The following is a 144,179-nucleotide window of genomic DNA, read 5'->3' as shown; positions in this document are numbered from 1 at the left end:
AGTGAAAATATTACTAAAACTTCTCTTTAAATGTCATTCCAGTAAAATGAAGAAGAAAAGAATACAAATGAACATTTGAAAGCCATACAAATTATACTAAATGTATAATATTTCAAATATAAAGTAATTAATAATTATACATATTATAGTAGTGATAACCAACATTCATTTAGTGCTTTTTAAGCACTCTTATAAACACTTTGGATGTTTTGTATCATTTTTGCATTGCAAGAACTCCAAACGGGACGTACCGTTATTATCCTAATACCACAAATGAGTAAACTGAGGCACAGAGAGGCTGCTAAATTTCAGAACCCATATTAAAACCCAGAGGTCTAAGTATAGATACCACAGCACTAACTGTAATGCTTCTACACTATGTATTTCCATTTTGTAATAATAAGATGAATTAATTTAATCATAGCCTAAATGTTCATTTTGAGCCATTTTAAGAAAAGACATTCTTTCCATTCATGAAGTGTTTTTAGATGTACACTTCTTTTAAGTTATCTTCAAGTACACAATTTAATATGAGATATTACTTCGACTGAGTGGTGAGGTGTCTCTATAAGAAAGAATCAGATGGGTAGCCACATTATCTTAACACCTAAGAGTGAGAGGTGAATTAGCTTTGTTGATGGGGTGATTGATACCGATCACTGAGGATGAGAATGGCCAAAGATAAACATAGTCTACATCAAAACTAGGTGTTAACTCTGGTTGAACACGAACATAGACCTTACATATCATCAACTGACTTTCTGTGGTAAAGATAATTTGTCTAGTCTGTTACAACACAAGCTTCTGTAAGATTTCCTTTGCAATAGTCTAAGCAAACATCAGGTAGAGTGGCGATTTAAGAAGTTTATGAGAAAAAAAAAAAGGACTAGGTAGTTTTAATTGAGCACTCATTCAGTGTGAAACTGCAGTGCAATGTAGCTGCTAAATGTGGCATGAGCCTGCACTAGGGCATAGATATAGTTTAGATCAGTGCAGGCCAGGGGCCGGCCCAGTGGGGCAAGCGGTTAAGTTCTGTGCTCCGCTGCGGCGGCCCTGCGTTTGCCGGTTCAGATCCCGGGCGCGCACCGACGCACCGCTTGTCAAGCCATGCTGTGGCGGAGTCCCATATGAAGTGGAGGAAGATGGTCACGGATGTCACCTCAGGGCCAATCTTCCTCAGCAAAAAAAGAGGAGGATTGGCATCAGATGTTAACTCAGTGCTGATCTGCCTCACAAAAAAAAAAAAAAGCCCAAAGTCAAGTGCTTTTTTAGAACATTTCCATCCGTTCTGACACCCAATATTTACCATCACTTTTTGAGGTGGGTCTTATTCCCTCCTTCACAAAAATGAGCTTTATTTCCTCATTTTATTGATGATGGAACTGGGTTTCAAAGAAGTGAAATAATTTGTACAGAAACTCACTAATAATAAGAGTAGTAAAAATGGCAATGATAATTATCATATTATCAGCTATCATTTATCACTGAGTGCTGTGTGACGCACTCTTTAATTGCTTTACATATTTTAAATCATTGCATTCTCACTATAATCCCCAGAGAATGTCATTAATGAATGCTGAAGTCTGAATATTAAACCATGTTCTTTAATAGTAAAGCTTATGGCCACTTAGGTTGTTTTAGAGAAGGATACTCAGCCTGGTGAGAAGCAGGACTCTGTAACTATCTGTTGTTCAGTCAGAGCATATTGCTTTTCTTATTTGGGCCTTAGTTTCTTCCTCTGAGTGGAGATGATGGCTATGTCATAACACTTTTGTTAAAATTATTTATCTTCTTCATGTCACTGACTACTTTTCTCTCCTGGTAATTCTGCTGGTTCTAGTTAGTGTGTTTTTTTCCTAAATGTGTTTCTGCAGTATCCACAAGTTCTCTTTATATCTCACTATATTGTTCTAATAGTTTATTACTGATGTCTTGTTTCATAAACCTCAGTGATTTGTAATTTCCTTCAGAATGTGAAACTGTTAAAGCTTTCATTCTATTTTCTGTTTTTCTTTTAAAACTCTCTTCTCAAACATCTTTTGCATAGTGTTTTTTGTATTAATCTCAGAGATTTTGCATATGAACCACCATTTTTTCTATTTATTTAATCTAATGGGTCTTTATTGTTTGTGTTAGCTATTTCTTTTAAAAGTAGTGTTTATGACTTAAATACCCAATATGCAGCCTAAACAGTCATCTCCTACATCCTTGATTTTCTCATTCCGTTGGTATTTTCCTCGCTCTAATTTTGCATCTCCACTTCAGCCATGTGCTCAATTCCAGAGCCAAACCCTGGATATTACCATCACTTGAAATTGGAAGTTGCTGAAGTCCTTAGTTCAGACATTCCATTCTCTGATGATAACCTGTACTTCTGGCCTGTTTAGCATTTATTTCCTTGACATCTATAGTTTAACTCTGTAAGCTCAACCAGTTCATTGTTGAATTGAACTCTACATTCACAAAATATATATATTGATATAGATGAATGGTACATATCCTTTGTCTTTGTTTCCTCCTTATGAAGTAAATCTCATGGCTTATCATTTCAGTTACTCTTTTGCCAATATTCCAAACTTTATCCTCATCTTGGCTTCTAATGATACTTGAAAGCCCTAAATCTTGACAAGACCTACAAATTTCTGCACTCTTTGGTCTTTCCCAATATCTCAAGCTTCAAGTCATGTTTTTTCATTTGATTTCTATGTTGCAGCCATTCTGCAATTAAAAATATATATCATTGTAGAACATTTCCAACTCATAATCTTTACATGCAGTTTTCTCTATCTGGATTGACAACTTTTCCTTCCTTTCTTCAAAAATGTTAATTGAAGCTTATGTCTCAGAACTTGTGCTAGTCATGTAGAACATGTCAGTGACAAAAGAAATAAAGATCTCTTACCTTGTGAAACTTACATCTTAGTGGAGTGGGTACACTAGTCATGATGCATTAATAAATTATGTAATGCTTAGAAGCTAATACGTACAATGAGGGGGGAAGTAGGGTAAATTAAGGGAATCTGGAGTACGAGAGGATAGGGTTTCAGGTTATAATTTTAAATAGATGAATGAGTTAGTCATGAGAATATCTGGATGAAAAGCATCCCAGCAGAAAGAAGAGGCAGGACAAAGGGCATAAGGCTGATATTTATTTTTCTTTTCTTAGCTAAAACAACTTCTTTGCCTAAGATGAGTGAGCTTCTAGATTAGGCAAAATAACTCTGCTGTTCCTTTTTGCATTTCATGTGGTAAAACACACCACACTGTTAATTATTTTGTGACACTCGACTTCAGAGTCCTTGTTGACTGCCCTCATACATGTTCATCTGTAAGCAAAGAGGAGGACATGAAAAGGGCTGTGGAGAGTATACCACGTCTTGCTTATTAGAACATCTTTCAAATGCTGCCAGATGGCAGATGCCAGATGACCATTTACGTATCATTGGCCTAAGCTTAGTTATGTGGTTATTCCTGAATGCAAGGAGGGTTGAGAAAATAATATTTATTATGGATGGCCATATGCCTAACTAAAAATTCCATAACAGTGGAAAAAGATGAGTTTAGCTATTAGAAGACAAAGTTTCTGTCCTTAGAATTTCATTGAGAAATTGATTGATTGAGGATTATAACAACCTACAGGTGATTTTAAAAGTTTAGAAATAAGAAAAAGTTTTTCAGCTGATAGAAAAGAGCATGAAAGGCTGGCCTGGTGGCCTAGTGGTTAAGTTCGTGTGCTCCACTTCGGCGGTCTAGGGTTCACAGGTTCGTTTCCTGAGTGTAAACCTACATCACTCATCAAGCCATGCTATGGTGGCAACCCACATACAAAAAATAGAGGAAGACTGGCACAGATGTTAGCTCAGGGACAATCTTCCTCAAGCGAGAAGAGGAGAATTGGCAACAGATGTTAGCGCAAGGCCACTCTTCCTCACTAAAAAAAAAAAAAAAAAAAAGAGCATGAAAGTGGGGGAGGAGGGACAAGTAGTGGCATGAATTATTCAGAAACCTCAGACAGGCAGGAATTGTGTATAATAAGGTCATTTAGTGTCTGCTCATGGACTGATTGAGGTCTGTGACTGCTTGGCCTTAGGGAGAGCAAGAGAGGGTCCATTCTTTGAAAGATGAGGCTTATAGGCAGGTTTTAAGGAAGTGGATTGTGTTTCTGGAAAAGAAATAGAAGAGAGAAATCTACTTTCAAGAATCAGGCAACAGTCCATACTAAATACAAGGTTAACTTAATGTTGAATTATCTGGGTGTCAACCTAGATAGAATCCCACAAATCCATCCTGATGTAGGATGCAAGTGGGGAAATTAGCCCCACTAATGCCATCCCTATTTGATTTTTTCTTTTATGCATGAAAAGTGAACCATCAGGCCCAATTCATTATTCATTCTGATATCCGTGGACCTGCACCATTTCCTGCAAGTCTTCTATTGAGATGGGGCACCTTGCCTCTTTTCTATGCACAGAGGTCTCTGGGAGATTTTGAGAGAGTGTGTTGTTTAGAAAATACACATAATACTGTCATTCTAGTCACAAACAAAAAAATATATTTATAATATTGTATAGAATCTGTTTTGTAAAACACAATCACATCCCCTTAATCTTTTTATTTTGATTGTGAGCAACTTTCAACACAAGTACTGTTTAGGGCATGTGAGTTTTATTCAATAATTTGAGGCAGAACTTCAGATTGTGCCTTGGCATACTTTCCCCTCAATATCTTAAATAATGGTTTCAGAATTTCAGATGTAAAGAAAGTATTCCTTCCCATCTTCTTGCCATCTTCGGGCGTGATCATGTGAAATACACACCACATAATAGCTAATATTTAATAGATGCTTATGGCATACTGGGGATTTTGCTAATTATTTTCATATATTTATTTATTTATTCCTTACAACAACTCTTTCAAGTAAGAATCAGTATTATTTCTTGTTTTAATATAAGAAAAATGAGGCCAAAGAGTGGAAGCAACTTGTATAATTAAGAGGAAGAGCCAGGATTTGACTGCCTTGGCTCCATTCTTATCTACTGAATGCAAACACTCACACTCACAAAAACTTACACACACGTGTAAAAACACGCATATATGCATAATCATACATAGTATACTCATGCATATGCTTTTTCCTTTGATTTGCCCGGTGATTTATTTATAAATGACTATAAGATGTATCTTAAATTTGTAGGTACTATATAATCTGCCACCTGAAGATAAATTTCTTTCCTTGTTTTTAGTTATTTGGAAATGTTCTTGTAATAATTTTAGCAAGTGAAATGGATATTGGAGTTTTATTTAGAAGTTCAGGTAATTAAGGATTTTTAAAGTTATATCTAACACTATTCCAAATAATTTATGTCTCTCAAGGCAGTTATATTTAGGTAATTTGTTTCTGCAGTAAATTCTTATTAGTGGAGTTTTGAAAATGTGAGAAAAAACTTTAATACATATTTTTTAAAATTACAGACCAAATCCAAATATATATCATCCACAGAGTTCTTGATCCTGTCATGGTGCAGAGATGGCACTCAATCGATATTCTATGAATGAATAACTGAATATAAAAATGGGTGAATGAAAGAATGATCTATGAGTACCTTAAAATAGCAATGAAAACAAGTGACAGACATCTTCTACTTTATTTGGAGAAAACTTTATTAACAAATAACCTCATAAAATATATTCCTCATCACATCAATTTTAAAATAGTGTATTTTAGATTAAATTTTTTAATATTAAAATGATTCTCATCTTTGTACTTCATTCCTGTTACTCTGAAGATGCTGTAAGAGTCACCTTCAAAGTTTTATATGAAACACTACGGTCTGTACCTGGAGATGTGAGGTTGTCTCCTTTTGCATCGTGATTTATCCTAATTATCTTTTAATTGGGTGTTTCAATAGGGTGTCGCAGGAATGGACAGCTCTAAAAACTCATTAAAGACTTCATTAATTATATTGTCCTTCAAGACATTTTAGAGAACATTCTCTTTTATTTAAACACGTTAAAACATCTGAAAAGAAAAAAAATGTGCATGAAAAGATAGCAAAACCTAGAAGAGCAGACATATGATTGCATGTTTCATCACTGACTGCAGCACCACATTCATCACAAGAACTTCAGACGGAAGGCATGAACTTTTACAAGACCTAGACTTCATTTCCCCTTGGGACTTCTATGTTGAAAAGGGGATCCTATTTATTTTTCTCTTTTTTTAAATGTTTTGGGTTGGAAAACAACATGCTATGACTTAAAGAACATTGCTTATGAAGCCATAAACCTTAGCCCACTAGTGTACGGTTCTCTGGAGATGACGCAGCCCCTCTGAGGCTCAGTTTCTTCATGTGTTAAATGTGGAAGCAAATGAAATAAATATGTTAAAAGACCTATTGTTGTTCTTATACAGTAAATTATTAACAAGTATAACTTCCCTGAGCCCAGAAAATGTTGTATTGCAGTTGTTTCAATAGTTTAGGGAAAAATACTTGTTAGGTAGAGTTTTGCGCTTCTTCTGAAGCTTGACGACACACTTAGGAAGACAGTGAAATTCCGATATGACAACTTGACAAAAAGAAAAAAGACCAAAGTGTTTATTATTTCAAAATGCAAAAAGTTAACAGTGTATTTGAAAAAAGTTGTACATTAAAAGGATAATTCATTAAGGTGATGCAAAAGAAATCAAGAAATCTATTAATATGTTTTTTTACTTCAATAGCTAATATAAGAAAAAAATATATAAATGTGCAATTACTTTAATAGATGACAAAACGGCATATATTAAACGTACATATTATTTAATGAAGAGACCCAATATCTATTCTAAACAAATAAAAATATTCTCTTTAATTCCAAAACACAAAAAACATGGCAATGAAAATCAGGATTAAGTCAAATATGATTGCTATCTGCATTTTATTCAAATAATTTTAAAATCACTTATTAAACTGAAAAAGAAATAATCATAATTTTATTCATATATATGCATTTTATAACAAGAAAAGTGGCACATATTAGAATTAGTGAGTTCTGTAGAATGGGTGTATAGAAATGTATATAAAAAATATTAACTATATGCCTTCAATAACCAAGATAAATATATATATTTCATAAAAGCCAGTTTATGAATTGCTTTAATAGTTTTTATTCCTTTTTATTTTATTAACTTTTATTCCCTTTAACAAGAAATGACCAAACCCATTGGGTTACATAGTAATATCAAAGAAAATGAGTAAATGAAGACACATATTATGATTTGGAACGTGAAAGATACATGATGTTATGAAGATTTTCCCAAGATGGTCCATTTATCCAGATGTAAGTACGTTTAGATTTCAAATAATTCTAACAATAATTTAATATAATTTTTATTGGAATGTAAAAAATTATTCAAAGCCTATCTAAAAGATTTAAAACACAAAAATAAGAATATTTACTAAAAAGTAATAGTAGGCAGAGGAGAGATTAGCCATACTGTGTTTCAAATGCATTATAAAGCTATGATGAAAAAACAAAATACTATGATGATTCTAAAGTAAGAAAATTGCTGATATATCCACAGAGTAGTTTAACTAGAAGCCGACTAAAATATGTAAGAATCCTAAGGCATCACAAGTAAGTGTATATAAGAGTTGATTTTTCAATAGTTTGTCTATTGGAGTTTGCTTGGGGAATAACAGTAGTTGTTTTAAACATTTCAAACTGTATTTAAATGAAGCCATCACTTTGAAGCAGAGACATTCTTATTAGATGAATTTGTTTTTCTTGACCTATCCTTCTCTTATTGGTGTGTTCTTTCAGAGGCTCATTAGCTACCTTGCAAGCTGACCCCTGACTGGCCATTCCATGGACTTTTCTTACCTGTTTGGCTTCTAGAGCAAATGCATCTTTAATATAATCTGGAAGCTCTTCTTTTAAACTCTTAACACTTCTGACAATATTGATTCCTTATCTTTGCCTTAATAAAACATGCCTATCCTCTGAGACTCTTCTAGATAACTTCTCTTCTCCTGTAGTGACTGTATCTCCAATCACTCTGCTAGCAGGGTGATATTTCTCCATCCTAGTACAAACCTTCTTCCCTTTAGAGTCTCATACCATCTGAGACTGTTACCACTCTTTTTGGCAACTACTGACATTTTTTTACTCTCAGCATTCCTCAAGGCCATTTACACACACACGGTATATCACAGACTACCTTGGGGTTAACCCCAGTTCTGCTAATCACTAGAAATGTAATCATAAGCAAGTTACTTCAGTTATTTTTGCTTCAGTTTCCTTATCTGTAGTATGTGAACGCTTATTGTATGTATTTCACAAGATTACTATAATGATTACCTGACATATTACTATTATTATGACATTATTATAATGACTTAAAGTCTTACAATTGCATTTCTGATATACTCTAATATCCGCGTGGATGATCTCATCAACACACTCTCTGAAATGTCTCCAATTAAAAAAATATTACCACCGTTCAAGCACCGTACATGGGCAACCCTCACAAAGGTGAGAGTACTCCAGAAATAAACTTGATATTAAATACTACTTCATCACCAAAATATCTGATGGGGGTTATGAAGGGAATATACAGTATCCTGTGGGAAAATACACTGGTTTAACCCAATTAGTCCAGCATCTAGGGAAGATTTCTATGAGGATAGTTAAGTATTGTAAAGTTGACAGGCGGCATATATATGTATAAAAAAAAAAGATCCATGTACAGGAAGCAGCATGTGAACAAGCCAGGAGATAAATGAGAGTATTATATATTCCAGAAACTAGAAGATTTACATTCTATTAGAGAACGTGAGGAGGACAATAGTTAGGAAGAAGATAGTGAGGGAGGCTGGGTATGGCCTTGTAAATCCATGTGGATGAGTATGTGATTTATACTAAAGAAAATGGGTAAATAAGAAATGTTTTAAAGCAGTGAGGTCTTATGTCAAATTTGTTCTCCCATTTTTTTTGATGAAAGTGCTCACTGCATATGGAATAAGTAAATAGAATACAAAATTAGAAGCAGGTAAACCAGATTGGAAGGGACTTGTCTTAAGTGAGAGATGATGGTGGTTTGCTCAGGAATGGAGAGAAGTGAACACATTTTAGAAATGTTTAGAAATTAGAATCCAGAAGACTTGGAAATTCATTAAATGGAGGCAGAGATTTCCATCTTGACTAACTAACTGGATAGTGGATGGTGTTGCAAATTACCAATTTCAGTTTCTTACCAACGTAATGTCCCAAAAATGCATTTACAAATTTCATGGATATGCTGCTTTTACATAGCTTTTACAAATAACTTAGAATGCATCACCTGCAATTAAGACACAAAGACACAGAAGTGTGCTTGCACCCACACACAATCACAAAACCAAGAGAAAAGAGAGAAAACACCAACTGTAAATTTTCTCATAGCATGGGGTAAAGTGATCACTATGCTCTATAGAATGGGTGTGCCCAGATTCATATAGTGATCATTTCTGAACCTGAAAGATCAATATCCCATTATCTGCCAGCAATCACATATCCTCCCAGTTTTCTCTTTCTGCTATTTTCACTGTAGTTGCTTTATAATCTTATTGGGATTTCCAAGCCTTCTATCTCTCTCATACCTTCTGATCTATTTACTACTCTTGGATATCGATTTCTTTTCTACCTAGCCTAACACATGGCCCATCACTTCAAACACTGCTCCATTTTGGAAGGTACTGGAGTGACAAGTACTGGTTGCCTTGGAAGCCTTTTCTTACCTCTGCTATAGGTAGGGTACCTTACACGTTTGTCACCCCGTGGTCTAAAAAGACTCACCTGGGACCTGCATAATCGGCAGGGTTAAAAGAATGCCATGCAAACAGAATAAGACAGCCCTCTGCTTTTATGGATAAACCAGACAGATCCTCGATTATAGTCAATTAGTCAGATGATGGGAAAGAGCAATGCAAGCAGCCTTTGTACTATGGAAATCTGGTTTCCCATTTCTAGCTTGGTACTTAATATATAGTTACATTTCCTAAAGTGACATCTAGTCTCCTTTCTAAAATGAAGAGAATAAATCTCTACTTAGGTTATATAAAAGACATCTATGAGAACACAGTAGAAAATGAATGTAAATGTTTTGTAAATAGTCTAAAAACATTATAACTATATTTTCATCGATGTAGGTTTTCATTATATTACCATGTCAAATGTAGATATTGAGTTTAATATTTTTTATTTTTTTCTTCCCCCTGTCATTTTCTAGGATGCTTGGTGATCATTGTCCCCACCTTTGTCAGTATCTCCATGCATCCTCCCTGCCTTTTCCCCTGTCACTCAATATATGAAGACAATTGGGGATGGAAAACTTATTGACTTTTCCTAAATTGTACAGTCAGTTAGTGGTTGAAGCTAAGCTGGAAAAACCTAGTCTTTGTATCTGCAGTCTAGTACAATTTCCCTGCAAGTTATGAGAATATTAGAAATTATACAGCTTATAATTTATATCCCCAATAGTGTTTACAATATAGGTAGATGGCTCTATCATATGAAGATCCAGTATAATATAAATGATTTACATTTATGGGCAAAGTTAATGCTGCAACTTATTTAGATGCCTACTACAGAGGATAGAACTATTTTACAGCTGGACAGGTCAGGTGAGTTTTCTCAAATATCCAGGCCTAGTGAAGGAAAAAATGAAAATAAATATTAAGCAGGATAATGACATCTGTACTAATTTAGATTTCTCAAGATTAGGGAGAGAATAAAGTAAGAGCTTCAAAGTCCTGACAGGTTAGTATTTTTGAAGTGTACCAATTATTTTATCATCACTTAATACATTATATAGCAAGATCTACACATTCTCTTCTGTCACATTTAATGATTTCTTAGCCTTTAAGCAGATATGTGCCTTCATAGTGTGTTTCAAATTGAAGAAAATACATCATTTTCAACATTTTGAAATTTTTTCTCAACTTTTAAAATGCATCTATGCATTTAAGTATTCATCTATACAATGCAATCATATTTCAGAGCAGTAAAACAGTAATTATAAATTAATTTGTTTAGTATTAAGGAAATACATTTTAAGTTAACTAAAACTTCTCAAATTGTCAGAATTTATTTTATGTGGCATAACTGAATACTCTATTACAAAATGAGATCTGAAAATATTTCAAATGTAGTGTGCAAGCACTGTTGCACTCCAACCGCAGTTTCCATAAATGGAATATATGTTACTCTGGGGGTTATACTACCATTTGCTTTAATTTGATCAGTTTAATTAAATCAAAGAGTGTTTAATACTCAAGAGGGAAACTACTCTACTTATGAGAGCTCCATTAGAAATACTTGAAATATGAGTATTTTTATAGTGTATGTTAAGAGCCTGGTTAAAAATGCAGTGTAAAAAAGAAGTGAACATCCAAGGATCACCAGAAATGCTATATTTTAAGCTTTTGTTAACCAAGAAAGTGACAAGAAAGTAAGCCAAGTAAATAACCACAAGAAAAGATAATAAATGTTATATTAGAAAGCCACATAAAGTGCCATAGAGTGATTTATACAGATCAACATCAAAATGTGTCTACATGGAAGACATTCGCCACTAAATGATATTATATGTCTTGAAACACACTGGCATCCCTATTATTTAGGAAAATAGTTCCTCGATTTCCAATTAGTGCTTCTGATTCTGCCCTCATTCATTCTATGAACACTTACTGATTCTCTGTTCTTTGCACATCACTGTGTTAACACATACCTTTTCTTACCTGGCATCTTTATTCATCTTACCATGTCTACGTGATGTTAATCTTCTCAAGTAGACTCCTCCCTTGATTCGGAAGTAGGCTCTGCAAGAAGGACTTGAAGTGAAGATTGGCATGAGTATGAAGGAGTTGACGGGAGCCATGTTTCTAGAATAATTTAAGGGAGTGATCTTTAAGTCAAAGATCAAGTTTATGGACAGTTGTTAATTTATTTTAGTTGAAATGGCGGGAGTAAGACCAGACAAATCACCAGTAGGTTTAGGTTAAAGTCTAAATCTGACATGTTTTAATATTCGGATTTTAACCCACTGGGTGAAAGAGCTGAATACAAACCAGCACCAAGCCTGGCAATCAGTACTAAAAAAAAGAATATAAAGAGGCAGCCCTGATGCCCCAGTGGTTAAAGTTTGGCGCACTCCACTTTGGCGGCCTGGGTTTGGCTCCCGGTGGCAAACACCACCACTCGTCTGTCAGTTGCTGTGGTGGTGGCTCACATAGAACTAGAAGGACCTACAACTAGGATATACAACCAGACACTGGAGCTTTGAGGAGAAAAAAAGAGAGAGGAAGATTGGCAACACAAGTTAGCTCAGGGTGAAACTTTCCCAGCAAAAAAAAAAAAGGATATAAAAATAAAACATAAAACGTAATAAAACGAACATTCATAACAACATTTTGCTATCTAAAATGGGTTACCTTACTATTTATCATCCCAATCAGGAACACCATAGTGAAGGGTTTATTTTTTGTATTTACTACCATTTTTTTAAAAAAATTATTTATTTATTTATTTTTCTCCCCAAAGCCCCAGTAGATAGTTGTATGTCATAGCTGCACATCCTTTTAGTTGCTCTATGTAGGACGCAGCCTCAGCATGCAGGGAGAAGTGGTGCATCGGTGCGCACCCGGGATCCAAACCCGGGATCCAAACCCGGGCCTCCAGTAGCGGAGTGCGTGCACTTAACCGCTAAGCCACAGGGCCGGCCTTACTAACATTTTAATTATAAGAAATGTAATTTAATGTGTTTATATAAAAAAAGCACACATACATATATAATCTTTTAAACTTTTGTCAACCATGGTCTCTACTTCAATTAGTAGAATATCACAGTTTCTTTGGATGCAGCAATGAATTATGTGTGTATCATACTAAATCCAAATTTATTTTTTCTTCTTGAATGTATTGAGTTAACAAGGATATTCTTTCCTCATTGCTAACCTGCCTTCCAGTGGAAAACAACATTGCCTACTAGAGTTCAGTGCTTATGTACAGTTCCTTTTGCCTTTAGTTTTATAGACTCCTCTCATTTCCAAAGTTACCTATGTCAGTACCTTTTCCCACACCCTCTTCAATGAGATTATTTCATATATTATTAATACTACAAGAATCTTTTGCCACAATGGTATACTTTAGAAGACAGTTTGGCAGTTTTTTAAAAAGCTAAACATAGTCTCATCACACTATCCAGCAATTATGCCCATAAGTATTTGCCCAACTGATTCAAATGCTTATGTCCTCACATACACAAAAGTCTGCACAGAAATATTTACGGCAGCTTTATTCATAACCACGACAAAACCAAAAGAAACCAACTGCTGTCCAGAATACTTTCACTTGACACTGTGTACTTGGAAATGTCAAACCTGAAAATGTTTCCTTTCATTTCTATAATGAAATTTTTTCTGTATTTTGTGTATATGTTGATCTTATGTACTGAAAGTCAAGAAATAGTTATTTAACATAAAAAACTACTCCCAGGGCCGGCCCCTTGGCTTAGCGGTTAAGTGCCGCTGCTGGCGGCCCGCGTTCGGATCCCTGGCGTGCACCGACGCACCGCTTCTCCGGCCATGCTGAGGCCGTGTCCCACATACAGCAACTAGAAGGATGTGCAGCTATGACATACAACTATCTACTGGGGCTTTGGGGGAAAAAATAAATAAATAAAATCTTTAAAAAAAAAAAAAAAACTACTCCCAAACAGTGAAATATATTAAATATAGATTTATATCAAACAATGACAACCCTACTGTAGTAAGTGCATTCAAATAACTGTCACATGCTACAGCAGGTCTGCTCAGCCTCTATTCTCTGGATGTGTTTTTTTTAATATATGCCATCTATAATTCTCCACCGACCCCCAGACTGGTGGCCTGATAGTTCTCTGCTTCTCCGTATTCTTCCGACCACAGCATGGACTGTGGCACAATGCCTGGTCCATCAAGAGGCCGGCAGTGGCAGCAGCGCTGAATATTTTTCCTACCATCACTGGAGACAGCAAGCAGTCAGCAGAATCAGACTCTGAGTGCAATTCCTTTTATCAGTAGGCATTTACATGCAGTCCTTGCAAAGAAAGTGCAGTTACTTAGTATATTTAAAGAGTTGTTAAAGGAGGGATTGTCTTTGAGATTGAACCAAGAGCTAAAGTGAGAAGTCCATTCACTGTACATATGTCTCCCATACAACTAGATGATAACAAGGCGGAAGCTGGAAGTACTAATTCAAGTACCACTAAACCAAAGCTGGCATGTTTTAATACAATTATTAAGAATAATTGGTTAGAAATTTTAAAAAATCCAACTGGACAGAATGTCTGCACAAGTGTACAGTGGAACTCTCTCATACAATCTGTATATCTGGTCACCTTATATAAATATAAAGACTTTCTAAGGAGAGTGAAGCCATTTTTATCTCCTGATCACCTCCGTGTGTTTGGTTACTCACTTTCAGGAGGAGGTGTTTTATGCTCAACACAAACATACAGACAAAGTTAGCTACCTTGAGATAGGTCAGGGTAAAGAGAAGATAAAGGAGGGAAAAGAGGAGAGAGGAGCCACCACTATTGGGCTCCTCTGAAAAGAGGTGGGGCCAAATTCATGGTGTGCTGGTGGTCAGAAACGAATACTGGAAAACAAGAGTTTCTCAAATGTATTTCTAAGATTTTGATGTTGTTACATCATATAATTTCAGTGTTTGCAACCCCCTCCACACAAACAAAACTGGTAATTTTCCTATTTTCAACAAAGTTTTATGAGGATATCTCCCCCCGTTTTATGTACACTGGTCTTTTTTTGGAACTAAAATAGTCTTGAGTTTTGTGTATAATACACAGAGCAGTATCACCGCCATTTTCAAGAGGACTTGAAGAGGATGTGAAGACAGAGGAGGCCATGGAAAGGATCAATTGATATTTAGGTTTCTTAATGGTAAAAGTACACCAGTGGTAGCTGTGAGGCTTTAAAGAAACAAAGGTGTTGGGATGGGGGAGAGAAGAATGGTCTACGTGATTAAAAGGTGCTCTGACCTATTGGTGTGAGTCCCCCCTCCCAACCCTCCTAATACACCAGTGAGACTTAATTCCAGGAGACCCTTTTGCTATGTCAAGAGTACGGCTAATGCATTTCTTTATTGGCAACATCATGACTTACTCTGTTAATCATGATAGACATGTCTGCTGTGCCCTCATTGCTCTGATCATTAGATGAGTCCTTATCTTTCCAAGGTATTTCCATTTTCACAGCGGATGCAGTTATCGTGAAGATCAGTGATTCTCAATCTTGGCAGCAAATAACTCTCACTTTGGAAGTTTATAAAGTGTACTTATGACCAGCATCATCCTCCTACCCTCTTTCTTATTTACTTGATTTGAGCATAAGACCTGGACATTAATATTTAAAAAAAAAAAATCAAAGAAACCTCCAGATGACTTAATGTAAACCTGTTGTTGAATAGTGATTCTCAAACTTTAGCTTACGTCAGAATCATCTAGAAGAACTTTTTAAAGCACAGATCACTAGGTGCCACCTCTAGAGTTTCTGACTCAGTAGGTGTGGGGTAGAACCTAACAATTTGCATCTCTAACAGGTTTCCAGGTTATGTTGATGCAACTAGTCTAGGGACCATACTTAAAGACCTACCGATCTACGTTAGTGCTTCAAACTTTAATATGCTTACAAATCACCTGGGACCCATGTTAATACACAAATTTTCAATCAGCAAGTCTGGGCTGTGGCCTGATAAAATGCATTTTCAACAAGAGCAATGGAATAAAATAGTTCATGTGGATGTTAATGTTCTATTTTTAATTAAATATGTTGAAATAGATAAAATAATATCTCTAAAATTAGTGCAAAGAAGAGTTCTAGAAACCATTTCCATTATGTCTAACTCAATGCTTCTATTATTATATAGAAGAGCAGTATCCACATATTACTGTCAGTTTTCCGTGAAGAAAATGATTTTTGTTTGAAAAAGTTCAGAAGTAATAAGGTCAAATTATTTATTGTAGTAATTCTGATAAGTTTTAATGCATATTGTGAAACTCTTATAAGAAAATGTACTAGGGAATATTTATAAAACTTTTTCTCGTCAGGGACATGTTTTAATCAAAACCCCTATTAATACTGCACCAAACTCTAAATTACATGGGACCTAATTTGAGAAACCTTACTATAGTGTTTTACTTCCCCTCAATCATGAGAAAGTTTGACTCAAGTAGAGCAGGTTTCTAAAATTTGTATTTCCTTTTCTCCACACTTAAAAAGGATGATTAGTTTTTGATTCTTGATAGAATTGAGGAAGTGAGAATAACAATATAACTTTAAAAAAGAACTTACCTGTGCTAACTTACTCATTAGGCCTTGGCTTTTTGTCTCTATTTTTGTATTCCTAGCATTTATTCCAATGCATAAAGTGGCTAAAATAATGTAGAGTGACGGGTTAAATAGCTATATATATATGAATTACAGGATTTGGAGGAGACTTAAAGAGATCATTAATGTGATAGCAACTTATAATCTCAAAACCTCTAAAATACTGGTTGTTAATTGGTGTCACTATTGTTGTGATAATATGAATGACACCATCAGCATAAGCAAAAAACTAAAGAGATGGAGGCAGATAAAATCAATCCATGTATATAGAGTTATGAACTATACACAACTAGAGCTGTGAACTTAAACCAAACAAGGTTCAGTCAACTGGCCTTTAAAATAGTGACTAGGAGTTGTTAAACTCTCTCCATCATTGGAACTACCTCTTGTTAATTAACATTAATGAAAAAACATAACATAGAATGGAACCCAAATTCTGTAATTTTTTTTTTTTTGGTGAGGAAGATTGGCCCTGAGCTAACATCTGTGCCCATCTTCCTCTATTTTGTATATGGGATGCCGCTACAATGGCTTGATGTGTGGCGCGTAGGTCCGTGCCCAGGATCCAAATCTACAAACCCTAGGCTGCTGAAACGGAGCATGTAAACTTAACCACTATGCCACTGGGCCAGTCCCTCCAAATTCTGTAAATTTCATCTGCCATTTCCAGTTGTTTAGAAATAATATAAGATATTAAATGAGAAGTAAAAATATGAATTCATGAAGTTCTGTAAAATTACTAGTGTTTCATCTTTTCCTCTGGTAAATGAGTTATATTGTATTATATTGAGCATAGAGCATGGAATTTCTGGTGCAGCATATTATATATTCATGTCTTTGCTAATAAAAGTCAACTATCCTTTTACTTACAGTTTGCATTAACAGTTCATCAATATAAACGGAAATGATTTATTAAAATATTACTGAGTGGAGACCGAATGGCTCAGGGGATTGACTGGTAATGGAATATGTAGTCTTTGATTTCTAGGTCACTGATTTGAATTACATCTTGGCAGAGAGTGGAGGCTATTCGGTGACATATGGTGTGTGGAATGGGGTGGTGATGTCAGTCTTATTTTCAGTAAGTGCTGTCCATTTAGGTTTCAATATTTCAAGGAAACACCACTGGACTCTAAAGCCTGTCTCCAGGGATCAAAACATTATTATATATACATTTGTAAAAAAAATATTCATGAGAGAGATTAATGTTACCAAGAATAGAAAATCAATACTATCCACTGAAACATTTTCAACACGAAAATATTTTGCATGACCTATGTGGGTAGATTTGACAAGCCTGAAAATAAATCTTTTAGTATGATTAAGTTAACATGCTCTTTTTAGTTTTTTTTTTCCTAATGACTTCAGGAAATACAACTCTTTCAAAGTTAGATTTTAAGTTTATTTTACTATTAAGGTACCGTTGAGATAGTTTATAGAAGTAAAATTTAAAATTCTATAGGAATGATTCATAGATTAAAATAATAGTATGTTATAATTGAGAAAGACTAAGAAATCTTTTAACATTATTTTATGGATGAAGAAAGTGAGAAATATAAAGCTAAAATGACTTCCCCAATATCACCCAGCTGCCCTGAGCTATGGCTGAACTGTAAATTCCAGATCAAAGCTCTTCTTGCTGCTTGTGCTATCTCTTAAGATGGAATCCTAATTCATGGGAGAAGTACCCATTCCCATTCTTTTTAGGCCAAGACAAAGCAAGGAAAAATTAGGTAACGAGATTTAAAAGGAATGTTCGAAGTTCTCATAATCATATGTGAAGGAAATCTAAAATCTGCAGTCACATTCTTAGAATTAATAAGTGAATTTAGCAAGATTGCTCAGTACAAACTCAACCAACATAAATCAGTTTTATTTCCGTATATTAGCAAAGGAATTTAGAAAATATTATTTTAAAAATCAACACCTCAACAGCAACAACAATAAATACTTAGAAATAAATCAACTAAAAGATGTATAAGACCTCTACACGTAAATGTATACATCTTCATTGAGGTACATTGTAAAATACCTAGAGAAAAGGAAGAATATGGTATGTACTGGGATTGGAAGTAAAATTTTTGTACAATTGTCATTTCTCCCCAAATTAGTCTTTTGATTCAATGCAATGTCAATCAAACTCCAGTGTATTTGGTGGAGGAAGAGGGAGGATTGACACATTTCTTTTAAGATTTTTATGGAAGTGTAATGAGCCAAGAATAGAGTACCAGAAAATCAAACACTGACTTTTTAAGGCATGATCTGTCAATGACAAAGAGCACTAGCTTTCAAGTGAAGCCTGGCCAGGTAATTTGCTTTGACCAATGAAATGTGAGCTGAAATATATCCTTTGTCAAGAGGAAGAGGTAAAGAGTAGTAATGTCCACCACAAACAATTCTAGGTTTTAGTTTGGGACTAAACTCTCCTTGACTGGGAGAAGGATGAAAGTATATTCATATCAGGACCATCCACGGGTGGACATCATGATATGTGATTTTTCTATCCTCTTAGCAGAGTAAATATGTTGACACCCATTGAGGTTAGCAGCTAGATGAGGGCAAAGTATCTATGTCAAGTTAACAGGGCCACAAAACAACCGTTAGGGATGAAACATAAATATTTATGAAGAAGGAAAACTTACATTCATGAAAAAGACGGGATTATTATGTTGCCCTGAGTTCGGTAGTAACTTTGATAAAGAAATCCTTTAAAATTCAGTTGCTACATATTTTTTAAAATGTAATAACTTCAAAACTGTGATGTTTTCATTAATTCTAAATGCTATTATTTCATTTCTGTACAAAAAGTTACATTAAACAGTTTTCCATTAATATCTATCTTTATGATCAAGAATAAGCCTTATTATTATAGTACAAAAATGCCTAATGAATACACCCTTCCATCTTTGTATTAATTACATGCTCTGTGTGTGCTTACGGTGTCCAATTTACAGAAAGCAATTTTCTCCTTTATTTAGGTTTCTGAATGGTGTACTTATTAGTATAATGGGCAACATACTGAGATGCTAATAGCTTGCATGCAAGGCCTTCCCCATGCCCCCTTCATGGCTAAAGTATTTTTTAGACACAATTTAAATCATTCCAATCTGTTAAAACCATTTTTTTTCCTGAAGATAATATTCACATGAGGGGGAAAAAAATTTAAAATATATTCCAATTAAATTCAAATATATTTCACATATATTGAGGTATATACCTTTTCCTAGACTATGCATTAATAACCAATGGTAAGGACTTAGTAATATATCATCTTCCAAGGCCATAGATGGTCACTGATGGTATGTTAATGCTATTTTACCTACAATTATATAGATATATTTTTGTCTATCCGTTCATATATAAACTAGAGGATGTCTACTTGGAGATCATATTTTGTACAAAACAACAAAATTCATACTTACTTTTAATTTTTAATAAATATAAAGAAGTATTAATGCTTCAATTTATAAATTTGAAAGAATAATTTATTTCATCCATTATTTCTGTTATCCCGTCTCTATGATAGTGTCACAATTGCACTCAGTACATCTACTAAGTTCCAAAATTTCATCTTTAGGAAACAAAAGTAAGATAGTTTCCATGAAGTCTCTGCTTTTATTCACTCTCCTCCTATACTTAATTAGTTTACCTTCAGATCAAATACAGTAGTACAAAATGTATTGTTTAATTAGCCATTTTGTAATTGATATTTAAATTTATTTTTTATATTGATAGTCTATACACAATTAAGGAAATTCAAGTGTTGTAGAGTTAATTAATGAAAATCAACAACAAATTCCTCAACTATACCTCTTGTGTGTAAACATGCATATTATATATACCCTGAAAACACGCCTTTATTGAAGAGACTCTGGAATCTTCCTTTTTTGGATTTTAGAAGAAATTAATTTGGTTCCTATAGCATTGTAAATTTTTTTTTAATGTTAGTTTTATTTACCCGTCAATAATAAAATTTTTGTTAGAATTTGTTATTATTTAATTGCCATGTCCTAGGAAGATTTCCAAATGGAGACCGAAATTTTGACGAAACATCTTCATTTATGTCAATAGTTTTACATCATGTATGCCAACATCAGGACAATCTTTAAAAGTTTAGAACTACTAATTCACTTACTTTTAGAGTGTGAGAAATAATCAGAGGCATCGGGAGTAAGAGCAGCACTTTAACATGCCTTTGTTTGAAAAAACATTCTACCTGAACATATTTGCAGGCTCTTTCTCTGGCTCCTCCAAGTTAGAGAAACTCAGTAGGAGCCTCTGATGTTTTTTCCAAGATGTGCTAATAAATGGAAAGGAACACGAACTAAAGATTGTTTCATTTAACTGGGTACACTGGAGGAGCAATTAAACTACTCAAGATTTCTATCTCCAAATGTCCATTAACATGCATGTAAAAATAGAGATGTATATATAAATACACAAATTGGCATCAGAAGCTAAGTATTAGAATTGAGGGAATCGCAACATTAGGGAGGACTTTGAGAAATCAGGATGTCAATAAGACCAACAAAAGAAACACATTAATGGCTAATGAAAGCTGGCTCATAAAAACTACCGAATTTCTTTAGGTCTATGAGGTTATCAATTGTAAAATGCCACATCATTTTATGGCCATGAAACAAGAAAAAAAATAACATTTGCTATTAAAATCAATACAATCGATGCTGCTTTTGATTGTAAGGACCCAATGCACTTTCAAACATGGCAATATGTGAAAATATATGTGACGAAACTGAAGAATATGAAAATAAATCAAAATATGATGAACACGAAACAAACTGAATTTATTCTCACCCCACAACTAGACAATAGGAAAGCTGCCATTAGTGTGGAAAAGGGAACTAAAAGGAGATTCAAGTAAAAAACGCTTCCCGAAATGTATACCTGCAAATGATCACCTAGCATTAGATCCCAGCTGATGATTTAAATAAACCTCTAACCTCAGCCTTAATACAGCAATCAGTGAACCAAGCGCAGAAAATATAAAGTAAAACCATTCATCAGCAGATTGACCCCATTAGCATCGTCAGTTACAGGAAAGAACAAAGAACTGAGCAAGAAGTCCTTATCCTAAACTATGCCAGCCCCTTGAGTTTCCATTTGCCTCTGTGCCCCAGTGTAATTAGGATTCTTCCAGGAACTTAAACACGTTATAAAAAGAATTTTGCTGTCTTCTTTGCAACCTCGCTTCAACAGATATGTATGTCCTCAGGCCATTGGTCTAGGCATCAGGCAGCCCAATATTTGGAAGACTGGAGTGGGTTTTACCGCTTGCAGAGAAATAACGTTTGTTGAATTTCTGAAAAGATAAAGCATTAAAGACTGTACATGTCAACACACCTTCTGATTATTCATCTGAAATGGGATTATGCTAGCACTCTCATCCTTGTAGGGAATTTTAAAAGCTGCCAGCCTTTCTACTGTTATTCACAACTGCTGCCAGGATGCCCACAGAAAGGCCCTCGTCTCAGCCTGCTGCCGGGTAGTGAGTCAACTGTGTGGGCGCAGCTGTCTTCAGTTGAACAGACAGGAAAATGAAAACTTCATTTGACCTTAGGCCTATACAACATCCTCTCTGATTTCAGTTTAGCAGAAACATTTCATGGGATAAATGCACGCAGATAATTTATAAACCTAATACCTGTATCTCCAACAGAGCCATTCTTAACTGGTTAGAACCTAAGGAAAGGATGAATACTTAGCCCCACTAAAACACTTATGGAATAACTTTATATGATTTTGTAATCACTGCGATGGCTCCAAATTCAAAGTGAAACACTAAATCAAGCAATTCAATATTTGCGGGTGGATAAATATATACTTTTAGAAACAATTTTGCTAGCAAATGTTTAATAAAGGTTTTCCACTCTCTTCTCCAAAAGATGAAATTTAATTTTTAAATTAAATAATAGGGCTGGCCCCATGGCTTAGCGGTTAAGTGCGTGTGCTCCACTACTGGCGGCCCAGGTTCGGATCCCGGGCTTGCCAACGCACTGCTTGTCCTGCCATGCTGAGGCGGCGTCCCGCATGCAGCAACTAGAATGATGTGCAACTGTGACATAACACTATCTACTGTGGCTTTGGGGAGAAAAAGGGAAAAAAAGGAGGAGGATTGACAATGGACGTTAGCTCAAGGCCGGTCTTCCTCAGCAAAAAGAGGAAGATTGGCGTGGATGTTACTCATGTAACATCAAGTAAGGGCCGATCTTACTCACAAAAAAAAAAAAAAATAATTAAATAACATTCTAATTAGTCTTCTTTACACAAGACAAATATTTTTCCAATTAAATTTTGCAGAAGTATTTTAATTGTTCTTTTCCATTTGTCATTTATTTCCGATAAAAGTAAAATTATTTTACAGGAATATAACTTGAATCTTGAAAAATCAGAAGACTCTGGATGTTTTCAAGTAAACCCTTAAGCAGAGGAGAAAAATATATTTCTTGTCACTCTTTAATTGCTGCTTCATTTAAAAGCTACTTCTTGTCTGTGATTTCTCTCCAAGCTCTATTTCCTTTCCAGAGCCTGAACTGTTGTTGAAAAACAGAAAAGCGATTTCTTTTCAGTAGGGGAGAATAGATAAAATATGTTAGCAATAATGCATACAAAATATCAGAGAAGGTACATTTGCAAGATAAAATACGGGACACCCAGTTAAGTTTGAATTTCAGGCAAACAACAACACATTTTTTGGTATAAGTATGTCTCAAATTTTTCCCTGAAATTCAAATTTAACTGAGCATCTGGTATTTTTATTTGCTAAATCTAATAATTCTATGTAAGGGTAAACTGAAAGGTTATTTATGGTGAACCTCCTAGGGTAGGGTTTCCTTAAAGGTACCTGTGATGGTTAATTTTGTATGTTAACTCGACTGGGATAAGGGATGCCCAGATAGATGGTAAAACATTATTTCTGGGTGTGTCTGTGAGGTTGTTTATGGAAGAGGTTAGCATTTGAATCAGTAGACAGAGTAAAGAAGAGTGCTCTCACCATTGCAGGTGGGCATCATTTGATTCATTGAAGATCTGAGAAGAACCAAAAGCAGAGGAAGGATGAATTTACTCTGCCTGAGCTGGAACACCCATCCTCTGCCATCAGTTATCGGTGCTCCTGGTTGTTGGACCTTTGGTCTTGGACTGGGACTTACACCATTGTCTCCTCTGGTTCTCAGTACTTTAAACTCAGACTGAATTATACCACTGGCTTTCCTGGTTCTCCAGCTTGCAGACAGCGGATTACGGGACTTCATGGTCTCCTTAATTGTGTTGGCTAAATCCTATAAAATATCTTTTATTCGTTCAGTTTCTTTGGAGAACATACAGTGCCTATATGTTCTTCCCTTTGTCGGTGCTTTGATTTTCAGTTTTGTAATTTTAGAAATAACCCATCCTACCAGATTAATTTTGGTTCACATCTTCAAAATTATAAGAGATTGACAAAGAAACCACATAGGACATTAATTTTATGCTGCTGTGATTGGATTCACATAATAAAGTATTCCAGTCCTGTGACATAGGAGAATAAAAGACTCTCCCAATATTCTCTGCAAATCCCCAAACTTTTGTACTTGTGCTTCATGTCTCCAAAAAATCTATCTTTTCACTCTATCTCACAGTTTTTTTTTTTTTACAAAGAATCTATTTGAGCAATGGCTATCATAAATTTGATAAACTGAACTGCAAAGGAGTGATGTCACAGTAGATACAGTATACTGCACAATGCATAGTGTTTGACTACCAGCCAGCCAGCACACTCACAGGTACTGAACTGCTTCCTTAATAGATGCTACCTGGAAAATGCAATCCTGTTGTCCTCCTGGTGTTTTCTCAAACTGGACTGACCCTTTCCTCTCTATATATATTTCCCACAGCAATTGTGGGGATATTTTTTAAAACAAAATTTTGTCTGTAATTGTTCCCAAGAACAAAAGCAATAAATACTTTATTAAATTCGACATACAAAGTCTTTACTCAGGTGATGTGTGAGAAAAAAAATATACAGCATTTTTTTGACACTTAGGACTCCACTAACTCATGGCCCAAGTACCCTTTGCTACTATTCTCTCCTGGGGAGTTGAGAGGGAGAAGAGGATAAGGAGTGGGAGGGGAGGAAGATATCCCTTTTTGAAGTTGTCAAATTCTTACGAAGTTAATATGTAATCTTCAGAAACCTTTTACATTATTATATTCTCAATTGAATGGTAACAGAAATTCCATGGAAAAGACAAAAAATCTGAGACTACATATAGTCTACATACAGTTTATAAGTCAAATCTTGAAGACTTTTTATTAAGGCTTGTGACACCTCTCTTATAGCATTTCAGTTACACCTAAACACCACTCAAAATCCCCTCACCAATCCCAAGAACTTACTCCCTGTGATTATCTCTACCATGTAGATGTGTCACTCTGAAGGCTCAAGTGCTTCAATGGTCACATATAGAACAGGACTGCCACATCCAACAGGAAAAGAGGCACACAGGTGAACAGGAGGCCCGGGATACAGTACACTATATAGTGGTACATGTGGGCATATGAATCCGATCTGATAAATTTAAAGACTTGATTGGGGATATTTTGAGGTTGCTAAGACCCTGTACATAAGAATAAGCCCGACAAAATAAGCTTTTTTGGATTTTTATATAGATTGTAATGATAATACATTATATACAATTTTGCATTTATAATGATATTTATAATGTAGAATCTCATATGAGAACATTCACACATGCTCCTATGGATAATGAGAAAAATTTTAATAAGAGGTCCTAGATTTTTAACAACTGTAGAATAATTGCTTGTTCACTTCAAGACATGCACTGTTCAAGAGAAATCCACTTTGCATGCTCCAGGGCAATGTTTCTCATTCTGGCACTATTGACATTTTGGGATGGAAAATGCTTTGGGAGAGGGGGCTGCTATTTGTGCATTATAGGATGTTTAGCAGCATCCCTGGCTTCTACCACTGGATGCCAGCAGCAACACTCCTCACCCCAAGTGTGGTAATCAAAAATGTCTCCAGGCATTGCTAAATGTTCCCAGGGGTGGGGGACAAAATTGTCCCAAGTTGATAACCACTGAATTCTATAGAATAAGCAAACTGAGATAATTACTCATTTATTTAAAATAATTTAATTGACTTTAATATTTTTAGAGCAGTTTTATGTTCACAGCAAAACTGAGTGGAAGGTATAGAGATTTCCCATATACCACTTGCTCCCACACACACACATTCTCCCCCACTATCAACATCCCACGGCAGAGTGGTACAATTATTACAATTGACATATCATCGTCATCAAAATCCATAGTTTAAATAATGGTTGACTCTTGGTGTTGTACATTCTATGGGTTTGGACAAATTTATAATGACACACATCCACCATTATAGACTCACACAGAGTAGTTGCACTGCTCTAAAAATCCTCGGTGCCCTGCGTATTCATCTCTTCTCCCCTGCCCACCCTTGACAACCACTGATCTTTTTTTACTGCCTCCATAGTTTTGCCTTTTCCAGAATTCATATAGTTGGAATCATACAGAATAGAGTCTTTTCAGATTGGTGGTGAGAGGAGACATCTGCTTCAAGTTTTTCACCATTAAGTATGATGTTAGCTGTATGTTTTTGTTTTTTTGTAGATATTCTTTATCATGTTAAAGAAGTTCACTGCTATTCTAAATTTTCTGAGAGTTTTTATCATGAATGAATGGCAGATTTTGTCAAATGCCTTTTCTGTTCTATTGATATGGTGATGTGATTTTTTTTCTTTACTCCATTGATGTGATTGATTACATTAATTCATTTTTGAATGTTGAACCAACCTTGCATACCTGGGATAAATCCCACTTGGTCTTGGTGTATAATTCACAGGTGCCTATTGCATAATTCACAGTGCCTCTGGCCTATGAGCTTCACAAGTGCTTCACAGGATTTTCCCCGTCTCAGATGGGACAGATGGCAAGTGTGGACTGGAGATCAGTATTTCCCTTCCCCCAGGTCATTTAGGCTCTGAAAAATACCTGATAGTTTAGGCTTTGGTAAAATAGTTTTTCTTGAGAACAGGCCTTGTTAAGAAGAAGAGAATGCTCTGGAGCATTTCAAAATGGTTACTTCTCCCCTCCCCCTACCAGAAGCCGGAAGAGATTTTTCTCTGATATTTACTGTGATAACTTGGTAGAGCTCTTAGAGGTTATAAAACAAAAGTGATAGGGCCCTCAATGACTTGGTCCACTGTCTGGAGTTTCTAACTCGCAGACTTGTCCACACTGAGCCTCCAGCAGTTCATCAATTACAGTTCATGTTTTCCTGCTCCACCACTGGTCCCCAGGGAGGTGTCCGCTCATGGGTTGTGCTCAGGTAAGTTTTGATTCTCCGTATCTGCTTGTCTGATTTTCCAATTTTGGAGGCAGGGATTCGTCCTGTGAACTCACTTCTCTGGCGGATCCGAGAAGACTTGTTGATTTTTCAGTTTGTTCAGATTTTTATTTGTCCTTGGGATAGAGTAATAAGCTCCAAGCTCCTTACATGCCTCACCAAAAACCAGAAGTTAAGCTTCCAATTACTTTTTAAATGTTCATTTGTATATGTTTTACTGTACAAATTTATCTTTCTTCTTTCTCACAAAATAAGCTATATGAAGCATTAATTAAATTCATCTTGATTTCTATCATTTTATCTACTCAGAGACGGGAGATATATTTTTCTTAAGTACTTCATGGAAAGCCACTTCTTACCCTGTGGTGGAGAGAATTAAGCTTTATTTACTGACAACCCAAAATTTTTAAATTACTATACTTTACAAACATTACTTAATTTTCCACTCATACTGTGAAGTAAATATATGTTATTAGGGCAGGGTTCTTTTTAGAAAAATAATATGTTATGAGATTAAGTGCATTGTTGAGCATGTGATCTATTTACGGTATTTTATTTTAAAGGATAGTTATAAAATGGCACAATATTTCCTGGAGTTGAATTCCAATAGCATTACTGAATTTTAGTACAACCAGAAAATATGATACCAGATATTTCAGTAACTATGGATGAATGTAAAAATTATTTCTATGATATTTATCACTTAATTAAAATGTAGACTGAAGCAACCTAAATATTTTAATTATAAGAAAAAAGTATGATTAGGATTTGACTAAATGCTTATTTGCTTACTCCCTTTTCTTTTCCAATTATGTACATGATTTCAGGGTCTAGAATTCATTTGTAGGTGTTCACAAGCAACACAATTTATAGGCTCTTATCTATGCTGAGAAAATTATAGTTGCTACTAACTAAATTTTGTGTTGCTTTTGTTTTTCACAAATTAAAAAAAAAAAGAAATATTTTGATTATAAAGGTATTCAGCCAATAAACTATTTGTGTAGTTTAGAACTTTCCAAAGAATGTCTGACAGCTTTTCTAATATACTGAGTCTTGTAACTTGATCCAAATTACTGGAATTCTATATTTCCAAAGTTTTAAAAAGTAATTTCCCAAAAAACTGTTGAAAAGTCATCGTTTAAAATGATTGCTTACTTGAACAAGTGCCTACCAAGCTATTTTTCTATAAAGAGACTCAGAGGAACTTGTGTCACATAACTGTTTAAATTACAATAGAAATTTAAAATAATAAGAGAAAACATTAATTAGAGCTCATTTAAAAGCTTGATGACAGGCCAACACTAAAATATAATAATAGTTTAAAATTACTAGCTATACAAATCTGTTTCTTTTATTGTCACAAAGGCACTTAGAGTGTCATCTAAAATTGCTCCAATATAAATTGGTTAATGCTTATGAAATTATGCATTCATTTATTCAGCAAATATGCTCTGTTCTAATTATTTAAATAATACTTGATTAAAATATAAGTAAATATATTTTAATGACATAAAATTCTAAAGGTGGCCATGATTCTATAATTTTAGCCTAATAGCAAAGTATGTATTGCAAAAGACTTCTTTAGCATAGCTTACAAATAGATATGTAGTAGTTTTCCTAGTCCTTTTTCTTACTTTATGAATTCTTTCTTTTAAAAAGCCACAACTATATTTAAGTCACCTAAAAACGGTGACATGAATTCTCTGTAGAGCGTTAAAATATTGGATGTTCATTTTTGATGTAAGGCGTTAATCTATAGGTGCAAGATCAAAATAACAGGGTTTTTTTTTTTTTTTTTTGCTGAGGAAGATTCACCCTGAGCTAACATCTGTTGCCAGTCTTCCTCTATTTTGTATGTGAGCCACTGCCACAGCATGGCCACTGACAGATGAGTGGTGTAGTTCCGCGCCCAGGAACCAAATCCAGACCGCTGAAGCGGAGTGTGCCAAGCTTAACCACTAGGCCACCGGGGCTGGCCCCACAGTCCTTCACTTCTGACTAATGCAGCTATCTGAGTGGGTGTGTCTAAAACTCTGTGCAATATTCTCATTACTTTGATTACAATAATTGAAAAGGTTGGTCCTAAAAATTAGGAATGAATGACATCCACTAGGATGTTTAACAACATGATCAGCTTCTTAACATGCTAGATAAGCATATGATAAAATTTAAAATTAATTCCAGGTAAAGAAGATCCAACTCCAAATAGTCAGAATTGTACTTAGGAAACAATAAAAATACTGCAGTTTTCGTGCTACATCCAACCACAAAATCAAAACGTTTGCTATAATTTTCACTATTCTATTATATAAAAAAAAATTATAATGAAATAATATTTTTCAAATGTGATACTATACTTAAAGAGAAAAAAGAAAAATAGTTATTGGAATTTAACACAAAATATAATACAACTAATAAAAAAGTTTAGGAATATGGACAATAAATTACCTGTGAATCAAAAGTAATCAGTTTAAAAATAAAATGAAAAAAGAGTCTACTTATGATAGCAATAAAATATGTGAAGCAAATCAGAATTAATTTAATAAGTAATATATCTTGCTTATAAGGAAAGATGCTATAAAATGTTCTGGGGGAAATTTAATAAAAATGAATAAGTAAATGAATAAGCACACCAGATTTTGTATGTCTACTTTATGGACCCCATTTTCTGTGCCTATTACTTCAGTTTGGTGTCATGCAGTTCTTACACAGGACATCCATTTTATCTCTGAGCATATTATTCTCTTGAATGAATTACTACCTAGAAGATAATAACTCCCTCTTGAGCTCCAGATGCTTATATCCAACAGCCTTTTGGACATGCTTATCTGAAGCCCCAGAGCCACCTGATGTTGAGCATATGCAAAAATGGAACAATTCTTTAGAACTCTATAGCTAGCAACTCAAAAATGTGAATCTTCTTTTTGTTTATTTGGAGAGGAAGATTTGCTCTCAGCTAACATCTGTTGCCAATCCTCTTGTTTTCTTTTGTGCTTGAGGAAGATGAGCCCAGAGCTAACATTTGTGCCAATCTTCCTCTATTTTGTATACGGGTTGCCACCACAGCATGGCTTGACGAGTGGTGTAGGTCTGCGCTCGGGATCTGGGCCCCCTAAGCAGGGCGTGCCAGACTTAACCACTATGCCATGGGGCTGGCCCCCAAATATGAATCTTTTTAAAGTGTATGTGACACATTTATACAAATAGACAATATACTAAACTATAAAACAAGTCAGAATAAATCTCAAAAATAAAACTGTACAGAATCAGTTATTTTACCAGTTTAAGTTGATATTAAGCACCTAAAGGTAATTAGAAATGTTCCATATATTGGGAATTAAGAAACACACTTCTAGCTAACCCACAAGTGAACAAGTAAATTCCAATAGAATTAGAAAATATTTTAACTGAATAATAACACCAAAACAATGATTCAAGATGTAAGAGCCAGCTAGATCAGAAATTATAGGTAAATTAAAAGCCATACTTACATATATTGGAAATGAAGGAAAATAATATACAAGAGAAATATCTTTCTAGAGAATTTGAAAAGTTCAGCAAAATACTCTCAAAAAGAATGGAAGAAATAATAACAGAAATAGTAGAGATAACAGAAATCAATAAAGTAGAAAGAAACATAAAGTAGACAAATCATTAAGGCCAAGAGCATGTTCTCTGAAAATATTGTTAAAATTGCTAAATCTCTTCTGAGACTGATTATTACATAATATTGTATCTGGAAATCTCAAACTTATTATATAACACAACATCTCAAATCCACCTTTTGGATTATAAATTTCACTTTATTGCATAATATTTTCTGGTGGGATTCTCCTTTTTCTAAATCTAAAAAGGAATAAATCTTAAAAAATAAGTATTTTAAATTAAAAAAAATCTATAAGTTACAAAAGTCGTATATAATCCTAAGAAGAAAACTGAAATGTCAGAAAAAAATAGCTATATCAGACACAGGGTTGGTTCCCTTAATATTTATGTATATCTATCAAAAATAACAATGCATCTCTGTATAAAATTATCCAACATTATGATTTCAACAAAGGAGAATTACAAATTTGGGATATGATTTAAACTTCGTAATCTAAAATTGAAAATTAAAACAAAAGATATGAGCTCACGAATGGGCAAAGATGAGTTGAGGACTGGGTTATAAGAAATAAGTATTTTGTTAGGAAGTTGGCAAAAGCAAATTGGTCAGCAATTTAACAAGCTTGAAGTTTCAATATACAACATTATGTAATTGCCACTCACCACTGGTTTATCAGTTTTATGAATCTTTTCAGAGAACCAACTTTTGTCTTTGATGATTATCTCTAGTGTATGTTTGTTTTCTATTTCATTAATTTATGCAGTCATCTTTATCATTTTCTTCCTTTCTTCCAGATAATAACATAATGGAATCTTAGGTGGCATGAAAATACTGGTTGTATTGCTGTGTAACAAACTACCACAATCTTAGCAACACCCATTTATTAGCTCACAGCTCTGTAAGTCGAAGTCTGGGGCAGAGCACAGCTGGGTTCTCTGGTGAGAGTCTTACAAGGCTGAAATCAAGTTGTTGGTTGGGCTTCATTTCTTTTTGGAGACTCTGGGGGATCATTCTCCTCTCAACTCACTCAGATTATTGTCCAAGTTCTGTTTCTTGCAGTTGTTGGATTGAGATATCCATTCACTTGCTAGCTGGCAGCTGGGGGCCATTATCCACAACTAGAGACTGCCCACATTCCTTGTCATGTGGCCCCTCTATCTTCAAAGCTAGCAACAGAGGATCTCCTTCATGGGAATCTCTTTAAGTTTCTTTTTCAGGGAGAGTCCGTTTTAAAGTCTCACCTGATAGGTCAGGTACACTCAGGATAATTTACCTCTCTTAAAGTCACTGTGCCATATAACATAACCTAATCCCTGGTGTTACTAGCCCATCATATTTGAAAATTCCAGGGGTTATACAGAGAGTGTACACCACAGTATGCAAATCTTTGGAGCAATCTTAGAATTCTGCCAGCCACACTGGTTAGGAGCAAATAGAAGGGAAAATGCTTAAAATAAAGTATTAACTAAAAATCATATTATGAACATGCACACACGCATAACACTAAAAATAATTACACCAAAATGTCCACAATTTTACCTGCAAATAACAAGATTTTTTTTCCTATTTTCCTATCATTACAATGATTTTCAAACTTTGAAAGCATAAATTAAATAAGCATTATTTTATCAAAATTCTTCTTCCAACATTATTGTGGACATTCTCAGTTTTATTATGTCAATGCACTTATAAATTTTGACTAATAACCTTTATATAAGAAAAATAAAATAATTCTAATAATGTTGGTGGAGGAAAACGCATTTTGGGAATTTAACATGTGAATGCAAAATATCTACATGTTTTTAACATAGATTCATTTTGATATAATGAAAGAGGAGAGGTTCATGTTATAAAACTATAGTGATAAAATCATGTGTAGTAAAAAAGAAAAAATTATTTTCCATATGGTCTTTCTGGTAAATCTAGATTTTCATATTTGCTTTTAGTTCAAATGAAAGTATTCCTGTCTATTGACCTCTTTGTTGCATATGCCACTCATTCTGACTATTATTAAACCAAAGGCTGACTTTTCTCTGCCACCCACACTGCTTCTAGGGGCCTCCTCCACCCAACAATCAGATTGCATATGTTCAAGGAATTGAAACTCATCTTCCCTTTAAAGGGAAACAATTGGAAAGGCAGCAGCAGGTAGAAATCATTGCAACCTAAAGCCAAATATAAGTGACTTTCCTTTATACACTATAATAAATCATGTGTACTAGTGTTCTCTTCCAATAAATAGAATTTAAAAATGTATTCCTCTATTGATGTGCCACTATACATTTATTATCATTTACAGCTTTTAACTTTTTCTATTCATTTTCATCATTTTTTAAAAATTCCCTGGCATTACAAAAGAAAAAAATAGAACTCTTTTAGGAATGAACTACAAATTCAAACAAGTCTTAATTGTCATTTAAAAACTAAAGTTTTTTGAATGGTTTTGAGGAAGAATTGTTTTACTAGAAGCCTAATAAGAACATGGTATGAATATTAAAGGATGTTTACAATAATTATATACAAAGAAGAAACTTTTAGCAGAACTTGTATGCAACTTACTCATTTTACGAGTGATGAGAGACTCAATATTCTACAAGTAAAGGGATAGTCAGTTTTTCCCCTAGGCAAGATAATTAGTGGTTCTTGCTTTTTATAGTATAAAAGCACTATAGAAAGGCAATTAATTGTTTTCTTTAGCTGAAATTGCTTCCTAATCACCTAGTTATTTCTGGTTCAGGAGAAGCCAACAGGAGAAGAAATGGAAATTATAACACCCACATACATTAACAGGAGTGTAATATACCAAGAGTTTTATTGAAATGTATATTTCTTATTTTTAATTAACTTCTGTTTTAAACACAGGGTCTTTATTTCAAAATAAATTGCTCATGAGATGAAGAAAGGGAAAAACAAGAAGAGAGCTAATGCACAATCAAATAAAGGCAACCAGAGAGAAAAAATGGTGTTATTTGAATATTTGTTCTTAGCACTAAACTTGAAGTTTTATTGTGGATGTATTTTATGTAAATATGTAGACTATCTTTACTGTTCCAAACTTTGTTAAATATGTGATTATAGTTTTACTTCTCAGAAAATAGTGGCTATAATATATAACTGATCATATGTATTTTTGGTTATATCTTTAAATTGATTACAATAGGTCTTAGTAATGTCATTTGAGTGGAAAGGTCAACCACAAAACATGTTCATAGACATTTGAGATTCAACAATTCATAGATTTGTTTGAATCATCTGTTTTATAAAAACTGTACAAATGCACGAAATATAAAGTATCATCTAATGTAAATACATGTCTAGGATTCAAACTTCAAATATTCATTTAGTAATAAAAACTTATTACTATAAAAGTCTTATAAAAAATAAGATTTTTTTCAATTTGATATAATTTTGTAGCACATCTGACATGTCTAGCAAAATTTTTAACTAACTTACGTTTTAAAATCTATTTTAAATTTAGATCTCTTAAGAAACTTTTACCCTAACAGTCTCCACTTCATTTTGGCAAATGGATGTCAACCTTACGGTTATTCTAAAGACTCAAGGAACTGAGTGGAATTGATAAATATGTTTGTGTTCCCAAACAAATGTTTCAGAAATTTGATTTGTATGTTTATAGAAGGGCTTTTCAGATTATCTTTTCAAAATCAAATATCAAGAGTTTAAAATTTTGCTTTTGTAAATTAAACATTATTTTAATTTAAAATTAAATATTTTATTTTTCCAAATGTTATTTTAATTGGTTTATTTTGCAAGCATATATTACATTGCATTATTATTACATTAACCTATGAATGCTATTACTATATTGTTACTCTTGAGTTTTTTTTGTTTTGATAATTAGGAATAATTTTGAACCTGAAATATGTGTGGTAAATTAGAACCACATTTCTAGTCTTCCTGATTTCCCCTGTGTCTTAGATCTAACACTCTAAATTGCCATACTGAGAACATGGTCTATATTCTTTCCCCCTTTTCAGTCTCTCTTCTGACTCTGCTTGCCTTCTGAAAGCATGAGAGCCCACCTACCGTCTTAAGCACCTTTTCAACTTCCTCTTCTGCATACCCATTCTATTAGTGAATAAAACGGATTTATCAATGTAATGCCTCCCAAAGATCCTCGTTTCTATTACCTATTCTCTCCTTTCAACCAGAGACAAACTTGGGTTTGTCTTGAGATCCATTGTAGCAGATTCAAGTCACCTTTGTGTTTCAGATGTCTCCACTTTAGTCTATTTCACACTCTGTTTTAGATTAAAAATTTTAAGAGACAGCTTCAGCTCTACTCTTCAGCCCATCAGCACCAGTATGGCACTGGGCATCAGTTCAGACTGGTTAGCGCCTTTGCTCTAAAGGTCATTAAATATTTCTAGTGCCACGTAAGATAATGAATCTTAGATGAACATTGTTTAAGACCATCTTTCTGATGTTCTCAATTGTTAACACATTCATCTTTACATTTCAAATTGTTAATTGAGGAATTATATGACAAAATCACTTATCATGGGAGAAATTCAATAGAATATTATTTAATATATATGTGTCTGTTTCACACATTTTTGTAAGGGAGTGAGGTTTTTTTATCTATAAATAATTTTACTGATCAATGTAAAGTTAGAAGCTCTTTGTGGGGAAACCACTCTTGTGAATGTTCAATACTGTTTGCTAGGTTTTATTAAGTTCACAATAAATTTCTAATGTCATAAGAGATTCTGATAATGAAACACATAAAATTATTTTAAGTAGAGAAAGGGAAAAATAGTACTTTAAACTGAATGCATATAGCAACAGAAAAGAACTCCATTTTTCAAAAATTTTATGAGAATCTTTACAATCTAGGATTTACAATGAAGAAGCACCCTTGAGCTGTGAGTCAGCAGATGTGATTTCTGATGTTGATTGTTTTACTAGTTAGTTCTAGTACTTGGTAATTCACTTACTCTATTTGAATATTGTTTTCCTCAAAAATAAAGTGAGGGGAAATTTGACTAGATAATCTCTCTGTTACCTCTAATATCACATGCCCGCACACACATACACACACACACACACACACACACACACACACACACACACACACACTCCCAGATAGTAAGACCTAACTGGGAAGAGAGGAACATCATAATCTCTAACATGTACCTTTTCTTCTTCCTTACAGAGGTGAGGTATGGCCAGAGTAGAGTAGAATACTTGATGTCATGATGGGCTTTGAATTTTAGGTTTTGATTTTAACTTTTGACCCAGTCATGGTAAAAAGCAGAATCAAGTGGGGAAAAAACACTATCTCTAAAGCTGTTAAAGCGTTGGGGTAGGAGTTTAACTAGAGATCAAAGAAACCTACCTAGAAGACATGTTGCCTTCCATGACTTTTCAAAATTATGAAATTTAGCTTTTATGTAAACAAATATGTAAAACTTTCTATTTGGAACATTTCATGTTTAGTCAATGACCATTTTCTAGCATTAATACCACTGTGATGCATTTGGAAAATTATTGTATGGAGAGAGATAAGAGTACAAAGTAGACACTCAGTGTGCATTGTTAAAAGTTAATATAAATAGTATTATTTAGAATTAGGAGGAACTTGTAGAAATTAATTCCAACAGATTCTTACAAGACTAACTTAGTCCCTTTATTTTAACTTATAATTAAATTATTGAATGTCTTTTCATCCTTAATATTCTGTCATAACTTTTAAATTTTTTTGACCAAATTCCTCCCAATATATTCCTTTCATTATAAATTTTTTCTCGGCTAATTTAGAACATTTCTGTTCACTCTAAATTTCCATGCAAAAGTTCACATGCTCCCAGGTTATTTTGATTTACTCATTTTAAATGAAGTGAAATTGTAAAAGAAACCATATTTGAAATTACAATGTGATCCAGGGACGAAGCAAAACTAGCTCATTCATTCATTCATTCATCATGTATTTATTCATTTACAAAGTTCTTTTACCTCTCTTTATTCTAGGGAGGTAAACATACATACAATAAATAAAACCTTCATAAATAAATACATTTTATAGTATTTTAGAAAATATGCATTTTGGAAAAATCAGAGCAGGGTAAAGAGATCAGAAGTACTAGCAGCTGAGCAGTTGCTCTTTAAATTTTGTTTTAAAAACCTAATTAAAATGACATCTTTTTCTATAGAAATATCAGTTCTCTGAGAACAAATATTTTTCTTTAGTTATTTAATTTATTCCAGTCTTAGTCATAATGTTGTTTATGGAGGAATCCGCGACAATCTGTTAGTCAGGTTCAGGGAGCAAGTAAGTGGACAGGATGAGACAGAGTCTCAAACCCCTTTCCAACACACGCACCTGATAAATGAAACACCTATTTGCTGACTGTTTCCTTGTTTATAACTTACTAGAATGGAGAGGTGCAAAATAAGCTTACTATTTGGACAGGCATGTTTGGTCTTAAAGAATTAACCCTGAACAAAGGAATTTTTCAGTGAAAGAACTATATTTTCCATAAGAAGTTTTTTCATGATTATTAGTCTCCTGCAGAATGTATCACCAAATGTAAAAGTTATAAGTTTTATGTTTTAATTTATCTAGAAGTTTCTACCTGGCTCATAATCAAATAGATGCCTTCCAGTAAGTACACCAATGGTGTTCTGGCTAATGGAGCCTGATGGGAAAACTAGCTGATGGGAAAAAGAAGAAAAGAAAGGATTGAAGTCTTCCATAAACTTAACTTTTAAAAATGTATGTACTTATTTTTATGTGTGTTAAACATAAATAAAAACTCAAGACTTTATGAGGAATAAAAGTATTTCACACATTAACATTCTGGCTAAAGAACCCCAAGTAGCAAATTAATCGTTGCTCCAAAAGGCCGTGCATTCAATCAAAGAAAAAAAATTTTCTTCCCGTAACTCTGATGAAATAATGGCTTGGTCCCCTCAGACATTACTATCTAGCCTTATTTAGGAATTTTGATGCTTTTACAAAAATGGTAGGACTCAAGATCATTAAAAGAAAGATTTAATGGAAGTTGAAGTTTCTTCTATAAATCAAGTGAGGCTCTTGCAGGATTATATGTCGTGTTAGTAAAGGCAGCTATAACATCAATATTTTGGTTGTCAACTGAAAAATATTGGGCACGTTGGTTAGTGTTACTATTAGGAAAAATCATTTTAGAAACTATGTTAAAGCCAAGTGCTCTCTTAAAGGAACGGGTGGAAGAAGAATGAGCTATAACTAGAAGTTGAGAGATAAAATTTTAGTTAAATTATAAATATATATATATATCAATTATAACAGGGACTTATTTTTGAAAGGTTAAGATTGCTTAAATAGTAATTTTGCAGGAAAATCGATTTATCTTTGGAATAGTTTCTAGAACACTTAACATTCAATAAATAAACATAAGTGAAAATTTTACTGTCCAAACTTGAATTCTTGGAGTAGTGATTAAATAAATAACATGGAACGATCTTTCAGAATGAGTCTGGGGTTTAGTCTTCCGCTGTGTAGGAAAGATGATGGAAAAAAAACATTGAGAATGTAATGTTTCTCAGAGCATGAGATCTATGGGCAAACCGCATTTTTCACATATTACCAATTTGTAATCATTTATGGTTTACAGTGTTTGTCCTGAGATCTTCAAAGGACAAAGATTTATGCATAAACCCTCTTATTAAAGGCACAATGTAAATATATTTATCAGCCAGGAGCATACCATACGTTTTCTTCCATTACACTGCTATTCACACACACACTCACACACACACACACACACAAGTAAATATGGGTGTATATGTGTGTCTATACATGTATATGTATATTATATATATTCAATTAGATTAAATTTCTTGTATATAGAAATGTGATCTGCTTAAAAATATGGAACTTAACATTTTTTTAAAATATGTAAACTAGCAAGTCATTGCAAAAGGGCTTTTTACAATACTTAGCTTGTATTTAGCTTCTTTAATTGGTTTAAAATCCATTTCAACTCCTTACAAAATGTTTTACTGAGAACTTTAAGTCCAACATGCATTCTCTTCTGCGTACCTTCACACTTTGTATTTATTGAGCAGTCTGGTAATACACCTGGGCTAAAATGCTGGGCCACATTTGTCCTTATCTTGCATATTAGTACACCTACATATGTAACTACTATTTTCTAGGTTATAGGTAAAAATTGTATACACAATTAAGCTTTTGTATTTGGATTCTAAATAACTAATTTTTGTCACTCCAAAATTCAGACAGCCTCTGGAAAGAAGGAATGATGCATTGTGATGATTACAGGCAAATGTAAAGTAAGAACGAAAATAACATTGGATGAAATTTCTTAGTGTAAAAATAGGTAATGTTTAAGAACTATTTCCATGAAAAGTTACTAGCTAATATATCTACCATATTTTTTTTAATTAATAGAACTTAATACAGTGTTGTGCTTAATTTTGAAATTCAGACTGTAAAACATTTATATGTATGTATATTTCTCTACAGATATTTTGGAAAGTAAGAACTTGCTTTTCTTTTTATTTGTTTAGGAAAATATACTAATTAGAATTATTATCCCCAGAAGAAACACATAGGGAAATTCAAAATAGTTATGATAGATTAAATATTAGAGTGGAAGTTTCTTTAGCTTAGGCCTCTCAGAATATTTTTCCTCCGTTAGAGGCAAGGTTTGGTGTCTTTCTTCCTTCATGGCCCAAATCCAGATTGAAAGTGAAATACCACCGAGGCATCCTGAGTTTAGAATGGGCTATGCACTCATGATGTAATGGACTGCAATGGTTATTTTTTTGTTTTTATTTTTTTGCAGGGGAAGATTTACTCTAAGCTAATATATGCTACCAATCTTTCTTCTTCCTTCCCCCCCCGCCAAAGCCCCAGTACATAGTTGTGTACAGTTATATGTTCTTCTGGTTCTTCTATGCGAGCCTCTGCCACAGCATGGCTACTGACAGACGAGTGGTGTGGTTCCGCACCTGGGGACCAAATTCGGGCTGCCAAAATGGAAAAGCTTTTGCCAAAGCACCAGACTTAACTGCTAGGCCATCAGGGCTGGCTCTGAAGTGGTTATTTTTAATTGTCTTGTATTATCTGATAAAATTTCATCTGTCTACCTGGAGAAATAGCATATTAGTCTTTAACTTGTACATAAATTATGGGATTCTAGAGCTATAAAGATCAGAGCTGAATAGAGATCTAGGCTAGTCCTCTAATCTTCTTTATTATCCCATTAATTGATTGTGTAGCTTTGGTGTAAACACTTTTTATGTTTGAAAACCTAATAATATTGTGATAATAACATTGCTATATTAATAATGCATTTCAAAAACTCTATCCCTATGGCACTGGCAAACTTGTGAGATGTGAATGTTGTTATTACCATTTTAAAGATGTGAAACTGAGATTCAGAAGTCAAATACTTGTTCAAAGTCCCATGCCTCATAAGTGGCAGCTCTATTTTTGGATTCAGAAATTAAGTACTTTGTCCATGGTCCTATATCTTGTAAGTCTCAGAGCCTCTGTGGTTAAATGCATTCTTCTTTTCAGTTAAGGAAGTTAACTTTCAAACTATTTCAATACAAAATTATTGTTTAATCAAGGTCAGAATTCCCTCTTGTGCTGCTAACCATTGGTCAAAATTAATTTAATATAATTATATTATGTAATAATATCATTACCAAGATTTCATTGATTATATAATAATACATTTTATTCCTGTGTGCACACTGACCTTATCATTATCCCCGTCAAATAAAAGGAAAAAAAAGACTTTATTTCTCTTAGCTAGTTGTCTCCCATTTACTCCAAACTTTCTCTTAACTGCAGAGTTTCTAATATATCATTCTCTTATGCTGTTATTCAAAAACATCTAATAATGCCTTATTATGTTCCATGCCCCACGTTATGTTCTGAGGTGACAAAGGTAAACTAGACAGGTCTGGCTCCTCACCTAATCAATGTTCATTCTCCCAATGGTGATGTCTAATGAACAAGGTAGCAAATATAGTGACTGAAAATGCTAATAAATTCTTTGGAACATGTAATCAGGATTCTGTAATTGAGAATAATGGGGCCAGAGCAGGGAGAGGGCTGCTTTAGATGAGGAGAGAACATCTAAGATGAGAAATGAAGGGTTGGAGAAAGCCAGGCATGGGGTTAGCTGTGGCTAAAATATTCCAGACAGAGGAATCAGTAAATACAAACAAAGTCCTTTCAATCACAGTTATTCACTTTTCAATGTATTCCTTATCAATATGTGAGGACTAGAAATAAAGACAGGATTCCAGGAAGGATTTGACCAGCAGGAACTTAGATTACAGTTTTTCTTCCTGTTACCATTATTTATCAATGCAGTCAAAATAATTACTCTTTGTGTGTTAGTCTAACCATTCTTTTGCCATATTTGGGTATAATTAATATATAGCATAATGTATATAGCATATATGACGTACAACATATATATGTATATTCAGAGAGGAGGTATTGCAAAATGGTTAGCATTGTGGATTCTATGGGTTTGGACAAATTTATAATACATGTATCCACCATTATAGTATCACACAGAATAGTTGCACTGTTCTAAAAATCCTCTGTGCCCTGCCTATTCATCCCCCCTACACTGCCACCCACTCCTGACAACCACTGATCTTTTTACTGTCTACATAGTTTTGCCTTTTCCAGAATGCCATATAGTTGGAATCATACAGTATGTAACCATTTCAGATTGGTTTCTTTCACTTAGTAATATACATTTAAATTTTCTCCACATCTTGTCATGGGCTTGATAGCTCCTTTTTTCAGCACTGAATAATATCCCATTGTCTGAATGGACCACAGTTTATTTATCCGTTCACCTACTGAAGGACACCTTGGTTGCATCCAAGTTTTGGCAATTAGCAATAAAGCTGCTATAAAAATCCGTGTGCAGGTTTTCATGTGGACATAAGTTCTCCTTTGGGTAAATATCAAGGAGCATGATTGCTGGATCATATGGTAAGAATATGATTAGTTTTGTAAGAAATTGCCAAATTGTGTTCCAAAGTGGCTTGCATTCCCACCAGCAACGAACGAGAGTTCCTGTTGCTCCTCATCCTCACCAGCATTTGGTGTTGTCAACCTTCTGGATTTTGGTCATTCTAATAGGTATGTAGTGGTATCACTTTTTAAAAAAAAAAAATCAAACTAGTATATTTCTTGTCTTTCTGTGAAGTTTATCATAGTAGGTATAAGAATTTTTGTATTTGACTAATTATTATACTCAAGGCCGTTCAGTCTCTTCCTTGTTACACTGACTACTTTTCCTAAATATATATTTTTTCATTTGTTCTTGTTCTACTACTTTCACAGACATAACAGATTTCAAAACCCAACTAAACCAGTTATAATTCCCTCTTCCAAATTAATTAATCACTCTTTTTGTCAATATTAATGAATACTTTCCTGACTTTCACGTTTTTCTAAATTTCTTTATTTACTAATAAAAAGAAAATCACTTTTGTATTTTTTCACTAATCCTCTTGCAATCAGTAGCACTCTACATTGTTTATTCTAGATAGACAGATGAAACTTTATGTTAATTATACTCTCTCTTTTCACAAAACATTTTTCTTTTTTTTTCCAACATAGTTATTGAAAAAATTCCAAGATTGATTTTATAAATATATTGCATTTTTAAAGATAGTAGGTATTCATGCATACTCAATAACTATGTTTTTTGCAGATTCTATTACTTTTCCATTTTTACTGTTATAATAGACTCTTGGCTCTTCTTACAGATTCAGTTATTTATAATTGACTCATTAAAAATCTAATTTATTTTGAGCCAGCCCTGATGACCTAGTGATCAAAGTTCAGCGTGCTCCGCTTCAGCGGCCCAGGTTCAGTTCCTGGTTGTGGAACTACATGACTTGCTTGTCAGTAGCCATGCTGTGGTGATGGCTCACATAGAAGAACTAGAAGGACTTACAACCAGAACATACAACTATGTACTGGGGCTTTGGGGAGGGGAAAAAAAAAAGAAGAAGGTTGGCAACAGATGTTAACTCAGAGTGAATCTTTCCTAGCAAAAAAGTAACAAAAAGTCAAAAACCTAATTTAGTTTAGTCCCTTAAATTGCCACAGTTTTGCCAGTAGGAGTCCCTTTCAGTTAGCATATCATACATCTTTGGGTGACCCTTGCTGTTTCACCAAAAACAAAAGCGTTTTAGACTCATCTTAGTTTTCTCTGTTATAAATGCACTATGTGCTCCCCAATTATTCTGTATCCTCCCCTTTCATTTCCCAGCCACCCTGGAAGTGGGGTGGAGGCCGTGTGATTAGTTCTTGCCAATATATTGTGATTGAAAGTGATGTGGATGCCCATGCAGTGATGATTCTAGAAGCCATATGCGGATAAGGTGGTATTACACAATAGAAGGACACATCCTGGATTCCTAATTCACCAGGTCAAGGAGAGTCCAAACCAACTTTGTATGAAAAAAAAAAAAAATGGTGTGTTAACATCTGAGATTTCAGAGTTTATATTCAATTAAAATTGCATTGCTGACAAAAAATGGGTTGAGATCATCAGCGAATACAGAATATAAAAGACACTGAAGCTATTAAAGAAATAAACGATCACAGCGATGATTATTTTAGATGGTGGATAGCAGACTAACAGAAGATTACCAGTGTTTGTCAAGTACAGCATACAACAAATGGAATAAAAAACTATTCAGAGATACAACACAGACCATTTTCCTGGAATAAAAGAGGAAGCAAATTTGCAAAATGAAAGTGAACCATATTCCATGAAAAATGAAACAGCAAGACTGAGACGGATCATTACTGACTGTTTAATATGTAGAATTTTGAAGATACAGAGAGAATTCTTCAAGCATACAGGCAGAAAAAGCAAAGACCATTCCTGTCAAGATGGTAATGTAAATTTGCATTTTAAATATTCCTTCTCTTTGAAAAGAAAACTATTTACAAAAGTCATAGTTGTCCTTAGGAATAAAATAAAGATCTTCTGGGCCATGAAATGGGATAAAATCACACAGCGGTAAGCAGAGGCTGAAGCCGTGAGCCTGCTCTGGCTCAGGAAGCAGGCACGGAATGCCATATGTGGGGACTCCTGTAGTATACTGGGGTCTTGGAGGACACTGAGTTTGGCAGGGCACAGGTCCAGGTGCACTTCATTAAAATTGGATTTGGGATTGTATTCTCTTGCCATTGGAAGTCCTATATTTCTCTGGTCGCTGTCCAAGATTACGATTTTATATCTTGGGTATCTATCTACTTTGGTGGGAGAGAAACAGAAAATGTCATGTAGCGAGCACTTGGACCACACTGCATTATCACAGCCTGACAGGAGAGTTAAGTTGCAGATAAGCTGGTTCTCTTCTGGAGCACCAAAGTGGTCGTGAACGCAACAACAAGAGAGAATGGCAGAGTTAGGTAAGCATAGGGAGAGAAACGAATAAATGATGAAATAAATCCACATTAGAACAGTAGCATTAGGAAAGACAATCAAAAAAATAAAAATTAAAGTAATTAATAGTGAGATAAATTAATTCAGGATGCTGAATGCAAAGAACAGAACAATGTCAAGTTGATTTTAAAGGAAGTAGGTTTAAAGAAAGTGGGTATAAGAACCTCAAAATGCAAGCAAAAGATTATAATCCATGATAAACAAGATACTATGTAACAAAAATAGGCTGATATAATTTCTAACTTGGATTTTGAACTAATTAAAGATACCCAGTAAGTTGCAAGGTAGAACCAAGATGTCATATCCTTCTCTATGGAAGAAGCCTATCAGTCCCCCAGCTTCCTCCAATAGTAACATCTTATAAAACCATAGTACATTTTCAAAACCAGGAAATTGTAATTGGCACAATAAAATATACTAGACTACAGGACTTAGTCAAATTTCACCAGGTTTTGCATGCACTCATATTTGTGTGTATGCATGGTATACTTTTATGTATAATTTTATGACATTTTATCACATACAGATTTATAATCACCACCATATTCAAGACACAGAATTGTTCTCTCGCCACAATGCTACCCCTTCCTAGCTACACCCTCTTCACTATCCTCTAGACTCTGGCAGCTACTGATCTGTTCTCTATCTCTATAATTTTGCCATTTTGAGAATGTTATATAAATGGAATCATACAGTATGTAAATCTTTGATAATATCTTTTTTCTCTCAGCGTAATGCCCTTGAGATCTATCCAAGTTGTGTGTATAAAAGTTTGCTCCTTTTTATTGGTAAATAGTATTCAATGGAATGGATGTACCACAGAATGTTTAATTCACCTATTGAAGAATATTTGGGTTCTTTCCAGTTTGGGTTATTGCAAATAAAGCTGCTACGAACATTTGTTTGTTTACAAGTTTTTATGTGAACATAAGTTTTCATTTCTTTAGGGTTAACGTTTAGGACTGTGATTGCTGAGTAAGTATTAAGATGTTAAGGAAGTGTGAGACTGATTTCCAGAAGGATTGTACCATTTTACAATACAGCTAGCAATGTAGAAGACCTCCAGTTTCTCCACATCTTCACCAGCGTTTGGCGCTATCAATACTTTTTACTTTAGTCATTCTAACAGGTACGTAGTAGCATTGCAGCAGGTTTTTAATTTGAACGTCCTAATGGCTAGCGACATTGAGCATCTTTTCTTGTGTTTATTCGCCATCCATATATCTTTTGGGATGAAGTGTCTGTTCAAATTCTTTGTCTATTTCCTAACTGGATTGTTTGTTGTCTGATCATAGAAAAGAGGGACATAAGTTTATTGACCATCAGGACTATTGTCTCTGCTTCAAAGATATAGATATTCTGGAGTATGGTAGTGAAGATTGTACTATTTAAGGAAAAATATTGCTGTCAAAGATAAACGTCCAATTTCATTGGCTTCACGTGTTAAGATTTATTTCTCATTTATATAGAATAAGTGTTTCTGATTGATGTGTAACTTTCCTATAAGGTATGATTTAAGAAACTAGGCTCCGATGATCTTATGATTTTACCAATTTCTATAGATAGCTTCCAAAGATGCCATGCTGTTCTGCCTTAGTCATATGGGTGGGGAAAGAATATGGAGAACGATCCCTGGAAATTTTTATGGTCTAGGCTTGGAGTTGGCACACACCCGTCTGTGCATGTCTGTGCATCCCCTACCGTTGAAAACTCAGTCACGTGGCCACAACCAACTAGAAAGGAGCTGAAAGGCGTAGTGTAGCTGTGTGCCCGAGAAGACATGTTGTGAACACAAAGAAATCTCTGCCACGTCTCCCACTTTACCAATCACCTATGTCTACCTTCTTCTCATGCATAGAACAATTCAACATCTCTCTATCACAGATCACCCTAAATCCTATCAACCTGAAAGTTCATCACCCTAAGTGTTACACAGTCCTCTCCATTAAGATGTGATATTCTCAGACTATTGTCCTATGAACTCAAAATTCAAGTTTTCTCTTCTCTCAACAAATACAAGATTAATTCAAGAACAGGGTAACTACATTCAAGAAAGGGAAGCATATAGTAATCACTGATTCTTGGAAGTCGTGAAATCCTGGCAAGCCAATAGGGAAAGGTTTTTCAAGCCTGCAAAAGGGAGCGGTCCTGTGATTAACCCTATTAGTGCACTTCCTGGGCCCTTGTTCTCAGAAACCTTTAGGCAGTTCTTTGGCCGGTAATCTCATGTTTACATCTGAGTTTACTGTTGCACAGATGCCCTCCTTAGGCTAATATATCTTTCACATCTTGTTTTATGCTTGGTCAAATTGGAACAAGAGATGTTTTAAGTGATAAAAAGTAAAGTATTCATTATCTAGCGTTAATTGTTTTGATGGGAATATTTTTCTGTATAAATTTAGCATACCTCTGATCTATTTTCTCCTATTTGTTTCATGTGCCAACAAATGTACCAAAGTTCTTTCTTTTTTTTTTGGTGAGGAAGATCAGCCCTGAGCTAACATCCATGCAAATCCTCCTCTTTTTGCTGAGGAAGACCAGCTCTGAGCTAACATCTATTGCCAATCATCCTCGTTTTTTTTTCCCCAAAGCCCCAATAGATAGTTGTATGTCATAGTTGCACATCCTTCTAGTTGCTGTATGTGGGACGCGGCCTCAGCATGGCCAAAGAAGTGGTGTGGCGGTGCGCGCCCGGGATCAGAACCCGGCCGCCAGTAGCAGAGCATGTGCACTTAACCACTAAGCCACGGGGCCGGCCCCCAAAGTTCTTTGTAATACTTACTGCATTCCATGGAATCTAAAATGTCATCTGTTTTAAGGCACCATTATTTTATGTACCACTAAGGGAAAAATAATGATTTAATGCTTTCTTATCACTTGCCATTTTTTTTAATTTTTCTTGAAAGAGCTATGTTAGACTTATTTAGATATAAATTTGTATGATATATCATTCTTGTGCATAATGAAAAGGAATATATGCATGAACAAATTGTATAAATTATTCCTGATACTCACTTTTAGAGTCAGACTCTTCTGAATTCCAGCTCAGAGTTTTCCATCTCTATGTTCTTTCATACAATATTGGACTCTGTGCCATCAAAACTGTTGGTGACACAGTATGTCTTGGTGCTCAAATAGTGTCTCCTGGAGATTCAAGCCACAGAACCCATTCTCCAAGTTTGAATGTGCATATATAGACATCAGTATCCATATCACCACTGCCATATGGCTCATAGCAATTATTAGATGCATTCTGATTTCAGAAATAATAAAATAATTGAATCTGCATTTTGACATTGATGAAAATGGAAATCCTCACATATAAAATATATTATTGTTTCCTTATCTGCACGTTCTTCTCTATGACTATAAGAGAAGATTTCTTATGGTCATCTGAAACCACAGAAACAAGTGGGCAGGATATTTTCTAAATTTTACATTTGCAGCATGGTTGACATATTTTTTCCTGAGAAATTTTAAGGAGACATAATTTTCCAAAGCCATTGTCTTTTTTCTCTCTTACTATTTGAGGTCTGGAAATAGTTGACTCTTTCTACCTATAAAGATTGTTGATTTCTGAATTCTCTCTTCCTCTCATTTCCCTTTTCAAACTAATCAATTGTATCTTGGAAATCTCTTTTTCTTGTACTATCTTCCCCACTACAACAAATAAACACCAACACACACGTCAATTCTTTTCATCCACTTTCCCCTGAGCCACAGGTCTGGTAAGCTTGTGACTTTTTGTGGCTGCATAACATGGGTCTCCATCTTTTCAGGATCTAATATCAGTTTGCGTTCAATCACCAGTTGGATAGGTTCCTTATTTTTTTTTCATTTAGGTGCAAGGAACCTAAGGAATTTCCATCTTAGTTAAGGATTAAAATATACTAGCTGCCATATCAGATAGACCCTCAAATTTCATTGGTTACACGCTGATTTAGACATAGAAATCAAAATATATGTGCCTGATGGGTGGGCAAGCCTCCTCCAAATGGTGATTCAGGGACCATCTTGTTTCCCCACCACCTTTACCATCCACCTTGCAAACTCATCATTTTTAAATGCATTAACCTCGTAAAATAGGACAGAATATTGAGGATCAAATGAGGAATCTTTTTATGACACAGGCTTAGAAAAAGTTTGCATTCCTTTCACTTGCATTCACTCAATTAGACCTTAGTAATAAGATCAGCCACACTTAACCGCAAGGGAGGCTGAAAAATAAGGTCTAATTTTGTTTACGGGAAAAGGAAGGAATGACTTGGACCCAGAGTACTCTCTGACCTATAGATCAGTTGAAATTAGCATACACAAAAAGAAGAAAATCTCAAAAGAATGAAAAGAAAGTTCTTTAGTCACACATGGCTTTAGTGTTTTGCCCATTCCTACTGAAAAGAAATTAGAAGTCTTTAATAAAAAACTATTTGTATTTATAATGACATATAATAATATTTAGGAAACTGAATTTAACTCTAAGTTCAAATCTTGAATTTTAATTTTATAAAATTATTTTATATTCATAAAGTAGAATATTATAAATGTATTTATCATCTGTCACCTTTAATACGTAATAATTAAGATATACCATTTAATGTATTATGATGTTAGACCTCAACTTTCGCTTTCTGAACTACTTTTCCTTAGGAGCAAGATTCTGGGCTTTTTTTTTGGTGAGCCAGGTATTCCTGAACTAACCTCTGTGCCAATCTTCCTCTATTTTGTATGTGGGATGCCATCTTAGCCTGGCTTGATGAGCAGTGTGTACATCAGTGGGGGGATCTGAACCATGACTCCTGGACCACCGAAGCGTTAACTTAACTACTACGCCACCACCGTGCCAATCCCTGCAACATTCTGTTTTAAAAGCCTAGTCTGCTAAACTTTTTTTGGAGTTGACTCCAGTTCCACAGTAGCCTAAATACAAAAATGAAATATTTGGAGCCCTACTTCCTTGAGATGTCTCTTTTCAGATGGCCCCCTCTAAAGCTCCTAAGGACCTGCAGAACTCTGCAGAGCAGTAACGTAGACTGTGGTTCCAGAACATCTGGAGCCTCATCTGCATGCAGAAAGAGAGAGGTTGCAGCATGGCAAGGCTGCAGAAGCACCACGTGTTTTTTATTCTATGGATGTTATTTGTTTTAATGTATTTCAACAATGTTTTTATAATTTATCCCCTATCTTTAAAACTCTAACCAGTTTGAGGGGGGTTTTTTGGCAATGATTTTAATATTACACTTAATAAAATATACATAACCAAACATACCCATATATATATGAGTTTTGCTGTGCAAATTTTACACTAATATAGATTAAAATTTATATATTCCTTCTACAAAAGAGTGATATTTGTTTATTTGCCACCTTGATAATTGTTCATTCTTGTAAATTGCTTTTATGAAATATTGTTAATATATTATCCAGAAATATGTGATACAATTATTACAACAATTAGAAACTAAAGAACCTTTTGCATTTGTAGGTATGATTTTGACTAATCCAGAAAATTAAATTTAGGAATTAGGAACAAAAGAGAAATATATATTTTCTGCGTAAACAGTTCTGGCCAGTGTGTAGCACTTGTCAACTCTACTGAAAATAATCATTATGTCGTTATGGGGCAGCCAACATATTTTCAGAATTATGAAATATAATATTGGCTATAATATATTTATACCTTAATTATTTTATCAAATTACATGAATATTCCTTATTCATGACTGCTACAATTCCAAAAAATTGGTGACACTAACATATTTAAGCCTTTCATTTTGCATATGTTAGCATGATTTTTTTTCAAAAAAGTTAAATGAGGACACGGTTTGACTTATAATACTAATTTGGCATTGGTGTGTTCTTAGCAAGAAAAATATAAAGCGAGGGTTATAGAACAAAGTGACATCAAAATAGAGCTAAAAATAATTTATTGCAATGCAAACATGTTTGTTTTACTGCCAGGAATAGTTTTACCCTCCCACCCTAATCCCCACTACCCTTTCTGCTGAAACTTCTAAGTTTCTTTGACAAGAACATAGGAACTCATTTAATACATTTTATTTTGGGAATAGAAATAAATAGTCAGAAGAGGGTAGTTATTTGGAAGATTAATTTGGGGGAGAGGGAATAAAATTATTAAGTAACTAATTGTAATGTTCAACCACAGGTGCTTAAATGTACAACACTATTCTCTTTAAAAGGAATGACAAGAGTTGAATTTTCTATTCTTCCTTCATTCTGCTCACTGTTGAGAGTCATGGGATTAATGTCAGTGATTCTAGAGTGCATGCCTTTTTCATTTCTGCATGAATCAAGACACCATAATGCAGGTAAGCGATAAAACATAACAGACAAGAGTACAGCCTCGAGATTCCAGCTGTCTGAACTCTTGTTAAAATCCTAGAAAAGGGGCCTGCCCAGTGGCTCAGCAGTTAAGTGCGCGCGCTCTGCTTCGCTGGCCCAGGGTTCGCAGGCTCGGATCCCAGGCGCGCGGCGCGCTGCTTGTCAAGTCATGCTCTGGCAGCGTCCCATATAAAGTAGAGGAAGATAGGCACGGATGTTAGCCCAGGGTCAATCTTCCTCAACAAAAAAAAGAGGAGGAGTGGCACCAGATGTTAGCTCGGGGCTGATCTTCCTCACGGAAAAAATAAATAAATAAAAGAATATTAAAAAAGAAAGATCCTAGAATAACCTCAATATTCTAAGCTTTCTAATCCAAAAAAAAAAGTGTATTTTAATGGGGTTGTCATGAAAATGAAATAAAATAATACACAGACAGAGCTTAGGACTGCCAAATGACAGTTAATAAGTGGTAACTACAGTAAACAAACACACAAAAAAATCATCTCAGTATGCCTGAGAAAAAGACCTTCACAATTCCTTTATATGCAATGCACTGTGAACTATTTAGAATTCTGAGTCTAGAAACATAGCTTTAATTATAGAACTGTAAATTCACATTGGTGCAGTTGAATAGTTCTTAGAATTTAACTAATGATGAATAAAAAATAAGAAATAGATTTAGACAAAATTATGTCATGAATATATTTGCATCTGTCTCGTGTAAAGTTATCTAAGTGTGAATAATAATGAGAGAAATCTTAAAATACGGTAGTGACCCCCTGTTTTTTACTATATATTATTGCACAAATATTTAGTAAAGAGAAGCCTAGTAATGTATTTGTAGTCTCATCTAACATATTTAGGCACGTATATCATTAATTATTACAATGATTATGAAGTTTGTAACTATGATCATGATAATTTAAGAACTTATCAAAGACCAAGTACTCTGCTTACATATATATATATAGAGAGAGAGAGGGAGAGAGAGCACTAATTGCTAGATATATATAATTATTTAATTTAATAGTCACAATTATATATTTCATTATTGCTAATGACACTTTATACATGTGGAAACAGAAGTATCTTCACCAAAGCCTCATGGAGCTATTAAGGGACAAAGTTAGGATACAAATCCGTGTCTATTGGAATCTGGTGTTTATGAGAGCATGATTATTTCCTTGAATGGATCAAGTCAAGATGGTGAAAGCTGATACACTCTCATTTCCATGCTTCTAAAAAGAAGCTTATGTAAATGCAGAAGTAACAGGCTGTATATGCATAGCAAATACGTTGCTACAACAGACAACAAAATTGAAACTAAAAGCAACTCTAGCCATTTGAAAAAAAAATACTTTTGGGGCCAGCCCGGTGGCGCAAGTGGTTAAGTGCTTTGCCGGTTTGGATCCCGGGCGTGCACTGACACACCCCTTGGCAAGCCATGCTGTGGCAGCATCCCATATAAAGTGGAGGAGGGTGGGCATGGATATTAGCCCAGGGCCAGTCTTCCTCAACAAAAAAAAGAGGAGGATTGGCAGATGTTAGCACAGGGCTGATCTTCCTCACACGCACACAAAAAAATACTTGTCACAATCCAGTTCTTCTAGCTCTGGAAATGACCTGCAAGAATAGAGCTGTCAATGTGGAAAGTCTGGAATTCACACTTCCTATTCACTCTGTAATCTGTTACACAACTAAATTTTTCCCACAATACTCATGTCCAACCTCATTTTATAACACTATCAGTTATTATTTGCTGATTGCCAAATTTAATGGATATATTAAGAACATTATCTTTTTTAAAATTTCAGCTTTATTGAGGTACAATCGAAATATAAAATTGTAAGATATTTAAAGTACATCGTGGTGATTTGATATACGTATACATTGTGAAATGTTTCCCCCCCATCTAGTTAATTAACACATCCATCACCTTACATATTTATCTTTTTTGAGGAGGAGGAGCAGATCATTTAGGTTCTACTATCTTATCTTGATAGACATTTTGTAGAATTTGACACTGTAGATTACCTTTCCTTCTGGAAACTCTCTTCACCCAGTTGATTTACAATGATACCTCTTGTTTTATTTAAGATATAGGTAAGCTTCTGCAATGTAGAAACAGAAAAAGATAATGGCTTATAAAGAGGATACATTTATTTCTCTCCCTCATGTAAGTCCAGGAGCAGTCAGAAAGATGTTCCAATTAGCTTTGCTCCGTTGGGTTGTCCATAGACCTAGATTTCTTCTTGTTTATGGTCCCACCATTTCCTAGCTGTTGTCTTTATCCAGATTGCCAAATCTGGACCACCATCCTTATGTTCATGTTCCAGCCTGTGGGAAGGTCAACAGAGTGGAGGACAAAAGGCAGCCTTGCAATAATAGCATGTTCTATTCCTCTACCATTGACCAAAATGTAGTCATACCAAAATGTAGTCATATGACTACATTTTCTTTGAAAGATGCTGGAAAATGTAGTGTCTAGAAAGGTGGAACCATCTACAATTCCCAGTTATACTAATAAGATGAAGAAGGATCTATCGATATTGGGAGAAAATTATAGGAAATAATAGTCTCTGCCATATTACTTTTTCCATCCTTTCTACTCAGAATTTTATCTTTTGAACCACTTTGGCCATCTTATTTTTCTCGATTCACTCACAAAATAAGACTTTATTTCTTCTTTTGATTCTCATGACTGTCTCAACTTTATTCCAATTCTCTTTAGTGTGTCTACTCCACGCTTAATAGACGAAGAGCTGAGGATTACATTTCCCAGTCTCCTTTACTACTTGGCTTCTTTAAGATTACACCAAGTAGATATATGTGTGTGGGATCTGTGAAGTCTCCGCAAGCTTAGGCGGAGACTATGATTCTTCTGTTTCTACTGCTTCTTTCTGAGGTTTGGTTTACCTATGACTGCTGCTGCAGGGATTCACTTCAGTTCCTAGCTTTGTGAGTAGCAAGAAGTATGACACCAAGCATACATTTCATAGACACAGATTGTTGCTCTGTTCTTACGACTATACCTATAGTCAATAGTTTTGGAAAATACATAGCAATACCCGAGTCGTGGCAAAGAGAATTTACTGAAGGAGACATATTTGTAATCTCCCCTGATTGTCAATGGAAAATAGAATTGGTATTATACAATGATGGCATGGAGACATATGTCTGAAACCAAGCGTATTTTTCTGAGGGGCTTCCTAATACTAGCATAATCAAGGATAAAATGTAGTAGATGATTGTATAAATCTCATGCAAGCAAAATCTGAAAATGTTCCCAGCCTCCAAGTGTATTTGGGGTTTTATCATCAGTAAAAGGATACTGACAAGATAAGGGGTTGACAAAGGGCATGAAAACATGAAATGAACAATAAAAGATATTACCAATGCCAAATACATCTGGTTTCATGACAAGTTGAATAAATGAGAGCTATCAAATTGCTATAGATGGAACATACCCATACACTTTTCATTATATGTTGTGTCATCTAGCTAGCTAAAAAATATATATAATACCAATTTTCCTCTGCAATTTTATATGAATCTTGTTGGTAGTATAATATATGACTTAATATTCCATTCTTTTGTTGCAGGATATTAGTTAGACTGTGATAGAGGGGAAATAAACATCATTCAAAATAGTTTCAATAACTAATCATTCTCCCATTTAGGGAAGCAGATAAACACTCCTTTATTGTAGGAAGTATGGTTACATTTATTGTAGGAAGTATAGATACATTATCTGAGGTGGGAGAATACAGCTATTGTTTTATTACAATAGGTTGGAAGTTTAATTAGAAAGGAATTGTGTGTTTGAGTGGCCAGAGGTTTTGGAGGACTGTGGTAATGAAGAAGACTATGTTACCCAACTCCCTCCAAAACTTCCATAGGATGCTTTAATGCAAATTTATTTAGAAAGCTAAATACAATATTTTCCAGAGTCTCTCAACCTTTTCTGCATGTAACATAACTTCTGCCAAGCACATATTTGTGTCTGAGATTTGAAAAGTGAAAATAAGCATCGGGTGACAGAGGCTGTGTTTCCTTTACTTTTTCTGCTGGACTGAATGATTCTGGTGACATTTGTGTTTGTGCATAGGTTTAATGTAGGTCTCGTTGACTAGATCTTGTCATCAAAGGTGTTGAGTGCTAGGATGCAGACATCTGTATTGCTGATGTGGACCTCAACCAGGATCTGGGTGTCCAGCGTTGTGGTTGCAGCTTCCTAGGTCTTCAGCTTGCTCGTCATGGGAGATGCAGGAGATTCTGTGGTAGACTAGATGGGTTCTTGTTGTTTTGGAAATTCTGAAAGTTTAATTTGGAGCCTGTCTCTTCTGGCATTGTAACAATTGTGTGCATCACAACATCTAATTGACTTAAATAGGTGTCTGTTCTAACTAGTTAGGATGAAATACATAGGCTTTCAAATGGTTCCAGTGATCTCTACCTCCAGGTAGTCACATTCGTGCAGTCCTCTCCCCTTGAATGTTCATGGGCCTTGTGACTTACTTCTAACCTATAGAACACAGCGAATTTTATGGAATATCACTTCCATGATTGTGTTGCATGGGATTTTAACTTCTGTCTTCCCTGTAGACTCACTATTGACTCTCTCCCCCATTGGCTTTGATGAAACACACTGCTAGATAATGGGTTGCCATATGGAGAAGCCCACATGTCAAGCCCACATGTCAAGAAGCCCACATGTCAAGCCCTCCAGCCAACAATCAGTGAAAACAAATGTCCAGTTTAAAAAACCTACAACGAACCAAATTAATCCAACAAACACATCAGCTTGGAAGTGGATCCTTCCCCAGTAGAGATTTGAGGTGAGACTACAGGCCCTGCTGACACCTTGATTGCAGCCTTTTGAGAGACTCTGAAGGAGAATGCTCAGATAAATCATGCTGGACTCCTTTCACACAGAAACCGTGAGATAGTAAATGTATATTCTTATAAACTGCTAGCTTGTGGTAATTTGTTACACAGCCATAAATAACCAATACATACATTTATCTATTTCTCTCTATATAAATTCATCATCAATAATATAAATTATTCCATGACATCCCTTTGGATTGACAATTCTGAAATTTATTTATTTGCCTCAACTTCTTTCCTGGTGCCTGTCATATAGTCGCTGCCTACTGAACAACTCCTCATAATCTGCCTTTAAACAAAATCTCCCAATTTTATTCTCTACTTCAATAAACACACACACTTGCACACACCTATTGCTCTACCATTTTTAATTTGTCATTATTAATTCTTCAAGATGTAACCTGAAGAATATTCTAGCCCTCCTTATAATACTCTAAGAAACATTTGTTTATTAAACTAAGCATAAGGTAAACAGCATGTGGACATCTTTAAACTTTGAAATATGTTTCTTGATACTAATTAGAGTATTATCAACAATAATGTACATGAAGATCAGATGTTTAAAAAAGCCGTGTTCAAATGAGATCTGTTCACCTGAGAAGTCTCAGTAAATGGTGATGTCAGAAAAAATAAGTTAACAATCTGCCAGATGTCATGCACAGAATTTTAAAAATAAATATTTCTAAAATAGAAGCAAGATATCCACCAAAACTTATTGTTGATTAAAAAACAAATATCTAATATTGAAAAATAATGGATCGTGGAATGACAAAATGTTTGAGTTATAGAGTTGTTTCATAAGTGACTCGGGTCTGAATTATGAGTTATTGCATCTTTGTTAAGGAATGAATGCTTGATGATCCAATGCCGATGTGAAACTTTTCATTTGATGGACATGTTTTTGGATTCCTTTTCATTAACTTCTGATATTTTTAGCCTTAGCTGTTAAGTAATACATTGAACATGTGCTTGGATATGTTGTCAGGAAAACTGATTTTATCTCATCTACAAGGTGGTTTTCATGTTAATTTCCATTCTGAAATTGAGGAATTAATTTATTTGAATATGTTTTGATTACTTTTTGACAACTGAAAATGCTTATTTTGAGTTCTTTTGGAATATTCATCTGGTTGTGTAGAAAATTAATTAAAACTTTTTTCTGTATAACTGTCAATCAGCATTAGCTTTTATATGTTGATTTAATGTCAACAGTTTCAGAATAATGCAGTAGAATTCATGTATATATTTCCTTATTCATAAGTGGTATTCTTTCAATTTCCCCTATCAAACTTAAAAACTTATTACAATCTGAATCTATTTTTATTACATTCTCTACATGTCATTCATACATTCATAGGTATCCATTTAACTACAAATATGTTTCTGAATATGTGCCAGTTGCTAAATGTAAATGTATATAATGCTACGTACCAAAATTTGTGAGGCATTTTTCACATTTAGGTTTAAATAAAACAAAGTCTAATATTAATAAACTAAACATATAACTGTAAAATTAGAACACCAAAATATGTAGAAGGAATCAAACACTATAGCTAAGAGCAAAAATAATTAAATGGAAATTTAAAACAAGATAATAATCAAATACTGGTTTGCCTACCACTCTCTTTCTCCACAAAGCAAAACAAAAGAAAAACAATACAGGTATCTGAAAGAAAGCTACTGCAAAACTGATGAAGAAAAAGAAAGAAGTCAGCAAAATTAAGAATGAAAATAGGGACATAATTACAGAAAAAGAAAGTTTATGAAGTAAGAAAATATTACGTTCAAATATATGGCAGTAAAAGGTTAGGGGATATTGATTAATTCTTATATAAATGTAACCTAAACTGATTCAAGATTGTAAAGGACATTATGGCATACTTTAAGAAAGATAAAGTACAGGCCAATCTCACTCATAGACAGAGATGTAAAAATTCAGGTAAAATTAGCAAACAGTATTTTTGCTTGCTACAAAACAGTACAATACAGCAAACAGTAAAAGCAAAAAAGTATTTGCTTTTTTAAATAAAATTAAAGTCAACCTTATTCAGTTTTATTTGTTCAGTTATTGTTTTTCTCAATAAGATTGTATGGTTTTCTTCATAAAAATATGTGATTTTTTAAAATTAAATTTATTTGTACAAATGGCAGATGTTTTTCTTTTTATTGTCAAGGGATTATTTTTACCACTTTTTATATTTCCGTTATTAAATTAGAGCAGAGCTATAGATCTTTGCACATTATAATAATTATGTCAGCCATTTTATATTGTTTTTATTATATGATCTTATTGATACCTCTATAATTTTTTAATTTCTTAGATTTTCTAGATACATAGTTGTACCAATACAAATAAGACATGGTTTATTTCTTGTCATTCAGTGTTAATTATGCCCATTATTCCATTTTCCTGTTCGATTTACTAGAAACTCATGTTAATATTGCATAATAATGTTAATGCTGACTACTCATCTCTCATTCCTTAAATACTTTTGCAATATAAGGTAATATTAACTGTGGAGTTTGGAAAATTATGTTCATTATATTTAAGTAGATTTAATTTATTTCTATTTTATTTAGTGGTTTTACTATGAATGACCACTGTATTGTATAAAATGACTTCATGCTCTACTGTCAATATCATAAAGTTTTTTCCCTTAATTTGATGATGCTATCAATTATGCTAAAATATTTTCTTTTTTTGAATTATACTTGCACTGTTGGGGTAAACATTCCTGGTATTTGTATGTTAATCATATTTATCTATATCTATATCTATATATCTTCACTCCAAGGAAAATATTGAAATATATATACATAGGGGCCAGCCCCATTGGGTAGCGGTTAAGTGAGCACGCTCTGCTGCTGGCGGCCCGGGTTTGGATCCCAGGCACGCACCGAGCACCGCTTGTCACTCCATGCTGTGGTGGTGTCCCATACAAAGTGGAGGAAGATCAGCACGGATGTTAGCTCAGGGCCAATCTTCCCCAGCAAAAAGAGGAGGATTGGCATTGATGTTAACTCAGGGCTGATCTCCCTCCCAAAAAAAAAAAAAAAGAAATATATATATAAATATATATATAAATTTGAGCTCTGAATCCATCTATTCCAAATACTCTTTTTAAGACAGATCTTTATTTACTCTTTTAATTTCTTCCATAGAGCTTAGCATTCAATTTTTCCACTTTGGAAGGTTCATCAAGTGAAAAATGAACAATATAAAATAATATGACTTTTAGGTATATATTTTTATAAGTCACTGTGCTATCCTTCAAACTACATATTTATTTCGATAGTGTTTAAAAACCTTTTACAAACTCCTTATAACAGTATTCAAATTCTGCAATTATGATTTAGCTGAAGCAATATGGTTTTGTGTTGTGTATTCCTGAGCTGCTAACTAAACTATTCATTTTTTTTTCTTTCTTTGTGACTTTAAACTTAGATAATTACTTAGTTCTCTGAACTTCAGAAAGTATGGACAATATTGCCTATCTTACAGGTAGTGATGCAATTAAATGTGATAAAAATTCATAAGATTTTCTACAATTTGTACATAACAGGAACTCAATATAATTTCCTCTACCCCTGCTGCTTGATATTGTTTTTAAATACTATATCATTAAAAATATGTTTTAATTGTTATACATCTTTGTCTTTAATGAGAGAATTTGACTTCTCAAAAATAGCTTAAACTCATTGATGTCCAAGTGTAAAATTAATATGGATAATCATGATATAGAATCCCATTTCTTGTTTACATGAAAAAGGCATAAAGATTAATAAGTTATTTCTTATAAAGTCTATAAACACATTCTGAAGGCACGATCCAAAGGGAATGCAATGAAAATTTGGAGCCTTAGTAACATCTTGGAATTAGTGAGAGAACCTTTTATTTATTACCCCTGAAACCACAAGGCAAGGTCTGACAATCTTTTTCTGGGTAGAGAAGGAAATGTTCATTCTGATCTAAACTTTCTGTAGTTTATTTAACACAAAAACAGGCACTAGGATCACCAGTTTCTTACACGACTCTCATGGAAAATTGTGGATCTATTTTGGTGTAACTGATCTTTAACATTCTCTCTTTAATCTGGCCATATTTTCACCAAATTAAAAACACAGGTAACATATCCCCTTTGCACCCCAAAGGAGCTTTTATGGATATCTTCCTTATAAATAGGAGTTGTTTTCTTATACTTCCAAAGCCTCATCACAACTTTCCTAATAGTACAGAAGGAACCCAGGAGACTGCCAGTGAATCTTATATGGAACTCCTAGGGTTTGGAAAGGATAATTGAAACACGTTCCTCCTCACCTAAAAGAGGGAGGAAAATGAGAAAAGATATAAGATTATATTCCATGAAGCTCTAAAATACTTTAGCTGCCTGTTGATGTAGTGGCACTATCTCAGAGTCCCTGGCACCAGCAGAATTATGACACATTTCACCGCCAAATCAAGTTCAATACGTTAGGGTTTAAAAAAATCTATTTATATGATAAAATTCTTACCCTACTTTAGAATGTGCCAAATAAATTTTAGACTCCGCTGGGGGACTGATGTCTGCTGATTACTATGGCCTAACAAAAACCCTTGATTCAGAAGGTAGTGGACATATGATGGTACTCTGTACCCTATATAACAATAGTGGTAAAATTATTAAATAAAAATTTCATATTATGAATTTTAGAGGAGTGGTTGATTGCACTATATATAAGGAGTCTGAACAACATATTGTATGTTTTTCAGTTAAGTGACTCAGTACCCTAAGCAGCTGTATATTAGTCATGTCATTTTCCTCCCTAAACTCATTGCCATAGTATGAAGAGGATCAGGCATGACACTGATCCTTAAGTGATACATAACAAAGGACATTCAGGTTAAACAAGAAAGAAGGAAGTTAACTAAAGGAAATAAACATTTCTAAGCAATTGGAAGGAGGAAGCATCTATGGAAACCTAAAGATCACAATTCACTGTTAAAAAAATAATTTGAGAAAAAGTAGAGGATGCAAATGCAAGAGACAAAAAAGCTGATCTTCTCCATGAACCAGTTTAGCTCTCCTCCTCCCACTCCCCCACACTCCCCAAAAAGAGACTCTCAGAAGAGCCATGAAAGAACAATGACAAAGAGAAATCTAAATTGTACTCAACATGGATACGACACATAGCAAAAGTCTTGAAAGTTATCATTTGTTCTTTAAAAAGATGTTAACATGATGGATGATACATAGAGAGAGAGATAGATAGATAGACAGATAGATAGATAGATAGATAGATAGATAGATAGATAGATAGACAGATAGATAGACAGACAGACAGATAGATGATAGATATTCGGATAGGGTAAGCTTCATCTAACTCTGAGAATTAAGATTGCAAATTGCCAGAAGGAGCAAAACCATGTAAGCTAAATTCTCTAAAAATCCATCTTCTCCAATTTTGTTTTGCTTTGTTTTTTACTGAATGCGCTGTATATTAAACTTCAATACATTTCTACACCTTGACTCGGAACTGTTGACCTAACATACATGAATTTCAGTTAGCCTTCCCCAGGAGCATGTTTATCTGGGTGAGAATCACGGTGTTCCAGAAGGGACTGGGCCTCCATAGACAAGAACTAGGAGTCAGTGGACTAGGGAATAAAGAATGTGGCTGGGAAAGCTAGCATTTGGGCTCCTGTTGTCACTTAAAAACTGATTTAAAAAGATAATGTTTGCATCAAAGCCTTAAAATGGTTTCCATTAGAGAAACTGTCCTCCTGTTGGAGGAATTAAATTTTTCCCCTTTTGCCTGATTATTATTTTAGAGGCAATTAATAGATTTTGTTACAACCATGGATAATTTAAGATTAATGGAATAAAGTGTATCAAATTACATGATGCCCATAGAAAACCTGAATTTGAGAGATGTAATTTACGTAGTTCTTCTTCCTAAAAATGTGTCAAACTCGCAATTAATCATTATCTTTCACTAGAAAGATACTAATATGAACACTGTCAGAAAATAGTTTTTGGATATGTCTTTGATAGTTTTCTATAGCATTGCCTATGATTGAGCTGATTAGTTATTTCTAAATACTAAACTGTGCACTACTACTGAGCCTAGCATATATAGAATTCTAGAATACATTGAGATAGTTTAGGGAACCACTGGTATGAACCCAAAATAACACGCAATAAGTAATTACTTATTTGGCACTCATTTATATATTTTTGTATAAATGTATAAATTTGTCAGGAAATACACAGTTCTTTTATACATGTGGTATAATTTCAAAGATATATTTCAAAGATATACCCTCAAAATTTGCAGAACAAGGGACAAAGGTAAAAATGGAGGCCTACATACCACATGTCTAAATATTTAGCAGATATAAATCCAGCTAATAGAATGTTAAATAAAGTACATTTTATTCTCCTACTTTGACATACATAACTTTATAATATCAAAATAAAAGCTATGTGTGTATATATATATATTTGTATGCTATTGTTACATTGTTAATGGTAACCAGTATACAATAAATAATTGTTGACATCTTAAACTCAAAAATAATTTTATTTTCTTCCAAAGAACATGATTTTCTATGCATTTAAGGATTTTCCATTGCAGCACTGAACTTTTTTAGTGCTTCCTGTCTCTTATATATAACAAATTTAATTGGTTTAACAGATTGGTTATTAATCTCATGTAGTGTCTAACAACAGTGTAAGGTCAAATTTGGAGTATGTTTTATTAATTTGTACTCACTTTGGATATATGCAGAAAATACTGAATATAACTTTTGAATTATTTCAAAGAATATCCACAGTTTCCTACCTTGATGATTATGTTGTTCAAAATCTTGTCCAAAATTTTAAAGAAATTATAAATATTTATAATAAAGAAAATTTAAAATTATACAAAAGCTTTAATATGATATTAGCCTGAGAGAAGTCTAGGGCCATATAAATAGAGATTGTTCGGGACTACCCAGAGTTATTTTTGGAAAACTTGGGAGGGGATGGTGTTAATTATTTGCGTGGTTTTTTATAGTCTTCAAAGTATCTCCTTGGAATCCTCCTACTTCTGCTTTCTTTGTTTCCAATTCTCCTCTTCACTGTTGCAGCCTTGGCCGCCATCTTTCTCTAATGTTCTCTATGTCCATGTGGTAGCGATGAGGCTACAGTAAATGACCCAATGGTGTTTCAACTAGTAATCCAATAATCTAGTGCCTTACTGACATAAAGGAAAACTTTCCCCTTTCCTCCACTTTTGATGTGTGATGCAAAGCCTCCATCAATCCCTTATGGTGCTGCCTAGTACTGCTAATATCTTAAGTCAATTTTACTCGAAGTACTCACTTCTTAAGAATAGATTTACCAGGCAAAATCCACAGATGCTTGATTTCTGAAAGTCAAGCATTTCATTGAACCAAGATAAATTTGGCTAACTCTACCTTTCTTTAAAACATTTCCAGAAGACTCCTCCATCCTTACATATAAGAGCCTCCACATCACCATTTTTCCACTGATGTCTAAATCCTAGGATGATAACAATTTAGTTTCAAGATAGGATTCTTTCTACAGATGTATATAGAAAGGCCTACAACGTTGAAAGAAAAAAAAAAAAGCCTTAAGTCTGAAACATAAATGAAAATATAGGTAAGAGTGGTTTTAGTAACAGTGACAAAATGAAGCACATGGCTATCTAATCCCTAATTCCACATAGGGAAATGGTCCATAATCAATTTCATTCTCTTACAGCCTCTGTCTTAGTTGCTCTGGTCTACTAATGGAGAAACACATAACTTTTTCATTTCACCAAGGGAGCATTTATTCCTTTACTGCACCTGTCCTATAACCCAGAATGGCTCCCTCCTGATTAGAAGTGGCTCTGTTAACAGATAATTTCCTTCAAAGGGGAAACTTGGGTACTTGACATAAATTGCCAGTTATTTCTTTCATTTCAGAAACATAAGTAGTTTCACGAAGTTTACAATCTGTCCAGTGATCTTTTTTAGAAGTGAAGTTCTAGCACTTAGCTTATTTATCTCAGTGTACACACACTCTTATGATTTGGTAGTTCTAAGCAATTTTCTTAATCCTCTCCGATCACTAAAATAACAGAATAATGACCTATTATTTTATTAGATATTAACATTTTTCTACCATGTTTAAAATAATATATGCTTTTTGGCACAGATAATGAAAACTATCTGATTATTTATTGCTTGGGATTGTGCAGAAGGGAAGAAGGCAGAGAAATGGTAAAGAAAGAATCACGACCAAACCCACAAATAATAGTTCTACTTAAAAAATCAGATTTGTAAAGAGATAAGCAATATTTTGTTTCACCTATGTGTTTCACTTAGTCAATAAGTATTGACTATTTCTTCATCAAAGCATAAAATGTAAGAATGGGGCAAACCTTGGTTTGTCTTGCAACCCTGAACTTAGTGATCCTGGAAATATTTCTTAACCCTTTTTGAAGCTTATGCATGTCCATACGCAAAATTGGAATATTAACACTAAATTCCTAGGCTTTTATGAATATTATATAAAATAGTGTGTTTTAAAGCATGTAATATAATTACAAGGACATACTAAGATCTGTGGGTCTCATTTACTGTCTAATAATTTGGTGCCTCTGAGAATTAATTTTAATATTTTCTCATTATTTATTTAGAGAGTAGGATGAAGGCTGTATAGAAAGAAGACAGGAAAAGAAAGATCGCTGTTGGCATCATTTAACTTTCACAATTAGCAAGAGCTAGTCAGTGCTGAGTTCAAGATTATATACCCCACCTACCTCAAAAAAGATCTGAAGTTAACAATACTTTCCCTCCTATTACTATAGCTCAATGCACATCTATTGTTACTTGATTACATTAGTCAGAATCTCACTTTCCATCTCCAATCCAAGAGCTCAAAAAATTATTTCTTCTGTCTATGCACTGTAACTTCCTGAGAAATGTTCTGGGAAATTCAGTTGTCTCCAATGAGTTATAGTTTCACAGATATTTAATATCCAGTGATATTTTAGAAAGCAACGAGATGATAGATTCTTTCCCTATGAAACTGGCCAGCTCATCCATATATTTATCCGAATCTGAGTGCTTGCTAAATAGAAAGTGCTCCTACAAGTTAACAATCTTTCTTTCTTTGCCCTTTCTCCTTTCTCCTTCCTCTTCCTGGTTCTCTCCCCTTCTCTTTTTCCTTCTTCCAGAGGAAACCATGTGAGCAAACAGTTAAAGTGAAGATGCACCTGTCATATTCAAAGAAGTATAAATGGAAAGAGTTTAGCTGAAGTGAATGTTTTGTAAGAAAGATATAATAAGTAGTAATTAAAATTGTAAATGTAGGCAAAGGCCAGTGAATGGAAAAATTTGAAGGCCAAGTTGATGAGATAAGACCTTATCCTCCAAGAAACAGAAAATGGTTGAAAGTATCTGAGTGTGAATGTGGGGAGGAAGTTGGAATGGAGTCATATGGTATTTCAGAAAGATTACGTCAAGAGGAAGAGTGACAGATGAAAACCAGTGTAAACAACTAGGAGACAGCCTTGGCATGAACTTGTTTTTACTGTCATGAAAAAAGACTATCCCCTGATATCAACATACAGTTACAACTTTATAGTGGAGGAAAAGTGAGGAGTTAAAGTCTGGGATCACCGCAAAGCAAATGGAGAGGAAAAAATGTGTGCAGGGGATTTTTCAGAAGAGAGGACAATTCATAATTGACTACTTTCAGGAGAAAAGTAAGAAGAGTTAAGGAGACCTTAGGATTCTTCACCAATATTCTTGGTAGAACTACTATATCATTACTTAAAAAGAGAAATCTAAACACAAGCTTGTTTAGAGCATAACATGATGAGTATTGTTTTCAATGTTAGAAAATTAATGTCAAAATTAAAAAGGCTTAGAATGATATAATGACTCTAAATAAGACTAGAATACAATATTAAAATAAACAACAACTAAATAAAGACGCGGTATAGACAAAGAAGAATCATAGAGATTCGGAAAGAAAATTTGTGTAAGCTGCAACTGAAGTAGGGTAATATTACTGAATATTAAAATAAGCCAATTTGAGATATGAAGGTATTAAAACCTCACGTAATACATGAAAGCAGAAAATAATTGTTCCATATAAACATTTATTTCAAAAACAGTAATATCACTTTTTCATATATTATGTGGATTGTTATTGGGTAGATGATGCATAACTAGAAGTTATGTGAACTATTTATGCTGTACATTACCTCATTGTGTAGAAGCAGTGAGCTTTTATTTCCCTATTGGATATAATGAAGAGACACATCCATCCAAATATAGCAGAACTGGAATGCAATGTATACCTGGTGAACCAAGTTCTGTAACATATATTCAATCTGAGAGCACGCATACATTTTTGTATGCTCACAAATGTGTGCATTTTTTAGCTTACCAGACTCTGCCAAAACAGAGCTATATAATTCGACTTACAAACGCAGCTGTTGAACACTTTTATTAATTAAATATGACATAGAAATTCTATTGAACATGGATTTTTTTGGTCCCTAATAATTTATATCATAAAATTTATCTTCTTTATATAACTACAACAAGCAATTATAAATGAAGGTGTGGTTTAGAAGACCATAGTAAAATGTGCATTTGTCAAAAAGGAAATTGCTACAACCAGTGCTATTTTAAAATGCAACTTATCCTTTATTTTACACTTGAAATTATGTCCATTAAAATAATAAGAATTGCATAGTTTTATCAGTTAATGACATTCTAAATATGCCATTATTTCATTGTCTCATAAGACTGCCCCTTATTTTTTCACATGATTTTGTTTAATATCATATATACAAATCAACACTCTGTTGATCAAAATTAACTCAGTTAATATTCATTCAGTTAATGACAGATATGTTAGAAAACATTCCAGGTAGTCAAAGCAGAAAAAACAGAATGTCAGTGCACAGAGTGAAGGAAATACAATGCAAGGTATTGGTTAAACCACAGAGGAAATGCTGAGACGCGGCACAAGGGAAGGTAATGCGACCCAGAAATGAGCAACTGCAGGAAGCTTCCAACCCTAAGAACAGCAAGGACAGGGAGAGGAAGTGGTGATACTGGAGCCCAGAGGCCGGGATCACGTGACAGAGGTGGACTTAGCTGAGCTTGTGTGGCTGGAGCAGATTTGAAGCAGACACAAGATTCTGCCAGAAATGCCTCCTGAGACAGAGGAGTAGGGAAAGAAATAGCCTGGGTGCTCTCGCTCTCCTTCTAAACCAATCCCCCGACAGTGCTTGCCAGAACCCAGAGAAAAGCAAAATAACACAGGAGACTGGGAAGGAAAACCTTGAAGTTCAGGCGCCTGAGACATGGAGCAGAGAGGAGGAAGGACAAGGGATGAACATGAGGGCAAACAGGCCCTCAGATTAAGTGAAGTTACAGAGAAATTTACTAATTTGAATTCTGAGAAATATGCTAGGTACATTAAGTAAACATTGTAAAGGTAAAAATACCTAAAAGTTCGACCAGCAACTCAAAGTCCTAAACTTAAATAAGGAGTAGAACTGCAGAATGACTAAAAAATGTACTTTACAGTAACACGAAATGACTTCAACTCATGGGATGATACATACTCATTGAAGTATTTGGTTAATAGAAAAAATGTGCTACGTTAAAAATAAGGGGCCAGCCTGGTGGTGTAGCAGTCAAGTGCGCGAGCTCCACTTCTGCGACCCAGGGTTCACAGGTTCGGATCCTGGGTGCGCAGTGACGCACCACTTGTCAAGCCATGCTATGGCGGTGTCCCATATAAAATGGAGGAAGATGGGCACGGATGCTAGCCCAGGGCCAATCTTCCCTGGCAAAAAGAGGAGGATTGGCGTCAGATGTTAGCTCAGGACTGATCTTCCTCACAAAAAAAACAAAAAAATAAAAATAAAATACAACTTATCCTTCTGTTTGTATATACAGAATATGAATTTATTCTATTAATCTCATTTTAACTTGAACTTTCAAGGATGCTGAAATAGAGGAAGGACTATTTGTCCTAGACTAGAGCTTTCAGAACAGGATTCGTTTGCTGGGTATGCCATTTATGAGCTCTGTGGCTTTTGACAAATTAGTTACTTCTCTGAGCTTTATTTCTCTACTACGAGAATTATTGCTTGTATATCTCATAGAAGTGTTTAGAATTCAAATAAGAGATGATATTCACTTTAGAAACTACACAGTTTGTTAAATTATAAAACACAGTGTTTAATATTTTAATCTTCATCAAAATATGGGTATAAAATTTGGACTTCTTTTAGATCTTGATTAAAATTTCCACGGACCTATTCTTTTGATTGTTATTGTGAGACATTTTGTTATAATGTGAAACTAAAGGTTGAAGTCAAGTTATAACTGCCTAAAAAAAAGAAAAAAAAAAAAGGGGCCGGTCCGGTGGCGCAAGCGGTTAAGTGCGCGCGCTCCGCTGCTGCGGCCTGGGGTTCGCTGGTTCGGATCCCGGGCGCACACCGACGCACTGCTTGGCAAGCCATGCTGTGGCGGCGTCCCATGTAGAGTGGAGGAGGATGGGTACAGATGTTAGCCCGGGGCCGTCTTCCTCAGCAAAAAAAAGAGGAGGATTGGCGGATGTTAGCACAGGGCTGATCTCCTCACAAAAAAAAAAAAAAAAAATTTCTTTATGGAACTGAGGACACAAATTTGTCTTTAAGGAGGAATCATCACGCTTGGGTTGAGGTGGTTTAAAAACCATGCCCTTGAATCATTTCCTAACAAGTAAATACTTTATAAAATTTTATTTGTTTCTCATTTTAACACAGAAATATATTATATATAATAGATTATATATTGTCATCTATAAGTCTTTTTACAAAGAACTTATAGCTATTTTGAGATCACGTTGAAATTTTGTGAGTATGTGTATGGGTGTGTGTGTGTCTGTGTGTGTGTGTGTTTCTGTGTGAGAGAAATTTTGTTTAGCCTTGATCCAAGATACAAGACACTTTAAATTCATCCAATGCTATTAAAGAAGTGTACTTTAAATCAGTTTGATTTTATCAAGGCAATTTATTTTGCCCTCATACAAATGTGGGGATGATTTACAATGAGTGTCTTTATCTCGTAAAATAACTAAATGAGTTTTCTGCTTCAAAAGTACTTAAATCATACCAGTTCCTCCATTTATGCAACAATTTATGCTTTCAGCAACACAAGCATAATATCAAAATCTGTTAAATTTGCTATCTTTTTTACACGTTCATTGTTTATAACTCAGTTTAATCTAATTACTCTGTTGTATTTTCTAAACTAGGTTGTGTATTTATCACCAAAGGTCTTATCTATATCACCATTATCATTAATCACTTGTGAATTACTTGGCTTCTTATACATTTTTATAGCCTCCATTCCATTTGCTGTCTGGTCTTCCCTCAGAAGTAGCTAAACCAAGTGTTTTCAATTTAGTGTAGCTTTTTCAGTGAAAGATTTCAAAGCTCAATCAGTCTTTTCTGTATTTGAGCAAATAATCTTGTATATTTTTCACCCTTATAATCATGAAACAATTTAGTCGACTAAATAGTGAAAGATTAAATTCAATTAAAAAATCCTAATGGAGCCGTAGAACTTGGATGTGTCTTTTTGATAATTGAAAATATCTCTGCTGATCACAATTACTTGTGGCTCTTTAGCATGGTGGCACCAGGGATGTCACATTTTCCTTTTTATTTTTGGCTTCTGTCAGTGACGTGTTTTACAAAACATGAATAGACCTCACGCGGCAGAATACAACACAGTTAATCAGTGGGCTAGAGCAGTTGCTGACAGGTATCAGGGAAAAACAGTGGCTGTTCTCTTGAGCTAAACAGAAGATTTTTGGAAAATGACACTGCAACAATATAAAGAGCACACAGAGGCACTCTGTAACTTGTGCTATTTCTGTAACTTTTGATCTCTCATGGCAATAAATTTCGAAATTTTGCAAAGTCATAGATTCTTAGAGTTATCTGGCAAGTATTTAGAGAAAATTTGTCCAAGTTCTTTAATATAGTGATGAAAATAGCCAGAGACTTGCTCTGAAGCTATTAAGCCATAGGTGTGGAGTTGACTTGCCTACGCTTTCAGCAGGTGTCAGGGCATCGGTACAGAACATCATGAGCGTTTGCCAATAGCTATGCCTGTCGTCCTGGTAACCATTCACTTTGTCTACATGCAGCTGGTCACCAGGGGTCATAAGAACAGTTTTCTCCAGGTTTCCCTGAAGCCAGTAGAGGTCTCTTTAACCACCACCTCAACCTTTCCATGGCTGTATGAAGTTATGTCTCTGTAATAAATTCATTCCCTCGAATTAACTAGAGAAGTTTCTGTTTTTCTATTGAAATTGTTATACATGAGAAACTGAGTTAAAAGTTTACTGTGAAAAGGAGGTAGATACTAAATATATTATTCTTTGAAAGCATACATTATATTTTTTTCTAATATATATTTTGAAGAGAGGAATATTGATCTTTTAACAGAAGTAGGGGTTTAGAATGCGTATTTCTGTGGACAAAAAGAAAGTCCACGGCAAATTTTCCTATTCACATTCCTCTTCTCAATGGCATTTCTAGGAGTAATACATGTGAGCATGGTAGCACTGGTGATAAGAATTGGTGGAAGTATTTCTGAAGGAAAGACATTATCACAGACTTTTTAAAGGATCTTATACTGCCTTCTGTGGGGCCATTGCTTGAAGGCCTGTCTCAACACTACTAAACTACTCCAGTCATAGTGGAAAGTGGGAAAAAGGAAGAAGTTACAAGCATCATCTGTTGGATGCTTATGAGATTTCTTTTTTTAAATATCACCTAGTGCTCTCTCCTTAACCTTTCTTTGATGCTTTGAATAATGCTATAATTTTAGACACCTGCTCCTTGCAACAACAAATCCTGGTCTCACAATATATGTAGAACAACATAGAGGGAGAAGTTTGTTGACAAATTCAGCTGCTGTGTCATTTTTCATTGACATTAGTGAATAGCATCATGGTACATTATTCAATGCTATGTTTCCCTAAAACTTAAGCTCACATAACATATAGATCAAAGCAATTTTTCTCTGTTTTGCTTTTCTTGTCATCTTAAAAGAAGACAGAATGAATGACATTCTCATGTGCAGCACTCCCATGGGCTTCCCTGTGATCGGGTGCTGCCTCATTCTAGCCTATTCCAGAAAGTATTGCAAATGACAAGTAAGTAAAAGTGACATTATTATTGGGCTAATATTGACTTTGCTCTAAGTCATATATATGTGAAACCAATCACAAATATCAGTACAAATTATTTGCTACATAATTCATAACTGAATGTGGCATGGCACTTTTTCCAATTCCATGGCTGAGAATCTCTGGAATTAACAATTAGTAAGTCTTGTGTTTTGAGAGCTGAAATCCAATCAGGGCAAGAAAATGCTGCCATTAGTAACCATAAACCTATTTTAAACAACTTAACATGCATATTTTCTTAGTTCTAGGAAAGCTGTGCCAAAGAAAAAAATCTAAAGACATCTAGACATTTTCTCATCTAGAAAAAAAATAAAAGCCAGAGCAAGATGCTATAGAATATTTAGAAGAACAAGATTTCTAGACTGTCACTTTTTTGTGTAGTCACCTCAAACTTTCATGATTACCCTTAGGATAATTCAAATTATTCACATTTAATTTTGGCCCCCAAATTTATATACATATTATAAATATATATTATATTTATATACAGTTATATATATTTATATACATAACTATATATTAATACATGTATTACTCATAACATATATCTACATATATGTATATATTGCACACACACATACACACATATTTATATCTGTCTTTCCATCCATCCATCTATCTGTGTATCTATCATCTATCCATTTGGTTGTCTTTGAATAGAATTATCTGAAACAGAAAAGTAACTTGTGTAATACTCCATAGGGTATTAACTTATAAAATATGCTATTTTAATTGTATTACTCTTTGAGTTAAATTGTATCAACCTAAAAAAATAAAACCAATATGACTCAACAGAAAGAGATTTAGAGAAATAGGAATAACAAAGAAACTTATCCAAGGTACAGTTTGTACTATTTTGAGGTTCAACTTGTCAGTTTTCAAGGTCTTAATATCAGACGGATGAAGAAAACAGCAACCATGGCTATATGCAAAAGCTAACCTTTACAGGGATGAATTTAGTTTTAAATACCACTTGGAACAACTAAATTAGGATGTGGTTCTTGCTATTTCGAACAATAGGCTAAGAACTCATTTGCTACGTTATTCAGATAAAATAAAATCAACATATTAAGGAGGGTGGTAGCCTGCAAATGTGGCCATAACGTTTCCCTTCCTGATTCTCATTTTCCTTGTACGGTGACTTCCAGCATCTGAAGTCTATTTTCCACTGACTTTCAGCATAGCCATGTCACATACACTGGACAATGGAAAAGCAGCAAATGTAGCACAAGTAGAGACTTGAAAAGCACCTGTATCTTAGTACTTCCTGTCTTAATGCACTGTGACCAAGTAAACATGTGAATAAATGCACACTAGCCTGCTGGGCGATAAGCGATTACACGGAGAGGGGCTCCAGTCACCAGCACTCTCAACCACTGCTTTCATAAACCAATTGCCTCCAGCTAATAATCAAACAGCTTGCCACAGCATCAGTGCCAAAAGAATCACCCAACTGAGTCCAACCCAAATTGCCAGTCTGCAGAACCAAAAGCTACGTGAATGGCTGTTGTTAAGACTCAGTAACTTTGGGGGATGTTAGTTAGCAAATTTAACCAACAGAAAACCTGAAGATAAACAAAGGTTCAAGGTGAATACCATTCCAGCTACAAGGATAACATATTATAGTGGATCCTCACAAGATATTTGGTATATGTTGAAGCTGCCACAGGTGCATATACAGGCAAATTTTGCAGATGAAGATTTAGACAAACACACACACACCCCACACACAGATACACACACACACAAAGACACACCACTGAAAGCTACTAGGATAATACTTGTGGTGGATCCTCCCAAGAACTTTCATAAGCTGAAGCCACTACAGGAGGATATATAAGCAAATTTATGTTGCATTGATCTGAATTTGCAAACTTTTGCAACAGTCTACCCTCTAAGTGAAAATGAATGAAAGATGAATGAAAAATGTGAAAAATAAGTGTGCAAATGATTTTCCACAAAGTTAAACATTAGTTATGTGTCCGTTTATATTACTCAGGGAAACCTTTTCAGTATGTAGTTTATGTGTACATATATGTATATATGTGTGCACATATTTATACCTCTATCTGCAAATTTTCATGTGGTAATAAACAAACTCATAAGTGTCTATGCTTCCAATACGGAGATAAAAGATAAAAGCTCCTAATAAAAATCTGGGAAATGTATTCTCAAACTTTTTCTACAACTGCTTTTTATATCTCCTTTTGGGTTTGCCTACATTCATCTCACTTACATTTATCTCACATGACCTCGCCAGATGATGATTTTATTGTAGAGAGAGATTGGAGTCTATTCTCTACAAAGTTGGAAGCAAAATTAAATTTCTTACACTTAAGAAAAGATCATATACAGTAAAGAGGAAGATGAGAGTATAGTTTGTTTGCTTGTTTATTTTGCCTAGGCTTTACTACTAATAAAACCGCATAAATAAAAGTGATATTCATCCAGCTTGTCAGCATAAGAAATGTACAAAAACTTTAAGAAAGAGCAATACTATTCTATTTGGATATATTGATATGATATTCAAATAGATAATAGTTGGAGCAGATCATTTTGCCTTACTGAATATTGTGATGATCCTAATACAGCTATGTAAATTTGATTATCAAGGACATTAATCATGTAGCATTTCTTTTAAATTAACATTGGCAATTTATCAATTATAAAGCAATTTCTTGACTTGGTATCAAATTGTCATCCTACGTACCCATGGAAATTTGTTTCTAGAGTCCTAGGTAATTGCTACTAATTAAGTGCATTAGTGAGTAAAACTGAGCTATGTAAATGAATTACTTAACATTTAGTTATAAACTAATGCAGCACATTAATTTAAAATAAGAAAATACAAGAGCCCTTACTATTAAGATCTATTATTTTATTCATATTTTCAGGCTTATATTTCATAAATTGATCTCTAAGAGAGATGAAGTTCTGCATCAGTATGCACAAAATTAAAGGCAAAATTTTACTATATTTTGTAACAATCAAGACTTTCAAAGATATTAAAACTACAGTGTAGGCAGGACTTTCAGAATGGTGAACTAAGAGCACAATGGATGCTCTCCCCAGAAAAATAACAATTTAACTGGTGAAAATTATAAAAAACAACCGTTTAAAGCCTCTGGAAATTGTTCAAAGGGCATACAGCAAATGGAGAAACGTTCAATCAAGAAAATCTACTGAGTCTGGGTAAGAACAGCAGCCAGTCTGAGGCATTTGGGTCATGACCCCACTGCATTATTTCCTGTTTTGGAAGCTCTACTGCAGTACTTTACCTTGGGCAGCTAAAAAGATGGGAGCTAATTTTCTCATCCCCCCAGTCTCATGTTGCAGAAGCTGTATTCCAGGCAGGTGTGGTAGAGAGGACCAATTATCACTTTCCCCATCCCGCTCCCACTCTTAGGTCTACCCCAGGGGTGGCAGACCAAGAACTCTAGGGCCTGTGTTATCCCACTCTTGTTCAAAGGACACAGATTCCACGTCAAGAGGGGCAGGCCGAGGAGACCAGAGGCTGCCATTCTCCACCCACACCCCCAACCCCTACACACACATACAAACAGAAACACTGCCCACTAATGGAACAGCAGCCTCACTTGGGAAAGGTGGGTCCCCACCTCTGGCTCGGTGCAGTGGCACAGAAGTTGTGACCAGAGAGAGAAATAGGACTTCAGAATAACCAGCTTCCTCGGCTCTGCTTGAGGGGACTGACTTTATTTGGAACAGAGAATGGAGAACTTCATACCAAAGGGCATTGTCGAAAATAATGAAGATCATGGTGGAAAGCAATTAAGAGAAAGCTGGTAGTTCAGTGATACTAGCGAAACAGAAAGGCAGCCAGAAATTTAATAGAGAAAACTCTGGAAAAGGACAGCTGAGAAGAGCTGCCCTGGGATCGGGGCCAACCATGGGGACTGAGAAGGCTGTGAACATGCGCGAGGTTGCACCCACTCAGGAGTGATCAGAGCAGGGTGCTCTGCAGAATTGAAAGCATTCCTCAGGCTGCACACTGACTCATCACCAGAGAGCAGAAGGCTTACTGGCATGAGGGGCTTAAACATGACTTCTGAGCAAACGTTGATTGAACAATAAGCTACGCAGAGCCCCAGGTGACTTCAAGAGCTTAAAAATAAAACCACCCACATTCATGGCAGTCTGGAAAACTGTGTGCCTCTCTCCAACTGCACTCTCTTAGGAGCCATCAGAGAGGGAACCACCAAGCCTTGGGTGAATAAGGCAAACAATGTCAGCTTCCTAAATAATGATAGCGGTACCCAAGCCACATATATATCCAACAATAAAGGGTTCAAATCTAATTGGCTAAGGAGAGAAAGTGCAACCTTTATGTAAATGGCAATAAGTGGTTGACACAGGGCAAATATTATCTCGAAATTGACCATAGACCTAAATGTAAGAACTAAAATTATACAACTCTTAGAGGAAACATAGGAGTAGTTTCTTAGATATAACACCAAAAACCACAAGTGAAATAAATAAATAAAGGAAACTATATCAGAATTTAAAACTTTTGTGCTGCAGATAAAACCATCAAAAATGTGAAAAGATAACCTCTAGAATGGGAGGAAATATTTGCAAATCATATGTCAGATATGAGATGTGTGTTCACTTTTATATACTACATACGTGTGAACATTGTGTATTCATCATGTAAACACTTTTGATGACTCAATAATATAAATACAAATAATTCAATCAAAAATTGGGAAAAGATTTCAGTAGACATTATTCCAAAGAAAATATACAAATGACCAATAAGCACCTGAGAAGATTCTCAACATTGTTAGCCAAAAAGAAACACAAATCAAAACTACTCCTTCACACTCCCTAGGGGGGCTATGATAACAGGACAGAAGACAGCAAGTATGGTTAGGATGTAGAGAAATTGGAGCCCTCATACATTGCCGGTGGGAACATAGTGCAGCCACTTTGGAAAAGAATCGTTAATTTTATTTCAGGGTATACCTCTAGGAAAAATGAGAGCTTATGTCCACACAAAAACTTGTACACGAATGTTCAGAGTAGCATTATTCATAATAGCTAAAAAGTAGAAACACCCTAAATTTCCATCAACTGACCAATGGAAAATTGCAAGTGGTATATCCATATAAGTGAATATTATTCAGCAATGAAAAAGGAATAAAGTACTGGTACGTGCTGCAACATGGATGAACCTTGAAAACCCAATGCTAAGTGAGAGAAGCCATTCAGAAAAGATGACGTATTGTACGTTTCTATTTATATAAAATGACCAAATAGGTAAATCTATAGAGAAAGAAAGTAGATTATTGCTAATGGATGTGAGGTTCCTTTTAGAGGGATAAAAATATTCTAAAATTAGATTGAAGTGATAGCTGCACAACACTGTGAATATACTAAAAAAACATAGAATTATACACTTTAAATGGGTGAATTTATGGTATATGAATTATATCTCAATAAAGCTATTAAAAAGACTCTAGTATAATTATTATTATTAATAATTTTATGAAGGAAATGAATACAGCTCTAAATAGTTTAAGTAAGAAATAAAGTGTGTTGTTTCTCCATTTTGTTAAATTAAATCTCTTCCTTCTATTAAGACAATTTCCAGTTTAAAACATATTCAATCAATAGCTCTCAAGTCAGTTTCTTAACTTTCCACTAAAATATTTATGAAAATACAGAAATAAATGAAAACTTGCAAAGTACAAAAACAATAAAAAAACAACCAAAAACTGAGACTGAGAAACACACTCTTGCCAAAAACTAAAAAACCCTCCATTTTTCTTAAGGCATGGAGGTTTGAATTGAAATAAAATATTATACAGAATTTATCTCGTAAAATATAGTCAAACTGAAGAAAAAAAGGCAGATAAACTACATCTTCTCCTCCAGAGGTGACAACCCCACAAAACTCTCTTCGGGGGGTCTGTATTTGGTTTGGTACAAAGAACAAGAAGCATGGCAGGAGGCCAGAGCTTCTACAGCACGAGTGGCTCAGTAATACTCTAGAAACAGGGGAGTCTGATATTCTAAGATAAATTACCACCCAAAGAGCTATGCTATACAGCCTTTTTATTAAACTAGAATCTTCAGTTAAACTTCTGCTACATCCACCTAGCTCCTGTGACTATTTATTTGAGAGAGAGAAATCAAAGAAAAGGAATTGTAGTGAAAATAATGGATGAATTGGTGTGAAGATCATAGAAACTTTGAAGGATACAGAGTAAATAAAATAATTCCATGTAAAGAGTAAATCAGACCACAGGTAATTAGAAGAAATAATTGCCCCTTAAAATATAAAAATATGAGGGGGAAATCTTTGGATTTCCTTCCACAGGATGAAGAATAAGTATTTAAACAATTATTTCCTAGGACTTAGGAAATGAAGACAAATTGTTCCCTAGTTAAATTTTGCTTTCTAAAAACAAAAACAAACAAAAAAAAGAAAATGATGAAAATGGGTGTTAGATAAAGAGGATAGGAAATATAGAACCAACAAACACAGTGAAAAAAAGATGAGGAATAATGTAAATAATAGAATTAATTTCTCTGTGGTAGAGGAAAGATCAACACGTTGGCTGAGATGGGCTTTGGGATAGAGATACCAGGATTGAACTACAGCTCTGTCAATTTCTGTAAGTGAAAATGTGTGCAGATTTCTTAGTCTCTCTAAGCCTCAGTTCACTCATCTGTAAAATGATGGTAAGTATCTCGTCATGTTATTGCCCAAGGGAGGTGGTCTGCCCACCAGCAGACATGCCAATAGTCAAAAGGCAAGGTGGTAGGAGAGGAAGAGATTTTATTATAGCTTGCTAGCAAGAGGGAAGATGGGCAACTAATGTCCAAAAGAACCATCTTACAGAACAAAGACACAGGCCAGTTATATAGTGGGCTGGTCTCCAGGTGGCAGAGGCAGCTGGTGTTAGTTCCTGATAATCTTTTGTTTTACTTGATATGCATCAGAGACTGGAGCAATGCCATATACCCAGATCTTTCAGTTGTCATTGATGATGGCTATCAGCATAAGATGTCATCACAGTCTTAAAGAACTCAAAAGGACAAAGTTATCAACTTATAGCAGCTGGGACGGGCCATAAAATCTACAAAGCATGTATATCTCCTGGAAGATGCATATCCAGCTGGGTTAATCAGGTCATTCAAAGTTATAATGTGGTTTGTTTTCTGCAATAAGTCTTCACTTATGTCAATCTTGTGTTGAGCCGGTATCACTCACAGAGTTTTTGGAGAGAATTAGGTAGGTCACTAAATATAAATATAAAACATAGGTGAGAATTTTATTAGGAAGTAAATGTTATCCAGAAAAAATATATGTATAAATGTTCTTGCCTTTTCACACAGCTTAAAAAAAGATAGAATTATAAAAATGTTCTTTACTTATCCAAGCATTAAAAAAAGAGTTTAGGTCCAAAGTAATAAAAATTGGTTTGTATTCACTAGTATTCTGAGCAATATTAAGCCAAATGTAAGGCAAAAAAAAAATAAAAGAAAATTTATAGTGTAAAAAAATTATTAAAACTAATTGTGATGTAACACTTCAATTTTATTGAAAGTTACCAATATTTTGAATGCTGCAAATACTACTTAAATAGGGAAACAAAAAGTGTACCTTTATTAAACATTTTAACAATTAAAAATACATTGCTTAAAGATTTAAATGTAAATAATCATATTTACATTGTCAAAAGCAGGACATATTGCTTCTAAAACTATTGAAGAAGCAAAAATCTGTAATCCAAATACAAAACCAGCAAGAAACAACGGAAAGAGAAAGTAGAAAAACACAAAGCTACAAAGATAACAAAAGGAAGATAAGCACATGAAAATCATAAATATCAGAATTTTAATCTTCCTAATAAAGGTCCAAATCTCAATTCGAGTTTAGAAAAAAAGGAAATACTACTCTCAGCATTTTAAAACATGATCGTAAATTAAATTTAATCAAATATTAAAGGTAAATGAATAGGTCAAATATTTTAGTCCTTACAATTATTATTAATAGAGAAATTCATGGAAATAAATATTGAACTAGATAGTCATTTTAATTGAAAAGAAAGACAAAATAAATGTTTTAGATTGTATAAACTATAAACAAAAATTTACAAATGAAATAAGATTTTACGTAAATACAATTATATGGGAATTTTAGTATTTCTTTACTGCTTTTGACTGAAAAAATTAAGGAAAATAAAAATAAGATTAGGGAATCTAAATATTATAATTATTGTTACATTTAATAATATATTACGGAAATTTTCAAATGCAAATATGTCCAAAAGAAAATAAAATACACATGAGTCAAGACAACAAGTTATCTTTATAATTTGGATGGAAAAAAAGGATAAAAGTCTTTATAAGGGAGTAAAATTTCTTGTTGGGAACTCTTAACATTTTACAATTATTCTTGACAAGATTTACTCCTTATGGTACATGATTATATTGAGATCACAGACTTGGAGGGGAAATTTGACAAGTTCTAAAATTTACTTGGAGAATTTAAGTACCCAGAATACTTGAGGAATAACTATACTGGTTTGATTTGTCCAAATGAAGCAAAAATATGTTAAAATCTCAGTTATTTTTAGTGAGAAATTGAGAATGGAAGACAATGCGCTATAATAGTATATTAGAGCACGAAAAATAACAAAATATAAACCAAAAAATGTTATTAATATTGATAGATTTACTAATCTCTACTCACTCAGGGCCATTTTGGTAATTACTACTTGGTACTTATACACACACGCACACACACATACTCTCTAGTTGTTACAGTTTACTATGCAAATCGAATTAATTAGAGCATGATAAGTCAGAAGCGAGAATGAGAGTTTATAGGCACAGATGTAACTTACATTGAGAAAAAAAGAAGTGGAAAAAATATCAAAATGGAGGAGAGCCGAATGCTACATGGACAGCTCACCTCAGTACTGTTGAGTAAGGAGTGTAGCGGATAGAAAGGGATTCAGCGCCACTTCAGGTGATGAGATATGGCGAATAAGAAGAAGGGAAAGGGTTTATAGAGGATGTACTTTAATGGTTTTTAAGAGATAAAAGAACATTAGAATTCCTTTAAATTACTGTTGGTTGATGAATTTTTCTTTTCGAATGCTGCGATGGGGCCACATGGGGCTGGAAATTCACTCTGGTTATATTCTGTGAGGTTATCCAGATCTTTGTACTCACATGTACTTCTGCTTGAAATCCTATTTTGCTTCTGTCTAGACCTCAGCCGAGAGCCCACATTTAACAGACCTGATAGACTATTGGAATTAGTGGGAAAGTAGAAGAGTCACCCTGACCTAGACTGATGAGTTTGAGAATAACAGTGATGTTGCTGGGACTGGATATGCAATTTTTGAGAAAACGCACATTTCAAGATTGGTTAATCCATGTACTTGAAGAAACAGAATTAAGGAGTAAATATGAGTTCAATAAAAATTTTAAGGAAGCACAAAAATCTCCTCTACGAATTTACCAACTGCAAATTTTCTTTTTATTTTATCCCAAAGTACTTGCTATTTCTTATAAAATTGGAATCATTTTGAAAGTGTAGTAGAAGATGGTGACCGATATGAGACTTGTTCAAAAATGAATTTTTCCATATGTCTTATTGTAAAAGGTAACTATTTGTACCAAAAATATTGTAGAAGAATAAATATATAAATATTTTTTCAAAATTGAACAGAGGTCAATGTATTATATTGATTATATAAACTTAGGCGCAACGGACTGAATTGTGTTCGCCCAAAATTCATATGTTGAAGCCTTAACGTCCAATGTGATAAATTTGGAGATGGGGCCTTTGGGATGTAATTAGGTTTAGGTGAAGTCATGAGGGTGGGGACTTCATGATGGGATTAGCGTCCTTATAAGAATAGACAATAGAGCGTTCACTCTGTGCTGTGAGGACACAGCCAGAAGGTGCTGTCTGAAAGGCAGGAAGAAAGCTCTCACCAGACCTGTCCACGTGGGGACCCTGTTCTGGGACTTCCAGCCGCTACAACTGTGAGAAAATAAATTTCTGTCAAGTCACCAGTCTATGGTATTTTGTTATGGCAGCCTGAGCAGAGGAAGCCAATAGGGTGAAAACGAACTTTCTAAATCTGACAAAATGCCAGAAAACATGGAAGAAAAATAACTAAATTTGATAAATTAATATAAATTGTACACAGAGTTTTAATAAAATATAACCATAAAAATAAATATGTAAAATAGTGAGATATATAAAAATAAATGCAAGTTTACACTATATAGAGATGTAGATCTATACATACAGATATTTGCCTATTAAGTTGCCAAAAGTAATTTCAAAAATATATACGTCTATCTATCTATCTATCTATCTATCTATCTATCTATCTATCTATCATCTATCTATCTATCTATTGCCTTGAGATCAGTCACTACTGATCGATGTGTGAATAAGTGAAACTTCTGGAGTGAAATTTGATAATTTGTAATGTGGCTAGGAGGTTATGCCATGTTTTTTTCATTCAAAAATGCCACGGAATTTTAGAAGTTTCTGCTTTTATTCAGAATTTACAGCAATGTGTGTGCATGTGTATGAAATAAAAATTGAAAATTTCTTGATAACCTCTGCAGGATTATTTTAATATAATTCCGGAGACTTTAGAATATTCTCAACCAATGTTATTCATAAAATATTTGCCTAACTCCTTGAATTCTGAACATAATTTAGATCATATGAAGAGGAATGAGAAGGGCATTCTGGAGGACGGAGTGCGTGAGCAATGGTGAGCAATGAACACTACTGCATGAGTCAGCCATGGCACTTGAAGATCATACTGGGATTGGTCCTGTAGAAAGTCTGACAGATTATATAAGGAGAAAATTGTGAAGGGGTAATGTAAGCCTCACGTATGAATAATCTGAATAATTCTTGTAATAAATTACCCATTCCTATGGCTGAGAGGATGATAAAAATTAGAACACACAGAACTCAGGTGTAATATTTAATTTCCTTCTTTAATTTCAAGGGGCCAAAACGTAACATTCAGATTCTCATAGTAGAAATATATGTACTATTGACTACATCTATCAAAATAAGAAATGTATATTAACTATGGATTCAAAGGTACCGGCAATTGAGCTCTACCCTTAGCATTCATCAGACAACTGTAGTTACCCATGAGACATCCCTTCATCCTGGACCATATAACTCCTTTGGCTACAAAGACTCTACTACTTCCATACAGAATTGGCAAGTGGACGTCCCTCAGAAGGCTGGATCCCAGTGGATCAGGGGCATCATGCTCCCTCCTCCTCTTGAGGTCTTTCATTCTGTGCTAGACACTACTACGGAAGCTGGGTTTGGGCCTTGATAAACACAGAACTTAGTCATCATTGTTGTTATTCTTGTTGTTTTTTCCAATACTCAATTCTTTATTTCCTGTTTGCTGGCACTCAACATCACTTCTCTTGCTTCCATTACTTTCAAGGACATCTGAAAAAAAATTCCATAAAGTTATGTATGTAAAGTTAGAAAAGAAAAACAATAATTGTAAGATTGTAGTTCTTATAGACTAACTAACAGGTTTTAGGAGTATGAGAAAAATATACAGCATTTGCAACACAAATTCACTTGTCAGAATATTATCCTGTTACATGGAGAAACCCATTTCCTCATCTTTGCCCTCTCAACTGTACCCATTTCTCCACAATCTTAGCAACGACCCACCAAGATAGAGTCTTCAAGTTTGACTATTCATCTGATGCAGAAACATTACTTTGATGGACCAAGTTTTTCACTGACTGGTATTGGATATTTGATCTGTTATGAGGTCTATATCAGTTAGATTTAGATTCAATTGCATGAAACATATATTAAAACAAACAGTTGTTGAAAATATAAAAATTGATTTCTTTCTCATAACATAGTAAGTAGAAGGTAGGCATTTTGGAGGTAAACTAGGTCAGGGACTTTTGTCTTATTGCTCTATATTCTTAGATAATGCCTCATGACCCAAGATGGTGCCTTTGAAATCCTGCCATCACAGCACACAATTCTAGCAATTGCAAGGAAGAAGTGCATTCCTTTTTTAACAGAGTACTCCATGGATGTTCTAGGGACTACTCTATATTTATTACATTCAGAACTTAATACTATGGGCATACCTACCTAAAATTGAAGATGGGAAATGTAAGCTTTATTCAAATTGGAAATGTTACTGAATCAAAATCTGTTTTGTCACTAATGAAGATGAGGAATATGGCTATTAAGAGAAATCTAGTTGTCTCTGACCAAGTCTCTGTACTATTTATCTGAGACACATATCAAAGAGTAAGATAAGCCCTAAATTTATATTTTGGGGGATGAACAAAGGCTCCAAAGACAATAGCCACAACCATTTACTTAAGAACAGAACTTAATAATTTGACATTTTTTAGGTGCTCTTGAATTCAATAAATTATAAATTCTCTAGCCCCATACATCTATGATATGCTTATTCTTTAAGTTTCTCTAACAAATCTCAATATTTTTCTTTATATTGGAGTAATGATGCCTTGTTGTTTAGGAGGAATGTTTGGATTTTTTTTAATCTCTCTATCACATGTGTGGTCCACAGAATAATTTCCCCCATCAAAGATTCCACATTCTAATCCCTAAACCTGTGAATATGCTAATTTATGTGGCAAAAAAGATTTTTGAGATGTGATTAAATTAAATCCTCCTTGATATAGGAGGATTATTTTGGATTATCACAGTAGGCCCACTGTAATCAGAAGAGTACAAGAAGGATGCAGGAGTGTCAGTAAGAGATAAAGAGATCTGAAGATACTATGCTGCTGGCTTTGAAGATGGGGTAGGCGTCATAAGCAAAAAAATGCAGCAGGTGGACTCTGAAACTGGAAAAGATAAGGAAACATATTCCCCCCTAGAACTTCCAGAAAGACTCAATCCCTGCTATCACCTTGATTTTAGCCCAGCGAGACCTCTGACATACACAACTGTCAAACATAAATTTATGTTGTTTTAAGTCACTAAATTTGTGGTAATTAGTTATATCAGCAATAGAAAACTAAGATGCTACATAACAAATAACAAAGTTAACACAACTTAAATGTACAAAAAACCCATAGTTTCTTTATTTCCTGAAATTTACTTAGTTTTTCTCCTAGATGACCATCCTACTAGGATAAAGAGGAGAGCTGAACTTTCCAATTAATTACATTTCAGTTTCTTCCATGTAAATTGTCTCTTTCTAATTATTGCTCGTGCTTTCACATCATCCTTTCCCCTTTCACCTCCTAATTTACCTCCAAGATAGTATCGGGGTATATTTGGGGGTTTAAAGGGTTTGATGGCAGTCGGTAAGAGGGAACACAAACCCGCTATTGGTTCATGGTTTGTCTAACTTTTTCACTGAACTGGTATCTATCAGGTGACACTGGTCTTACCTATTCCTTCAGTCAGAATGCTGGAAATTTGTTTGGCTCTGATCACAAATGTGAACTCTGGCTGCTTTTGAATTTGCTGTCCACGGACCCTCTCAGCTCATAAATGACACTTCTCTGAGCTTAAGCATGCATGAACTTCTGAGTCATCTGCACATCACTCACAGTCTCTCAAGGGCTGTGAGTTCTTCCACAGACTTATTCAACTAGACACCTTCCACGTGCAGCGTTTCTCTGTAACTACATGCTAGGTATTGCCTCAAGCTGGATGTGAGGATATGATCTTCATTAAGGAGCTTACAGACTTCCAGATAATTCTCAGGAAAGCAAACTATCAACTCTGATATCTTTGGCTTCTTTAAAATATATCTGGATATTCCTTCCACACTGCTATTAAGAATTATAAGTAGAAAAACAGAGAAGTAGAAAAAACAAGAATGGGGCCGGCCCAGTGGAATAGCGATTAAGTTCCTGCGCTCAGCTTCAGTGGCCCAGGGTTCGCAGGTTCGGATCCCGGGCCCGACGACAGACTGCTGGTCAAGCCATGCTGTGGCGGCATCCCATACAAAGTAGAGGAAGATGGGCACGGATGTTAGCCCAGGGCCAGTCTTCCTCAGCAAAAAGAGGAGGATTGGCAACAGATGTTGGCTCTGGGCTGATCTTCCTCACAAAACAGAACAAAAACAAGAAAAACAAGGGCACTGACCTCTTTGAGCAAATGTTTTATCACTTTCTCTCTTCTCCTTTTCTGTATCTACTGGGCAGTAAGGGGTAGGTTTTCTTACTGTCTCTCTGTCCCTTTCTGTCCAGGTGGAATTCTTTTCCATGACACCCTGATTCTCCTCTTCCTATGTAAAGTTTTCTAATCTATGCTTCTGACATGGAAAAGTCCCTTAATGAATGTAGATCTCACTTTTCTCTCTGAGAAATACCTATCTCTTAATAGTGTCTCACTATGGTTTGAAAAATAAAGCCAGCTTCAAGATTCAAGTCACAATGACCCTTTTATTGTTGGTAGTTTTCATCTAGCTCTTGAACGGATGGATGTCATTTAATAGTTTGGATCCGCGAATTTACTGGATATGAAAATACATCTCCGAAAATATCAAAGCATACTGTTCTTATACCCATACTTTTGGAATAAATGACCACTTATTCCCTTTTTATTGTGCTTCTGCTCATATTTCCTGAATATTGGACTTTCCAATATACTGGTGCAACAATTTATTAACATTTTCCAGGTTATTCGTTTCTATCTTTAAGAAAAGAGCAATTCAGGATATAAATGTTCAAAGCACATCCACAAGGTAGATATGTTTTAAGATAATTTTATTTTGGACTTTATCTTATAGGAAACTGAGAGTGATTGCAGATTATTGAAATAGGAAATGGCAGTTTGATACATTATTTTAGAAAGATTAATCCACTGGTCATGGGCAAAACAATTTGAGGGCAAATCAAAATAGCTTTAGTTTCCATCACTAAATAAATATTTTGGGAGATATTGGATGAAAAATTTAGATATGACTGGAAAAGTGTTTGAATTGGAAAATAGTATATAGCCAATATTTTAAATATATCTTTAAATTATTAACATATTTATATTATAAATTATTAAATTTATAATTTGAAAAATTATACTTAAATTATGCTTCCTCAGAATTATAATAAACTGAAATAAAATATTCTGAATCGAATGGTATGTAGGAAGGTTTAAAAACAAATTTTATTATTCTTATGTACTCTAATGAATAAATGATCTCTCTAATAAATAAGTGATTTAGTTCTATAGTTGCTACTGGGAGTAAGTTTGAAATAGTTTATTGTTAAAACTATCCAGACTATAGAATTATTAGAAACACTTATATGTGTGTATGTATTTGTTTCTGTGTGTGTATGTGTTTAAGCAATGAAACAAAATAACCTATTCAGCAAGGACTTTTTAACCTCTAGCATGATAAAATGAATGAATTTGCCAACTCTTATCTGACCAATTAGTACACAGAAAGATGGATAAATGACAGAAATTGTGTTTATGAAATTGTGTTGCTATCAACAAGAAATTACTTCCCCATCTTACTTTTACTCTCTTCATGCGCATAGTTTAAAAATAATTCACTAGTTTTTTTTTCTTGCTTCCCTTTAAAACAATGTCAAAACAATAATATTAGCCAGTTCTGAAAATGGACAAGAAGAAAATATAATATCCAGAGGAGGAATTATATATGAAAGCAAATCCTTTAAAATGTTCATTTCATTTTCAATATAATTACCAATGTCATGGACTCCTTTATATTTTTCCAATTTCACACAATCTAATTCTTACAGTGTAATTATTGGTTGTCCTAAATGAACTCGTTGGAGGGCTGGCCCGGTGCCTTAGCGGTTAAGTGCATGCGCTCCACCAATGGCAGCCTGGGTTCGGATCCTGGGTGCGCACCAATGCACCGCTTCTCCAGCCATGCTGAGGCCGCGTCCCACATACAGCAACTAGAAGGATGTGCAACTACGACATACAGCTATCTACTGGGGCTTTGGGGGAAAAAAAAAATGAACTCATTGGCAACAAAGTCTGATGCTTTCTGCCTCATTTCTACAGTGCTCATAAATCAATCATGATTTTAAATCATCAACTCTGTCTTCAATAAGATGCTTAACAGTGATGAAACAGTGTAAATTTGCTTAAAAATGACAAATTTTCATGGACATTTTCTACTAATAGGTTAGGCTTGTTGTACCTTGAAAGCATAGTTTGTACCCTGCAGTAATTTTTAAAACATCAATCTATATCTGTCCTCTGTGGAAAGTTCAATTCTGCTAGATGGAGCATGGAGGTTACATAAATTTTGTATCATGCTTGACTTTTCCTTTGGAGCAAGAAATTTAACTTTTGTTCTATTTTGTTTTCACAAAATTCCTTCTAGGTAAATACTCCATACTTAGGCCAAAATAAGCTAAACATTGGGGTTTATCTATACTATGTGAGAAAATTAAGTTTGTGTTTGTTTTCAGTGTGTAATTATTAAAAAAGAAAATTTAAACTAATAATAATATTGAAGCAAACATATTACAGGGAGTTCAATTTGAAAGGACATTCAATTCACTTCTATATGGATAAATAGGTATAGATATAATGTTCATATACCTCTTTCTATATATACACATACAAATACAGATGCATATATACATATATTTATGTGTATACAAATAATATGATACACACATAGAATGATCTAGATAGATAAAAAATGCATGCATACACACACAGATACATACACGTACATATGTATATACCTATTTTTCCTTTAAGAGCTACCACTACTAATGTTTCAAGTTGTCTCTGATTAATCAGGCTACCATTGTGAGGTATATATAAAGTCAAGAAACAATTTAACCCTGATCTCAAAAAGCAATGAAATTGGTTTTACTAAGAACATCATTCCAATATCTGTAACCTACTGCGTATTTAAAAGGTAAAGATAGAAATATTCTCTGTCATTGTTTACCAACATCTTTTAAAACATTGTTTTTGATTTTGATGGGAATGGCATCAACATAAATATTTCAAGTTTAGGAAATCACTGAATATTATTGAATTTTGAAAATATTAACTCTTTCTTTATGCGAGCCAGCTGATTCAGTTTTTTAAAGCCAGTGATTTCAAGGAAGAGTAAAAAGTAGGGAGAGGGGTTCAGAACAATTAATTGGCATAGAAAGAAAATCAAAACTCAGGAAAGAATGGAAGAGGAGACACTCTGTTTGTATTTTAAGAAGGATAGGCAGTATAATTTAGTATGAAAAACTCTGAAACAGTGGTTGGGATCCTGATCTGAGTCACAGTCGTGCATCCATTATCTGTTTACACAAAACTGAATAAATAAATTTGACTTAGTATCCATAATTGTAAAAAGAGAAAGATGCCAACATCACAGATTACATATTTAGCACAAGTTTATGTTGCTTTGAGGACCAACAAGTAATCATGTAAATGGACTTCGTAAAATAAATTTGTTTATGCAGCCACTCTCTATAGTCTGTACTTCCATTTTACTGCATTACAAATTTTCTATCATTCAATTTTCATCAAGTTTTAAGCTCATCACTAAGAATGAGATCAACCATTGAATGATATATCCTGTCTGACAAGCACTGCTTAATGGCAAAGCTGGAGATGCAGATACATTTTCTCAGGGGTAAAGAGCAAATGAGAGCCAAAAAACAAACCAAAAAAAAAAAAAAAAGACAACTTCAGGGATCAGATAATTTATAAGAAGAATATGCATGAGATTGTACGATAAACTGTGTGAGCTATGCAAGAAAAAGGCCATTGTATTATCTATCTTACTACCTAAGATTAAAGCATCAAGAAGAATATTAGAAGTATTTAAACAGGAAGAGATTTTGGTATGCATGTGGTTTGGAGAGTTTTCTAGTGATCAATATCAATGATGAAGAAGGTTTAAGTGTGAATTATTTCCAGGGGTAAAGTATCCATTTATCTATAAGTAAGTTTTTCTCCTAGTTTAGCTAGAAACTCTTCTTTCCTATCAATAGCAGAAACAAAATAAGATTGCTCTGAAGATCTGCTTTTCCTTCTAAAGAAACATTAATCTTCAAAACCTGATTATAAAGTTCCTCTTGTTTAGAGCTTGATTCTATTCTCAGATATGGAGATGAAGCCAAGTTCTGTGGCTTGGAAGTCAATTATGGTGACTGCATTTCAAATGCAACAGAATGATTTTCCAGGGGATTAAGATGTATGTGTTTGTGAGGAAAATAAATTTTGAGTTTCCATGGCTATAAAAGATGTGAAAAGCTTAAGCTTTCAGTGCTATCATAGCAAGGTTTTTCAAAAAGACCTGATGTTTTGTCAATATTGATTCAAGCTTCTCAGTGTCACTGGAGTAAAAATAATAAAGTTCTGTTGCTGCAGGGACATGAAGACAAAAAAAAAATTTTTGATTGATTCTTCCATTATCCAATGACAGCTATTATAAAGCAGAGAATAAAAATGGCAATTAGATGCTTGGTCTACAGGCAAAATATATGAGACTGTATAAGGATTTAGTGAATGGAGACAAAAGTCTAAAAATAGAAAAATGTAAGAAATACTGGAAAGTGAATAAGTCTCACTCCAAAGATTAGAATATTATACTCATTTTCTTAAATTATAATAATCTGTGTTTTTTTCTTTCTTATAGTTATATTCAAAAGCCACACCTGAGTTTAATAAAAGATAAAGATGTGGAACAATTTTGCAAGTTTAGTTGGAAAAATAATTAATGATAGGATGAATTTGAATAACATTTTAAAATTTGCAAAGGAATTTCACAAACATTATTTCATCAGTTTATTAGAACTATGTTAGAATCACGCTGTGACTATTCCATTTTATAAGGGTAGAAATTCAAGGGCAGCAAAGCTAAGTGAATTACCAATGATGTTTACCTGGAGACAATGCTAGAACCCAGCCTTTCTGCAAATGATTTCACATTCTATCTATTTTCTCTCTCTCACCCTCTCTCTCTCACACACAGACACATACACACACACAATCTGTGTGTGTATATATATATGTATCTGGAGATAATAATTTACTTTTGAGAAACTTTATGGAATAAGTGTGCCAGAGTAAAAATGGAGATCCTTATACTTAAAGAAAATTGTTTCAGGATATTTTAAAAAGCAAAATATATATACATATGTAAATAAAACTAACAAAAGTTAAACCTGATATAGTTTGTGAACAAGGATATTTTCAGTCAGATATTTAATACATTAACTAGGTTAGAATCACGTACATTGTACGTGTAATCAGTAATTGTTTGATAGACTTAAAATACTAGAAAAAAGAAAACAAAAATGAAAAAGAGCTACTTTCACCTCTACTCCAATTTGGAGCCATTCATTGATTCGTTCATTTTACAAATATATATGCAACACTCACTATGTAGGAGTGAGTGAGATGCTAAAGATAAAATAAGCAAAGGCTGGCTCCGTGGCTTAGTGGTTAAGTGCGTGTGCTCTGCTGCTGGCGGCCTGGGTTCGGATCCCGGGCGCGCACCGATGCACCGCTTCTCTGGCCATGCTGAGGCCGCGTCCCACATACAGCAAATAAAAGGATGTGCAACTATGACATACAACTACCTACTGGGGCTTTGGGGAAAAAAAAAAAAGGAGGAGGATTGGCAATTGATGTTAGCTCAGAGCCGGTCTTCCTCAGCAAAAAGAGGAGGATTGGCAGGGATGTTAGCTCAGGGCTGATCTTCCTCACAAAATAAATAAATAAATAAATAAATAAATAAATAAATAAATAAATAAATAAATAAATAAATAAAATAAGCACGACGCCTGTCCTCATGGAGATTATGGTCTAGTAAGGAAAATAGATATTGAATAAATGCAGGTAAGTGTTATCAAGAGGAAGTGCAAGTTACTGCTCTAATGTAGGGGCCAGGAACTTCAACTAGGCTTGAAGACGAGGTAGGTGGGAAGGAAAGATTGCTAGAAGAAAAATTAGCTGGAGTTAGCCAGAAAAAGTGGCAAGAACATGTCAAGAATAAGAAGCGGCAAGGTAAAGTGACTGAGGCAGGAAATAGAAAAACCCATTTGAGGAATTTGAAGCCCAGCATTGAATGGATCTCCAATGACAAGAAAGAAGCAAAACTGAGTCTGAAGAGAGATACAAGAGTCAGATAATATAAAGAAATGACGTGGTGTTTGGTACTTCTCTTAAGGGCAAAAGGAAAACATTAAACTACGTTAAGCAGTGAATCCACATGAACAGATTAGTGTTTTTAACAAAACCACTTTGGCTGCCATGTGTACAATAAATTAAAAGGGGGCAACATATTCACTGAATCGCTCATTGATCAACTGTGTTTACATCAGCCAAGTCCATAGATGTGATTTTGAATCACACTGCTCTAGAATTTGCCTCAGTGCCCAATATTCTTTACAATCGTCTTAACACTGAGTTGGATGTCAGTTGTTAATTCTCATCATGTTTATGGTATTGTTTCCTTTTTCTTTTTTTCTTTTTTTTTTTTTTGCAAGGAAGATCAGCCCTGAGCTAACATCCATACCAATCCTCTTCTTTTTGCTGAGGGAGACTGGCGCTGTGCTAACATCTAGTGCCAATCCTCCTCCTTTTTTACCCCCTTCTCCCAGAAGCCCCAGTAGATAGTTGTATGTCATAGTTGTACATCCTTCTAGTTGCTGTATGTGGGACGCTGCCACAGCTGACACGCAGTGCGTCGGTGCGCGCCCAGGATCTGAACCCGGCCGCCAGTAGCCGAGCGTGCACACTTAACCGTTAAGCCACGGGGCCATCTCCTATGCTATTGTTTTCTTATGGGAGACTTAAGAAGTAAAATACTGTACTTAAAGTGTACAATTAAAACAGAAATTTTGGGACCATTACAGTTGACTTAATAAGTTACCTGTCTGTAGTCATTTGAATTTTTACTCCTGATATTCATATTTAGGAAAGTCTGCCTATAGACAGGAGGAGAAAGATTAGGTAATATTAGGAAGAGAATGACTGGATGAGGGGATTTGTTGTCGATGTTTTATTTTTTTCTTTTTAGATGGGAAACACTAGACCCTGTTGAAATGATTATAGGATAAAAACAGGTGAGAGAGTGACGTTGGAGACACAGGAGAAAGAGGAAAATTATATAAGTTCTGTAGAAAGATGGAAGGATTGGGATCAAGACAACAAATGAATGAGTTGGTTTTTGGCAAGAGGAAGGAAAATTGATCTATCATAAGAAGAAAGGGAATCAGGATCCTGTGATCCTAATAATTACTTGATATATTGAGTAATCTATAATTTTAGATTTGCTAACATTGGCTAAGTATAATTATCCTGAGTTTATCTTCTTTCACTCTTTTATTACCTTTTCCTCGAAGAAATGCCTTCAAACTTTGCCCATGTACTTTGGATCAAGAATGCATGTATAAGTTATCTTATCTATCCCTGGGAAAATTGATTTTACTGGTGAATAATCTCTTAAAACTCTAGTCAAAATTTTTCCTTTAAATTCATTTGTAATAATGCAAATCTTACAATTATCTAATTCCTTAAGAATAATTTGGTTTTTCTCTTTTGCCTAAAACTTTCTAGATAAGGAGTGATTTGAGCTAGCAGTAATGACATTTCACGCATTAAATGGCAGTAAAACCAAAGATTCATACATTTGGATAAATATTGTTAAATAAATTAAATGACAAACTATTAGCAACATGAGTTATTCTTAGCTAGCTGGAGTTGAACAGATTAACTTTCTGATTCTAGAAGCTCTGAAAAAATATAGCTAACTACACATGGAAAAAAAATTGAGTTATCTAAATATACTCGTTAAATGCTGCATTATTTCAAACTATAACTCCTACTTTGTTCCATTCAATTTTATTTATACAAAAACCTTTAACATATTATATACATAGTGTTGCACAAAGTTTTTGACTAACTGCCCTGGGATAAGAACCACTGAAGTAATGTCATCCAGGACAGCCCACTGTCCTGGAATTGGATTGGTTTCTAATGTCAGTGCCTCTGTTCTCTACTCCATTATTCTGGGAGAGATTCTCATTCCTGAGAACAACTCTGTCACACTTATCGGGGTGGCTTTGCCCTCGTTCTGTCTTTTATCACCATCACAAGGTGACCACAGCAGTTCTAGGCATCACCTTCAGGCAAGAGAGAAACTGACCATCTCCATAATACCTGCTACATGGATGTGGGGCTAAAAACTAAAGTTCTAATCATTCCACAACAAAATTCCTCATCACTCACATTAACCAGCGCTGAGTCACATGCTGCCTATGCTAACCAATAGTAGTGATTAGAAAATAGGCATCTTTCCAAAGAGGAGTAACATCCACTTTATATTACATTAATGTCCATATTGATTTAGGCCACATTGTCTATTTTAACAAACAAGCCAAGAATATACAATAGAAAAAAAACAATAGCAATCAATCATCTCCTTCACACCTAATAATCGTCATTTTTTTACAAGAAAGTAGGTGCTCTGCTTTTGCAAAGGGTCTCAAACCATGGTTCCCTGACCAGCAGCATCATTGTCTCCTAAGAACTGGATATAAAGGCACATTCTCAGATCCCACCTAGGCCTAAAGTACAAGAAACCCTAGTGATCTGTGATTGAAAGAGCTCATTGGGCGATTCTGATGCACACTAATGTTTGAGAACCACTACTCTATGCAGTCATTTAGGAAGCAAAATCGATGGAGGCCCTGCCCATATCAACATACGACTCCTAAGGTCAACACAGTGATCTCCAACTTGGTGGGAAGGCAACCAGCTTGGAGAAGTATGATAGGGAGACTTTTTAGACCAGACCCGAGATTGGCACACATAACTCTCATTCACTTTCCATTGGCTAAAGCTGGGTCATATGGCCATACATGTAGGGCAGGATGGGAAATATAGTCATGCTGTATGTTCAGGTAGAAGAATAAGCATGTTTTGGGGAGAAGTCAGTAGGCTCTTCTACAACTTTCCTCTCCCTTTCTACTCTGGCCACACCGAACGCTGTTTACATTCTGTTGTGCTTTACTCCACTCTGCTACAAGGTTTCTGCATGTGTGAATTTGCTTACAATGTTCTTACTAATTCTTCAGTTTTGTCTTTTACTTTTAGTTGTTTAATTACTATTCTTCTTCCAGATCCCACCTCAAATAGCTTTTCCTCAGGAAGGCAATTATATTATACCCTCTTCTTGCATATGTTCATGGTACTATATAGCTTTCTGTTATAATAATAATTATAGCTTGATGTTACACTTTTATTTTTATAAGTATTAGATTATTGTACGTCTCCTCAACTTGAAGGCTAGGTTGAGGTCTGGTTTTATTCAGCTAATATCATCACACCGAACACATTGCCTGGAAATATTAGAAACTCAATAAATTGCTTCTGATGAATACACTTTAAGGATATATGTACAGTCATATATATGCATTTGAGTTAGAATTTGCATGCCTTATATAGGTAAAGATATTTAGACAGAATTATTTTCATAAAAATGAAAAAATATTGAAAATTTTTGCTTTGTTATACCAAAATGAAAAATAGTATAAAATATGAATGGCAGACAACACCCACTTTTATTCTATATACCCTTTATTTTGAAGTATATTATCTCCCCTTTAAATTTTTTCTTTATTAGCAATTTTCTTCTCCACTTTTCATGATTAAAAAAATAGCTGTGCTTTAAAAGCTAGCTCTTCTCTTTCAGTTTGGAATCCCTGTTGAGGTAGGGATATCTGAAAAGAAGTTTACCCCGGAAAAGAATATTGAATCCTGATGTGAAAGAGAGAAAAGAGAGGGCATATAATGCTAAGACTTAGAGGCCAATTCTGAGTTTGAGATATTACTTTATACAATCTCTTTAGGAGGTTTTTCACCCCATTCCTGAGCTCCCATTTCTCTGAATCTTAACATTTATAAAAATTGGATGAATGATGTCCAATAGTCTCTGAGCACAGTTTTCTATGAATTTGAATCTGACTTAAAATATAAGTTGTTTCTGATATACAACAATGTCTCAGTAAATGTTCAGCTGCAAAGCCTGAATATCAAGAAGCCAGAAACATTAGCAATACTTGTTATAATCATCACACGCAATGGAAATATAAATGTGAAAAAGCTCAGAGTTGTAGAGGAAGATTCTGCTATTTTTCAGACATCTAAGGCACTTTGACTTATTACTTCATTTCATAACAAAGATTGTACATAAATTCCAAATGATTGGGTGTGAATTTCCTATCAAGATGATGCTCCAACTAATTAATGTGTCCTTACTGTAATTGTAACCTATCATCCACAGGTTTTTTGATAACCTTCAAAGGTTTATGTGGTAAGGAAAGAAATGTCAACCTATATTTATGTTCTAACAAAAAGTGATGGAAAAAAGCTATGACACAGTCAGTCCTTTCATTAGTTATTATTCCTGTTAGCAAAACTTTCCAAAGAAATGTGAATTAATGTTTACAGAAACTAAAAATATTAACCACATGAAATAGACAGTTTTATGATATTTCCTACCTGTTCATGCATCACATCAACAAAAAGCAATTTATAATTTTATAGCTATATTTTATCTTAGTCACAACAACCAAATATTTGAGTTATATTGAAAGTGACTACTGGATCCATAATTTTGGTCACAGCCTATGCCACAATGATTGATAGGTAAAATTGGATTTTACTGTGAAAATCTCAATCTGTTTAGGTCTAGCAAGTGAAATGAATGTATCGACCAACTGGGGTTTGAGAAACCACAGTTTTATATTGATGCTTCAACTTGATGCTCTGTAGTGATAATCTAGAGGCAAAGGGGAATTTTTCTTTTTCTACATAATTTTATTTTCTATGCTTGTTTGAATGTAATATATCCTGGTAGAATCTACAGAGCAAAAAGTGTGCTAGGGAAAAGCAAGGGATACATTTTGCCAGATGGCATTATGCTAGGCTAGTAAAAGGTAAATTTCCCTGAGCTAAAACAGAAAGCAATTTGTTGTCTCAACCGTTTTGTTAAACTTAATTTAAATTACATTTGATGTTTCCCAAATGAATCTCCACACATTTGGTTGTTATATTTTGAAGCGTTAGCATAGTTTCTGCATCTTTTTGTTTGCAGTCCAATTTGTTTTAAATAAAAATTTCAGGTACTCATAGGAAAGTAATACACTCTGTTACTTTCATTCCACATCTTGGGATTATGTGTTGGTGCAGTGAGGAAGGAATTATTAATATATTTACATATGAAGATGGTGCTTATTTTCTAAGACTGCAGAAAAACACAAACCTTTTAAAAAATAGGGAAAAACTTAAAAAATAAAAAAATTAAAAGCATGACAATGTTTTTGTGGTATGGTGTATGTGGAATGTGGATGAGACAATGTAAATCTATCGAGGAAATAGCATTTGAAAAGCTTAAATAGTTTCCAAAGCCATGTAGGATAAACTCATTAACAGTATGTGTGTGTGTGTGTGTGTGTGTGTCTATGTTTAAATCAAATCTTCTAATAATTTATTTGGTGCATTCAGGGTGTATATTTGTTTAGTTATCCAGTCATTTATACATTAAATAGACCTACATATGATAAATAAAAATAAAATAAGTTATTAATATAAAATGTAGTTATTAATGCCAAATTGGCTTCTTTTTCTTCATGTTAGGGATCTTTTGTTTATCACTTTATTGATCATATATTTTAAATTCAAGGTGAGAGACTACTCAACAAAATTGCAGGATCTCTTTGCAGTACCACAAAATCATGTGCCTTTACAAATCCATAGACCTCATTTATATAATTTAAAGAAATGATATTTTACATGCTTAATTATAATTATGAGGCTGAGACACTCCTTGGCTTGAAAATACACACTGAAGTGAGGCAATGTTGGAAATAACAGACAATATATGGCACTAGTCTAAGGGATCACGATCAAGACAGTCCAAACAGAGATCACCATTTGAGTACAAGAAAGAATGGCATATAATTTGAATTAGTATATTTTATTTAGTATGTCTCTGTTTAAATAACACCTCTGTCCTGCTATTATAAAAGAGACGTGCTTGTTATCTGCAGTCAAAATCAAAAGAGGCATTTTTATATGTCAGAAGTTGCCACTTTTTTTCTTCACTATTAAAAGCCATCAACTGTAACATGAAGCAAAATCTTTAAGCTTTCTAACACTCCTGGGCTCCCTCCAAAAAGCAATTTATATCAGCTGGCAAGGTCATTAAGGAAACTGGTCAAAATGCAGGTGGGAAATGCAACCCTGGTGGGTAGAGTCTTAATGCTTCCATTTATCAGGAACACAAGGTCACATCGATGTGCTGAGTATTAAATTTTGATTTTCCAAGAATCCCATGGCAATTGCCAACTCAAGATGATCTAAAATATGTTAGAAATATAATATAAGTCTGCAGGTCTATTTCTTAAAAGTGTATATATACACATGTAAATATTTTAATGATAAGTTTATGTCAAAAACAATATGAAGCCAAATATTTTTTCTGCAAAATAATATTGCAGCATGTTGTATACTCATGGCCAATTTAATAAGGCTTTTCTCTACTCATTGATTTTTAATCTTCTAGGCTTCCCTTGGAAAATTACTAAAACACTTCGACCTAGCTTCCATGGGCCCTGTATAGTGAGTTCCTGGTGGAGTAGAAACTACACACACACACACACACACAGAGTTACATACGCGTATACTGGATTTTTCTAGAATGCCTGCAGGAACGTTTCAGAGCCTTTTGAGGTGATGTCCCCAGGAACTTTAGGGCTTGATAGAGACAATATCCCTCTTGTCGAATAGACAGACCTGACCAAATCAAGTTTCTAAAATTAGTGCCAGATCTCTAGAAAATGGAGAAAGTAAAATGAGTTTCTCTTGTCATTATTTTTTCCTTCTGTCTTTTTGATTCCTTCATTAATACTCTGCTGATGTGAATCTTCATGGTGCCCCTTGTTTGCTCATAGACCTCTCTAATTATTGCCCACTCGGGCCAGTCTCTCAGAATTATGCCTTCTTCCTAGTCTCCCTGTTCTCAACTCTTTTTCCCACTTCCCCACCCCCGCTTAAAAAAAAAAAAGGTAAAACACACACACAGGCATGCATTTTTAGTCCGTGCCCTTCGTCACATTAGTTTTTACTAGCAACAGCCCTTTTTCCAAAAAAAGTCACGTATACTAATTTAGATAAAATGTTCAAGCTTGTTCAAGCTCTAAGTGATATCCCTCTACATGTATTCGCATTTTTGAGTGTACCATTAAGGAAGACAGCTTTTCATACTTACCTTTTTGAGGTTCAGATATTTTGGTAAAACGGTAAAGGGAGTATTTTGTTCAATTACAACATTACAAAAGTCATAGTCAAGATAAACATTCAGTAATTGACTAAAACTAAAAACTTGCGAAATTGAATCTCAGAGAGGAGAAAACAGCACTTGATAAGATACAGAGGCATTAAGTTGTGTGGGATGACCGAAAAAAGGTGAGGAGTTGAGGGCAGTTGGGAAGGAAGACTAGCGGCACAGTAGGTCAGTTTGGTTCCTCTGCAAAGCAGTCACCAAGATGGAATTAGACACATACAAGATTTATTAGAGCAAACACTTGAAAAGGATAAAGAGTTAGGAAGCAGAAACAGGGGCGGTGAGCCATCAGCTACCTGTGAGAGAGAGAAGGAAGGAAGCAGGGTTGGGTAGAAAGGTTGTGGCACAGCCCTGAAAAAGACTCAGCCAGACTGAAGGGTCACCAGCGAAAGATTGTCTGTTTGAGGAGTCCTGCATCAGGCAGAATGGTCTGGGTCTTATGCTCCTCATTGTGCTGTAGGCAGACTGAACCAAGGGTGAAGCAGCCAGTCTTGTGGCTTTGGGTTGACTACACTCATCACAGAAGCTCCTCTTGAGGGGAGATCTGAGCAGGATTCACGTCTACCACACAGGGCTGGGAGGATTATCCATAAACACTTAGCTGTACCTGAGATTTCAAAATTAGATATTCAAATGTTGTGTTGAAGCCAGTAAAATGTTTAACAATTCTATGCTACTAATTTAATGTGTAGCCCTGTTGGTTTTTTATAAAGTGACAGAAACTTTATACAAACTCTCATTTTTTTTAACAGATGTAAATATTATGGTCTTTACTCGTGGGGTTACGTCATTTGACAAAGAGTGACAAAGAAGAGAAGTAAAGAAATTCTTCCACAGTTATTTCCAATGAAGGGGTTTAAAATACCCTACAAACAGAACTCAAAAATATTTTCTATCTCAGATCTTAACATCACTAAAGGAAACTTAAGCTTTTGTTATAAATTACATTCACCATTCTCTGAGCATTTTTGGCTTATGTTTTTGTTCATGAGAGTTCTTACAGCTAGCGTGTTTCTTCAGTTGAAGAAATTGGAAATTCTACATCTTTTGTGAAATGTTCCTGAATTTCTCCAGAATTATCAGAATTTAACACACCTTCCTCTTCATCCCAATATGTTCCTTATATAGCATATTGATATCTACATATCTTTTTTACTAGAAGTGTGACCTTCTTTCTTGAAATTATTTCTAATACTGAAAAAATAGTAAATGCATGTCCTATATGTAAAGCTGCTTGGCATAAACTGGAAAATATCAACCTTTCAATAAAAAAATTATAGACCAAAAAATATGGATCAAGGGTCCATATTGACTCAAAAAACTATTATTTTGAAAAATCTCTGAGAGTTTGCTCTTCTGGCTGAAAGCTGTGTTGCAGTCATTTCCAGATTGTAGTAATTGCCAACACTCGGATTATCAGGAAATGTCATTTATGAGACTTGATTTTTGACCCCTATTTTCCACATGAGATTATTTCTGTGAAAAAGAAATTTAGAGTGACGAATAGATTTTGCGACATGGAGGCATTCAGTGACTTTTCTAAGAGCAGTCTCAGTAGAGAGGTAAGAACTGAAGCCTGACTGAAGTGTATTAAGCTGGAAGCTGTCAGTCATGACAATGAACCTGAACTAGAAAAGCTCCAGAAAGAGAGAACCTACTATCGGCTAGACATAAAAACACATGCAAAACAAAATACACAGAAGAAATTACAAGTTATTCTAAAATAATCAACCCACCTTAACATCCAGATAGAACTTGCTTAGCCTTTAAGTCAAATATCAGTCCTAGGCCTAATGCCCTATCAACATTATAAGCAGGAGTAAAGAAAATCATACATATTCCAAAACAGTCCTGCCCCTACCCTCCCCCAGTCTTATATGTGAGCATCTCATATCATGGTTACACATTCTTGGTTACTTTACTTTTATTTGTTAACAAACTTCTTGGGCTATAATTTATATACATAAAGGTCACCCATTTAAAGTGCAAAATTCAATGATTTTTAGCATATTTACAGAGTTGTGCAGCTATTACCAAAATCTCAAGATTGAATATTTTGATTATCCCCTAAAATAAGCCTTGCATCCACTAGCAGTCACTCCTCATTACACTCACCATTCCCTCTCAACCCCCCCTCCCCCAGTCCTAGGCAACTACTAATCTACTTTTTACCTCTGCAGTTTTGACTATACTGGACATTCCATCTAAATGGAATTACACAATATGCTTAAGCGACTGTCTTAATTTTAAGGGAATGGATACTTTTGGCTTAGATTGCTAATCTTTGATATTTTTGCCACAGTGGGGGTTGCTTATATTTGGCATATACAATATTTTTTGCCACTTTCTTTAAAATACTTACATCTCATATTCTTTGTATAATACGTGGGTTATACAAATCAATTATACTTTACGCTAGTAGTTTTCCATTATGAGGCTTTGGGGTTAAACTATCCCAACAAATATCTCTTTCAGAGCCATTGAGAAAAAAAGAAATTTTTCCAAGTTATCTGCATTAAAAAAGAAAATTACTCACCATCCACTATTGATTAAAAAATAAAAACACATAAGAGTTTTCACATCATAGCCCCAACCTGTTTTTCCAGCTACTCTTCTGAGGTAAGGACAGGTACTGGCAGTGACTTGGCTATATAGCCAGGCAGCTGGAAGGGGCAAGTTTGGAAGATTGAAAACAATAATATCTGGGAAAGTGGAATGCGAAGATAGGCGAGTAGGCCCAAAGCAAGTGGATCTTGGTGTATCATATCATTACCTACCAGAGAGTATCTATTTCAGTGGAGACCCTGAAAAACTAAATGGAAAGAATGATTCTTTCAGAGGAAGTCAGCTAGCATTTGTTCTCAGTCTCCCCATGCTTCTACATTGGGCCGGTGGTGACTGAGTTGGAAGCTGTGAATGGGTATGGGCGTCCTCTCATCAAGGCTGATGTAATTATTAACACTGCTGAGTGCCTGACCTGTCAATACCAGAAATTGGCTCTGAGCACTCAATACAGTACCATTGCTTGAAGAGACCATCCACTTGATGTCTAGCTGATTGCATAGAATCATAAATCTTGCATCCATTAGTGGTAATGGAGAAAGCATTAATTCCCTCTCATCCTGGAGGAGGTAGTAATTCATCTTTTTGAAATTCATGCATAGATTGGATCTAGTTTTGCTTTCTCTACCTACATTGTCTCTGCCAGGGCTTTCCGAGTGGCTGAGATTCTGCAAAACTTCACCTTGGACCAAAGGACCCATTTATAGCTAAGGATTTTGACAATGGATAAACAAAAAAAGAATCCATTGGTCATACTCTATCTATTACCCAGAGGTTATTGGCTTGATAGAATGTGGAATGACCTTCCAGCTAGAATGTTAGCCTGAGGACTACACTTTGCAGGGTTGTTAATTTGTCCTCTGGAACACAAGTGTCAATGCAGAACCAATTGAGATTATATGATGTTGTGTCCCCAATAGCTAGAATGCAAAGGGAAAGAAGGAGTAAAAGTCAGATTGACTCCACTCATTATCACACTCAGTGACCAATTTGAAAAGTTTAGGCTTGCTAACCCTGCAACTTCGTGCTTTGAAGGAATATAGATCATGGTCCCCGGGTGGGGTTGAGTGTGTGTGGGAGAGGTTTATACACACATGGATGCAATCGCAATTCCCTTATCCTAATACTATAAACCACAACTGCCATCTAGAAATTTTGGGCGTCATGCTGATGAAACATCAAGCAAAAAAAAAGGAGTTACTAAGCCATGCTTCTCAATAGTGATTATCATGTAGAGTTAAAGTTGCTGAAACATAATAGGGGCAGGAAGCAATTTGTCTGAGCTTGAGACATTTATTGCAGTGCTTCATGGTGCATCCATGCCTGGTGATAGCAGTAAACAGCATGACAATCACAAGGCGTGGTAAACAGGGCTTAGGCACCGGCAAGCCACCTAGACATGCTGAAGTCCTGGCCCAGGATGCAAGAAATATAGAATCAGTGGTAGAGAAGGAAAATGGTTAATGTGCATTATGGCCTCAGAAAATAGAAGATAGACTGTAGCTTGTTTCACTAATCTTTTGTTTTCTGACTTTTTAAGAGTTTACAGCAACCACCCTGTCTTAGTTCAGGCTGCTATAACAGAAATACCATAGATTGAGTGGCTTAAATAACAAACATCTATTTCTCCCAGTTGTGGAGGCTGGAAGTCTGAGATCTAGGTGTCAGCATGGTTGGGTTCTTGGTGAGGCTCTTCTTCCTGGTTTGCTGCCATCTTGCTGTATCCTCACATGGCAGAGAGAGAGAGATCTCTCTTGTATCTCTTCTTATAATGGCACTAATCCTATTTATGAGGGCTCTACCCTCATGACCTAATTACCTCCCACAGGCCCCACTTCCAAACACCATCACATTGAGGATTAGGGCTTCCACATGTGAATTTGGAGGGACACAAACATTCAGATCATAGCATACTCTGAAGTAACAGAGTGCACTTAATAAAGATGTGTGCAGATTTAAAAGAACAAGGAGTAAAGTGCAGTGTTGTTAACCCCATATCTTCTCACATCACTTCAGAATTTACCTGTAACTGCTGCAGGCAGTTTCCTGCATGCTGGCAGCTTCCTACCTCAATCGCTTGCATGTTCCTCTGTTCCTCTGCCTGAGGGCTTCCTCCAGCACCACAAGACCACACTCTGCCCTCCTCAAGTCACTCTGGAATTGTGCTCCTGTCCATTCTTCTCAGGCTAACCAAACAGGAGACAGGAGTCAGTAGAAAACACCCGGCCTCCCTAGCTTCTTAAGGGAAAGTTACTATGCGTGTTACCCAGTTTTTCAAAAACTTCACAGAGACATTAGTTGCTCTTAGTATTTCTATTAGTTAATGGATTCTTTATTCATTTTCCTCCCTTTCACGTATTACCGTTCCCACTGCCTCATTTGCCGTTCCTAGATCACCCACCAAATAAACTGCCTGAACTCAAGTCCTGCTCCAGTGTCTGCTTTGTGGTGGGAGTTCAAACACGAGCGGTGTGACTGTTTGGGACTATTTATAAAATTTCATTTTTCATTTTTTTAAAGAGAGTAATTTTTAGTATGATCTCATTTTGGGAATAGATTTTTGTGACGCTTGTGCCATTAATGTTTCAGTTCAAATTCCCAAAGTAATAATATTGTTTCAGAGATTCGGGTAATGAATGGCTCTAAATCTCAACACAGAAGACTGATTTTCAATATTTCAGTTAGTACGTGTGGTAGTCAGGATGACTCCCTCCAAAGATGTCCATGGCCTAATACCAGAAACCTGTGAATATTGTATGTTGCATTACATGGTAAAGGAGAATTAAGGCAGCAGATACAATTAAATTTGCTTATCAACTGATGCTAAACTAGGGAGATTATCTCAGATTATCCAGTCAGAATCAGTGTAATCACAAGGTATCTTAAACGTGAAAGAGGGAGGCAAAAGATTCAGTGTCAGAGTGATGCTAGGTGGGGAAGACTTGAATGGCCCTGACTGGCTTTGAAGGTGGAAGGGGCCTCAAGCCAAGGAATGTAGGCAGCCTAGAATAGCCAGAAACGGCAAGAAAATGGATCTCCCCTGGAGCCCCCAGAGAAAAACAAAGACCTGCCAATACCTAGATTTTAGCCCACTAAGACCCGTTATGGACTTCTGATGAAGTTTAAGATAATAAATTTGCATTGTTTAAGCCTTAAGTTTGTGTGTACTAAGGTGTTACAACAGCAATAGAAAGCTAATAAAGTAAATTTAAATCTATACCTAATAAAGACATTGATGCAAAAATATTTTACGGCTTTGAGGAGAGTTGGTATCAAGACAGATTGAAAAGTTTTTTCCTCAGTGTTATAGAGGTATGAGTGATAATAAATATGACGTGGGGCAGGGTCGAAAGTCTAAGAAAGAAAGCAAATTTTTCAGGCAACCAGTAAGCAGAATGTTGAGATAAGAAGGAGGTTGAATGTGTCTATCTTTAGATATGTACAGTTCCTCATAATGTATAATTTTTTTTGTTGACCTCTGTTATGAGTTGAATTGTATTTCCCCAAAACTCGTACATTGAAGTCTTAACACCCAGTACCTCAGAATGTGACTGGATTTGAAAATAGAGTCTTTAAATAGATAATTAAATTAAAACGAAGTCATTAGGGTGGGCCGTAATACAAAATGATTGGTGTCCTTATAAGAGGAAATTGGAACACAGACACATACCCATGATGGGAGAACACCAGGTGAGAGTGAAGACGGCCATCTACAAGCCAAGGAGAGAGGCCTCAGAAAAAAACAACTCTTGACACCTTGATCTCGGACTTCTAGCCTCCAGAGACAGTTCTCTAGCGCTGTGAGAAAATAAATAGTAATTTCTACTATTAAAGCCACTTAGTCTATGTCACTTTGCTATGGCAGTCCTAGCAAACTAATACAGTCGCCTAAATATTTTGCCATATTCCAGATATAATAATATATTGGCATTTTTTTCTTTGCAAAAATACATTTAATTAACTTGTCACAACATAATTATCTTTTACTTATTTTTTTTAACACACCTCTGGGAAGTGGGAAATAAAGGTTTCTATTTTACTACAACAGATAGAGTTAGAGACACATATATTTTTATAACAAACCTTTCCTTGAGTAATCATATAAAACTGAGTACTATTTAGGTCTCAACTGATGTGCTCCAAGTCTGAAAGTCATGGATTTACTAAAGATATTTGTTCTTCCTTTATCTCTCTTGCTACTTGGAAGGCAAGACTATATTGATATAAATCGCCTTTCCCTTATGAAAGTAGCACATTTGGGTAAAATCCTAAGATAGATCCCTGAAGCACAGTGGCTTCACCAAAGCCAGAGGGGAGACAGACAGACACATGGATGCAGTGGGCATACAGGTAGAGGTTGGACTATGCCTTATTCATTTTGTAGGCAGAACTGCCCTTTAAAAGTTGTCAGTCATTTGGTTTTCAAATTTGTACAATTTACCTTCCCAACAGATTCTCTTATTTTGGAAATATTTTCAAAATGGAATCTTTTCTAAGAGAAATTTAAAATGACCTTGTTCTTAGGAAAAATAATCAACAGACTGTGGTGTTATTGTATGTCTAACTACAAATGTTGCAGACTAAAATGCTAAGTATTCTCTTTATGATATGTAAAATTTAGTAGATCCGTGCCCTTAAAGGATTAGAGAAATAATATTTTACTCACAATAGGAAATTATATAGATGTGAGAGATGACTGGTTTCTAGTTCAACTACTGTGGGTAGCAGCTGTTGGATGGAATAATCAGGTTGGTTGTACAAACGGTATAGGAAAATATATGTGTAATAGACATGCTACACATCCTTGTTAATGTGTGCATAGAAATTGGGTAAAGAAACCTTAGAGACCATCACCAAATTTGCTGTGGCTGAGATGGGCTGAGGCTCTGAAGCAGAACAACCAAGAAAGAGCCTGAAGTTAGGGTGAAAATAAGATGAAGAAGAACAAAAAGCTTTACCTACATTAAATCCTTCCTGTGTTCAAATGGGGCACTCGAAACTCTGTGCCAAGCCACTGGCACATCCCAGAGTGCCCCTCAGCACAAAATATGAACATGTCCGAGGCAGTCTTCACCCTAAGGGAGGGCAGAGAGCATGTAGTGGTAAGAATCAAATTTCTCCGTTGCTATCCTGCTATGCAATTAATTATACCAAAATATAAAGCTAATAAACCACTTTTTAAATTAAAATTATCTTCCAAACAAAAAACACTAAACATTGAACAGTTTTCTCTTCTTTGAATATATATATATTCAAATACAAATATATACATAGATATACATGTATACATAGATATGCATATAAATATACATATACGTAGAGGGAAAAAGAGAGACCCAAAGAAGATCCTACCACATGGTAAACCTCCCTACCTCCCTTCTGGAACTCTCCATATTTTATTCTGTCTCATTTCTCTTAGGGAGAAGAATCTCTGAACTGACCATTTCAGTTTTATAACAAAGAACCAGGAAGCCTAACAACCAGGAGGCTCCTGAGCGGGGTTGAGGAACCAAAGACAGTCTATAAACCCACTTTGCAGGCTAATAGACCTTAACAGTCTTTCATCCAATGGAACCAAACAGTAAACAAATACAAAACCTAGAAAAAAAAATCAAAAACATAATGGAAGAATATAGTATGAATGCTAAAAATAATTCAAAAGTTATTTTTTTCTCTTAGTTTAAGCAAAGAAAACATGGGCCCTTTGAGAAAAAATAACAAGATAATTCTACAGATACAAAAATAGAGGAGGATGTGATTAGAACAGAATGTCCAGAAACCAGAGAGAAAACATAATTAAACTTTACAACCCATTAGTAGGGAAAATAAAATGTGTGTGAAGAAAATAAACTTAAGATTGTTCTCAGGTCACACAGGGGAAAAATAGGGGAGTCTTGTTGATAAAAAAGATGAGAGAAGAGGAAAATGGAGCTTTAAATTAGAACTGTGCACAACTAGCTTTTGTTATGCATCTTTGAAATATAAGAAAGATATAAATTTGAAATTCTAATTTTCTCATGCAAATAGCTTCCAAATGCCAACATTTATTTTTTAGAATGTTTTAATATGCAAATCATTTTTAGAGAAATGCCTTTAATTTGTTTATTGAGGGTTGGTTCTAAGCAAATCATGAAATAGACGAGACAGTGTTTAGTACTGTCTCCTTCTTACATTACCTGTTTTCTGGGGTCAAAATGTTTTCATGTTAATTCCAGTTTCACAATTGAGTTCTTAGTCTCCTGGGTAGCTTCTATGATTAAAGATTGTAGAATATCTCATTCCCTTCCAAAGTCCCCTGCTCTGACTTCTAATTACTCAAAAACTTGCTCTCTGCTCTGAGATATCTGAAGAAAATTACATTACCACTATGTTGAAATACCTCCCCTACCTACATGCACACAGATAAAACAAGCATTTTAATGCAGACTTTTCAGTGTATTAACACATGGCCTCCTCTTTGCTCGCTAATTTCATTACTATGAGAGGCTGAACGAATTTTGCAATGAAAATATTTTTCAAGACCACACTTCTTTAGGAATGTTGTTGGAAATTATAGGAAATCAGTATGTTTTCATGTCATTTCATCAAGTTATTTTATGTTTTAAATTATTCTTTCACCTATATTTTCATCATTATTAGATCAGATTGACCAGCAATGACTAGGGAAAGCACAAAATATAAAAGTATTTGTGCTTCCAAGCTCAAACAAGAAACTGGCCTCACTACCCACATGCACACGCACACACACACAGAGACAAAAGGAGACAGAGAGAGCAAGAGAGAGAGATAAGACAGCAAAATCAGGTGAAGTCTTTAAAATCTAAAGACTGAAAAATAATTATCTTCTTGTCAGATGAAAGTTTAATGAAAACACTGAACTAAAGTAATTTATTTATTTCAACTTACTGTAACCCAGGGATTGCTACTTTGGAGATTCTTTTTATCCACTGTATGAGATTTATCTCCTTTAGAATATGTGAATAAAACATAATTGCCAGAGATATGCATAGAGCTTGACAATGTCAGTTGGGTGGAAATTATGAACACCGTAAGTAATGCACGCTTTTTGAGCAAGTTTTTTTTTCTGATGATTTGAGAAAATAACAATGATACAACGTTACCATTAACTATTGAAAATACCCAAATTATTTCATTAGAGCCTAATTCATATTTTGGAAAAAAATAGATGATCTTTGCAAATCAACCAACAAATACAATCCAGGATAAGAAAATTATTTAAAAATATTTGACAGGGGCTGGCCCCGTGGCTTAGCGGTTAAGTGCGTACGCTCTGTTACTGGCGGCCCGGGTTCGGATCCCGGGTGCGCACCGACGCACTGCTTCTCCGGCCATGCTGAGGCCGCGTCCCACATACAGCAGCTAGAAGGATGTGCAGCTGTGACATGCAGCTGTCTGCTGGGGCTTTGGGGAAAAAAAGGGAGGAGGATTGGCAATGGATGTTAGCTCAGGGCTGATCTTCCTCACACACACAAAAAAAAAACATTTGACAAAGAATACCTCACCCTCTTTATTTTAAACATCTGTTGCCTGATATCTTACAAATCCATCAATGGCAGGGAAAGCTTCTTATTTACCTCCATTTCTACGTCCCTAGTATGTTATAAGTACTAAATAACTTTTCAATGAAAAAAAAATTGAATGAATTAATGGATAAAATAATGTCTCAGTATCTACATTCTCTCGCCTTCCACCTCCTTCTCTTTTTCCAGAGGAACAAAACATTGTAGGAAAAATAGGAAGAGACATAAAAACTTGATTTATTACTTATTTATCATCTCTAATTTAAACTTGATTTTTGTTGTGGGTCATCGATATTTTGATTAGTCTCTCATTGTCCCTTTTAAACCCTCATTTCTCCTCATGCCATAATCTTCACCCTCATTCAGCTGAGGTCATTTCCTAGTTTATTGAAAAAAGATTGAGATAATCTGTCTTTAAACAGCTCATTAACCCAATAATATTTTCCTCAATATATAAATAACCTCTTACTATTTCTTTCTTTCTTGCCTACTATATAAGAGATGAGAGAGAGAGAGAGAGAGCTCTTCAAATAAATATATAAATTTCTCTATTTCAATAAGAAACCAAATTTATCCCCTCCTTTCTAAATACATTCTACTTTTCCACTACTATGTTTATATCCATAATCTTTTATTTTCTTATTTTACAAAACCACACAATTTGAAGTCATTATTTAATAACCCAGTGTTTTAATCCTCACATTAAATTTGTCTCCATGTCTTGGTGTTTCTTTTTCTGAAATGTCACTCTTTTCCCATAATCATGCACTTAGAATGATGGTAGGGATTTAAGAAGGATTAGATATAACACAATGTTAAATTCCAGAAAGGGAGTCATTAGCAAATCAGTCATTTTGAAGAATTTCTTAGGAAATAGAGAAATAAAATAGGATTGGAATAAAAATAAACCAGGTCAGAGAAAAAGCCACAATGTAAACATGCACAGGAGAATGCCGCTGTGGACATTAAAGGTATTTCATGATGGTAATTATTAGAGGATGAACTATTTGGGAGAACATAGGTGTTCACTTTCTTCAAATGTCGAGGCTAAAAGTCGAGGCTGACTTGGTCTGTGCTGGCCTGTGTCCCACTCTATACAGTCATGTGTTGCTTATTGATGGTGATGCGTTCTGAGAAATGCATCGTTAGGCTATTGTATCACTGTATGAACACCACAGAGTATACTTACACAAACCTAGATGGTATAGTCTACTACACAACTAGGCTATATGGTACTGATCTCATGGGATCACTGTCGTATATGCGGTCCGTTGTTGACTTAAACCTTGTTATGCGACATATGACTTAAGGAAGGGATAGCTAGTACATTTATGTGTTTAGTAACCTACTTTTGAACTCAACATTTCAAATTAGCTCCTAAGTAGAGGGCATGCACTATTTTAATGAGCAAAGTGTGAAAAGTCTGTAAGACTGAAATTGCTCATGGAAGGCTTGGGAATGTGAAGAAAGGATTGGCCACTCAAACTCCACAAATTAAGACTAACTCAAGAGTTAGCAACATGGCCCTAACTTTCTGCCTCTCCCAGTGTTAGAGAATCAGACTGGAATTTCTCAACACCAATGGGACATTAGACTCCAGAGGAAGTTTGAAAACAAAACACAACAGAAAAAATAAAGAAAGAAACAAACAAAAGAAGTAATTCACAGACACAATTTCCACAAATTAAATAGGAAAGTCTAGGAATCAGGTCCAATCATCAGTATGTTTTAAAGTTTCCCATGTGGTTCTAATGTGCATTTGGGGTTCAGAACCACTGAGTTAGGTAATTCAATGGTTTCCTCTATGATCTTAGCAGGAGAAATTTGCACATGTGTTTCTCCTCAAGGTCCCTGTCCAAGGCGGACCATTTTTCTGGAGGTAGAGTGCAATAGTAGTAGCCAGAAGGTTTCCACAAAGTGATATGATACAGGGTACAAGAAAATGGCAGTTCAGCATTTGTGGGAAACCAAAGAATCTGTGAGACTCATTTTCATGGAATGGAAAAGTATCAACTGGACAACTAAAGGAATAAGAATGACTGAAATGTGAATGTGTTTGGCTGGAGATAAAAATTTCTCATTTATAAAAACTGCATCCTTGCCTCCCAGGGGATTATGTGGATTATTTAAATGGGATGGTGTAGCTACACATCACTATTCCCAACACACTTTGATATGTGCTAAATGTCAATGTCCATCTATTATAAGTGCGAGGTCTATTTGCTATTCTCTAAAAGGAATATCATTTATTTATCTATTTGTTAAATATTAAATCTGCGATCTTTCACTTAAACTGTCACTAAATCTTGAGAGACATTTCTCAAAATTAACATGGCAAAACTGTCCTCCATAGATTTCTTTCTTGGAATTCTCTCAGAAGTGGCTACTTGTGGAAATGGTGCTTAGGGAGAGCCGGGAACAACTAGAGATTTTTCAGTGATCCTGTAGAAAGTTGCAATAGTGAAAATGTGACTGGCAATGAAAAAATTCAACAAACACAGGGCAGAGGCTCTGAAAAATTTTAAGGAACACTAGGTGTAAGCAACTAGTTAGGATGTGTGTAGTTGCTAAGCATCAGCCTAAGTAAAAGGCAACTTTTAGAATCTAGAAATTATTTTCACAGAATGGTTTTGTCAGTTAGGGATATATTTGGCAGCACATAGAAATCTCGAACAACACTGACTAAAAAAAGGAGGATTGGGCCAGCCCCGTGGCATAGTGGTTAAGTGCGCATGCTCAGCTACTGGCGGCCCGGGTTCCATCCCTGGTGCACACTGATGCACCGCTTGTCAGGCCATGTTGTGGCAGCGTCCCATATAAAGTGGAGGAAGATGGTCACGGATGTTAGCCCAAGGCCAGTCTTCCTCAGCAAAAAGAGAAGGATTGGCATGGATGTTAGCTCAGGGCTGATCTTCCTCAAAAAAAAAAAAAAAGAGGATTATTTTTCTCACGCACCAAGAAATTTCAAGATAAGAAGATGCTGGCGTTCTTCCAGCAGCTTGGTAATGCTAGGGTCAGACTCACTTTGAATATATCTATGGCTTCAAGATAGCTTCTGAATCTCTAAGCAGTAAAATGGAGAATAATATGATCCTGCTGAATATCACACCTCATTATACAGCATTTTTAAGTAAGATGATGGAGTTTGGGAACAAGAATAAACTATTAGACTGTTAGAGTAGAATAGAGGATCAAGAAGTATAACCTACACTTGATTTATGTCAAAGCAGATATTAATGATCAATGGGTATAATACAGACTTTAAAACAAAGAAACTTTAATTTGTGTCTCTACCTTCAACCACAGATGAAAATCAACTCCAGGTGGATTGAATACTTAAATGTAAAGGGAAAACTATAACTATATTTAGTTATATATAAAACTAAATTTAGAGGAGAATATCTTCATCATTTTAGAATAACAAAAGATTTCTCAAAAAAGGCAGAAAGTGTACAAAACATAAAGTAATATATTGATAAATTTATTAGCATTAAAACTATAATTTTGTTTAAATATCGACTATACAGAGTAAAATTACAAATCATAAATCAGAATAAGCTGTGTTAATCACATAATGGATGGATTAATATCTACATTGTATAAAAATGAAGAACTCATACAAATAAAAGAACAAGAAAAAGAGAACCAATCAAAGAAGAAAAGAGGCAAGGGTCATGAACTGGTATCCCATAGAGGAGAAAGGATGGTCTATAAACCTCTGACACTACTGATACTCGGAAAAAATACAAACTAAAATGAAAATTAAATGCCCATTTACACTCTTGATATTGGCAGAACTAGAAGTCAGATAATGGAAAGTGTTAGTGAGGTAATGGAGGAAAAGGTCTGTTAACCACTGCCAGTTGGTGGGAAAGTGGGACATGTTAGATGGAGTTTGGCTTATCTGACGTTGGACAGCTCAAGTGTAGACTTGAGCCATAAGCTCCCACAGCTGCTTGCTTGGTCATGTGAACTTTCTCTGGAAAGGTTTTACGAAACCACTGTGCTGAAGAAGAGTCTATGGAGAGAGACAAAGAGTAATAAATGTGTTATTCTTTTCCAGTCTCCTGTCTTTCCTTGGCCAAAATTCATCACATTCTGTACTAAGTCTGAGGAACAGCAGAATGTTACGAGGTGTCTCAGAGATTTTGTGATCTGGTTGAGTTAGACCTAGAAACTGGACCTGATGCAACTGCTACCAGTTGAGCACAAATGAGGTTGTTAGAGATGGGATGATGGCTGCAGCTCTCCAATTCTGGCATCAGTCAATCTGGGGAGGCGTATGTTTCGGTCCAGTTCACCTACTAAAGTTAAATATTTTCAACCTAGCAACTCCACTCCTAGAGAAACTCCTACATACATGATCCAGGAGCTATGTACAAAGGAGCTTTACTCAGACAGAACTGAAGGAAGAAAAAGGACAAAAACAAACAAACAAAAATCCCTTAAATGTGTGTCAAGAGTAGGTGGAATATAAAAGAAGGAAAAAAAAGGAATCAACTGCAGCTACAGACCCCCATCCAGAGGAATACCACAAAACCGATGTTGAGCAAAGAACCAAATCACTAAAGAGTGCACACGGTACAATTGTATTTAAATGGAAAGTTCAAAATCAGTAAAAAATAAATACATTATTTATATACAAAATTTCATAATTTAGATCAGGATTTAATTTTTTGGAATGAGGGAAGACGATGTGATTGGAAAGTGTCCTATAGGAGTTTCTAAGGTACTAGGGATATACTACTTCTTAAGCTCTGTACTTGGTATTTGTGTGCCTATTTTATTATTATTAATTACATGAATTATAGTTTTATACATTTTTCACATATATAGACATCTTACAAAGCTAAAAAAATTTATGTAGGGTTATCTTAGATGAATAATCAATGAGGTGATTCAAGTTGTTAATTGTTAAGTAATGCTTATTAATTTCTAATGTTTAATTATGTTAGTAAAATAACTTAATGATTTAACCTTAAGGTGGACAACTTTCTCCCAAATTATTTTTTCTATTATATTCAGCTCTAAATAAATATAATTCCAATGCTTTGGAGAAAAATTGGAAAACAAATAGCAAGAGAGTGAGTTGATTACCATTTGATTGCTCAGACTTTTGGCAATAGCTTGACCCTCCAAATACATTTATGAACTAATACTTCACTTGCTATTGTCTCATTGCCAGTAAAATAAATATAATTACACACTCCAAATTAAATAGTTGGGGGACTCACATAAGAGTAATGTGAATTAGTGTATTTGAGACTAAAATAAAATGCTGCGTCCTGGCTCACTTACTAAATCTATGAGATTATGCATTTCACCTATTCAATGGGCATATTGATAATACTAAAAAAGCAGAATGTTCTTAGAGAGATTGTAAATGATTGATCTGACAAAACATTGAAAATATGACAGTTCTATTAAAGTTGTTATTTTAAATACAATTATTGACAAAAATATTTGAGAGGCTCTTCCAGTTGTGCTAAAACCTCTTAAAAGAAAATATGACATGATATGATGAAAAAGAAAGAAGGTGATGTCATTCACACAATAGGTCGATATGTCCAATAGATACTCAGTGTAAGAGAACGAGAAGGACATTTGGATTCAGAGAGCATGGGCAAATCATACAATCATTTTGCAACCTCCCTTATTTATTGAATGTGGGAAATTATATTTATCTTTTAAGGTTAAATAAATAATGTACATTCTAGCTATTACATATAGTTGATGTTTAATAAGCATAATCACAATATTAAATATTATAATAGTTGTAAACAATAATAAATTAATTTCAAAACAAGTGATTAATACCTTTTTGTTTGTTCAAAACATTATACTATTATATTTCTTTAGAGTTCAACCTAATACAAAAACTAATTAAGGAAAAAGTGGTAATCTTCTACTTTAAGGCTAACTCATGTTTTTCTGGATAAATTAAAAGTACTAAACTGCTAAAATTTTTTTTGGAAAGGGGACACATAGGAAATTTACATCTGTTCAAAGTGATGACAAGTCAAATATAATTCATTTTATATTTTATCTTCTTCTGTTAGTCATCACATTTTTGTTGATGGAACTTAATGTATCTTCTTATTCACCAAAAATTAACTTAAAATATTAAAATAAAAAATAGAAAAACAAAATTTGTTTTTCAAACTGGTTTTTATTTCCAGCTATATGCGGTAGAGGAAATTAAGATTATACACATATGTACATAATGCACATATGTGCATTATACACATATGTACATACTATCTTAAATGGATGTTTGGTAGTTGCCAAATTTCATATATTACCTTTATTTGCAATGGAATTTCAATTGTTATTAATGCATTCAAGTACTTTCATTGAGCAACTAGCCTGCTTTGTGAACACCATGAATTTTATCTGCCTCTTCTTGGCCATCCCAAATAAATACTTTAAGTAAAAACCGAGTGTTTGCTAAGTAACCCCTGATTCAAAATCATCTCATACATACCTACCCTTTTTCAGACCTATTTTATTCTTCAAGACCATCTTATGTGAAAATTTTAGTGCTAACTTTCTACATGAAAAATAATGATCAAAAGTAACTTATGTGTGCCAATTCTTCCAACCGCAAATCGGAGTAATATTTCTTCTGGAACATTGGTTATTTGAGGTGGGAGACAGCAAACAGGAAATTCATTATAAACAATTAGCTAAAACTAGGATAAAGACCCTCTATTAAAACTTTCTTTACATTTGCTGAAAGTAGGCAAGAACAGTTTCATTGAGGTGCAGAGCGGGTATTTTGGGTTGATGTCTAGATGGCAGCAGGAATGAATAGACTTTCTAAGGCAGCTTCCTCAAACCTCATCCTACTGAGAAGGTTTGGATTTATTTCTTTACTGCGTTGGTGATGTTTCTTTAAAGAACACATAGACAACTTTAATGTGATTTCTCTTTCCAGCTGGGAAATGTCTTACCATGTTATTTCATGGTTTTTGTGTGGCTGTTTTTGGCACTTTAATAACATGACAAGGGTTAAGCACACAACACTGCACACTATGAAGTTAACAATGGAGATCAGTAAATGTTCAGCTTTTTATGCACAATCTGTTATTCCTGTGTTAATGGATTTTCCTCTTATTAATAGCCATATGTGAATTTTTCTGTGTAAAGTTTCAGGAAACACTTTATATTCAAAAGTCTTAAGATATAACGTATAGGCAGAGATCTTAATTATATTTTCACTTATTTTTAAATTAATTGTACTATTAATACATCCAACTTGTTAAGTAATTAAAATTAAAACACAGTGGAAAGTCAACCTCTGGTTTCTGTGTACAACAGCCCATTATTCTAATACAGACAACTCCCCGCTGTAATACACACAGGCAAGCACTGCTTTTTAGAATTTATGTTTTCTTCCAGATATTTCTTTTGAGGCGTATGCAATAAAACACAAGCATATATTCTTAGTTTCCTTTCTTCTTTACCCAATAGAACATACATTCTATACACTATTCTGCTTATTTCATTTCAGTAAAGTATTTTGAGATATCTCTATATCAGAACAGAAATATCTTCCCCATTGTATTTAACAGGTGTACAACATTTTATTATATGAATGTGAATTAGTTTATATAACCAGTACCCAAGCATTGGCTACATAGTTGTTTCCAATCTTTTGTTAATACAAGCATTGCTACAATGAATTATCTTGTACAAATGTTATTTCATACACACCATTATGTCTTTCAAGTGAGCCCTCTGATATAAAATGGTATTTCCATTAATAAACATTACAGATATTTCCAAATATCTATAGATATTTTCAGTCCTAAGAATTGTACCAATCTGCACACCCACCAGTAATATATTAAAGTATTTGTTTCCCTAGAGCCTTGCAAAATAAGTGTATTATTAAACATTTACTTTTTTGTCAATTTGATACATCAGTCATTCTCAATCCTATTAGACTCAATGATTCTTTTTTTAATATAAAAGAAATTGTAATGCTTTTCTGTACTATGCTGCAGTGAAATTCATTCTGTACCTGTATATCTACATAATTTAAAAATTAAATCAATACACTGCTCTAACTCAATTATAAGGGAGAAATAAAAGAAAGAAGTCTTTAAGAAGATGTGTTTCAATATGTAAATACACAGATATGCCTACATGAGAAGTCATAATAAAGTAGTCAGCTGTGTGTACTAAATAGAATTAATGTACTAACAGAGATGTGCTGTGTTGGTAACTCAGACACCGCCCATGGAGTTGGCTTGGTTGAGACAATATTGCAGAATTGTGGACAGCTCATGATAAAGTTGCAAAGACAAATTAGAGACATCTCTTGACTGATAAGATAGTTCTAATTACTAAGATGGTCAATGTAACATGAATCCCCACCTTTAAGTATTTAGTGAAAATCTATAAACCCGATAGAGGTTCTAGGCTCAGACAATTATAAGAAATTCTTTTTAATATGCGAATGTCTGGTAAGAGTTTTGAAAATTTTGTGGGACACCAGCTTTTATTTTTTCCTTTATGTGACTGTACTACTAATTACAGGGAATCTAGCATCAATGTCCCCTATCTTCTAAGTATTTGTAGTCCCTTAAATCATTTTGCTGACTAAAAATACTTCCCCAAACTTCCAATATTCTCCATCGGTAACTAAAGCTGATATGATGGATGAAAATGGTATCTTCACAGAACTTTAATTTTTCTTTATTTTATTCTTCATGATCTTGATATTTTTTCATAGTTTAAGAGCCATTTGTTTCCTTTTTTGTGACCTATCAGTTTACCACTTTTACTCATATTTATTAGGTAGTTGGTGTTTGTCTAACCAATTTCCATATATAATGGAGATCAGCTCTTTGTGATAGGAGTTGCAAATCTTTCCCAGTTTTTCTTTGTTCTTAACACTGATTATTTTTTGGTGTTTTTCCCTAGTACCTTGGTTTGTATGTTTGATTGCTTTCTCTTTGGTTATCTTCAGATTATTTTGATGTTATTTTTCTGACTTTTTCAGTAGGCTGATTATATGTTTCATTCTTAATTGATTATCAGTAGAAGTATTAAATTTTATAAATTTCCTCTGCTCACAGTTTAAGCTGCATCCTCTGGATAATGTGTTCAATTTTGATGTGTACTAAAAGTGTACAATCCCAATTCTTATTTCCTCTCTGACCCCAGAATTGCTTAGAAAGCATCTTGAAATTTCCATTGACAAGAGCTGTTTCTAATTTGTATTTTGCTATAAATTTCTAATTCTATGCATCGTGATGATAAACTATTTTCTGTGCTACTTCTATTATCATTGTAAATTATTCATGATTTTTTCATGGCCTCATACATAAGAAGATACCACAAAGCTCCCTATTAATAGCTAGCTAGATAGCTTGATAGATGTACCTAATTAGTTATATTATTTAGATATGTATCATTGTTAGTGTATCTCCTCAGTTCACCATTTATTGATATTACATGTGATGGTGCTCAGGGCAAGCTACCCCAGGAGGCACCACTCTGGTATGCGGATTATTTTGAGCTGAAGACAATAAGGACTCAGAGAACTCAGGCAGAATATTTGAGTTTCCCCTCCCAAACTGCCTAAAGAATTTAAAACAAAAGATCTGTTTCAGGAAGGAGTTATTATCATGATGGCTGTAAAGATAATGTAGGATAGAAGTTACAATAGGAAAGGCACCAAGCCCCTTTTATCAAAAACTCTCTCTCTCCCTGACCACATTATCTGTAGACGACCCTGAAAAGAATTGTCGGACAAACATTTGCATTTCTATCTCCATGTGAGTTGTCTTCTTGCCCTCTGAAGTACCAGACCACTACCCACCCCCAATACCTTCCTCGCCTTTAGCTACAATACTTAAGCAAGCAGCTTAGACAGAGGGACAAGTTGCTCATTTCTGAGTTTCTATCACGTATACATGTTGTTAAACTTGGTATTATTTTCTCCTGCTAACCTGTCATGTTGATTATTTGGCCAGCCATAAGAACCTTAAGGGAAAGGGCAGAGGGGGATCCTCCCTCTCTCCCCACACATGAATCAGTCATTATAAACAACGGTAAAAGTAACATGTTTTCTCTTCCATACCCTTCTTCTGCCTCTCTTTCACTGACATTATTAGTTACCAATATTAGGCTTTGAGTGTTTACTTTTGTACTCTTAAATATGCTTATATTTCTACTACTTTACTTGTTGGTTTTAAAAGTTATGGTCTGACTGCTTAGGGATTGGCCATTCAGCAAACATATCTATCTCTTCCTCCCTTTCTCCTCCTATCTCACTCAATTTTTATTAAATGTATAGTTTCTACAAAGTCAAAGATATTTGCATTCAACTTTATGTTCAGCTATGTATACTTTGCCACTAAATATTCCCAATAATCATAAGAATAATTCTGTCATAGTTTTCTCAGTCAGATCCCGGTTATATTTTGTCCTATAGTACTTTTCTTAGAAAAAATGGCAATAAAATTTCCTGAGTTTTCCCATATACATACCTGTTTATCCTGACATTTTCTTACCATAGATCTGAGTAATCTCCCACTAAGGATTAACCTTCCCTCAGATAGCAGCTAGAAACTCTAGACAAGTTCTAAAAAATATCTGAAGACCCTAAATCATGAACAAATGTAGGCAGAATTTGGAAGGCTGTAAATGTTTTGAAAAAGCAACTAACAACAGAAAGGTTTCCTGTTTTTACAACTATTAGCCTGAGAGAAAGCCACAGTCAGTTCTGTACCTAGTGGCTAAAAGTCTGATGAAAAACCCCCCTCTTTCCAGATTTAAGAGCCAAAGGACAGAGTTTGGAGCAAGCACAATAGCTGGAAAATGAGAAGGGAATTCACAGAATGGAGATATTCTGAGTTGAGAAGTCTCCAAATCTCCATTTTAACTCTGTCCAAATATCTGTGTGATCACTGAACCAAGCATGTGTGGAGCAGACTCAACTCAACATAGCTAAAGATAAAAAAACTGAATTGCGATTTAAGTTTCTGCTAAAGAAATTGAGTTTGCAGTTTGAGTCCAACCAAGCTAAGTGCCTACTAAAACCAACAAACAAACAGAAAATTCTTCAGAGGAACATAGCAAATGCAAGGTCTCTATATTCAAGCTAAAATTTAGAATTAATCAACATACAAATGTGAAAAATCAAGAAAATGAGACCCAGTCCCATGAGGAAATACAATCAACCAAGATCAATGACCCAGTTGTTAAAATTAGCAAACAGATTTTAAGGCAACTAATATCACTGCAGTTAACAGCAAAGGGAAATATACTCACATTGAATGAAAAGATAAGATGTCTTATCAGGGAAATAGACAATATAAGAAAAGAAACAAAGGGAAATATAGGATTTAATAAATACAGTATTTGAAATAAATAACCTCCAGATGAGTTTAACAGCAGAATGGAGATCATAAAGGAAGAAGGCATTAAACCAGAAGACAGATCAATAGAAATCGTTTCATCTGAAAAACAGTGAAAAAGTTGGGAAAAAATACAGTTCAGCAAACTCTGAAACACTATCAGACTAACATGTGGATTAACTTGGAGTCCCAGAAATAGAGAAGAAAGAGAAATAATAGAAAACAAAAAATATATATTTGAAAAAATAATAGTCAATTTTTTCTCAAATATGGTAAAGAAGACATATATTGAGATTCAATCAACCTAGTAACCTCCAAGCAGGATAAATACAAGGGAAACACTTCTCTATTCCTATAGTAAAATTACTGAAAAGCATAGACCTTTAAATCAAAAGAATTTTGATTTAAATCTGGCTTATCAGAAACTATAGTGGCCAGAAGATCATGGAAAAACATCTCTAAAATGCTAAAAGAAAATAATTCTTAACCTAGAAATCTATATACAATAAAAATATTCCTTATTAATGAAGGCAAAAATAAAGATGCTTTTAGATATAAGAAAATTAAGAGAATTTGTTGCTCATGGAATTGCATTTCAAAAAAATGTTAAAGGCAGTTATTTGGGCTGAAAGAAAATGAAAGTCATATAGAGAGTAATCTTTAGGGAAGGAAAAAGAGCACCAGAAATTATAAATATGCAAGTAAATATAACAGCCCGTTTTTTCTTTAAATACTTTTTAAAATCTATTTCATCGTTTAAAGCAAAATCTATGTCAATATCTTGTGGGATGTTTTAATGTATATACAAGTCTAAAGCAGAAAGAATGGGATGAGTGGTAAATGGACTTAAATCATTACAATGTTCTACATTGTACTTTCACTGAAGTAATATTCACTCTAAATAGATTGCAAATTTAAGAATATATATTATAATTCCAAGAGAAATTGACTTCTACAGTGTTACCCAAAGTTATCTTCTTGGATATTGATAGTTTCTATTTTTTCAAATTTAGTAATAACAGAATCAAGTAATCATTGTAGATGGAGAAAAGACATATATACTAGCATTTTTTCAAACTGTACATTCTTTAAAAAAATACATCTTCGGTTTGCAATTTCACAACTACTTTTCTCTTTGACTGAAAAAAGATTTTATTTTCTTATAATTTGTGATCTCTATACCACTATATAATGATAGTTTGTGTACTTGATCTTGTAGGTAATATGTTCTCTTTCATACTGACTTCCTTATGAATAAGTTGAAGTGATGAATATTGGGACCTTATTATTGATCCTTATGCATCATCTCCAGAGTCCTTATTTCTAATTGCTTACTTATTATGCCAATAACTGCTGCAATTCATGGATTTACTTTCCCCATAAAGTCAGAACTGACTTTAATTCTGGACACTGGAGTGCATTCTGTCTTGCTACCGTAGAATACTTTCAAGTACCTGTGCCAAAATACAATGTTATTTTCTTCTGAGCTTTTATTGTTGATCTGTGATATAGCTTCCGGTTCAGTGGCCAGCGGGACTAAAATCAACAGACTCTGTCCTCTTCTTTCCTTCCCTCCATCCTCCTCTCCCTTCTTTCTTTCCTTCCTCTCTTCCTTCCTTCCTTCCTTCTTTCCTTCCTTTTCAACAGCTTTATTAGAGGTATAATTTACATATCTCCATTTCTTTTTGACTCTTTATTTCTATTTTATTTAATATTCCAGTATATGTTCTCTTTATCCCCTTCTCGTTTTTTCCTCAACATCATTTTATTCTGGTAATTCATTCCAATTTTATCTTTGTATGTGATTATTTTATTTTTTTTCTTTCCTGAGGACTGGTAACTTACATTTCATCCTCTTATTCTCTCTGTCTCTCTCTGGACTTGTTAATTGAGGTAATAGCCCCATTCATTTTTTTTTAAGCCATTGCAAAACATTTCATCATGCTTTTATATTCTCTGTGTCAATATTTCTATATTTTTCTATTAGTCTTCATCATCATCTGTTAGTAAGTTTTGATTTTCTTTTTTTTGTCTCCTATGTTAAAATAGCTTTGCGTCAATGGTTTTTTGTTCCTTTGCATTACGAATCAGAACAAATTGGAGATTCCTGGCTTGAAGAAGTTCCCTGGAGGTGGGTTGGGAAGGTGTCTAGATGGCTTTCCCCTTTTCTGCTCTCAGAGACCATATGAATGATTCCTTATATGGCCATGTTGCTCATGTTTTTCTTAATTCAAGTGGAGCCGAGTAAGGAGCAGGTGCTTTGGTTTTCCATATCAAGATGAGATGCTCATCTGCGAGACATGAATTTTTGGTGGGGAATCTGAGATGTTCTGCTGCTTGGCCCTTCTACTTCCTCCCACACAACTTGTGTGCAAACTAAGCTATGAAGAGACTTACCTGCATTTTGGAGTGCATGGATTACATCTGTCTCTCAATTTCACTAAAAATGGTGTTGACCACGGTTTTTGTTTTCTTACATTTTTGTTGTTGTTTTTGTTTGTTTTCTAGGAAAGAAAGAGGAAAATGTTGATTTACACAGTCATGTTTATGCTGGAATTTGATACTATTTTATATTCATACAAGTGCAGTGTTTCGTTTTTCTCTTAAAATGAAATTAGTATACTCTGCTAATTTCCTTTTGGAAAAAAATATAGCATTTTTAGTTATCTTACAATCTGGACCATCTCAGAAGAAACTACCTGTTTTATGAGAAAAGGTTTATGTAAGTTTGAAATAGAATATTGAACTTAATTGGGTATTTTTCTTTTTTAGAGATATACATCAACTCTACATCTACCTACAAAAAATGGCAGGTATGTATTTATGATGAATTAAACTCTTTTGGATGTTTTCTTCCAATTTAAGTTGAGAGCCAGTAATAGTTTAAACTGTCCACATTGTAGGAGAAAAGAGTTTTTGAGTGATTAATAGTGGCATAAGTTATTTCTTTTTCTCTTAGCATGCTAAACTGTTCTTGATAGACTGAGGATCAAAATAGGTCCTAATTATGAATCAATAACCTAAATATGACATTTTATTCATTTCACTCAACTTACAAAATAAATAAACCTTATTTTACAGAGAGCATGCACATGTTGGAGGTGCATTCTATAATGCATTCATAATATTCCAAATATATACTGCTTGTTTACATTTACAGCTGTCTCTTTGGACAAGAGAGATCAATAATCAGCTGACTGAGGTTTTAAAAGAGAAAAATAAAGAGTAAAACCCAAGGAAACCTCACACTAACACATAATTGGAAATAGAATTTGAATGTTTTCCAAATAGACAATTGTATCTTTCCTGCCATGCAGCAGACGTTTTCATTAAATAGGTTCCTTGGTAATAAATTGTATATTTACAAGGGCTTTGTCTGCAGTGTCCCTATAAGATGATACATCAAGTTCAGATGCATCAATAAAAGTGACTTTAATATCCAGGAAAATACTGATGCAGCTGTTTGTTTTCCAGCAGTGTCAGTGATTCATAAATAACAGAGTAACACGGCATACCTTGGGCAAAGTGGCTGTATTATCCTTTCTGTGACTCTAATACCGGTAAATCAGTTACTGACTTCAGATTTCTTAGAAAATCTGCTTGCTCGTTCCAGACAATATTCAAGTCTAAAATAATAACACCGGAAACAAAATCATTTACCAAATAGGTGATATTTCTAAGTTGAATGGAATTGAGCTACTTTTTAAGAACCCTTTTAAAAATTGGTGGTAATTTGAGTTTTAAGATCTCATTATCTAAGGAAGAAGAGTGTTTAATCAGCTTCACCTGGAAAGAGTCAACCAAAATGGAAATTAAACCAAGGAAATCATGCCTAAAAAAATACAGAAAAGAATGATATCTTGAATGTAGTCAGTCACTTTTCCAAGAGGTCAACATTTTTACGTATCTGTTTTTACAACATCCCTATTATGTTTTGTGCAGGTAGATATTATCGCCCCAGGGGCAACAGGGACTTTTATTATAGTCTCGTAACTGGAGTCTGAACTAAAAAATAAGAGTATCAACCAACAGTCTAACGCTATATTAAAACTATCCATGTCACATTTTTAAGTAGATGAAATTTGTACTGCCACTGTCCACCTAACCTGAAGGCTCCTTGACTGTGTAAAAAAGGTCACTCATGTAGGTTCCTGGCGAAGTTTACCTCCTTAGTTAGTTTCTCATAAACAACACTCCACTCGCTTTACCGATCAACTCCCTACTCATGTTCTCTATCCAACAAGTATATTCCTCAGCTACATTCCTTAGTTTGTATGGCCTTTGGAACTTTTCCCCTTTTTATTGCAACTCCATTTTTCCTCCTTGACTCTAAAAGAATCACATCAAAAAACTTCACACTAGTCACAATTTTACTGCTAATTTTCCGGAAAAAAATGAATACACTGCTTAAATATATGTGTCCTTAAATTAAAAAATCAATAATATTCAGGGACTGGCTATGGTGAAACACAGCATAACATAACATATAAAAGAGAAATTTGTTTTCCAAACTCCCTAACTTTGCTTTCTGTATCCTTCTGTCTCTTTTTATCTGTCCATAGTGATATGTACTTCTCTCCTTTCTTATTGTTCTTAGTATTTCTTTCTCAACGGAAAAAAAGTTTGAATATTGGGCCGCCCCATGGCTTAGCGGTTGGGTGCACGCGCTCCGCTGCTGGCGGCCTGGGTTCGGATTCCGGGGGTGCACCGACGCACCGCTTCTCCCGCCATGCTGAGGCTGCGTCCCACATACAGCAGCTAGAGGGATGTGCAACTATGACATACAACTATCTACTGGGGCTTTGGGGGAAAAATAAATAATAAATAAAATTATATATAAAAAGTTTGAATATTAACTTATACTTTAATTTGAAAATTATTTCAACACTTCTCATCTTCCAAAGGTACTTTGTATTATAAGCTTTACCTCCTGTTAAAGGAGTTGCATTGATCTAACTTCAGTTGGGAGAAAGGATCTGAGAGTCAAGACGCTTCGAATCCTGAGATTGAATCCGACAGAGGCTACATCAGCTACCTTTATAGTAGGACTCTTTTCCCACTAGCTGTCGTAATAGTAATGCATTACTTCCTACAAAGGTCTTTGAAATTATCATGAATAAAATCACTATAATGGTGAATATCAGTCTCACTGAAAGAGAAATTACATTGCCATTAAATATTTAATTTTTAAATTAGTCTATGTATACCTCATCAGCCAGTATCTTATGTTTAATGTTACCAATTGTTACAACATATGGTAGGAGGAGAAATATTTGTGCGTGTTTCTTTAAGAGTCAGAGCTGATGAGATTATTGGGTTAGGGAGGGGAAGCTAGTTATTGAATTATAAATTCCATAATTGGATCTGTCTGGTTTTCTCTCCTCCGAGTGCAATGCAGAGACATTAAACACTTCTGTTCACCCTCTGGATCTGAGCGTTCCATATCAGTCACATTATCGGCAGGCTTTTTACTGTTCTAAAACACTCACTCTCTGGGGACTGCTTATTATAAAGAAAAATCAAGAAACACTGAATCCTTATCTATTTCTGTTAAAAAAATTATATCATCAAAAGTCATTTTTTCTGGTAAGCTTAATATAAAGACATCAATATGCACAGCTGTCATCTTGTAACTTTCATATTTTTATGTACAAAATCAAAGTGATTTATCTGTAAGATTATTTCACAAAGTAGCTACAGAAGTTAAATCTACTAAGTAAATGTTTTAAAAAATACAAACCTTCCATTGTTAGGTTTTCAACAAGAAACAAATTATAAATCTACCATTAGAGTTAAGCATTTTCTATATTCAGATATCAAATTTAGAATCATATGATGTTTTACAGTGGTGAGTGTTTAAGGTATTTCTTATAGAGATATAATAGTTGTTTTTAAACTACTCTCTTTTTAGTATTTCTTTGAATTGAGTACTCTGGGAATTTATCTCCATCCATATCTACTATTGATATCAGTTTCTAATATAGGTCTTAAAAATAATAACACCAAACGTCTAATTTGCTCCTAGTTTGTGCCACATGCATTATGTATTTGACCTTCTATTCCATACAATCTAAATATAGATATTATTATTCCCATTTCACGAACAGAGAAACTGAGACTCAGCAAAGCAATGTAAATTGCTAATATCACACAAAGAAGCAGCTTTTGGTTTCATTGATTTTTCTCTATTGATTCCTGTTTATAATTTTATTGATTTCTGCTCTAATTTTTAATATGTCTTTTCTTCTCTTTGCTTTAGATAGGCATTGCTCTTGTTCTCTCATTTCCTGAAATAGAAACTTAGATTATTGGTTGTAGATCTTTATTCTTTTCCATATATGTATTCAATGCTGTAGGTTTCTTAGTAAGCACTGCTTTCACAGCATCCCATAAATTTTGATAAATTGTATTTTCATTTTTATTTAGTTCAAATTATTTTTGAAATTTCTTTTGAGACTTCTTCTTTGACCTATGTGTTATTTTGAAATGTGTGCTAGGCTCCAAATATTTTGGAATTTTCCAGCTATCTTCTTAGTTTAATTCCTTTGTGGTCTGAGAACATACTTTATATGATTTCTATTCTATTAAATTTGTTAAGGTGTGTTTTATGGCCCAGTTTTATGTCTTTGTGAATGTTCCATGTGAGCTTGAGAAGAATGTGTATTCTGCTGTTATTGGAAGAAGTGTTTTATAATTGTCAATTAGATTCCTTTGATTGGTGTTGCTGTTCAATTTGACTATATCCTTCCTAATTTCCTGCCTACTTGATCTATCATTACTGATAGAGGAGTTTTGAGATGTTCAACTGTAATAGTGGATTTTTTTGTTGCTTCTTGCAGTGTATCATATTTTTGCCTCACATATTTTGATGTTCTGTTGTAAAATGCATAAAAATTAAGGATTAGAATGATTTCATGGAGAATTGACCCCTTTATCAATATGTAATGATCTTTTTTCTTCCTGATAATCCTTCTCATTCTGAAGTTGGCTTTGTCTGAGATTAATATAATTACTCCGGGTTTCTTTTGAGTAGTGTTACCATGGTACATTTTTCTTCATCTCTTTACTTTTAATCTCTCTGTTTTTTTATATTGAAAATGGATTTCTTGTAGCCAATATATAGTTAGGTGTTTTTTTTATATCCACCTGACAAGTTCAGTCTCTTAATTGGTATATTTAGACATTTACATTTGAAATGATTATTAATGTAATTGAATTATTATCTATTATATTTTTAACTCTCTTCTATTCATGATACTTCTTTGTTTCTTTTTTTTTTCCCAGCAGAGGAAGATTTGCCCTGAGCTAACATCTGTGCCAATTATCCTCCATTTTATATGTGGGTTGCCACCACGGCATGGATGACAAGCGGTGTAGGTCTGTGCCTAGGATCTGAACCTGAAGACCCAGACTGTCAAAGCAGAGCATGCCGACCTTAACCACTATGCCATGGGGCCAGCCCCATCTTTCTTTTTTTTCTGCCTTCTCTGATTTTAATGAGTGTTTTATACAATTCCATTTTTCTTTCCTTTCTAGCATATCAAGTTTTCTTCTTTTTCAGATAAGCTTAGTGATTGGCCTAGATTTGCAATATACTTTTATGACTAATCTAAGTGTACTTTCAAATAACACTATACCACTTCACAGCTAGTGCAGGTAACTTAAAACAGGTTATTCCCAATACCTCCCTCCAGTCCCTTATAACAGTGCTGTCACTCATTTCACTTATCCATAAGAACATACATTATTTCTATTATTATTTTGAACTAACAGTTGTCTATCAGATAACTTAACAATAAGAAAAGTACGATTTTATTTTACCGTTGTTTACTCCTTTTCTGATACTCTTCCTTTCTTTACATAGACCTGAGTTTCTGACCTATATCATTTTCCTTCTCTTGTAAGAACTTCAGAGAGACATTTCTTGTAAGGCAAATCTACAGGTAACAAATTCTTCCAGTTTTTGCTTGTCTCAGAAAGTCCTTTTTCTCTCTGTCACTTTTGAATGACAATTTTGCTGAATACAAAATTCTAGATTGGTTTTTTTATTTTCAACAATTTAATCTTTTAACTTGAAATGCTTCACTTCACTCTTTTCTTGCTTTTATGGTTTCTAATAAGAAATCTGATAAATTCTTATCCTTGTTCCTCTATAAGTAAGGTTTCCTCTTGCCTTCTCCCTCAGCTTCTTGGCTTATTTCAAGATTTCTTTTTGTCTTTAGTTTTCTGCAATTTAAATATGATATGCCCACTGTAGATTTTTTGGTATTTATACTGCTTGATATTCTCTGAGTTTACTGTGTCTGTAGTTTAGTGCCTGTCATTAGTTTTGGGGAATTCTCAGACATTACTGCTTCAAATATTTCTTTCATCCTTTCTCACTTTCTTCTTCTGGTATTCCCATTACACATATATGTGTTTTATAATAGTCCCACAGTTATCGGATACACTGTTTCATTTTTTTCATTCTCTTTTCTTCTTCGCTTTCATTTTGGGAAGTTTCTTTCATATGCCTTTAAACTCGCTGATTCATACCTTAGCTGTCTTCAGTCTACTGATGTTCCCACCAAAGGCATTCTTTATTCCTGTAACAGTGGTTTTTATTCCTTGCATTTCCTTTTGGTTCTATCTTAGAGTTTTCATCTCTCTGCTTACATTATCATCTGTTCTTCCATGTTGTCTACTTTTCCACTAAAGACCTTAACCTATTAATCATAGTTATTTAAATTTCTATCTGATATTTCCAAAATCTGTGTCATACTTGAGTCTAGTTCTGATGCTTTCTTTTTCTCTTCACCTATGTTTTTTTCTTGTCTTTTAGCATGCATTATAATTTTTTTGAAAGCCATACATGATATATTAGGTAATAGGAACTGAGGTAAATAGGTCTTTACTGTGAGATTTTTATATATACCTGGCTAGAAGCTGGGCTGCGTTTAGTGTTTTCTGCAACTGTAGGTGTTAGAGGCTTCAGTTTCCTCTGGTTTCCTAGTGTTTTTTCCACTTCACATGTCCTTGGGTTTGGATTTCCCTAAAAACTCCCTCTTAAATAAAGTCTGTGCCTGTCTGCTCTCTTAGCTGTAATCTTCTCTGTCATTGTTCTGGAACCCATTTAGTGTGGTGTGATGGCATTGAGCGAGGAAACCATTCTCTAATGTTATCATTAAATCTTGGGCCTGAGTCCCGGGCTGTGACTTTAAGTGTTTCTTAGCCTTTTTTCCTCCCCTATGTGAGACAGGAAGGCTACGGGCAACTGAAGTTGTCTGAATACACTTCCCCAGGTCAGAAAAGGCTCTGTTAAAAGTAATTTTGCTTAGAATGCAGTTCTTTGTTATGGAGACCACTCTGAGCATATTTTTACATTTTTAATTTTCCCCTGGGAATTTTTCAAAATGCTAACTTTTCCCCTCATCGTGCCCATGACATGAGAGGGTTTTCTCTAGTCTTTACCATGAGAACCTGGTAAAGCTCCTGGAAGTTGTACCCACAAAAGTGTAGCACCACCTCCAAGGCTGGGCACCCAGGAATTTCTCACAGTCAAGCTGGCTCACAGTCATCCTTCAATTGTCAAAGCAATTTGTCAAAGTTACCATTAAGTGTCTCTTTCTACCAGTTACTGTTTCCAGTGGTGTCTGTTTCTGGTAAGCTGATCTTGACTGTGATTTCTGTATTCGCCTGTCTCTCCAGATTTCAGGGTGGCATTATGCCCCGTGACCTCAGTTTTCAGATAGATCTTTAAAAAAGCATTGAATTTTAGTTTGCTCACCTTTATTCTTGCTGTGAGGACAGGAGTGATGACTTGTAAGTTCTTGATATGTTATAGCTGAAACAGGAAGTCTGACCTAGCGCTTTTATTGTGTGATATAAATGGCTTTCAACATTTAGAAGTTGAAGATTACAAACTATTTTCAGTCAAATCAAGTAGTTATATGATAACAACAACAAAAATAGTAACGGATAAAATTTTGAAATTTTTTTTTCAAAATTGATAATTTAGGTCTTTTGTTTGGACTTCTCATTTGTTGGTGTATTTCATTTCCATTAATTTATATAGTCCATGAAAATTGAATTGCATCTTATTCTTGTTTGTTACCCTCACAACAATTAACATTGGATAAAATAAATGTCGATGGGTCTGAATCAAATTAAAACAAATTATGCTGAAATGTACACTTGGCTCTGATTATTACCTTACTATTTATTACAGAGATCAGTACAGTACAGTGGATCTTTGCTTGTTTGGGATACATATCAAAAATGATGCTTAAGTGACTTTCCTCTATTTTTTTTTTTTTTTTTTTTTGTGAGGAGATCAGCCCTGAGCTAACATCCGCCAATCCTCCTCTTTTTTTTTTTTTTTTTTTGCTGAGGAAGACGGCCCTGGGCTAACATCGGTGCCCATCTTCCTCCACTTTATATGGGACGCCGCCACAGCATGGCCTACCAAGCAGTGCGTCGGTGCGCGCCCGGGATCCGAACCAGCGAACCCCGGGCCGCCGCAGCGGAGCGCGCGCACTTAACCGCTTGCGCCACCGGGCCGGCCCCGTGACTTTCCTCTATTTTATTAGGAAAAGCCATTATAAACCAAATAAGGCAATCTAATTATTTAACTTATCTATTATTGTGCTCACTCCTCTAGTAATGTTTAGACTTATATGAGCTCATAAAAATCTTCCAAGCTATTTATGATATTAAATGTATATAATATGGTTAATGTTAATATGAACCATAACTGTAAATTATCAAATAGCTTTTACATGCCCCTTTTTTTTCTTGCATTTTATAAGAAGGAACATTTTTACTTTTCTCGTTGAAAAGAATGGGCATCTGGATGTCCTCAGCCTCCTCTCTGTACTGCTATTCTCAGGGAAATCAAAGCAAAGAACTCTTGATATTTTCTTTGTTACTTCCTTAGCTTTTTTGACATTCACCATTTCTTAGCAGTTTCAGCAATAAAATTTAATTCTCTAAAATAACAAAATTTTCATATATAGGAGATCAAGTATTCTAGAACAAAATAGTGAGTGTTTGTTTTTTCTTTCCCTTTAAAGAAATATATATTTATATATTGATTTATATGTATATATTTGTATACACATACATATAGATATCTTAATTTATGTGACCATATAGTGTGTATACACACACACACACATGCACGCATTAAGAGCGATATATTTACTTGTGCTGAGATATTCCTATATATCTATAGCTATATCTTTTTGAAAATAAGGAACTATGCTAGTCTCTGTTATCAAAATTCTAAATCACTTTTAACCATGCAGCCTGCATTTTATTTATACTGATAAGCTTGATACAAATGAAGGAAACATATCACAGAAGTAACCAGAGTCAATAACTAATGTTTTCCAAATATTCAGAAGGAAGAAGTCATGTGTTGAAACTATTTTGGTTTTTTGTTTTTTTTTTTTGAGCATAGGCAATCATATATGCTATGCATCCACCTTCAATTCATTTCAGAGGAATGCAGGAATAGCTTTTTCTTCCTTTTTCCTTAAATTTAAAGCAGAATTAGTAGCATGTAGAAGCTTTCTGAATATTAGAAAAAACAGAGAAATTATACACGTGGCTAATTGTGACAGGTGTGTTTGTACAAATACAACCCAAACTCAGCCTTATGAAATCATTTCTTTCTATTAAAATGGAATACATCAAAAAGGAAAAGAAAATATCTAAATCCATCTCTTTCCTCATGATTAGCAAATCTAGCCCCAGTCTCTCAGGAAGCATCGTCTGCTCTCTCAAGCACATTTTATAGATAAGACTTACCAAAACTGGAGGGGATTATGTAGAAGCAAAAAGAAACAACAATAAAAGTAGCTTAATGAAATTCTATGACAAACTAGAAAGGAAGACCACGTCATCTTTCAAAATAAAATCTCTGATCTTCCAGTAGGCAAAACCAATATTTGCTGAAAAACATTTATTTATCTTAAATATATAGCAATCCCAGAGTTGCTCATGTAAATGGGACTTGGCCAGAAAGTTGCATTTATGAGGAAATTGAATGATGCTTTGTCTGTTATACATAATTTTACATAAACAAATAAGTTCCTGACATAGTCGAAATATATCACATCATTGAAAAGTTTATTATATTGATCTATTGATGTAAGTTACAATTTGCATTATTGTATTTTCTTTTATGGTGGGTGAAATTCACAATTGTTCCTTACACCTTGGCTTTGAGTTTCTATACATCTTTGCCATCTGTAAATTACAATAATATATTGATAAGTTAACATAAATATGTGACAAGCTGTAACGACTTGTTTAACTTCTAAACACACAACTGTAAGACATGTACTATCCATCTACATTGTGTGTGTTTCTGCAGTGTCCTCCCGTGAAGGAGGACTATTCATACCTGCTCTATGGGATGCACAATGAATTGTGATCTGAAATTGTTGAGAAAAGCAGTCTTGGGCATACAGTCTTTAGACTCTCCACTTGAACACATTAGAATGAAACTTGGACCTGGAGCACTACCCCACCAAGAAATAAAGACTCCTCACACCCTATGCTGGACTTATGGCCTTGTGTGCAAATATTGTTCCTAGTTCCAGACTCGAATGTGTACTCCATTCTTCCGCTTAATCATTTGTGTCATATGACACCTGGCCAACCCCACTATTATACCTGTCCCCTGCGAGGGAGGGGTGGAGTCCTTCTGCTGCCGTACAAGAGGGGTGTGTGCAGATCAATTGCTCCTCATCAGCTGCCAAGAGGGACCAGCTGGCCATGGGGGACCAACACCCACTACTGAAGCTGATCTTGTTCTGTCTCTTCTCTGTGTGAGTCAAGTGTTGTTCCATCCAGTGTTTGACTTTGTTATGTTTTCCTTGGCGACTCTGATACCAGGATGCAATGGGCAGAAGTGCTGGGACTTTACTATAGACAATAGATGCCACTTGCTCAACACAAATGATCCAAAGAAGCTTTATTAGTCAGTGTGTGGATTCCTACTTTCTTTTTCCCCAGTGTCTGTGATTGTGGAAACCAGTGTTGAAATAAAGCATTGTTAGCCTGGGTTCCCAAGTGATAGCAATGAGTAATGCTCTATGCTAACCCACCATGGGTGTGTGATACGAGCAAACTAATCTGTGTTCGTTTGAGCTTCTGAGCTTCTCTGTTTTGTTTTGTTCCAACCATTGGTACCCTGGGCTTTCCTCAGTGATATAAGAATGAAGCACCCATGGAAATGCTTTCAACAGTAATTGGTAAGTAGCACCATTTTCCTCATTGCTCACTGAATTCCTCCACACTTGCCTCTTTGTCATACAGTCACACAAGTTTTGTCAAACACCTCAAGTTGGCTTTATCCTCAGGGACCCTAAACTTGCCCTATCTTCCTTCAGAATGTTCTTGCTCTGGACATCAACAATGCTCATTCTCTCATCTCAGTTTCTGCTCAAAGGCATCTTTCTAGAGGGATCGTCCTTAATCACTCTATTAAAAAAGAGTCTCCTTACCCTGACACAGCCTATCCTTTCACTTAAATTTATTTAGCTGCTTTTGCATTTCCCATCTGCATTGTGTTGTGTGCTTCACCAAGAAAAGAGATTTTCTCTAGTCTTGTTTATCATTATATCGCTGGTGCTAGACTGGTTTCTGACATATAGTTGGTGTGTGCACACACACACGCGCATATACACACATATTATTGAATGAAGAAATAAACAGATTGCTTTGAAGCAACATATTCACAGGACATGAAGATAGCATTAATATAGCTGATTCTCATGAATGGGTTACACCTACAGCTTCCAATTAGCACTGTAGCTGGAAGAAAAGAAGGCTTTAAGCCCTCCAGCAGAGAAAAAGGGAGTGCTAAAAGCTGGAAATGAGGTGTGGCATGATATCCAAAGTGCTCCATTTGGAGGTAAATTTCAATGGGAAACTGAAGGGACAAATTGCTGCTAAAGTTTAAGTCACAGGGAAGCATAGAAGAGCAGTGACCATGTAATAAGGAACCCAGGGATTCTTGTTTTCCTCAGAAATATTTGTGAAAGAGTTCCTTTAGGTAGGCAAGTAAATTATGAAGTTATTTAAAATTGAAATCAACATCAAAACGGGATAAGTAGGAAAAAAAATTGTGTTTGGCATGTGCACAGTGATTATGATTCAACAACAACAAAAAAGAAAAAAAGATAAAATGAAGGAAGAAACACATAGGAAACAAAGATTCAACATCAAGGCAGAAGTCCAGAGCCAGGAGTCTTGTCTACAAGACCAAGTAAGAGATCAAAACAGGGACACCGAAATCCTGACCAAGGGAATGTTCACGAGGTCGTGACCACACGAGGAATCTCTATAGCTGAGCATCAGTGCTGACTCTAAGAGCCAGATCACTGAGTTCTTCATCCAAACAACTCTCATGTGCTATCTTTCGTTAGGCATCAGGACTGAGTTGTCTAGGGGCCACAGATGAGAGTAAGTTTAGTGGAAAAATAACTTAAGAGCTATAGCAAAGTATAGATTTAGGCTATTTTTAATTTATATGGCATTTATTTTCTTCACGTTATAAAATTATTTCTCAAGCCTACATTGTATTATATAGAGTAAACCTTTAATTAATAGTATTTAAACTAACATAGCTTCATAGCTACTGGAGTGCAGAAAAGGGTTTACATGTAAAAAAGAAAATTAACCATTTTAAGGAATCTAATATAAAATACAATTATAAAGTAAATCATTATCACCTAGTCCTTTATTTATTTTATATTTATTCACTGGTTCCTTGGACAGAGGATTTCTTTTCATTTTCATTTTACTATAAAAAATATTTATTCTCTGATAAGAAAGTAAATCATAAGCTATGTATACCTATAGTATTTGTAGATGAATATTCACACCATTTAAGAGACTATGCAAAAATGATAATGAGAAATCCGGAAAACTCATTTTGGTATTCTGATACATAAGATAAGTAACCTCTTAAATGCTATGTAGGATAAGTAAACCCTTAAATAGAAAAAAAATTCATACCTACTACTAAAGCGTGGGAATTGATTATTACAGCTATCCTGAATAATATTTATTTAAAAATAAGGGAGTTTGCACTTAGTGTCATGATATCCTTTCTATAGTCAATGATAAGTAGAACTAATATCACAAAAATGTGATTGTGGAAGACCTGGTATAATGAATATGTCTATTTCCATTTTCACATAGCCAAAGCCACAGAAAACATCTCTATACTAAAGGAATTCTATAATAAAGCTGAGGATTAGATAATAAAACTATTCCTTTAAAGTTGTTTTTAATTGGTCTGGCAAGAGACGTGATGAGATATTCATCAGCTGCAATGAAAACTTTCTTTTATTTTTTATTACTTAGTAATTTTCTGGATATCACAAAATAAGGAGTTAATTCTGTGTATTAGTAAACATCAAGATAAGATATGACTGTATCATAGCAAAACAAATTAATGAAATTGTTCTGCTAATAAAACTTTTCTGAAATGTATATCATGCCTAGAAAAAATTTGGCAAATTATTATTGAATATTTAGATTACTTTCGGTAGTATAGATATTTTAACAATATCAAGTATTTCAATATCCCTGATGAAAATAGATGCAAAAATCCTCAATAAAATACTAGGAAACTGAATTAAACAGCACATTAAATGGGTCATGCATCAATGACCAACTGGAATTTATCCCTAAAAAGCAAGATTGGTTTAACATACACAAATCAATTAATGTGGTACATCACATTACAGAATGAAGGATAAAAATCACATGATCATCTCAATAGATGCACAAAAAACATTTGACAAAATTCAACATCACTTCATAAAAAAATTCTCAACAAATCAGGCATATAAGAAATTTACTTCAACATAATAAGGAACATTTATGAAAAGCCCACAGCTAACATCATATTTAATGGTAACAAAATGAAAGCTTTTCCTCTAGGATCAGGAACAAGGCATGGATGCCCACTCTCATCACTTCTACTCAACATAGTATTGGGAGTCCTAGCCAGAGCAATTAGGCAGGAAGAAGAAATGAAAGACATCCAAATTGAAAAGGAAGAAGTAAAATTGTCCCTAAAGAAGACATGATCTTATATGTAGAAAACTCTAAAGACTCTACAAAAAGAAAAAAACAAACTGTTAGAACCAATAAACAAATTCAATTGCAAGATACAAAATGAAATAAAAAAATCAGAGGCATTTGTATAGACTAAGAATGAACTATTCAAAAAGGAAATTGAGAAAACAATCCCATTTACAACAGCATCAAAAAGAATAAAATACTTAAGAATAATCTTAATCAAGTAGGGGAAAGACCCTCTCTATTCTGCCTTCTTCCTGCATGATGCATAGAAATGCTATCTGGAAATCTATCTAGATGCTCTGTAGAAATCCAGCAGCCATTTTGAGACCAGGTAGAGGAGACTGTGCAGGATGGCAAAGGTGAAAACAAGAGAGAATTGTCTATGTCTGGATATCTAGTTATGTTGGATATATAAATCTTTATCTTCAAAGTTGCTTTTCCTCTGTTAATTTATTTTTATTCTTTATATTGTGGTAAAATTATTTTATAATATTATATAAACTTTGGGTGTACATCATTATATTTTGATTTCTGTGTAGATTACATCATGTTCACTGCCCAAAGACTAATTACAATCCATCGCCACACACATGTGCCTAATCACCCCTTTCACCCTCTTCCCTTCCCCCACCCCTCTGGTAACCATCAATCCAATCTCTATCTCTATGTGTTTGTTTATTGTTGTTTTTATCTTCTATTTATGAGTGAGATCATACAATATTTTGCTTTCTTCCTCTGATTTATTTTGCTCAGCATAATACCCTCAAGGTCCATCCCTGTTGTCACAAATGGCCAGATTTCATTGTTTTTTTATGGCTGAGTGGTATTCCATTGTATACATACATCTCATCTTCTTTATCCATTTGTCCATTGATGGACACCTAGATTGCTTCCAAGTCTTGACTCCTGTGAATAACGCTGCAATGAGCATAGGGGTGCATGTATCTTTACACATTCGTGTTCCCATGTTCTTTGGATAAATACCCAGCAGTGGAATAGCTGGATCGTGTGGTAGTTCTATTCTTAATTTTGGGGGGAATGTTTATACTGTTTTCCATAGTAGCTGCACTAGTTTGCACTCCCACCAGCAGTGTATGCGAGTTCCCTTCTCTCCACGTCCTCTCCAACACTTGTTTCCTGTCTTGTTAATTATAGCCATTCTGATGGGAGTGAGGTGATATCTCATTGTAGTTTCAGTTTGCATTTCCCTGATAGCCAACGTTGTTAAACATCTTTTTTGTGTTCCTGTTGGCCATCTGTATATCTTCTTTGGAAAAATGTCTGTTCAGATCTTTAGCCCATTTTTTAATTGGGTTGTTAGTTTTTTTGTTGTTGAGAAGTATGAGTTCATTATATATTTGGGATATTAACCCCTTATCAAATATATGGTTTGCAAATATCTTCTCTGAATTGTTAGGCAGTTTTTTCATTTTGCTGATGGTTTCCTTTGCTGTGCAGAAGCTTTTTAGTTTGATATAGTCCCATTTGTTTATTTTTTCTATTGTGGCCCTTGCCCCGTCAGACATAGTACTTGAAAATATGCTGCTAAGACCTATGTTGAAGAGTGTACTGCCTATGTTTTCTTCTAGAAGTTTCATGGTTTCAGGTCTTACATTCAGCTCTTTAATCCATTTTGAGTTAATTTTTGTGTATGGTGTAAGGTAAAGGTCTACTTTCATTCTTTTGCATGTGGCTGTCCAGTTTTCCCAACACCATTTGTTGAAGAGACTTTCTTTTCTCCATTGTATGGTCTTGGCTCCTTTGTTGAAAATTAGCTGTCCATGGATGTGTGGGTTTATTTCTGGGCTCTTGATTCTGTTCCATTTATCTGTGTGTCTGTTTTCGTGCCAGTACCATGTTATTTTGATTACTATAGCTTTGTAGTATATTTTTTGTGTGCGTGAGGAAGATCAGCCCCTAAGCTAACATCTGATGCCAATCCTCCCCTTTTTTGCTGAGGAAGAATGGCCCTGGGCTAACATACATGCCCATCTTCCTCTACTTTATATGGGACGCCGCCACAGCATGGCTTGACAAGTGGTGTGTCGTTGCGCTCCCGGGATCCGAACCTGCAAACCCCGGATTGCTGCAGAGGAGCGCATGCACTTAACTGCTGCACCACCAGGCCGGCCTCTTTGTAGTATATTTTGAAGTCAGAGAGTGTGATATCTCCAGCTTTGTTCTTTTTTCTCAGGTTTTCTTTGACTACTCGGGCTCTTTTATAGTTCCATATAAATTTTAGGATTCTTTGTTCTATTTCTGTGGAAAATGTTCTTGGGACTTTGATAGGGATTGCATTAAATCTATAGATTGCTTTAGGAAGTATGGACATTTTAATTATGTTAATTCTTCCAATCCAAACGCATGGAATATCTTTCCATTTCTTTGCATCTTCAATTTCTTTCAACAATGTTTTATAGTTTTCAGTGTACAGATCTTTCACCTCTTTGGTTAAGTTTATTCCTAGGTATTTTATTCTTTTTCATGCAACTGTAAATGGGATTGTATTCTGAATTTCTCTTTCTGCTACTTTGTTGTTAGTGTATAGAAATACAACTGAATTTTGTATGTTTATTTTGTATCCTACAACTTTACCAAATTCGTTTACTATTTCCCATAGTTTTTTGGCGGATTCTTTAGAGTTTTCTATATATAAAATCCTGTCATCTGCAAATAGTGACAGTTTCACTTCTTCCTTTCCAATTTGGATCCCTTTTATTTCTTTTTCTCACCTGATTGCTCTGACTAGGACTTCCAGTACTATGTTAAATAGGAGTGGTGACAGTGGGCATCCTTGTCTGGTTCCTGTTCTTAGAAGGATAGCTTTCAGTTTTTCACCATTGAGGATGATATTAGCTGTTGGTTTGTCATATATGGCCTGTATTATGTTGAAGTACTTTCCTTCTATACCCATTTTATTCAGAGGTTTTATCATAAATGGATGCTGTATCTTGTCAAATGCTTTCTCTGAATCTATTGAGATGATAATGTGATTTTTAATCTTCATTTTGTTAACGTGGTGTTCACGTTGATTGATTTGCAGATGTTGAACCATTCCTGCATCCCTGGAATAAATCCTAATTGATCATGGTGTATGATCTTTTTGATGTATTGTTGTATTTCATTTGCTAGTATTTTGTTGAGGATTTTTGCATCGATGTTCATCAGTGATATTGGCCTGTAATTTTCTTTTTTTGTGTTGTCCTTGTCTGGTTTTGATATCAAGATGATGTTGGCTTCATAGAATGAGTTGGGAAGTTTCCCTCCTCTTCCATTTTTTGGAAGAATTTGAGAAGGATAAGTATTAATTCTTCTTTGAATATTTGGTAGAATTCACCAGGGAAGCTGTCTGGTCCTGGACTTTTATTTTTGGGGAGGTTTTTGATTATTGTTTTGACCTCATCACTGGTTATGATCTATTCAAATTCTCTATTTCTTCTTCATTCAGTTTTGGAAGGTTGTAAATTCTAAGAATTTATCCATTTCTTCCAGATTATCCAATTTGTTGGTCTATAGCTTTTTGTAGTATTTTCTTATAATCTTTTGTATTTCTGAGGTGTCCGTTGTAATTTCACCTCTTTCATTTCTGATTTTATTTATTTGAGCCTTCTCTTTTTTTTTCCTGGTGAGTCTAGCTAAAGGCTTGTCAATTTTGTTTATTTTTTCAAAGAACCACTCTTACTTTCATTGATTTTTTAGTCTCTATTTCACTTATTTCTGCTCTGATTTTTATTATTTCCCTCCTTCTACTGATTTGGGGCTTTGTTTATTCATCTTTTTCCACTCCCTTTAGGTGCACTGTTAGATTGTTTACTTGAGATTTTCCTTATTTGTTGAAGTAGGCCTGTATTGCTATAAACTCCCCTCTTCAAACCACTTTTGTTGCATCCCATAAATTTTGACCTCGTATTTTCATTTTCATTTGTATCCAGGTATTTTTTGATTTCTCCTTTGATTTCTTTGTTGACCCAGTCATTATTCAGTAGCATTTTATTTAATCTCCACATATTTGTGGTCTTTTCTGATTTTATTCCTGTAGTTGGTTTCTAGTTTCATACTGTTGTGGTCAGAAAAGATGCTTGGTATTATTTCAATCTTAAATTTAAAGTTGCTTTCTGTTAGGCTTTCTGGCATTTGTAACAGATAAAAATAACTTATATAGTATGTTCTCTATCCCAGTGTGGGTTTTTTTGGGTTGCTTCTTTGTATTTTGTTTTGGACATGTTCTAGTATCAAGAGTGTTAAGGAACAAGATCGCACTAGGAAAATACATCTTTTTTCTCCAAGATGTGGGTTGATCATTTCTACTATCAGAAAAGAGACTTATCTGTTCCTCCTCAGAGCAGTCTCTGCCTCAACGCTGATTTAAGACTTCCCTCTTCCCATTCCTCCAAAGAGAACATTTAATTGACTATTTTAAAAACATTGTTTCTGCTGGTCATATAAGTTTTAGCTGGTCATTACATACTTATGAATTTTAGACAGGGGGAAAAGTGGCAGTTAACACTTACTAATTATCAATTGTGTGTCACTGAATCTCTGCTGAATCATTAATATGTCTCGTAATTCTTACAACAATGCATTGAGGTAATTATACTAAGGAAGTGCAAACTGAGTCTCAAAGGTATCAAGTGTCTATACCAGTAATATAGAGCCAAAAGTTTTTAAAGTAGCGTTTCTCAAAGTGTATTCCCCAGACCACCAACATCAGTTTTGCCTGAGAACTTTCTAGTAATAGAAATTCTTGGACTGTACCCCAAACCTACTATATCAAAAACTCTATGTTTGGGGTCCAGCTATCTGTATGTAACAAGTCCACTAGATAATGCTGAATTCACACTAAAATTGGAAAACCACAGTTTTAAAGCAACAAATCCCAATATTTACATATTAAACATAACTAGAAAATTTAGACCATAAAGCCACAAATAATTTTATAAATATTTATAAATGCTTTCCTATACTGTGGTTCTCCAAATAAGGGTACATACACTATGACAACACTGTGGCTTGAAGTATTAGGTTGATGGGCTATGGTTTCCAAATTAAGCCATATAAATTCAGCAAATCTGAAGAACCATTTAAATAAAATCCTATATTTTCAAGACTTTTGGTAAGAGACTTGATGTCTGTGAAAGGGCCAAGAGCTAAAAGATTTACGCTACTGGAACTAATTTACCCTCAAGATGTGGCAATAAAAGCCAGCAGGGATTTTGGAGTTGCTTGTTGTACTTAAGAGCTTCTACATTAGACCTACTTAGAAAATATTGGTCTTCAGCTTGAAGCTTGGTTGCATGCTGGAAAGAAACAGCTTAAGTGGTATTTTTAAAGTCCCAGAAAAGGTAATATGTTAATTTGAGATTGTCAAACAAAGTATCCTTTAGGTTGTGTTGCTCAATTTCCTTTGGAAACAGGAAGGACTGAGTCTGTTCAGTGGACATGAGATTTTAATTTCCAGTTTTCAATAAAGGAAGCTTCAGCTTCAGACCTAGGAGAGTATTTCTTTTTCTCTCCAACAGTTATTTGATAACTTTGTATTTACCTTCCTGATTTAAAGACTTTTGTACTAGGTCCTCTCCAAGTTATCTCCAGGCTGTACCCCCATTTCTGTCTCTTATGACTGCCATATATGGACTCTTTTTAAGTGAAATTGGGCTATTTGTCATATGTTAAGCCTTTTGATACATAAACATCTCTATTCCTTTGGTTTTCTTTACTTTTTTTTTTTCTTTAAATCATTCTCTCTTCTTGGCTATTTGTAACTCTTTGGCATAACACTAGCTAGCACTGTTCAGTCATCATTTCCCCCAAATTTTAAAAGCACTTGCCATTTGGAAATCATTATTATTGACATCAATGTGCTGCATTTTTACAATTCTCCATGCATTCCAACAGCTCTTAACTTTTAAGTTATTTTCTGTGTATGAAATTTTTCTTCTTATTGATGATAAGGACTTTCCTGGGAGGAGTTTACGTGTCTTTAAATATCAAGTGCTACATCCAACATGGGGGAAACAGTTGATAATTATTAGACATAAATTATAATCTTTTATTCTTTTCTTAAAATAATTTTTATGTGAGATTTCATAATTCCTTATGAGGGACTATCTATTGGTCCCTGGATTAAGCATTGTTATCCTTCCAGCCTGTGAAATCTGCCTCTTTCCTAAAAGTTAAAAATAATTTGTGTGACTGTTTGAACAGTTAAGTCCCAAGATTTCCTTTAGAATATCCACTTTAATGGGAACTGACCAAGTATTCTATTTCACCATGCCAATGCATGCTTATTATAATCATTTTGTGTGTTTGATAAATTTTATTTCCCTGCATGTATTGGAGAATTAAATGCACATACATCAGAAACTGGAACAATAGTAGATTTCTTGAAGTGGCAATTAGTACTATTTTACTGTAGTTTTTATTACAGCCAATTTTTTGTTGTTGTTATTCTTTTGTCAGAGAAAACTGCTGAATAAATAATGGAATACATTGGGAAACGTTTAGAAATATTTAATTTTTTTAGATACCATTTTTTCCTCTTTCCTCTTTCCATCTTATTTTCTTTCCTATTTTGTTCCAAAAGAATCAAAGGAAGCTGCATTCTTGACATATGAATTTAAAAAAAATAGACAAAGGGAACACATACATTTGAAATACTCCACAATGTTCACTTATACTTGTTGTTAGCACCCTCGAAAGATTCCGACTCTTAGCTCTCCTGTGTACAGCAGAGCAGAACCCTGCCCTGTCTGTCTGCACCATCCTCTCCCCTCTGGCACTACCTCAGACAACGCTCCACTGCTGTTCACAGGGTTTTCATGGCCAATTTTTTCGGAAGTGGGTGGCCAGGTCCTTCTTCCAAGTCTGTCTGAGTTTGGAAGCTCTGCTGAAACCTGTCCACCATGGATGACTCTGCTGGTATTTGAAACACTGGTGGCACAGCTTTCAGCATCACAGCAACACACGGCCACCACAGAATGACAACTGACAGATGAGTGGTGTGGTTTCTTGACCAGGAAACGAACTTGGGTTGTGATGGTGAGAGCACCGGATCTTAACCAATAGACTACCAGGGCTGGCTATAACTATATTGTGAACTATTATAATTGTAAAATTTTTTTTCCCAGAAATAATGTTAAATTGCTCCTCACAATTCTATTAGTTCCGTAGAACAAGTTTAATTGTTCTAGGTGTACAGATGAGAAAAGTTATGTCACAGTTATCTTATTTTCTTCCTCCGAGAGCTAGAACACTGGAATACAATCCCAGATCTTCTGACTAGAAATGTAGTGCAGCCCCACTCCAGAGCCCACTGCTGCTCTCATCAGTGTATAAGTGAGTAAAGGATGCATTAGAGGGAGATTGCAAAAGCATGCCACAAGACACTGAATTTTGCTTTCTAATCGACTTCTATTTTTGACTGTTAAGTTAGGTCAAGTTAGAATGTCATCTATAATAAAGATACAGGTACACTCTTATATCTGGGCTCATTTTTAGCACAAAATATTGATGTCTTAGGGCAGGTCACATCTGATATGTAGGTCATCTGCTGAATTTTATGTGCTGATAATTAGCACAATAATTGACATACGTTTTCTGAATTTTAGGTACTAGTATTTAGCACAATAATCCACAATAATTGGTGGAGATTTCCAAGTTGGGTGGGTTCAAGAGAGAAAGAGAGAATTGAAGAGAATGTGCATTGTCTACTTTTAAAGGAATTTGGCTGCAAAGAGGAGCAAATAAAGGATACATGGTGAGGAAAACAGGGTCAAAACCGGATTTTATTAAGATGGAAAAATAACAGCACATTGCATGCTATCAGGAGTGATTAATTAGAGAATCATATAAGTTATGATAGAGTAGAAAGTAGGAAGAATTTCTGGAATGCTAAAAATAGTATTACTCGATTTTTCAACCATTTTGCAGATACAAAGTTCTTTTTTTCCCAAGTCTCTTAGCATGGAATTAAAAAAAACTTTGAAAAGACCATTCTTTTCAACCAAATGAATTAAATGAATTAAGTACTTGAAATTGTTCCAACTATGTCTTTTGCAAGCTATTGTCTCCTTTTTATTTAGATTGTTTGTTCCTTTATATGCATCGCCTGGTTAGTATTTGGATGGGAAACCTTTCATTTTTCTTATCAAAGTGCATCTTTTGACCTTCTCACACAAACACACTGCAACAGTGCTTTTATTGTGATATAAACTTCAACTATCTTTATTGACATATTTGAGTCCATTAACAAATGAGAGAATAGATAAAATAAATTATGAAAACATACTTTCCATTGAAATGAAGAATGCGTTAACATCCTTCCCCGAGACCCCACATCTGTGTTTATAATTATTTTTAGATACTATATTTAAATTGCAATTAGAATGTTCCTACTAATTTTTAGTAACTAAAAGCTAAGAAGATGTCCTGTTCATTTTAATTTCCTTCAAAAAAATAATAAAAGTTTTTTTGTACGTAAATTTTCTCAATATTTATTTGAAATGGATTTTAATACTTTACATTTTTCTCTCTGTTATAATAACCAATTTCTTTAACACACAGAATGGGATTGACTCTCTCTCTGAAGGACAGCTGAGTTGTTTGTGCATATTTTCTCTATGAATCCTTAAATTTAATTTATACAAAAAAATATTTATTTGGCTCCTTTTGGATACAAGTAATTGTGCTACATGCCAAAGATACCAGGTGAACAACACTGTTTTGACAGAGCATCACTCCACTATTACGTTCAGAACATTGTGCTTTGTAAAGTATATGTGAAGAGAATATGAGGAAATTTCTTTTCCTATACATAGCATATTTCTCTAATTCTTAGTTTAGAATTTTATCTTTTTTTTAGAGCTGAGTGAACAGTGATACTAAAGTTGTCCTTGT

Source organism: Diceros bicornis, chromosome 27 (genome assembly GCF_020826845.1).
Source record: "Diceros bicornis minor isolate mBicDic1 chromosome 27, mDicBic1.mat.cur, whole genome shotgun sequence".
In the NCBI taxonomy this organism is placed as follows: domain Eukaryota; kingdom Metazoa; phylum Chordata; class Mammalia; order Perissodactyla; family Rhinocerotidae; genus Diceros; species Diceros bicornis.
Note: the sequence above shows the minus strand (reverse complement) of the source record.